Source organism: Schistocerca gregaria, chromosome 7 (genome assembly GCF_023897955.1).
Source record: "Schistocerca gregaria isolate iqSchGreg1 chromosome 7, iqSchGreg1.2, whole genome shotgun sequence".
Lineage (NCBI taxonomy): Eukaryota > Metazoa > Arthropoda > Insecta > Orthoptera > Acrididae > Schistocerca > Schistocerca gregaria.
The window spans coordinates 329,579,434-329,723,612 of NC_064926.1; the positions used below are offsets into that span (position 1 = coordinate 329,579,434).

General features: G+C 41.9%; 1 protein-coding gene across 1 annotated transcript; it reads right to left on the reverse strand.

Moving 5' to 3' along the window:
• Window positions 1-28,535: 28,535 nt before the first annotated feature.
• On the reverse strand, window positions 28,536-112,486 carry LOC126281175 (lipase 3-like). The gene is made up of 5 exons (XM_049979861.1): window positions 112,419-112,486; window positions 101,087-101,245; window positions 74,342-74,426; window positions 57,502-57,641; window positions 28,536-28,921 (listed from the first exon to the last, which is right to left on the reverse strand). The coding sequence occupies exons 2-5, from the start codon at window positions 101,222-101,224 to the stop codon at window positions 28,772-28,774; spliced, it is 513 nt and encodes a 170-aa protein (XP_049835818.1). The 5' UTR covers window positions 101,225-101,245; window positions 112,419-112,486; the 3' UTR covers window positions 28,536-28,771.
• Window positions 112,487-144,179: the final 31,693 nt, after the last annotated feature.

Here is a 144,179-nt window from a genome sequence, read left to right on the forward strand (position 1 = left end):
AATAAAAGTGCCAGACCCACGTTTCTGGATCCATACACACACAATAAAGTATAGCAGACAAGGAATTGGAAGTGGACTGACCAATTTTGTGGCAGCTTGGCAACGGCGAACGGTTCAGGCGTGACGTAGAGCGCTCTGATTTGAGGAAACCAGCACCAACATATGAAGTGTCAACTACTAGGTAATTTTAATCAGACGGTCGCTATGAGTTTCTTTACACCAGATTTCCTTTTGTCTGTCCAGTAATAATGTTTGCACCAAATGCATTCTGCTGTCTCTCTCTCTCTCTCACTCTCTCTCTCTCTCTCTCTCTCTCTCTCTCTCTCTCTCTCTCTCTCCTACCAGTCATAGAACTCTGTATCGATTCATGACGTAATTAGATGGGTGAAAATTGGGCTCGAAGATTGTCACCTTAATTATTCAAACATTAGATCGAGATTTTTGGACTACTGAAGATACCAATAAATGTCTACACTGACTTGTCGTGAGGCTTATCCCTATACTACGATGTCGGAGTAGTTATTCTTAGACTGGAGAATTCCTTAGTTTTTTTCTGTTCAGCATTAAAATTTTGTTGTGGTTTCCTGTTGGCAATTATGGTACGGTGATATCGAGGCCCTGCCGTCGGTGAAGAGTTTAACCGTATTACTGTTACTAAATATTTCGATATTTTTATCCACGCCAATCATTACATGCACAATAGTTTGACCAATACTCCACGCTTCACTATCCAACAGCCACACACGGGATACTTCATTTCACTTAAAGAATAAAGTACACTCAGGTAACAAAAGTCATGAGATACAACTTAATATCTTGTCGGACCTTCTTTTGCCTGGCGTACTGCACCAACTCGTTGGATGTCCCCTGTAGAAATATTGAGCCATGCTCCCTCTATAGGAGTCCATATTTCCTGAATGTTGCCAGTGCAGAATTTTGTGCAAGAACTGACCTCTCAATCACGTCCCATAAATGTGCCACAGAATTCATGTCGGGCGATGTCGGTGGCCAAATCATTCGCTCGAATTCTCCAGAATTTTCTTCAAACCAATCACGAAAAATTGTGGCCCAGTGACAATTCCATCGTTTGATGGTATCATCAAGTCCATGAATGGCTGGAAATAGTCAGCAAGTAGCCGAATTTTACCATTTTCACCATTGCCAGTCACTGAACAGTTCAGTTGGACCAGAGCACGCAGTCAGCTCCACGTGAACACCGACCGTACCATTACGGAGTCACCATTAGCTGGCACGTTGTCTTGACAACTTGGGTCCATGGCTTCGTGGAACCATCAGCTGTTACCAACTGAAATCACGACTCACCTTGTAGGATCCCAAGTTGTTCCAAGCGAACATTTGTTTTAGGATAGCATTCTGCATGTAACTTCTGACTTCTAGTGGCCTACCTGGGAGACACACATGCACCTGGCACTGCCTGCCGTGGGAAAGCTATTCATTGTCTCTCAATGAATGCGTACATTCACCACCTATAAGAACCTAAATAAATGATACTAAATATTATTCAATCATTTTCATAATCGCCAGAATACCTTTTGTTATTCAGGAGAAGATTGTATAAAAATTTCAACATTGTAACTATCATAGATCCAGGCATAAAAAAATTACTTCAAAAGTAAAAAACCGACACTTATGGAATTACATTCATTTAGCAACTATAATAGTTAATCTTTTGGTATCAATTAAAAATACATAAACAGAACTCACAGTGTGCAGGATTAATTAATTGAGATTTTCATATTAAAACTTTAATATTTTAAACATAGCTGCACAACAGCAACAGTTTCACGTAATAAAATTATAAACAGCCGACAAATTGCAATGGATAAAGAAATTCTTTACCTAGGTTTCGACAATTATATATTTGTCTTCTTCGGAAGGTAACCTAAGGACAATGAACATCATAGCTTACATTAGAAAAGTATGAAACTTACAAGCCAAGAATAAATTTTAACCCAAATTAGACAACTCTTGCATTACAGAAGTATGACAACGATGACGGGTACTTACAATTTTACATTAGTAAGGACTAATGTACCATCGCCGTTTTTACAATTGTCGGCATAGACCCATGTGTCAAAAATAAAATATAGCCCTAGAATTAAGGATTGTCACGTTAATATAAAATAGCTCATAGATCTTGCAGAGCTCACAACCGACTGAGTGTAATCGGCGAGCGTAGTTGCCCTGAAAACAGGGCAGGTGGCGCTCGTGCCGAGAAACATGTGCCAATTGGCGTACAAAGGCAACGTATAAGTTATTAGTATTAACAACGTCCTTAGGTAGAGCAACAATAAAAAAGGAAGGAAATTAACACTCCCGTTATAACAGTAATGGAGCATTGGTACAAATAATATAGTTATACATCAAAAAAGGCAGGTGGCGCTTACGCCGAGAAACTTACCCCCAGTGGCATGTACAGCCAAAATATAAAAAATTACATTACTATATTAGTGAAGCCCACAAACGGTATACATGTCAGAATTTTAAAATTGACAATAATGGCTATTGTCAAGAAAGAATTACGAACACTGGTACACGATCCTGTTAATACACATTCACAGGAAAAACAAAATTTTAGAGCCAGGCAAAATCACATAAGGGCCGATGTAGTAGCAAACATACATCGTGACAAAACCACCATTACATAAGGGGTAGTGAGCTTAAAGCACTGAAGGTGCATCATAGCTTCCTGAGGAAATAAACCACTAAGGTTAGCAGCATTAATGTTACTTTTCTACTTTTATGAAGCACAGTTGTTACAGGTTAGTTTGTAAACCCCTGAATTGGAAAACCAATCGCCGGCGATCTCTACTGAATGTACAAGATTTCTCTTTAAACTGTTATCTGTAGAGCAGGAGACGTTACAGCTATATTTTTTCATTAGAAGACGTTTTAACCTATATGACATATTGCCCACGAAAGGAACAGAAATAAATATTTTAGGTTCTCTGCTAGCAGTGGGGAGGTTGTTGCTCAAAGTCGAACAGTTTTGGGAAGTTTTCTTACTGAATAGGTAATCAATCATATTATGTTGGTCAATAAGGCAGAGCTGTGAAAACAAGATATAAAGAATACTTATTGGGTAAAAAAGAGGCGAGTTTACACAATTCTACTTCTGCAGAACACCTCCTGATAGCCAGTCCTACGCCAAAACATTTAGAAGACACTTATCCTACACAGAGAAGACAAAGGGCGTAGATCTGTGGAAAGAGTTACAAAATTTTCAAACATCTTGAGCTCAAGGACGGTAATATACTGAACGACTAGTTGAACCTTGCTTGTAGACAATTTTTCGAAGGCTTTAAACCTGTACTGTTTACGGTATAACATTAATGCTGCTAACCTTAGTGGTTTATTTCCTCAGGAAGCTATGATGCACCTTCAGTGCTTTAAGCTCACTACCCCTTATGTAATGGTGGTTTTGTCACGATGTATGTTTGCTACTACATCGGCCCTTATGTGATTTTGCCTGGCTCTAAAATTTTGTTTTTCCTGTGAATGTGTATTAACAGGATCGTGTACCAGTGTTCGTAATTCTTTCTTGACAATAGCCATTATTGTCAATTTTAAAATTCTGACATGTATACCGTTTGTGGGCTTCACTAATATAGTAATGTAATTTTTTATATTTTGGCTGTACATGCCACTGGGGGTAAGTTTCTCGGCGTAAGCGCCACCTGCCTTTTTTGATGTATAACTATATTATTTGTACCAATGCTCCATTACTGTTATAACGGGAGTGTTAATTTCCTTCCTTTTTTATTGTTGCTCTACCTAAGGACGTTGTTAATACTAATAACTTATACGTTGCCTTTGTACGCCAATTGGCACATGTTTCTCGGCACGAGCGCCACCTGCCCTGTTTTCAGGGCAACTACGCTCGCCGATTACACTCAGTCGGTTGTGAGCTCTGCAAGATCTATGAGCTATTTTATATTAACGTGACAATCCTTAATTCTAGGGCTATATTTTATTTTTGACACATGCATCTATGCCGGCATTTGTAAAAACGGCTATGGTACATTAGTCTTTACTAATGTAAAATTGTAAGTACCCGTCATCGTTGTCATACTTCTGTAATGCAAGAGTTGTCTAATTTGCGTTAAAATTTATTCTTGGCTTGTAAGTTTCATACTTTTCTAATGTAAGCTATGATGTTCATTGTCCTTAGGTTACCTTCCGAAGAAGACAAATATATATTTGTCGAAACCTAGGTAAAGAATTTCTTTATCCATTGCAACTTGTCGGCTGTTTATAATTTTATTATTAAAACTTTAATTATTTTTCGTTTTCGTAATATAAAAATGAGATAAAATTATTATTTTTGTCTAATATTGTTGTATGAATAAATGTGAGTAAATGAGAGTGTGTACGTGGAACATTCCTAAAATTTTTATGTTGCATTATATACCGTCTAGAGTAACCTGATAGAGTTACACAAGCCTGTCATGGGAAAATGATCCTAGGGGATTTACTCACTTTGCTGATGAAGTAAGTCTAGGTGTGACTGCTGTTGGAACAGAGTATCCAGAAAGTCAGTTGCAGTAAAATCTGTATCTAAAGAATATTCCCAGAATTGTTGTCTTTTCGTTTTCGTTTATTAAACATTATTTGAATATTTGTATGTCAGATTGACACAAATGCGTCTGTGTGTAAGGATTGGTGCAGGCCAGTTTTAGCGTGAGTATGATCATGAGCGAGTATTCTTATTGGCAGGGAGTATTTACAGCCAACCAGAATTGAGACGGTTTCCGCTCGTTACCTGTTATTTATACTGGGAGTGAAGCTGGAAAAAAGGTGTCGATCTCTAGCTTTGAACACAGATGGTCATTTTACTAGTGTCAGTCAAAGTAATGTGTAAGATGAAGAGTTACTTAGTGTTTGAATTATTGGTGAGCTAAGTCGATAGCAGCTTTTGTTGAGGACTGCTTGGCAAAATTTCAGAGATTTTGACTAAGTCTGTTGGACAGATATTCACGTGTGAAATAATGGCCTTCGTGGTATCCGTGTGGCATGTTTCCGTATTCAACCACTGAGCACTTTTTGGCGAGCAGTTTCTTTTTCAGAAATCCACAAGAAGGACTGAATGTAAAAACTCATACTAGTGGTAAGATTAATTACTGTGAAAACATTGTTTTAATTCGGGTCGGGTTTGGGCAGATTCCTGGCTGCTGTGCGTGTGAAATGTGTGTATGTATTGTGAAGTGGAAGGAAATAGCCAATCGGTTGAGTGCGGACTGTCAAGACTATCAAAGACAAAATAAACATTTCTGTATGGAAATTTGGGACACTATTTTACAGAAGTCAATCCCTTTTCTTACCGCCCGATGAAATTTTTAATACTGTATTTCTACAGAAATTTCTTATAATTAAAGATGCGCAGCTTCACTAATTGTAAATATTAGGCGTTGTTTTTCATCAACGCTGTTTCCACGTCATATTGTAAGTATCTACATTGTCGAGTGCAGGGCAACTGGGCAGACGCCATTCTGAGGTAGGCGAATTTCAATTTGCAGCTTGCTTCACTCAGTGCTAGCGAACAATATAAAACCCCACCACGCCGCAACCTGATCAGACTACGGTTTTTCAGGGTCTGGGGCCAACAGACATGGTCACATACCCTTGAGGGGCACTGCGGGCAATGTGGTGCTGTTAGCGACGGCACTCGTGTCGACCGTCTGCTGCCATAGCCCATTAATGCCAAATTTCACCACATTGTCCTAATGGACACGTTCGTCGCATGTCGCACATTGATAGTACACTGTGTGTACTGCAGAGCCCACGTTTACTCGATATTTTGGCTTCGAGTGATCGTTCCTGTCATATTCCTAAATACTGACTATTTCTCCTGGGAATGCTGGTATGTATATTTATTTCGTGATTTAATAAAGCTACAAGTGTTAACCCTCTCTTAATATGAATAATACTGGTTGTAATAATCTGCAATACGTAACATCCGGACCCGAAACCAGGGAAAAATAGGACAAGGGAAGATGATTTAAGTCTACGCAGAAGATTTTCGAGAAATTTTAAGCTCAAAAATTATGACCACATCAGACAATGGGATAAAGTGGAAATTACTATTCCTAGTGTCTAATTTGAAGAGTGACGTACTGAAGACGACGACTATGCAGCAGACTACATAATGAATAAGGCCACTATAACTTCATACACTCGGACACATTTTGAACTGTAATTGACACAGACACTTTTCATTACGGTAATTTGGTAGAATGCAAATAAATACCAGTTACAACTACTCTACTCGTTCACAAATTAATAAAAAGAAGTCATTCATAGCGGAGAGTATAATGGTACAGCCTATTGTTGAAAGCTATTGTTAAAATTCTATATAATGCAATGCAGCTATGCTGCAACCAGTCAGTTTTGAAGTTACTTTTGGAAGTCAAAGAGATCAGTGAAGTCTGTCCGTGTTTTGTGTACATGATGAGTGTGCAGTTCGGATGTCAATTAATGTGAATAAACTTTGTGAAGCATGAAAATTTCCGATTCATTCATCAATGAACCAGGTAGAAGAAACTTAAGTAACATTCAACATGAATTGTTACAAGAGAACGAATTGACTATGAAAAATGGTCCACAGCTTGAGACAACGGCAACCCAGTACAAACAAAGAAAAATATATTTGTAGTAAAATAATCTAATCCGGCATCATAAAACAAACATTTGCTATATAACTCAATTGGAGGGTTCGGTTCACATTTAGGAATATTTGTTTGTACCACGAGAAAATCGAAGGGTTACTGCAAAAAGAAATTATCAGAACGAAAATTAATGGAATATCGTTCAATTGGTTTACGGACAGTTGTATTATAGAGCACGATACATATTAGTAACTAAAGTAATTATTGGTCGTAAAATAACTCAAAGCAAGTTAATTTTCACCTATATAGCTGAAGTGCAGCATGTGGTACACAGTTACAAATATATGTATCAGGAGTAAATTTACACGGTTATTGCTAGAAATCATATATGTTAACAATTTAACGACGTGTGTCATCTTATTTCTGATGTATGTAAATAATTTTTGAATACTGTAAACATATTTCTGGAATTTCATGATCAAGATACGTACTAACTCAAAATATCAGCAGAGTCTTGGGCACTATTTGAACCGGCGACCGCTTTTACATTTCACAATAAATAAGTGATAACTCTGCGAAATGTTAGAATCAATGACGAAACAAAATACGGAATAGAATATTGGTGCACAGTCGTATTTTTTATGTGCAGCGAAGAACAAAAAATTATTTCTATTGAAGCCAGCGAAAATATGAAAATACACAACATTACAGAACAGTCCAATTCACTATATGTAGCAAGAAGCAACATCACAGCAGCTATTATTATAACGTACTGGTCACTGACAGCCAGTTCAGTAAGTATCTCTTCACCCAGACGAGGATTAGAAAATATAGATGTCGCAATATTCATTATACAGTTTCTGCAAGTATAATAATCGCATATTTGGCGGCGTGTATACGTACACGTACAAATATGGGTATGTGGTTTCAGAGGTGATTCTTGGAAATAATACCGCATTTACATAGCTAGTCGGTAACAAACAATATAGGTACGGCAAGTGTAACAGTTCCGCGGTATGGCTGAGATGGCAGCAATACCTTGAAAGCTAAAACGCAAACAAGTCGTATAACACACAAATGCAACTAGATTTATTAATCCAATTTATAAGTTTGATTCCTCTACTTGAATCCAAAACTGATTGCGGTTACTCTGGGAGAAATTAAACTCTTTAAACGATGCAGTTCAGAATTTACTTGCTGACGATGAATGTGAGGCCAACTCGACAACGTGTGAAGAGTATACAGTCAAATGCGAGGGGCCTTTCTACGGCCAAAGATTTTTGCTTTAGAGCGTATTCGGGTTATGAGAATAACACTAATGTTCCCAAAATACATACATCTCTTCAGCTTGCTTATATAAACATTAAACTACCAACTGTTTAACCAGATACATTTGAGGGAGATGTAGAAATGTGGCCTAGATTTAACTGTTTAACCAGATTCATTTGGAGGAGATGTAGAAATGTGGCCTAGATTTTGAACACAGTTTATCAGCTTGAGTTAATGAAAATCCTCCAGTTTAAACTATTAAGAAGCGCGTATTCCTCCTATGGAAGGAAAACATAAGACCAGGATGAGAGCATCACAACCACCACAGAAACCTATGAACAAACTACATAGAAAGCAAAATTTTAATATTAAGATGAAATATAATTATTCAGTTCCACTGCGATTATTTAAAAAAGATCACTCATTAGTTTCCAGTAATATACAGGAGCCTAATGTTCAAATAATGAGTTCCGCAGCTTTTCTTCCGCTTGTTGTCACCGTCGCTTAAAACATAGACGACATCCTCTAGAAAGTTAAAGCTATTTTTCGTCCACCATTTAAGATTTTAGACCCTCTTTGAGACGGTGAAGCATGTTTTGTTATTGTGAGGTGCTGGAGTATGTAAAATTACTTGTCAGTGTGATTTGAGTTACGTAGGTCATATCACATTTACCATGGAAGAGGTAGGTAAGAACATCAAAGTTGCGTACACCATATGCCGCTGCAGAACATTATGCATTCTAAGACGAAAAGAAAAATGCAAACTGAAAGGATTATACGAATGGGAAGAAAATAAGGAGATGTGGTTTACATGTACAGACAACCAAATCATTACAATTTCAGAAAAATTGGATAATTTGTTCAAAAGAAACAGCTTCACAAATTGAGCAAGTCAATAATGCGGTGGTCCACCTCTGGTTCTTAAGTAAGCAGCTGTTCGGCTTCGCATTGATTGATAGAATTGTTGGATATCCTCCTGAGGAAGAGCGTGCTAAATTCTGTCCAACTGAAGCGTTAGATAGTCAAAATCCCGAACTGGGTGGGACGCTTCAACGTCCTCAATTGGGGAGTGATCCGGCGACCGTGCCTGCCAAGGCAGGGTAACATGAAGAGAAGAATGAATAGGTTGATTTCAGATATAAGAATTTTTTACTTTTTTCATGAAGTTTCGTAGCAATATGTATTAACCACTAAGATGCTATAACTTAAGAAATGCTTAATTAAAGACGATAAATAGTCTGAATTAAACAGTGGTTAATTTACCACTTTGTATATACTTAACATTATATAGTTGTAGGTCAGTGTATTTACACCTTGTTCCGGGCTAATATAATAAATATTTAGGTTTCTTACCTGGTGTATTTAGGATCAAGATGTTTCTGGGTCACTGTGGCACAGTTAGATACTAAATTTACTTTGCAATCGTGTAATGGCATGGATTCTGACTTCCTTTCGATACTTTTGTTTTTGTGTTGTTTACATAAGATAAAGCATCTTGCAGATTATATAGCCTACCGTATTAGATACTGTGATTGATTAGTACATATAAATAACAATGTGATAAACTACTTTTATATGTATATGTTGTGTTAGTTAATATCTTGTACACATTCTGTACCTATTATCATAGGTTGTTTTTATCATTATTTGAGATTGCTGGAATGTAGTATATAGAATGTAGTTTCAGTTTTGCTGTAACTATGATGTTGTTGTTGTTGTCATGCACTGTTACTGCCCTCTCATACATTGGTGGCTCATTTAAATAAACTGCTTTACAATTTTATTGCATATGTACAGTTAAGTATATAGTAGTACAGGTTTTCAGTTTCTTCATATTAATTTTTAATGGATATGTATTAATATAAAAAATATACATTTCTGTAACTCTTCCTCCCTTCCCTTTTCTCCCTCATGTTTTTCATACAAGCGAGAAAAGCCCCTCTTTCCTTTAAATACAGTAAGTATATATTACTCACCACCCCTTTCCCTTACATTCTTCCCCCTTTCTGCCCTCCCCCTCCCCCTTTCCCCTCCCTTCAAACACGCAACACTTCCAGCCCTTTATGCTTGTGATACGTAGTGTTTGGATGGGATACATAGTTATTATATCTTGTAATTGTCTGCGTGAAAGACTGTAACTAATGTCTTCTTAATGAGAAGCATAGGCTTGGCGTTTTGTAATGTGTAGACGACAGAATTTTGGTTGTTACTGCGCTGTACTAAGACGAAACTTCATTTCTTTGTTATCATACCTTATCGGCTACGCTTTGTTATCTGATTTTAAAGCTGTAAACAATGTACACCAGGTGTTTTGGTTTGTAGATCAACTTTTGGTTTGTGTTTATATTTCAACTAGACTAGTTTCGTTAAAGCTTGACAGTGGCACCATCTAGAGCCTGTTATTGCACATAATGTATATCCTGTTTTGCTTCTTGTTTTTCTACACTACGTTCAAGCTCTCTAGTGACAGAATTGGTTACCAGGCAAATGGAGCAATGTTATATTAGCAGTTTAGTAGTGTGTCATTCCTACATGAGAGTACAGCGCGTTTTGAGATTCTTTTTTCGGAACATAGTAAAATTATGTGCTGAATTCCATATGGAAGCATACTGTGCTTGACACACTTACGGTGAGGTTATTACATGTGTGTATCTCGTGGGAGTTTGCGTCATGATAATGATTAAAACTACTTATATGTATTTAGTTTTCACACTTCTGAATTTATATAAGCCCTATGATCGCTGTGTCATAGCAGGACACATTGCAAGAATCCTTGACACTTTTTACCCTGTGTGGTTTTTATCTATTCTACATTAAGAAATGGAATGGACAGTTTGGTAAGCATGATCATAATTTGTAGTGTCTTGATTGTGTTATACCATTGCCTCGGTTGCATGGTCTCATTATTTTTCGAAATTGTTGTCAGATGTATGGTCACAATTCCCATTATATATTCTCCAACTGATGTATTAAATTTGAAAGTGACCTATTTCGTTGAATCCAGAAATGTAACCCCCTTTTTTACAGAAAAATGTTATGTACTGTGACTATGGCTTAACTTTTAAGATGAAGTGAAGCAATAAAAACTCTCGCCTTGCGCGGATGGGCATTATCTTGCTGAAATGTAAGCCCAGGATGGCTTATCACGAAGGGCAACAAAAACGGGCGTAGAATATCGTCGATGTATTGCTGTGCTGTGAGGGGACCGCGGGTGACAACCAAAAGGATCCTGTTATGAAAAGAAACGGCACCCCAGTCAATCACACCCAGGTGTGGAACATTTTCCTCTGTTTGTCTTCGTGCTTGCCAAACCCGGGATTTTGACATCTAACGCGCCAATTGGACATAATTTGGCACGATATCCCTCACGACGACATCCATCAACTCTGTCAATCAATGACAAGCCGATTAACTGCTTCCATGATGGCCGGAGAAGCACCAACGCGTCTCTGACTTGCTAAGTTTTGTGAAGCTGTTGTTTTTGAAAGAATCGTCCATTTTTTAAAAAAATTGTAATCGTTTGTTTGTCTGTATATGTACAATCGTGCGCAAAACTATCTGAACACCCTGAATTGCATTTCGCCTGATTCGCATGCAACCCACATAACGCAGCTGTCTAGCAGGTCCTCTAATCGCTCCTTGGTACAGCCGTTTGACTATTGAAAATGGTTCCAACAAGTCACATACACTACTCTGTATGGCAATAACTCAAGATGTAAAGTAATACCACGATACTAGAGATATCAGAGAACACCGTATCATACATAACACTGTCCTTAACGCTTGTAAGCTCACATTTATTGCAATGAATGCAATGCAATGAATGACATACCTGAAATGTTACACTCTCATTATTACGTCAGATAGGTAATACACGTAGTAAGTTCATGGTATTCATGATTTTCTCTTCAAAGTAACATACCATACTTGTTATTTAACACAAAATGAGATTAAAAATTTAAGTTATTCACGAGCAGCTAGTTGAGATTATGTATGAACTTCAAATGACACGACGAACCGCCTTGTTCTGCATATGGATTGAAACCCAGTTCATGCAGACTAAGATTTCGAGACTGAAGGAAAGTAACAGTCGCATGTGGAAAAATGGCTAACTTCTGTGACATTTTGCTCTTGTGAGGTTATGGCTAAGTCTGCTGCTCGTGGTCTCGCGGTAGCACGGGGTTCCGGGTTCGATTACCGGCAGGGTCAGGGATTTTTCCTGCCTCGAGATGACTGGGTGTTGTTGTGTCGTCTTTTTCGTCATCATTCATCTCCCTTACGGTCGGAGGAAGGCAATGGCAAACCACCTCCACTAGGACCTTGCCTAGTACGGCGGTGCGGGTCTCTTGCACTGTTCCCCTACGCTCCTTCACGGAGTATGGGACTTCATCATCATCATCATCATCAAGGTTTAACAGAAGGCCAGGCAGCAGATGTCTCTCTAAGTTTTTGTGTTATGTATGCAGAGAGCGCACCATGCCAAAATAGTCAGCAAAGTATTTTATACATTAGCTGTCATCTGGTAGTGGCATTTTATTCTTCTTCAAACCTTGTTTGACAGCTTTGACTCAGATCAAGTTTTCTGCATGCATGTGAAAAAAAACTGCATTTGCATTGTCAGACCGTTATAGATAGCATCAGAAAATTCGCATATGTCGTTGATGATTAATTTCTCTCTCATGTTTAATATTGTTTTAACAACAGTAAAAGAAACCTTACGAAAATTGTGAACTGTATTATAAGAAATAAAATAAAACTACCCAAGATAACCTATCGAAGAAAGTCTGTTTTAATAAAACTGGGTGTCTGTAAACAAGCGTGCCTCTGTCTGCACGAATTCGTAAAATACTACTCAGATTTCAATTGGGTCTGTGTTTAATTGGTGTGCTGTGTCATACTCAACAGGTATGCAAATGTGGCATTTCATAAACAAAGCTATGTATTCCCAGAAACCCAAAATTTGCTTCTCAGCAGTGGACAGAGTCGTTACCTGTTGTGCAGCATTGTAAGTTTTTCACCATTCCACTATGAGTTGAAAGAATTTTCTTGCGATTTGCTTTTCAATTCATTTCCGTCATACTTATCACCCTGGCATGTGAGTCTTAAGTGAAGACCAATAGTGAATTTCGTGTCATTGACGGTCGATTCGAATTTCTTCAGAGACGCTTGTATTGTGAAGCAGCTTGGCAGTCAGAAAGCCGAGATCTATGACCATTAACACAACTTAGTGAGTCGAGCTACCAAAAGGATTTCATGTGTAAAGGTTTTCTTCTGATTTCGTTACAGAATTTTTTCTGGAAATTCGCAGCTCCATAAAATAAATCACAAAAAAAGCTCACACACTCTGATCCCAGCGACGGTTTGACCTGACGACTCCTTGAACCGTGCAACACGAGACACAGGCGGTGCCACAGGGCTACAGACGCTGCTGCCAGCACGCAGCTCTCATCGTGGTATTTGTCACTAAGCCTCATAACGCATCGTGAAAGATTTAAAAAAGGTGTCACTTATGTAAAGAATAACATTTGTTTAGCCAAAAAATTGAATTTTCTGTCTAAGTGTATTAATTACATGAGGATTATATAGCACGAGTAATTCAAATGGAAAGGGAATATCAAGTGAATTTAGCGAGTCAATTCAATATCATACGCGGAAGTGACTCCACTGTCACAGTATTGCCAAATGCTTGTGAGGATGTTGCCAATTCTCAGCTGCGCTAGGAACAGCTCTGTAGCGTTATAGGAGAAGAATCCCGCACTCGTCTCATAGGAGGATACAGAGAGGAGGTGCGGGGTTTGGTTAATATGCAGAGTTTTCTGCTACTAGTTGTGACAAATATTCAGGTGTGTGATTTTTCACCATGATTACAGTTTCCCATAAAATATATACGAATAAAACGCTTACCTTCTTACTTTGTGACAAAAGTTATTTCAGTACAATAAAAAGGCTTTGGAAATCAACTTTGTTCGCCTGTCACGGAATGTAAGATAACAAACACTTTGTACCTCGAAATCGATTGCATCTATGTGAGGTATTGTAATCATACAAGTAGAGTTTCATGAATTGGACAAGAATGTAGAAATATGTTGGTGCGAATGGAAGCTATAAGAAACACAGTTAACTAATTATTCTGTGCCACATAATAATCAATTCATTCGAAAATCCATAAGAGAAGAAACTTAAAATTATGCCTATTAAGAAGAAACTAATGTGCAGATGAGGACACTGTGCAGATCTGCGCCTTTTCATCTTCAAATCTATACAAATAATGTTTACTAAGCAGCGTATTAATTGCTTTCGTAATGTTTCTCTCTTGTTTAGTCTTCTAATGGTGTACTGGATCCACACCCATGAGTCTGATTGTTTCTTTATATCTTTCCATCCACTACCTTTGTGTGTTATTGTTAGGTGTTCAAAAACCAAAATATTATGCCTGCTCCCACGAGGTATTAAAACGAGGTTGCAAGAACGCTAACGAATTATAATCAAAATACAGTGAGACGCCAATTTGTCTGTCGTCATGGTGTTAAGTGGACAGAAATCGTTGGGTGTTATTGCCTGCATCACCGGCATCCCGTTGTCGTCTTCTCGTATTGAGATTTTCATATTACCCTGAACACAAGACGCCGAGATAAATGTGTATATTCTCCGTGACGAAACATCCCACATTCCTTTCATCCTGATCCATTCGTTATGTGCATCGGCAGCAATGAGTGATAGGAAAGCTGTTGTGAGGTGACGAATAACAAAAACAATGGTAGTAATAACAAATTAATAATCAAGGATGTTTCCATTACAAACGATTAACAAAATAACCAAGAAAGGCTGAGTGTTTAATTGCCGCACTGCATCGTGTTCTTACCACTTTGTTACTGAATTCTGTAGCCATACATATCGCTAGTACAACGAGATATTACCGATCAACTATCCTCGCTTTACATCACGAGACGAACATGGCATCATTGAGCTGATATCTGAAACACACTTCTGTTTTCTCTCTCTGTCTGTCTGTCTCTCTCTCTCTCTCTCTCTCTCTCTCTCTCTCTCTCTCTCTCTCTCTCTCTCTCTTATTTTTAATTTTATTTTTTGAGGAATGCACTGAGAAGCGCGAATAATAAGGAAGTACGCATATAACAGTTATTTTTATCGGGATACATAATGAAAATACAACTTTTAAGTGTATTATTGCGTAATTCCAGTTATTGACAGTTTATTCGTGAGCTTGCACGCATTCAGTGGGGTGAAACCTATCACAGATGCAAGCAAAGCACAAATATTTCTTGCGCCATGCGCAACACACAAACGAAATCTCGCTGCACTGACGTGTTGTCCGATATATTGCTCGGAAACATATCTGATTCATGTTGGTAAATACAGCTCTATCAGCTATCAGTGTGGGTGCGCATCAAGTGTATAAAAGTATATCTTGAAATACACAGAAAGGAACAAAGGGGTATTTGACTAAAACATAGCCATGAACAAGATTGTAAATGGGGTCGACAGCATCGTCATCTACAACCTTGACAACTCGAACGCTGACACTACTCGACCGGTTACTTACGTTTACTGGTATCAAAGCTACAGAATGAAAACACAATAATTTTAATAACCCGATGGTCGTTAACTTTGGAACCCTTAGAGAGTAAAGCAGTCACCAGCCGGAAGAGTGGTTTGAACACCATAGTGCTTTAATAGAAACGGTCTTGTTGGAGGTGGTACGCCGTTGCAATAACCCGACATTTGAGTTGACATACCTAGCCAGGTAATAGGGAAGCCTACAGTTTAACGTGGCTTTCGGACCACAGTGCAACTCGGGACTTTTCACATCAACAAACACTGCCCGAGGGGAAGTAAATGTACAATGGCACATAAAAATCGCGGGACTGACGAGGGATCGAACCTGAGACCTGCGTATCTGTAGTCTTCCTCTTTATCACCTTGCCACTCTCGTGTAAGTGTTTGGAAACCCCTTCCAATGCCCACTCAAGGAAGACAACAATACACAGTCTAGCTTCAATACTGTAAATACGCCTTAGTTTGTGGATGACCTCAGACTTAGGTTGGCAACAGCCTTGCCACAGTGGATACACCGGTTCCCGTGAGAACACCGAAGTTAAGCAGTGTCGGGCGTGGCCGGCACTTGGAGGGGTGACCATCCAGCCACCATGCGCTGTTCCCATTTTTCGGGGTGCACTCAGCCTCGTGATGCCAATTGAGGGGCCACTTGTAGCCTGAAGACGGAGTGCTAGTGCTCAGACTTAGGTTGATAGTAATGTGAATATTTAGCAGTGCTGTGCCCATTGGTGTTAAAGTCGTTTGGAACCAATGATTCCCACAGCTACAGGAACACTGCTTGTGATACCTCTTAGACAAAATACTTACGCAGTGCTATCATACGATAAGATCAACCTGACACAAACTGTGAGAAGTTTGTTTCACAACCTTCGTACCTGGATAAAAAGCTTTTCCTACTTGAGATAACTGTGAACGTTGCTGCATAAGACGATTTAAGAAGAAACTAAATTCCTTCAGGCATGCCAATGTTTAAAGAAATCGTCATAACGGCACTAAATCAAGGTTTGTGAATCGTACTCTGCCGCATTTCGCTGGTTGGAAAGCAAAAAGCTTACTGACAAATTTCACAGAACGAGAAAGGGGGCCAAATGTCTCCCACTGGAAGGTCATGTTGTTTTATTTAAATGATTTCAAAATCAGGTAAAACGAAGAGTGAGGTTGTCAGAATAAGCACATTACTGTTGTCAGAATGATGCTGCACTGCCCAGGGCCTATAATGATAAAGAGCCCGTTTAGGTCAGGCCTATTGTATACAGAATTGGAAGAGAGAGCACCACTGAATTCTACAATCCGTATGCATTCCATACACAGAGAAATTACTGTTACAGTGTACTTATGGAGCCCAATGAGTGAATTGCATAATTTCCGGTGAGAAAGAGCACTGGCAAACAGTCTTCGCTACATTAGGTTAACTGTTGTCACTCTGAGCTAGAATTTATGGTCAGGGATTAAGCGTAAGAACAATGAGTCAGATGCGGGTTTTGCAACTGTGAAATACTTTCCTACATTATAGAAGCGAATATTAAATTTGAACTAATATTGCGAAAATTTTGGACTTGGATAGTTTAGAATGTAAATCTTTCTGTTTATTGCAAAGGAAAACAATTGATTTTCTAAAACATTCTCTGTCATATACAACTTGAAACTTGGACTGTGATTCGTATCTCTTTTTTCGAGGTTCTGAATCTCTTGGAACAGTATAGTTCAATCATTTCGTTCCTTTTCCCAAGACTGCAATCTTCTCTAGGTCTCCTCCAAAGGTAAGTATGTGGGTCCGATTCCTGAATCGAGTACAAAAATATTTATATTTTCATTTGAAGCCCTATCACGTGCACACCGGCCTGCTAGTGAAAATGAACGTGCATTATTAATGTCTGTTCATGTGTTGCCAACAATTTCTGGTAAAACACGCACACGTCTTACTGTTGGTGAGTAAGCACTTGATACTTAAGCTATATTCGTGGACGATAAAGAAGAACGATAGGAGTGCGGTTCGATTGTCGCTCAGGCACAGACATTTGTATCCTTACTTTAGATTCAAACACCTAGCAGCTGGTAAGAAAAACCGATACGTAACATTTGATTTTACTTAGTTAACAATCCGATTACGTGTTGGGTTCGTATCTACATCACAGAACTTCACATCATGCGCTTCATCTTTAAATGCATACATACTTGATTACTTCTGATTGGAGGTATATCAGACATCTTTCGTGGTTAGTTAACAGGGAAGAAAGGGTCTTGGTAGGAGTCCCGGTTTATTACAAAAACGGTCCCCACTTATTTTCAAGTTTAGATTTGGTTACTGATATTGGCGAAAATTTCGGTAATTCATGACTCTTCACGGCTAGTCAGCAATATGATTAGATTAGATTAATATTTGTTCCATAGATCATGAATACGACATTTAGTAATGATATGGAACGTGTCATTTTAATAAAAGATTTCTTTACATACCTGTATTAAATTTGCTTACAACAATTTTTACCCTCTCTCTCATTCTTTTTTATTTTTATCTCTCTCTCTCTCTCTCTCTCTCTCTCTCTCTCTCTCTCTTTATCTCTCTCTGTAAAACACACACACACACACACACACACACACACACTCACACACACTCACACACACACACACACACACACACACACACGCACATTCTCTTTTTATTTTTATTTGTTTGTTGTGCTCGACTATCGGCGAGGCACGGAAACGTCCTTGAATGAGTTCCTTAGTTTTGAGTACAGTTATGAAAGAAATGTAAAAACAACTATGAGAGTTACTGATTTATGATGCTTAGTTTGCAGTCAGTTCTGAGTATTATTAATAAGTACGCTCCAGTCCCTAAATCCAGTTACAGAAATGCGAATCATATGCATTACTTATTCCAGGCCGTAGTAGCCTCGTCTTTCAGACGCCAGCTATGGTCGCTTCCCAGCCGGTCGTTGGATCACATCGGTTTGTCTTCTTCGTGCTGGTACTGTAACTGAGATTTGGCAACAAGGCAAGGTATGTTTGCCAGCCCTGTGATCATCGAGTTACTTCCTGGTGTGCACGGAATTCAGCCTCAAAGTTCACTTGATTTTTCCTGTCATTTCCATTGAATAATCTGAGTTATTATCGCTTCAGGCGTAACAGAAGATTGTAAATTTACGGTTTTCACCCTAGGAAAGTCGTTGCACGTGGAAACCGCAGCTCTTCACGTCGTTTAAATAGAGATCTACGAGTTCTAGCCCTATTTGCCTCGTAACACAACACATACCTCTTCACTAGCTTTGTGGTGACATCCTGAGAGGTGAAAAAGCGTGTGTTATGGTGCGCGGTTCCAATCTCGCTGACTGTACTGTTTTTATCCCTTCTGTGAAAGAGCTACAAGCAGTCAGATCAAACATCGATCAGCAAATCACCAAAAATTCTTTCAGCTTACAGTGCAGTGGTGAAAAACTTACAATGCTGCACAATAGGTAACGACTCTTTCCGCTGCTGAGAAAGAAATTTTGGTTTCTAGGAATACATGAGGTTATTTATGAAATTCCACATTTGCGCATCTGTCGAGTATGATACAGCATACCTATTAAACACAGATCCAATCTAAATCTATCGAAATCGGGAGGACGACGGTTAAATCCCGTCTCCAGCCATCCTGATTTAGGTTTCCCGTGATTTCCCTAAATCGTTTCAGGCAAATGCCGGAATGGTTCCTTTCAAAAGGGCACGGCCGATTTCCTTCCCCATCCTTCCCTAACCCGAGCTTGCTCTGCGTCTCTAATGACCTCGTTGTCGGCGGGACGTTAAAAAACACTAACCTACCCAATCGAAATCTAAGTGAGTAGTATTTTACCGTCCGCGGTGGTCTCGCGGTTCTAGGCGCGCAGTCCGGAACCGTGCGACTGCTACGGTCGCAGGTTCGAATCCTGCCTCGGGCATGGATGTGTGTGATGTCCTTAGGTTAGTTAGGTTTAAGTAGTTCTAAGTTCTAGGGGACTGATGATCACAGCAGTTGAGTCCCATAGTGCTCAGAGCCATTTGAACCATTTTTTGAGTAGTATTTTACTAATTCGTGCTGTTAGATGCACACTTGTGTACAGATACTCAGATTTATTAAAACAGACGTTCGTCGTAAGGTTATATTGGGTAGTTTTATTTCATTTCTTACAATACAGTTCACAATTTTCATAAGGTTTCTTTTAGCGTTGTTAAAACAATATAAACATGAGAGAGAAATTAATCATCAACGACATATGCGAATTTTCTGATGTTATATGCCCATGCAGTTGGTTTTTTTTTTTTTTTTCATGCATGAGGAAAACTTGATCTGAGTCAAAGCTGTAAAACAAGGTTTGAAGAAGAATAAAATGCCACTACCAGATGACAGCTAATGTAAGAAAATACTTTGCTGACTATTTTGGCACAATGCGCTCTCCCCTTACACAATGCAAAAGCTTCGAGATGCATCTGCTGCCTGGTCGTCTATTAAACCTGAAAAGAGCAAAATGTCACAGAAGTTAGCTCTTTTTCCACACGCGACTATTTTGGGTTGAGAAGTGAAGGGAATTATGTTCAGAAGTTCCATTAAACTGATAACTTCAGTACACAGCAGAATTGCATTTAAAAAAAATGTAGCACCGAATGTAATAGAACTCGCGACGTTTTATCTACAGTGTGCGATGCTGGCTGTTATGCTACAAGCTGTCACGTAGCTACAGTAACTGCAAATGTCAACAACAGTTCCTCCAGAACTTCCGCATTCCACAGTGCTGTGACGTAATGCATTTGGCCAGATCTAGACTTCTGAGAGAAACAGTTACAGCTTTTCTTTTGCACTGCACGACGGTTCCAACAAACAGATAGTGCAATAGAGCAGCTCAATTGGAAAGAAACATTTCCTATTTAAATTGCTGCATCCTACACTGTTGGTAGTTCTGTGTAAGTGGCAGTTACGTGAATTTATTTCGGTGATTACAAAATACAGTCGAATGTATGCACTGGGCAGCCGAGGCAGCTAGTTCATGGCGATTCAGTCAGCCAAGTAAATGACTGTACTGAACATCCTGCAAACCACTACAGAGAGCCTGTGTGTCAGAGTTCACATCTTGTGTGCCGAAACGGTGTTATGATAGAGAAATGAATCGTAGAGAAGAGGGTTTGGTGGTGAGTTGGATTGATGATAGGTTTATATACTGACGATCTAGGTTTGATTCCAACTTCTGCTGATGGTTTTTGATACGGAGAGACAGATTCTATTCGCTTCTGGCTACGCCAAGTGAAGAAGGTACAATATCACTGTGGTCTGAAATTCACATTAAACATGATATTCCTTCTCTACCAAGTAGACATTAGGTTGAACCACAATAAAGTCAGGGGTGGCGACATGTAGAAACTCTATCACCAGTAACCATTCTTATACTAGTTATTTACATTTAGTGACGAAACAGACGCTATTTAGGGTCACAGAACACTTATTCCATCTTTTATTCGAGCTTCAGTGTGTCGATAAAATTGCTTCTGAACTGGGAATGCATCTCAGACCACCCTTAACACGGAATTTAATCCCTTCGTGACAACACAGCTTGACTACAATTTGTTGTTTGTTCAAAAGTGCAGATTCCTCAACACCTCCACATATTGCGCGTGAATAGCTTCGAATCCTGGCCTGGCACTAAGGTTTTCATTATGTATTATCAAGTTGTAGCATGAGAACACCTATCTGCAGGTGTATAATGATTTTGATTTTTAATGCATTTTTCTTCGTTGTCAATACTAACGATTTCTGACGTTTTTGACTCCCAGTGAGACACAGAACTATTTGCGAGATCACTGTAAGTTCAAGATGTTATTCCTAGCTGCAGGTGGAGAAAAATGCGGTAGCTTACGTCTCATTGTGTGTAGTCAACAACTAAATTTGTGTGGGGTTCTATTCTCAGTCAGCACTGAACTCCTTGTCATATTATTTCTAGTTCAAACACGCTCACATGTCGCTGCTGGTGTACAAATCCATATTTTATGTTCGTTTTCTCTGGAATGTAACAGCGATAGGTGCCGAGTTGGAGTCCTGGGAAGGAAAAAATTAATGTTTCGTCTCGTCATTTCAGTTGAAACATCTAGCTACTGCCGAGAAAATCCATACGTGAGAGTCGATTGTGCTTCGATAACAATCAGATTAGGTTCTGGGTTCGAATCCCTGTCCAACACAAAGCTTTACCTCACGGCATTTCAAGTAAGTTACTTGTGAAGAAGCCACATTTAACATCTCTCGTAGTTCGTTAACAGGGACAATAGATACTGGCTAGGAATTCGCGTCCGTTAAAAGTGTTTACGTTATGTAAGTTAAAGTTGATATTTGCTAACTGATACTGTCTAAAATCGAGGTATATCACACTCTGTATGCCTAGTCAGGAATGACTGTTAGTTTCCGTCAGTCACGAAATCTTAGTCTGCGTTACCTGGGTTTGAATCCATATGCAGAACGAGGCGGTTCGTCGTGTCATTCATACATATTCTCAACTAGCTGCTCGTGAATAACTTACATTTTTCATCTCATTTTGTGTTAAATAACAAGTACGGTATGTTACTTTGAAGATGAAATCATGAATTCGACGAACTTACTACGTGCGTTACCTATATGACCTAATAATGAGAGTGGTAACGTTTCAGGTGTGTCATTCATTGCAATAAATGCGAGCTTACTAGCCTTAAGGACAGTCTTATGTGTGATAAGGTGTTCTCTGATATCTCTAGTATCGTGGTATTACTTTACATCTTGAATTATTGTGATACAGAGTAGTGTTTTCTAGTGGTGACTTGTTGGAACCATTTTCCATAGTCAAACGACTGTACCAAGGAGCGATTAGAGGACCTGCTAGACAGCTGCGTTATGTGGGTTGCATGCGAATCAGAAGAAATGCAATTCAGGTCGTTCGGATACTTTTGAGCATAACTGTACATTGCATCTACCGTTTTCCGTCCCATTCGGATACTTCCTTCGTTGTATGTCTTTTTTGTCTTCGACCGTGTATCCAGTGGTCACGCAATGGACTACGTAAATAACAATTTTGGTCACTGCTCATGCATTTTAAGATTCCTTTATCAAAGGGCACGTGGATATAAGGACAGCAAGAAACCATATTAACCGGCGCAGCAACTATCAAGTGGGTAACGCATATAATTCCAATATCCGTACTATTTGATCCCACCGAAGACGACAGAGTACAGTACATTGAGGGCCATGGCAATCGGTTTACTACGAGGCAGTGAAGTTCTACATTTCACCATGGAGTGCAATGTTTTCTGGCAGTATGTTGATTGTACAATTTGGATCTTGAGGGATCTGCGAAACGCATACGGCGTGCAAATAAATTTTGTGAAGTAGTCAGCCATTGCCATTATATCCAGCACGTGTCCAGATGAAATATCGTGGTGGCAAAATCGAATCCCGAAACTTCGTACAGTAGTACACAGTCGTCTGTAACGTGTTAATGGTTGAGTTTACAGTTTGTAAGTCGTCTTCGAATGCATTCTCTTTCCAGAAACTGATAGACATGTTACATGTACAGCGGAGCTCGGGAAGCCGATAGAATATGTAGAGACAAGTTCCGCAACAGGCTCCAACTCCACGTATAGAATATTACAAGAAACTGGGTCGTTAAAGAGTCAGTGAACTCGCTAGCGTTTTGGACAAAGACTTTCTGGCGAAGTCGAATTTCTGTAAATGGTGTCGGATCGTCTGGGAGAAATTTATGAATAAGCACCCGTCACGTAGTTTGTTAAGTACAGGCAAAGTGTGCAAGCAATGGGACGAAAAATCTTCAACTGCAGGTAAGCCCTGTCAATGGTTTTTTGTTGGAATGTAGCTTACATACATATTTATTATTTCCGATATGGTCTTAACTGAAACTTTATTATACTTTGCTGCTCAGACAGACATTGGGAATATATTGTAATGTGGTACGCCTCCCAAAATGCCAACAAATAACGTCTCTTGGAAACGGAAATTTTTGATTGTTTGTAGACTTAATCAAGATCACAAAAGTGTGCTGTCTGAAGAATATACTCTTTCTTTTCTTTTTAATTACGTGAAACTGTGAACAAATTTTGGTGCATGTGTTGTGTACAACTGAAGCACATTTCGACATTTTGTTCGTTCTCAAGAGCAAACTTCATCCGTCCAATGACCTCGCTGCCGTGACTAATGTATTTCCCCCTGTGGACTCTAGAATATTTACCTTTAAATTGGAAGCTGCTAACCTCATTACTAGAACCAAATCCGATTGCTCCACAGCGGGACAAACATTAGCATTCCGTTCCCGTCGGTTGCTAGATGCACAACCAATTTCCCATTAGCTAATGTCGTATCACCATACGTATGCAAATGAGTCCTCTGACATGCGTTGCATAGTATAAATTGCCCGCATTAATGAAGACTCCCCACGTTAGTTGGAGGTTGGAAATCGGTTTCAGATTCTGGCGTCTCAGTCAATTAAACACAGGGTTTCAAAAGGTCTGTTTGTTAACAAAACGTATAACTGACAACATGGGCAACTAGCATAGATTCGGAATAGACGCATACAGATTCGTTCAAAGCAGAAGAGCATTGCATCCTACGGTACTGTGAGTTCTTACCACAAATTGTTTATAAAAGGTGTTCGGAAATTCCCGTTAAGGACTTTTAAGACTTGAAGAGGGCAGTGTGTACATATAATTTTGAATAGGAACCCATGAGCGTAAATGTACCATTTCCGTTCTAAGACGGTTTCATTTCAGATTTTTAACACTTTCTCTTGTGGTTGAGGAACTAAATTAGGGGTGAAGCAGTACATATATTAGGTAACGATTCGAAAAGAAACATAACGAAATATCCATTTTTTTATTGAAGCACATTTCTTTGTATTACGTGTTTACATTATTCCAAAACAAAAAAGATCCCCGCATGCAATACGCACAGAACAGTATTGATGCATTACACTAGTGGCTTTTATGTTACAACCACCAACGTTGATACAGACGTTGTACCCAAGAAGCACGTCGTGGCACACTCTCTCCATCCCACCTCCTGCAACGTCAGTTTCTAGAATAGCAGACATGGACGCATTACATGTCTGAATTGAAACCGTTGTAGAATGGAAACGGTGTATTTCCCAACATGGTTTCCTATTCAAAACATTATGTACTTGCAGTCCCCTCTACATGTCCTAGAAGTCCGTTACGCGAAGTTCCGAACACCCTGTATTTGCCTCCACATGAAAATTTGTGGTTTCCAGCATTTTTCAAAGCAAGTCACGTGGTACAATATTGTCACTTTATCAGTGGCAGTCTTCCGCGTTTGCATTAACACTTCCTCTTTAATAGTGTACCGTAGATCGCACCAAGGAGGTCCTTCAGGGATTAGCGATGACTTCAGCTAAAAATTAACAAAGAAAAGGAGATCATATAATCTTATTCTATAGAGTGGGTTAAAATATACTAATGCTATGCTGGTTAATGCTGTTCATGATTATACTAGCAAAATTTAGCCCCTTGCATTGGAAAGAAGGCTATTTGCACGCTGGCATGGCGGTTTCTACGTCGTATCAAATGGATCTGAGCACTATGGGACTTAACATCTGAGGTCATCAGTCCCCTACAACTTAGAACTACTTAAACCTAACTGAACTAAGGACAACACACACATCCATACCCGCGGCATGATTCGAACCTGAGACCGCAGCGGTCGCGCGGTTCCAGACTGAAGCGTCTAGAACCGCTCGGCCACCAGGGGCCGGTTACGTCGTATCCGTCGTAACATTTATAGCGTGTTACTACATATCAAGCGTGTCCTAGTTTCAAATCAGAATGGCAGCCTACAGGAAGTGTCATAAATTTGATAGGTAGGCCTGGTGGAATAAGAGTGTGGAAGCGTTTTCCAAATATTCTTTATTTTTTGCCGAGTTTTGTAATGCTTAGACCTAGTCGTGTTGCAAACTTGTGTGTAGTCAACAGGATTGTTTGTGTGGCCATCCTCCGCATCAAGCATATAAATACTTGTTTTGTAAATAAAACTGCCTTTTCCTGCTGCTAGTTACTTTATTTATCCCATACGCGCTTCGCCTTCTCCTGTTCTAAGGCATCATCAGTGGGATATATAACGATACAGTTTTGTTAGTTTTAGATTATTAAACAGTTCACCTCGCGATTTCTTTCTCAAAACAATAGTAATTACAATTTTAATATAGTAATATAATATAATTATATTAATTACTTTAATATAGTAATATAATAAAATAGTAATTACTATTTTTACACAAAAATCGCGAAGTTAACTGTTAAATAATCTAAAATTAACAAAACTGTATAGTTATATATCCCACTGATGATGGCTTAGAATAGGAGAAGACGAATCGCGTATGGGATAAATAAAGTAACTAGCAGCAGGAAAAGGAAGTTTTATTTACAAAACAAGTATTTATATGTAGTCGTTATTGAGTTACAATATTTGAAATAGTCTTTCAGTACTCCTTAAAACGTTTCGTTACGCGGATGTCGCTTTCCCGCACGCGGTTCCTTCCTCAAATGGGTTGAACCGTTAGTGAGTTGGGGTAACGTATACCTATCCCATTTCGTTATTTTTGATACGTTCCTTTGCCCCTGTGAGTTATATCTTGCAATGGGCACTATAGGGTGAAGTATAGTATCTTCGTTATTTATGTGCCTTCAACGTAACAACATTTCTTATCGATATCTAAGTAATAAATAGATTTTATCGCCTGCGACAAAGTAGGGCAAAGATTCAGATTAACTCTGTGCACTGTTTCGGCTCGTTCTCTTCTCTGGCATCGGGACGATGCCAGAAAAGTTAGTTCTTGTTCGTCTTTGAAATCACCAAGAATTGTTTCGTCTCGTTCTTTTCTCTGGCATTTTTTATTTCTGATGGAGAAACCAAATACATATTTTAGTATATTTAGCTTCAAAAGTGCTTTGATAATGAAATATTTAAATAAAAACTTTCATCCTCGAATGCACCCATCCAGGGGTTGAATTTCCAAAAACTGTAAAACACTTTTCTTTGTTTTTGTTTCCAATCGAGAAGTCTAATACAATTTCTTACAGATTCACCTCAGAAAATTCTTTCATAATGAAGTAATTTCATAAAACTTTTCATCCCCTATTTCACCCCCTTAGAGGTTGAATTTCCAAAAACACTGAAACACGTAACTTTTTAAATTTCCAAGCGAGAATTCAAACAAAGTTTTCATAGATATATCTTCAGAGTGCTTTAGTAGTGCTTTAATAATGATTTATTTAAAAAAATGTCACCCACTATTTACCCCTTTAGTAGATGAATTTCTAAAAATGCTCAAATACACATATTTTTTAAAAATTTTGTCTTGGAAACCATATATCAAATACCTTCGCGGCTTGAAAATTACGTTAATAATGACATATTTTCAAAAACCTTTTCATCTGCTATTTAAGTCCCTGTTCTCAAACGATGCCTTAAAAAAAATCCACATCCTCTACAAATTTCAAGTTTCTGTCATAGGTGTGCCCTAGGCTATGATGAGCCAGTGAATCAGTCGGATCCTATTTCATCCCTGTAGGTATTGAATTTGCATAAACAATGAAACGTATTTTTTTATTCCTGACGAAACACCAAAGATAAATTTTCATAGATACAGCTTCAAAAATGCTCCCATAATGAAACATTCCCATAAAAACTTTCGTCCGCTATTTTAACTCTATGGAGGTTAATGTCAAGAAACTGTGACACACAAACTTTTTATTTCTAACTCAGGACCCAAAAATAATTTTTTTATAGATTTGGGTTTCAAAATGTCTTCATAATGAAATAATATCATGAAAGTTTCGATCCACTATTCTTTCCCTTAGGGGGTTGAATTTCCAAAAGCACTGAAACCGTTTTTTTTTTCAATTTCGAACCTAGAAGTTAAATACCAGTTTCCACAGATGTAGCTTTAAAAATGATGTAGTAGTACTGATATATTTACAAACAAAACTTTCATTCACTATTTTAATTATTTCTGACCTAGGATCTAAATACTTATTTTCGTAATTCTAACTTCAAAATTGCTTTAATAGGGACATTTTCTAAAAATCATTAGCCCCCTATTTCACGCCCGTTAGGGTGGAATTTTGAAAAATGCCTCTTTAAATGACGTCTACAGTATAAGATCAACATCCTCTCCAATTTTCAGATGCATATCCTCAGTTTCTTGGGCTTGACGATGATGAGTCAGACAGGACATTGATATATAAAGGTGTAAGGCTTGGCTTTTCCACAGTACAGTATATTAAGTGTGTAGACATATTATGTACTAGTGTGTGTCGACTTCCGGAACAGAACAGTACAGTATATTAAGTGTGTAGACATATTATGTACTAGTGTGTGTCGACTTCCGGAACAGAACAGTACTGTGTCTGTGTCATTATGAATCTTCGGAAGATGAATCGAAGGGGTGTAAAGGTGAACCCGCCAGGACTCGAACCATCCGTCTTCGGGACGAGAAGACCAGCAGTCTTGGTTGTGTGTGATTAATACAACTAGGATGTTATTTTGCAAGACATTTGTAACAATACTGAGTGTTACAAACCAGACTGAAGGTGTCCAATCTCCGCTGTCATACTGCACACATTTTTAACGTAATGTGATATAATGTATATTACATTCTGCTTCGCTGATCGAGTGACTTGGAGCAAGTTTTCACCACTTTGCAGTGATTAACCACGTATTCATTCTGGGTAATAAAAACTATACAGTTGTAATAAAATTGGTTTAGTCCATGTTTTTATCAAGAAAATTGTTGCTTATTTACTAGAGACTAAACGTGATTTCTAGAATGATCGCGCATTAGTAACCTGCTTGCAATCTTCCTGATTCCACATTTGCTGTAAACTAGTCGCTGCTATTACATATATCAACACAGTGTAGGGACAGGGTCTAAAATTGTTAAAGTAGGATCAGCAACTTACGGATAGCCGGGGCAATTTCCTTTTCCAGTGAGCTGGACGAAAATGCTCCCTTAGCCAAAGTTGCAAGTGTATAACTGCCCTGCGTGTACGAGCACGTCATGACGATTACGTATACTTTCTAACACACCCGACATTGTACTTATTATATTATTTTTCCTGGAGACGAAAGTGCAAGCTCAAATGTGGTTACTCTGTGTGCTCTCTTTTCTATCCCTCGTCTTTTACTTGCCACGGCTTTGTAGTTCATCGCAGTGATACCAAGGTAAAAAGAGTTTGTTTGCAGGATACGTCCACGCCAGACACTTAGCGTGGAGGTTACCCGGAACATCAGCCGCGACCGGCGGTCAGTAGCGTTGCAAGACTCTGACGAGGCGGTCGTAGACGAGCTCCCGTGACTGCAAGGCCCACATGAAGTCGAGGTGAGTAAACTCGGGGTCTTCTATCGGGAACATACCGATGCGCATCGGAAGATGTTCGTATAACTTCATCACGTCCTGCCGCATAAAGAAAGAAGTCAGATTAGCAGATGCAGACCTCCATGTCTTCTACAGGCACAGACCACAGTAAATCACAGTACAACTGCCACCGTGCAGTAACTATTTTAATGCAGCATGTGATATTTATTTGGTTGCTAGTGAATTTTTCCAGCGTTTACTAAAGGAAGTTGTATTTTGCTGTGACTGACCTATGGCTATGGAATGCGAACTGTGTTCTGTGTTTGTATTTCGTTACCGGTAATTTGTACCAGTTTACCACTCGTCTGTTAATTCATTTATACACGTTACCAAGCAATAAATTGTCTGCATAATTTAATATGGTATGGTCCCAAACGCCGATGGATATTACCCGAAGGCTATTATTTTTTATGCAGTTTTGCAGTAACTGAAAAATTGAGACTCCTTTATATAGATAAACTCAAAGCAGTTTTAATAAATTGAGACTACTATTTATAGATGAACTCAAAGTTGAAGGATTCAGAATAACAATCTGAAGTCATAATTCTGAAATCGTCAGCTGTTTGGACAGCATTAGCCTATGTACGCCGATTACTGTTTTCTACAGCTCCTCGTGACTAAATGGTTTTAAAAAATGTATTATGTAAAAGGCGCCTAACACTAAAACATAAAGCATACCAAAAATAAAAACCAACATCGTATACTCTGTAAACTATACACACTCACTTCCAATTCACTAATGGCACATCTAGTTATGAACTATATTTCGCGAGTGAGCTCTTTTGTTTCAATTTCCGTATTAATTGTAGCATGAAATTCAGTGAAGCTCACCAGAAATAATTATTTCAAACATATTCTGTTATAAATAATTTACTGTTCGTTTTATTGACATAAAATTCTCAAAGCTCCATCTGTAACTCAATAAGTGTTACTCATGTGCTTCATATTTCACACTTTTGATGGGTCACACCGGTTATTTCATTGGAGATGTCACTACAGTCAAAGGGAAGAGACTGAAGTACGCCTTATGGAATGAAGTCACAAGTAACCCAAGTGTCACATGTAAAATAGATTTACTTCAAACATTTGCTAGTGTTGCTCCGCGAACGAGACGTTCCTTGTCAGGAAAACTTGTCGATTTCGTAGTGGGTGCTTTAGCTTCGTGGATACCATAAAGTAAGTTTATATTTTTTATTGTGCATGGAAAGGAGAATTAAGAGATATTCGGATATCCAACTATTTCTGTGTTTGGCAGCCGTAGATCTCTCCAATATATACCTCAAAACAACTCTTTCACACAATTGCTCCCCGTGTCCCTTTCTTACCATGCATTATTTAAGACAACTCAGGTGATACCTCTGCATGACCTTAGAAATCATCCATCCCCAGTTCATCCATTATGATACCTGTGTGGAATTATCAACGATAATGAGGTTTTCCATCATTTTACTACGGAAAACAAGACAGTTATTTTCTAGTACTAGTTTTTTTGAGTAACACATTCTCTCCTGGTGCACTTACCACTAATTACTGTTTAACACAATCCTTGCATTCTAAACCTAAGTAGTAAGTTTCGTTTGGAAAATCCAAATGTTCCTTGGCTTTCCAGTCTCCTTAATGTTGTTGTGCTCTTCTGTCGAACACTTGTCTGATGCAGCGTTCCACGCTAGTATAGCCTATGCAACCACTTTTCCAACTTTTATAGCGTGATTCTTCTCCACATACGTTTTACGTCTGTAAGAAGCTCTTGGTACTATGGTTTAATAAACCTAAACCAAATTTTTAAAAAATCCTTTTCAGATCTGTCCACCCATGCGTAACTATTGGTGCCTACATACATTTTATCCTGCTTCTTGATTACGAAACCTAATCTCCCTCTATAAATTTTACATCTACACCTCTCTCCACTGCCAAATTAACTATGCCTTGATGCCTCAGGTTATGTCCTTTAGAAAAGATCTGTCACAAACTCCTTTTTTTCCTACGAATCGATTTGGTATTTCTCATTAGTTTTCAGATCTACCCATTTACTCTTCAGCATCCTTGTGCAGCAAAACCTTCCAAAATCATCTATTCTCTTCTTCTCTGAACTGTCTGTCTTCCAAGTTCCATTTTCGTACAAGACTACATTCCATAATGAAAAGACTTCATAGCACTTCAAATTATATTTGACGTTAACAAAGTTCTCTTTTTCAAAAACGCTCTTCATGATGTTACATCTCTGCATTTTGCATCCTCTCTACTTTGGTCTTCGTTTGTATTCAAAACACAATCCCTCACACCGTTTTTCCTAAACCTTCACTGTCTCTGAAAAGATTACAAAGTTCTTATTTGTAGGCCTTAAATTATAATTCTTGATCGAATTTTGCCTTTGGTGGACGTCCAATTCATGCGTTTCAGCAATGACATCACTGGTTTCCAGTCTCTTCATATAACACACTCCTTCTTCACTCTTGTGCAGAAAGGCTTGCAGTATTTTATTGCATCAACTTCCAAGAGGCTACTGTAAGTATTGAACAATCTCATCAGTAATCCACGAATTCTCAAGTCAAATCTGAAGATTTCCTTCATGGCTTACTCCTATTCTGTTGCAGAGTTTCTGGAAAAAATTACTCTAATTCCTGTGTTACATTGTTGATTGCACTAATGTCAACTTGTAGCTTGTCATTTGCATGAGACTCATAAACATTTTATTTGATATGCCATTATTTCATGTACTAACTCGTTCCATAAACATGTTGAATTGCTCCTCAATTTCGTCCTAGGGCTCTACACATGTTACATAAAAAATAAATTCAGGGAAAAAGGTGTAAGCTGAGGAACAAACCCGTAGTCAGCCCTGTTTGCATTGTTGCCAAATTTATTCAAGATGGCAGCTGTTCGCCGAACTCCTTCACCTGCGGGGTAGATGTGTCAATGTCACTCCCCTCCCCTCCCCCCCCCTCCCCTCTACCTTCTAACAGTACCTTCCCTTCGGCCTTTGTGAATTGGCGAGCTGCTGGACGAGAAGGACATAAGGTACTGTCTTTATATATTTACTTTGGCAGAAAACATGCTCTTGATGGTGTTATCCTGCTGCTGGATTGTCCTACAGCTGCACTCAGCCGCTCCCTACCCCTTCCAGCCACACCCCGAAACCACTTTTACCGATAGTGCATGTGTATGTTCATTTCGAAGTTTGTGGACCTACTGCTCTAGTCCGCAAAAAGTGGTTGCTCTAAACTATTATACAGGCATCCCCGGCCCCTACTTGTGTACTGGCGCGAAAAAGGCTGAAACGGAAAGTAATGTGTGTTTGGTGGCAAGTGCGTCCAATTGACACGATGATGGTATCGGACAGCGATGAGTTTCATATGTGTATAACATGTAAGTATACATCTGAGTACAGCGTCCATAACCTTCTATGGTCGGAATGGAAGGAGGTGATAATGACCGAACACAGGGGGAATACTTTTCAGCACATAATGGTGATCTAGCAGGATAGACTAAATTGCATTACACAATTCATAGGCACTGTTGCCATGTAGAAAACTTCACACTCCCACCACTGTCCCCAGCTGTGTCTTTTTACCGACCATGTGTGTCTTGCTGTTTAACGTTGGTGGTATCTACTGGTGCTTCCTACTGTGTTGCTGTATGCCCTACTCGACAGTGACCCTCTAGCCCTGGTGTTCCAAATTCAAACAAACGGTGCTCTGTTTGTTTCTTGGGAACTTCGTCCTATTCCACTGCCCCCAAGAATTCACCTTGGTATAGCTGCTCAGGAGCTTGCAAACATATAGATGGTAAGGGATAGGATAGCAAAAAGTCTGTGAAGTGTAGGAAGAGTTGCCTCCTACAGATCTACAAGTGTAGAGCTGTTACGGAAGGCCAATACACACTATCACAATTGATATAAAATGCTTCACTGCTTTAATTACACATCAAAATTGTCATGAAGAACCTACCACTTGTAAGCAATACGTCATAACGTAACACAGACACTGGGAATTGAGAAAAAGCCATGTAATAACACAACTGCCATAAAAACTGACCGTAAAAGATCTCGCCAGGAGAGAGTGGCAGAAGCTGCAGGTGTGTTCGCCTCACTGTGAAGATACACACTAACCAGCAGAGATCCATCTTACCTTCCCACTTACATCCCCTCCTTCTTCCCATTCCTTCTTCCTTAGCTAGGGATACCAGTTTTCCGGGCCTGTTATATTCCGTTGCTGACGGTATACGAAGAGTTCCATCTGCTGGTAGTGTTATACTGTGTCTGGTCTTCAGAAATCAGTCGCAGATGGCCAAAAGACTCAAGTACTTGGCGTTTCCAGCAAGCTGTCAAACATATTCCTTGGAAAGACTGGCCTCCTAAAAAAGTAACAAAATACTTGACTACACATCACAGTTGTGTCTTTCTTATAGCGGTTTTAGATTCTCCACTGCACCGAGTACCAGCTGTGTGTGTGTGTGTGTTTGTGTGTTCCAGTATACTCTAGAAGGATGAGATTTTCAGTTCACCTCACAGAATGTCGTCTGAAGGAACATCAACCAAAGTAAAATGCTTGTTAACAACGGTCTAAGTACAACCATGGGTGGATGAAATCTGCTCCGGAAAGAACTCACTCACATAACCATTGAGAGATGTTGGAGTCGCAGGAGCAGCGTTCCTTATGTACAGATGGAGCGTGAATAGACAGTAGAGGAATTTTACATAGTTATCTTACTCCTTGTGGAGTAACACAGTAAAGTGTTACCGTTCTTAACAGCTCAGCTGTTCTAATGTCAGCTCATTTATTTAAAAAAGTTACTGAATAAACATGAACACTGTTTTGCTACATGAAGTATTACCATCATGTATTCATTCTCCAGGTGTGATTCTTATGCCTGCTATAACGAATATTGCTACATAGATAGATACTACCTACAGGAAAATTAAAGAGACCTTTGGAGAGAAGAGAACCACGTGTATGAATATCAAGAGCTCAGATGGCAACCCAGTTCTAAGCAAAGAAGGGAAGGCAGAAAGGTGGAAGGAGTATATAGAAGGTTTATACAAGGGTGATGTACTTGAGGACAATATTATGGAAATGGAAGAGAATGTAGATGAAGACGAAATGGGAGATACGATACTGCGTGAAGAGTTTGACAGAGCACTGAAAGACCTGAGTCGAAACAAGGCCCCCGGAGTAGACAACATTCCATTAGAACTACTGACAGCCTTGGGAGAGCCAGTCATGACAAAACTCTATCAGCAAGATGTATGAGACAGGCGAAATACCCTCAGACTTCAAGAAGAATATAATAATTCCAATCCCAAAGAAAGCAGGTGCTGACAGATTTGAAAATTACCGAACTATCAGTTTAATAAGTCACAGCTGCAAAATACTAACGCGAATTCTTTACAGACGAATGGAAAAACTGGTAGATGCGTACCTCGGGGAGGATCAGTTTGGATTCCGTCGAAATGTTGGAACACGTGAGGCAATACTGACCTTACGACTTATCTTAGAAGAAAGATTAAGAAAAGGCAAACCTACGTTTCTAGCATTTGTAGACTTAGAGAAAGCTTTTGACAATGTTGACTGGAATACTCTTTTTCAAATTCTAAAGGTGGCAGGGGTAAAACACAGGGAGCGAAAGGCTATTTACAATTTGTACAGAAACCAGATGGCAGTCATAAAAGTCGAGGGGCATGAAAGGGAAGCAGTAGTTGGGAAAGGAGTGAGACAGGGTTGTAGCCTCTCCCCGATGTTATTCAATCTGTATATTGAGCAAGCAGTAAAGGAAAAAAAAAAAATTTGGAGTAGGTATTAAAATTCATGGAGACGAAGTAAAAACTTTGAGGTTCGCCGATGACATTGTAATTCTGTCAGAGACGGCAAAGGACTTGGAAGAGCAGTTGAACGGAATGGACAGTGTCTTGAAAGGAGGATATAAGATGAACATCAACAAAAGCAAAACGAGGATAATGGAATGTAGTCAAATTAAATCGGGTGATGCTGAGGGAATTAGATTCGGAAATGAGACACTTCAGGTAGTAAAGGAGTTTTGCTATTTAGGAAGTAAAATAACTGATGATGGTCGAAGTAGAGAGGATATAAAATGTAGACTGGCAATGGCAAGGAAAGCGTTTCTGAAGAAGAGAAATTTGTTAACATCGAATATAGATTTATGTATCAGGAAGTCGTTTCTGAAAGTATTTGTTTGGAGTGTAGCCATGTATGGAAGTGAAACATGGACGATAACTAGTTTGGACAAGAAGAGAATAGAAGCTTTCGAAATGTGGTGCTACAGAAGAATACTGAAGATAAGGTGGATAGATCACGTAACTAATGAGGAGGTATTGAATAGGATTGGGGAGAAGAGAATTTTGTGGTACAACTTGACTAGAAGAAGGGATCGGCTGGTAGGACATGTTTTGAGGCATCAAGGGATCACAAATTTAGCGTTGGAGGGCAGTGTGGAGGGTAAAAATCGTAGAGGGAGACCGAGAGATGAGTACACTAAGCAGATTCAGAAGGATGTAGGTTGCAGTAGGTACTGGGAGATGAAGCAGCTTGCACAGGATAGAGTAGCATGGAGAGCTGCATCAAACCAGTCTCAGGACTGAAGACAACAACAACAACAACGAATATTGCGCCGACAGACCTCACTTCACATTGCGCAACGGATGTAGTCTTATGCCTTTAAAACAATTACTGTGACAGTGCAGATAATGGATACAGTACTCAAATCAGTGAAATCTCCAGCTAAATAAGTGTAAATTCACTCTCATGGAATCCCCCCCCCCCCAATAATTTAAGAAAATTAGTAGTTATCTCATCCATTGTAAAATCACAAAATTATCTTGGAATTTATTATTTTTCTTGTTTGACAATAGTTACCTTTTAAAATACATTCAGTAATTAGTTAAAACAAATAATCATTACGGTAGTAAGCAGGTTAACTGAAAACGAGTGGTGTGAATCATGACAGTGTTACGGTGCTGCGGGCACACTTTGAATCTGTCCCAGTGCCCGAACCTTTGGGTAAAGTCAGCGCTGCTTACACGGCGACATCAAACGGACTTGAGCAGAAGCACTTGGAACCCTCCACCTTGCGTCGTCTTGACGCTTCGAGACATTACTACGCCGCGGCTATATAAGCCCACCCTGCTGTCGCAGTCATTCAGTGGGTAGTTTCGTTCAGTGCATGCTGCAGACGTGTTTAGGGTTCCGACTCTAGTGTCTTGTGGAATATTTTATATGACTATATTTTATCCATTTACTTTAGTCCTTTAGTGTATTGCGAATTAAGTTTGCAATGGATAAATTTGGTACCAAAAAGGTGCGCTTGGAAGTTGATGATACTGCAAGTCAACTTCCAACAATTATTGTGTCGTCAAATTGCTTCGTCGTCTTTCAGCGAGAACTGTTCACAGTCGAAACCTGGACATTTACTTCGGTAGGGTTTTCCAACTGGGAAAAGACTTTGGAAAAATTCAGTCTTCATGAAAATACGTTTACGCATATAGAAGGTGCTCTGAAACCAAATTCTATCACTAACCGAAGTGTGGCCTCCCAACTGAATGAACAGTTAGACAGTGATATGAAGAAAGGCCGTTTAGCTCTTGAGACAATTTTTACTACTGTGCAGTTTCTATGCCAACAAGAAATAGTAATTAGAGGGAATGAAATCGTAAACTCAATTTTTTTCAACTATTGGAACTGCGAAAGAATGACATATCTGAGTTTAAAGATTGGTTGGGACGTTTTGGGTATGAGTGAACATCCCACGATATTCAAAACGAGATCATTGATCTACTAGGAAAGTCTGTGGTAAGAAAGGTATTGGCTTCAATCAAGAAGACTGAACATTTTTCTAATATGGTTGACGAAACACGTTAATCTTCCATTCGTGAAGAAGTGTAATTTTGTATTCGTACTGTCGATGAGTCCTTAATCAGCAATGAAGACTTTATTGGTTTACATGAGAATCACAAAATCTGCTTAGTATTTTAAACGAACTTTTTGCTCGTCTTGATTTGTCAATGGATAACTTAAAAGGACAGTACTGTAATGGTGACTCGAATATGAGAGGTATGTTCAAAGGACTAAAAAAAGTTAGTTTTCGATGTGCAACCAAAAGCACGTTATGTGCACTGCACTGTTCACAGTTTGGACTTGGCAGTTGTAGACAGTCTCCGTCATCTTACGTCTATGAGGGATACTATAGCTTAATAAACGCCGTAAGGGAATCTACGATTTTTACTCTTCACACTTCCCTCCAATACTACATTGGTGATCACTTGATGCCTCAGAAAGCGTGTATCAACCGATCCCTTCTTCTACTCAATATGTGCCACAAATTCCTCTTCTCCCCAAATCTGTTCAATATCCCCTCATTAGTTATGTGATCTACGGGTTATTAGAGCATGCAGCGGTGGATACTGCTCTCCACCTATTGTAATTTTGGCGGTGGGGGGGGGGGGGGGGGGAGGGGGGATGGGAGATGCAGAGACGATGGATTGGCTCATGGTGATACATGTATATCTTATTTACGTGGGATGTGTTATTTCAATGTTTTTCCTACACGAGCCGATTTGGCTTAGAAAAGGACCACTTTCAGACAGTGTCGCCGTATTCCAGAGTGTCTGAAAGCACGCCACTGTTGACTGTTAAGTCCTTCCTCTGTGACGGATGAGCAGGTATTTTGCTACTGTTCCTGGGGGGGGGGGGGGTCAGCTTTTCCAAGAAACACGTTTAACGGCTTGCAGGAAGCGTCCTCCTCTTGAGTTTTCTGTCCATGTGAGACTGTTTTCTGCAGACCAGCAACAGTATACCACTAACAGTAGATGGATCTCTTTGTGTACCATGAGATACAGGATAGAACAGGCCTGGAAGAACGGTAACCATACCTATGGGAAGAGGAGAGGGAAGGAGGAGGGGAGGCTGATTGAGAGGTTAGACTGGCTCTCTGCTGGTTAACGTGTACCTGCACCTCTAGGTGAACACAAGTGCACCTACCGCCACTCTCTCCTGGCGAAATTTTTTGAGGTTTTTTGCGGTAATAGCGTTATTAGAACGATTTTTCTCAATTCCCAATGCAAGTGTTGCATTATGATCCGTTGTTTATAAGTGATGGTTTTTTCACGGCAATTTCGATGTGTTGTTAGAGCAGCAAAGCATTTTACAAAAGTTGTGGTAGCGTGTACTGGCCCTCCCCCACGTCATTAATAGTTTGCTGCCCTTTCTCCTCAGACCATATGACCACGTATCTGTGTACGAGTTCCTCAGCAGCTATGCACATGCACTTCCTAGACTTCAGTGATAGTTTGCTGTCTTACCACATAATTGTGTACAAGTTCGTGAGCAGTATTTGACTTGGAGATCAGTAGGAGACAACTCTCCCTGCACTTCAATGATAGTTTGTTCTCCTGTCCCTCTTTACTACGTACATATGTACAAGTTTTTCAGAGGCTATACCACGGTGAACTCTTGGGGGTAGTGGAATAGGACGAAGTTGCCGAGAAATAAAAAGAGCACCATTTGTAACGGCTATGGCGAACTCAGCGTCAAACAGCGGGACACACTTGGTCAATAAGAAGAGACGATTGAGAGTTTCAATGGGGGTGCGAATTTGTCTGCTGCGCTGTAGAGCAACCATTTCAAAAAGCACAAACAGCTCCAGCACTGGCAATAATAGCTATGAGTTGTGAAATGCATCTTCAGTCTATCCCATTGCATCACCATTATGTGCTGGAAAGTATTCCCCCTACGCTCGTCCATTATTACCTCCTTCCAATCATCGAGTAGAAAAATACGGACGAAGTCCTGAGATGTGTGGTTACAGATAATACACTTATGAAACTCCTCTCTGTCCGACACCGACATCTCATCAATTGAACACATTTCCCGCCAAAAAGAAAGACATTACTTTCCACTCCAGCCTTTCCCCACCAGTTCAGTAGTGGGGGCGTTAGCAGGGAGCGGCTGTAGGATATTTTCGAGCACCCTCTTGTGGTGGTGTTTTGGACTAGCGCAGTCAGTCTTCAGACTTTGAGGCGAACATAATACACCCGCTTTTTCTAGTGGTGGCAGCAGCTGCAGGTAATAGAGGCAGCGGGCGACAGACTGCTGAGGCAGCTGTAAGACAAAATAGCAGCAGGACAAAACCACCACAATTTATTTCCCGTAAAAAGAAATAAATGAAACACTACCTTATGTCCTTTTTCTCTACCAGATCAGCACAGATCGAGTCTTTTTCCCGCCAATGTACAAGTGGGTGAGGGGAGATAAAGCAGAAAGGGGGGAATTTGGATAGGAGAGGGGATGTAGGGGAGTGGTGACATCATGCAAAGTTGCCACTTCTATCCCCCAAGGAGAGGAGGTGGAGACAGCTGTAATCTTGAATAAATTTGTCAACAATTAAAACTGGGCTGACTTTGGCCTTATTCTCTAAATTTATTACAGTCAGATCAATTCCATATGTTAAGGGGGTTAATGAGAGATGCCTACTTGAGATAATTTGTGAAAAAATGTGTTATGTGAAGGCATTGGATAAAAGAAGCTAGCTGGGCGTGATAATGGAATTACACAAGGATATCGTTTGCACAAGTTGGGTATAACTGAAAATTTTGGGTATAAATTAGGTTTAAGAATCGTAAAGAATATTTGCAAGGTTGTATCTGATACCACGGGCATATTGATAAAAGATGGGGGCTGAAATTTGAGACATGCTGGACCAAAGCATAATAGAGGCAACAATAACCAACTCGTCTGTTTGCCAAAAATGAATGGATTGATGTGACTGATGTTAAGCTCTTGGCATATCAATATCATTATTGAGCCACGCAGAGTGGCTGTGCAGTTAGAGGCGCCATGTCACGGATTGCACGGCCACTTCCACCTAACTAACCTAAGGACAACAGACAACACCCAGTCACTTATCATATCACGGATTTATTGTACCGAGCATGGTGGAAGAAATTCGTCAGCATAACACGTATGCCAGGTACGAGTATAAATAATCATTAGGTCGATCTCAGAGAGCAGCAATCCAGTAATACGAATAGAGATTGAAGGGCCATTCTGGACGACAGGTATGTAACCCCTACAACTTCAGGACTCCATATTCACACTATCTGAAAGTGCCATATCCTCCTCCTTGAACTTGGTGCTAGCCTGTGGGCTGCCCCCTGGACCACTTCCAGTAACAACAAGACTCCTGTCTTGTAGGGCAGTAGGTCAAGATCTAGGCAGTTCAACTGCCCATCCTTCCATGCAGAGGCAGGTGCCTATGCGCCACGTGCCATCACTTGCAGGGGCGAGTTTTACCACAGAGACTGACATCCTCTGCAAGAAACTCGACAGTCTTCAGCAGCGTGGATGATAATCTCCCAGTAACGAGGCCACGTGCTGCTGCATGAGCTAACCGACTCACCATTGCAACGCACTTACATAACTGTATGGTAGCCGTCAGGTCACTGCCAATGCACGTTGCCTCTCCACGTGCTAGAAAAGAACTGGTCATTGCCACTACTGAGATGCTACCAGTTGAGACAAATGAGAGTTATTAAACTCTTTTAGCTTTTTGATGTAGTTCCTGAGCTACAACAGCCTGTTCTCATGAACTCTATGCACTGCCATGACCCAGTCTTGCACATATTTGGTCCTACACCTCTTGATCTTTTCAGTGGAATGTGAAGTTCGAGAAGCACATAGGATAGCGATCAGTGAACACAAGGTGTAGAGATCATGAGCAACTGGTATTACGTCAATTTAGTCTGTTCTCCAAAAAGAACCTTGCAAGCCCAAACTGGGTTCTCTGCATATGAGAAGGAAGAAAGATTAGAGTTTTACGTCAGATCGATAGTGTGGTCTTTAGACACGGTGCATTCCAGAGGAGTTCGCAAACAAGGTTATTTGATACATGCACCTCAGATATGCGCATACTGGGCGAGAAAATACATCAATAAACTTAAGGAGAAGCCATACTTTAAAATAACATGGCATACAAAGAAGGTCCTAGTAACTCGAAAAATCCGCAAAACCACCAACTGTTAGTGACCATGCACCTTTGTTCTGTATCATTCCCGTGAGGATCCGAGTGTCTGTTGCTGTCGACTTGTGTGGTCTATTTACACACACAACATGAGGTTTCCAATAAGTTTCCGTGGATGCTGAGGCGACATCGAAGATCGTTACTTTCACTCTGCTACAAAGTGCGATCACACAGATGGCAATGATCTCCTTCTGTAGTCATTTCTTGATAGAAGTGGTCAAAGTAGAAAACGTCATCTCAGATAATGGACCACAATTCCACCGCCGACAGGTGTCAACCGTCACTCATGATGCGAAAGATGAAACTAGTGTGTACCACATGATACCATCCTGCCTCCACTTTGTCTGAGAGGAATATGTAGGAGATAGAGAAGCAGTGCTCTGGGAAGCAGAGGACCTATGATGAATTTCTGGAAGATTTCCAAAACATCATGAATGAGCAACCTCATAGATCCACAAGTCTGGCTCCCATCTTAATGCTACAAATAAGTCACCTCCCGCAGAATTTGTGAGGTGTTCATTTTCTGCCTGATTGTTAGCAGGAAATAGGGAGATTGTCAGGTTTGCTGCGAAAACATTTGCAAGGAGGCTAAAAAGAGACTATGCAAGTGAAAGGCAATACTGTGCAAAACGGAACTGTGAGTTTTACATAAGGTGTTAATGAAAGTGCGTCGATTACCCAACAGAAAGAAGTATTTATGTAATAAATTTTTCGACAGCTGCTGTGCACCTTCTTGGATGCTGAGAGGTTGTTGCTTCAAAATGCTGTTTAATTAGAAATACTCCAGTCAAGAACATCTAGGGGCGTTGGCCATATTTAAGACATTAAGATCTTTGTAGAGCAAATTGGTAACTAGCGTTGGGTGTGTAGTTCTGTTATATCTCTACATCCAGCACGAGACCGATCGGGTGTGTGGTTACCTCGGTATTTAAAAAATACTCATAATTATTTGGTCATTTCTGGAATTAAGTGTGCATCGTCACTGAGTAGGCTGTTGACAGTTCCTGATCAGATGACATGTTGTTTTGGTGCAAGCGGTTATGATTCTTATAGATAAACATAATTATGGATGGAACGTGCAAGTGCTCCATCAGGAAAGAGCGAGAGTAGTCCGTCTTGAGAGTGCAATTCTGGAAGGCTGCTGAGCGATACGAGCACCTGTTACAGGGCATTGTGTTTTGCAGAACGTTCGGCATCGTTAGCAATTGCACGAGACACTGTTGATGATTAGGAAGAAGAGAAGAGTATAAGGCGCCCATGTATATATGCTACGGCTGTAACGCGAAAAATGCCAGCTGCAAGAAGTTCCGTGCCTCTAATGATGAACAAGAGAAAGTGAGAGATTTTGTTGTTTCTCCGGTTGCTCAGGAAGTGTTGCGCTTGTTGTCTTTTGTGTGCTCCAAGGAAATCGAAGTGTGATGGTAAAAGTATGGTACAAGAAAGTGAGTTACGAAGGTCTTAGAAGCTGTATGGAGGGAACTCTTGGAACATGATCATTTTCTTGTTGTAGGTTAGTGATATGTTTCTGTGATTCTAAGATTCCATGATGTCTGTGTGATCAAGTCTCATACATGCCACACCACTTGTTGAGTGCGAGACGATTCAGTTGCAATCTAACGGAAGGAGGAGAGAGATACCATGCTTGTTGCCTGGCATCAGACCCTCCACACAGTGCCGTGAGATCAACAAGCTCAGCTGTCGTGAACCAAAACAAATTCACAGGAAGTCCTCCAAATCCTTACTGAAAAGTATTCATGAATGAAAGGTGCCAGTAGAATGGCACTGGAAATTCTGGCAAGAAAAATGCAAGGTCGGAGAGATCAACATCCAGTGTCGGACTAAAGCTGATAAAATTGTTTTCTTTTCCCTCAAGGAAACTGGTATAATATTGGGTGGAGGCAGTTCTGCGAGTCATATTCAGATTCCCCCCCCCCTCTCAACCCTCCCTTTGTCAACATGTGCGAAGGGCCTATCCTACAACAGGACGATGCCATTCATCAACTTACCTCGGCATTTTGACTTGATGAGTCACTTCAGTCTTTGCAAAGTGTGCGCATACTGCGGTGTGTTAATTGTGGAGCCATGTTCCGAAAAATCAATGAGCAGACGGCCATTGCACTCAAAGAAAAAGTTTCGTCCCCTTTGTTTCGGCTACGCTTCAGAAGGTTCACTGGGAAACCTTTACCATCCTCAGTCCAGTGCTGATCTCCCTCCTTCGTATTTCAATACTTTTAGAGACCAGGAGAAAGACATTCATGGCCACCGATTTCCTTTAGATGAAGAGGTGCAAGGGAGGATACAATCATGATGTCAGAGTCAATTGCAAACATTTTCCATAAAGACAGCCCTGCTTCGCGGGTTCGATTCCCGGCGGGGTCAGGGATTTTCTCTGCCTCGTGATGACTGGGTGTTGTGTGATGTCCTTAGGTTAGTTAGGTTTCAGTAGTTCTAAGTTCAAGGGCACAGATGACCATGGATGTGAAGTCCCATACTGCTCAGAGCCATTTGAACCATTTTTTCATTACGTCAGGGATGTGGCTCGTGCTGGCGTAATACCTCAAAACAGGGAGGTTATCAGGCTACTAAAAGACGTGGGAATGGGTCACATTTTGTGAAATCTGTGGGTTGTTGTTGTTGTGGTCTTCAGTCCTGAGACTGGTTTGATGCAGCTCTCCATACTACTCTATCCTGTGCAAGCTTCTTCATCTCCCAGTACCTACTGCAGCCTACAGCCTTCTGAATCTACTTAGTGTATTCATCTCTTTGTCTCCCTCTACGATTTTTACGCTCCACGCTGCCCTCCAATACTAAATTGGTGATCCCTCGATGTCCCAGAACATGTCCTACCAACCGATCCCTTCTTCTAGTCAAGTTGTGCCACAAACTCGACTTCTCCCCAATTCTGTTCAATACCTCCTTATTAGTTATGTGATCTATCCATCTAATCTTCAGCATTCTTCTGTAGCACTACATTTTGAAAGCTTCTATTCTCTTCTTGTCTAAACTATTTATCATCCATGTTTCACTTCCAAACATGGCTACACTCCATACAAATACTTTCAGAAACGACTTCCTGACATTTAAATCTATACTCGATGTTAACAAATTTCTCTTCATCAGAAACGCTTTCCTTGCAATTGCCAGTCTACATTTTATATCCTCTCTACTTCGACCATCATCAGTTATTTTGCTCCCCAAATAGCAAAACCCCATTACTACTTTAAGGGTTTCATTTCCTAATCTAATTCTCTCAGCATCACCCGACTTAATTCGACTACATTCCATTATGCTCGTTTTGCTTTTGTTGATGTTCATCTTATACCCCCCTTTCAAGACACTGTCCATTCCGTTCAACTGCTCTTCCAAGTCCTTTGCTGTCTCTGAAGAATTACAATGTCATCGGCCTCAAAGTTTTCATTTCTTCTCCATGGATTTTAATACCTACTCCGAATTTTTCTTTTGTTTCCTTTACTGCTTGCTCAATATACACATTGAATAGCATCGGGGAGAGGCTACAACCCTGTCTCACTCCCTTCCCAATCACTGCTTCCCTTTCATACCACTCGACTCTTTTCACTGCCATCTGCCTTCTGAACAAATTGCAAATAGCCTTCCGCTCCTTGTATTTTACCCCTGCCACCTTCAGAATTTGAAAGAGATTATTCTAATCAACATTGTCAAAAGCTTTCTCTAAGTCTACAAATGCTAGAAACGTAGGTTTGTCTTTCCTTAATCTTTCTTCTAAGATAAGTCGTAGGGTCAGTATTGCCTCACGTGTTCCAACGTTTCTACGGGATCCAAACTGATCTTCCCCGAGGTCGGTTTATACCAGTTTTTCCATTCGTCTGTAAAGAATTCGCGTTAGTATTTTGCAGCTGTGACTTATTAAACTGATAGTTCGATAATTTTCACATCTTTCGACACCTGCTTTCTTTGGTATTGGAATTATTATATTCTTCTTGAAGTCTGAGGGAATTTCATTGTCTCATACATCTTGCTCAGCAGATGGTTTGTCAGGACTGGCTCTCCCAAGGTTGTCAGTAGTTCTAATGGAATGTTGTCTACTCCCGGGGCCTTGTTTCGACTTAGGTCTTTTAGTGCTCTGTCAAACTCTTCACGCAGTATTATATCTCCTATTTCAGCTTCATCTACCTCCTCTTCCATTTCCATAATACTGTCCACAAGAACATTGCCCCTGTATAGACCTTCTATATACTCCTTCCACCTTTCTGCATTCCCTTCTTTGTTTAGAACTGGGTTTCCATCTGAGCTCTTGATATTCATGCAAGTGGTTCTCTTTTTCACCAAAGGTCTCTTTAATTTTCCTGTAGGCAGTATCTATCTTACCCCTCATGAGATATGCCTCTACATCCTTACATTTGCCCTCTAGCCATCCCTTCTTAGCCTTTTTGCACTTTCTGCCGATCTCATTTATAAGACGTTTGTATTCCTTTTTTCCTAATTCACTTACTGCATTTTTGAATTTTCTCCTTTCATCAATTAAATTCAGTATCTCTTCTGTTACACATGGATTTCTACTAGCCCTCGTCTTTTTACGGGCTTGATCCTCTGCTGTCTTTACTATTTCATCCCTCAAAGCTACCCATTCTTCTTCTACCATATTTCTTTCCCCCATTCCTGTCAATTGTTCCCTTATGCTCTCCCTGAAAGTCTGTACAACCTCTGGTTCTTTCAGTTTATCCAGGTCCCATCTCCTTAAATTGCCACCTTTTTGCAGTTTCTTCAGTTTCAATCCACAGTTCATAACCAATAGATTGTGGTCAGAGTTCACATCTGCCCCTGGAAATGTCTTACAATTTATAATCTGGTTCCTAAATCTCTGTCTTACCATTATATAATCTATCTGAAACCTTCTAGTATCTCCAGGGTCCTTCCATGTATACAACCTTCTTTCATGATTCTTGACCCAAGTGTTAGCTATGATTAAGTTATGCTCTACGCAAAATTCTACCAGACGGCTTCCTCTTTCATTTCTTAGCCCCAATCCATAATCACCTACTATGTTTCCTTCTCTCCCTTTTCCTATTGACAAATTCCAGTCACCCATGACTGTTAAATTTTCGTCTCCCTTCACTACCTGAATAATTTCTTTTATCTCATAGTACATTTCATCAATTTCTTCATCATCTGCAGAGCTAGTTGGCATATAAACTTGTACTACTGTAGTAGGCATGGGCTTTGTGTCTATCTTGGCCACAATAATGCGTTCACTATGCTGTTTGTAGTAGGTTACCCGCACTCCTATTTTTTTTATTCATTATTAAACCTATTCCTGCATTACCCCTATTTGATTTTGTATTTATAACCCTGTATACACCTGACCAAAAGTCGTGCTCCACCTGCCACCGAACTTCACTATTTCCCGCTATATCTAACTTTAACCCATCCATTTCCCTTTTTAAATTTTCTAACCTACCTGCCCGATTAAGGGATCTGACATTCCATGCTCCAAATCCTTAGAACGCCAGTTTTATTTTTGTTGATAACGACGTCCTCTTGAGTAGTCCCCGCTCGGTGATCCGAATGGGGGGACTATTTTACCTCCGGAATATTTTACCCAAGAGGAAGCCATCTTAGTTCAATCATACAGTAAAGCTTCATGCCTTCGGGAAAAATCACGGCTGTAGTTTCCCCTTGCTTTCAGCCGTTCGCAGTATCACAACTGCAAGGTCGTTTTGGTTAGTGTTACAGGGCCAGATCAGTCAATCATCCAGACTGTTTCCCCTGCAACTACTGAAAAGGCTGCTGCCCCTCTTCAGGAACCACACGTTTGTCTGGCCTCTCAACAGATACCCCTCCGTTGTGGTCGCACCTACGGTACGGCTGTCTGTATCGTTGAGGCACGCAAGCCTCCCTACCAACACCAAAAATGTGTGTTTACTGTATAGACGCAAGGGTCCCCTAAGGTTGGCTGTGGGTGTGCTTTGGGTGGCCTCAGAGGCTCTCATGATCAAAAATTACAAGGGGAGTCTGCTCAGGGGCTTCGGCGGCACTCAGAAAATGGTGTACACGGTAATCTTCTAATCATGTGGTTATGAGGTACTCGTACATGCTGTAGTACAGCTGAAAGTCGGCCCATTGCGTCAGGATGGCACATGGTTCGTCTGTGAGGATGGGAACAGGACCCCCCCCCCCCCCTCCACCCTTTCATCAGTCACTTTACTGAGTATGTGAATGTGTATTTATTTGCAAATAGTGGTTGTACACTTGAGAGAATGTGCAATAGTCGAATGAACCATTTTCCATAGGTGTTTGTATGAATAAGCATGATTGACTCCTTCTTATGTGTGCATAAACATATGGCGTCTGGGCTAGTGGTAGACGGAAGTATTTGTTGATATTTCTGTAGCTATCACAGTTTATAGCTTTAGTTGTCCAACATTGTACACAGGAGCTCAAACATTTTTATGCATTTTGGTACAGTTCAATGCGGGCATTGTTTGTAGCTCAACATATGTCGAAGCATTATCCCAATTTCCGTCACATGTTCGTAAGTATGACAGATGTTACAGCCTCTACTGCATTGTCTCAAATTTAGCACATTTCGAACCATTGTTCGTTAACAATGCCCTCAATTATCCTCCATGCATGGAGTCAGATTGGGAGAAAGAGCGGCCCTGGCAATGGGACCCCATCCTTTCGATCAATCACTCAGTATACGTCTCATGGAAAAATGTGGTAACATTGCCATGGTCCCATGATAGTAGCGGGGGGAGGGGAGAGAGCACCATCCTGCTGGAGAATCGATGTCTAGAGGCATGTGTGGAACTGTATAGTTCGCCAAAATCCCGAGATAGGTATCTCCTGTCACTGTAGAATCCATAGAGGAAGTGGACAAATCACGCTACGTTAACGTAATCCTAATCTCTTTCACTTCTGGTGTGTTCCTTTCATATTCTATTACTTATCCAGGAATCTCACTTCCCCGTACCCGAGACTTACGTCAGTTACCTTTTCCACAGACGTGGAAGTTAGATTCATCATGAAATGGCACTGAATTGAATTAGAAGTTGCTTTCTTCTACACTATGCAATGTTGTAAAGCAAAATCGCGTCGGCTGCGGTGATCCTCAGGCTGAATGTGAAGCCAAAGTCGGAGTTTGTTAGCTTGCAACCGGAGACGTTTGTGCACAATGTCATACACCATCGAATGGGGGACGGTTAGGTTCCTTCTAGCTTGTATAATGGAGTTACATGGACTTCTAGCAAATGTTCCACGCACACGTACCACGATCTCTTCAATTGCGTGCATTTTAGGATGTTTTCCAGCACTTTGAATCAAACTTCCTGTCTCTCAAAGAGTTCTGTGCCACTTATATATAGATTTACGTGAGTGAGGATCTGTGTTGTATTCCTTTTTTGCACTCTGCTGAACACGTTTTACAGATTTTAACTTTGCTAGCCATAGCAGACGCTGAATCTTTCGATGTGTCGTCCACATAATGACTGTCAGGAGTATTTCTGCCTGCTGCACAGTAATCATTCGTGCACATGTGCCACAAGACTCAGTGCTGTTCATGAAATGTTGAGGACACGTCTTGGAGAGTGGCTCTATCGATAGCATTTTTACACAAAAACAGGTCGAGTTATTTCGTTATAAGCACTTGTTTGTTTACACCTCTAGCCTTGACAGCCTGAATTCTGTGTAATATGTATACTTCCAAGTCGACTGCACACTATACGTGCATTTACATCTCCTCCGGTGGAGACTTTAATCGCCTCCCGTCTCCAGCAGCTCAGGAGGAGGGGAAGTCGGACCTCATAAAGCGACTGCTAAAGATAGAGACGTAGGTGCATCTTGCACCCACCCAACGGACAGGCTGGTGGGTGCCTTCGGTGCACGTACGAATAGAAACTTTGCGAAGGGCCTAGTGGACATCGGGGAACGTGCCATTAATTTGCGGAACCCTGCAGGCACTAAGATAGAGCTTATACATAAATGTGACAAGAAGGCATATGGAGAGGGGCTATGGGATTGCGGAAGAAGATTCAGCCCGCTTAAAAAAGATATTTGCCAGACAATAGGGAGGCTTCTTATACATCACGATTGATGGCAATTTCTTAGATAAGACACAAATGTAATAGTGTCCAGGCCTCAGGCAGAGACAGCCGTTACAAATACTTGTTGTGAGACTGCTTTCACAGCATCTAAGGAAAACACCAGAACAATGTGCTGGATTGATTGTGAACAATACTCGGAACGCATGGGAAAACGCCAGTTCCCTAGTCATTCCAGTCCACACAAGATAGAAAATTTTCCCTTCGACTGCAAGACGTGGTCACCAAACGGCGACAAATCATTAGGTGGAACCGCAAATTTAGCCCACCAATGACAACATGGAGAGGAGCAAAAATTCGCGGAGTGTGTGAGTTATGCAGAGTCATTAGAAGTGAAGGGATAGTTGGTGAGGCAGTCCAAAAACAGGAGGACGTGGAGGCTCTTCCATTCATCACTTACCTAGTCTGCTGACTTTGATTCTGTTGCTTACTCCAATCTGAATGTGCATCACCATACTGTATTTAATTTCCTGTTTCATGTTAAGTAGACGAAATCGTACGGTCTAGTGCTTGGGAACGAAGCAGTCGTCTGAGAACCATAGTTTACCTGCCTAGCATCTGCCTCCCGACACCGTGATAATACACTCCTGGAAATTGATATAAGAACACCGTGAATTCATTGTCCCAGGAAGGGGAAACTTTATTGACACATTCCTGGGGTCAGGTACATCACATGATCACACTGACAGAACCACAGGCACATAGACACAGGCAACAGAGCATGCACAATGTCGGCACTAGTACAGTGTATATCCACCTTTCGCAGCAATGCAGGCTGCTATTCTCCCATGGAGACGATCGTAGAGATGCTGGATGTAGTCCTGTGGAACGGCTTGCCATGCCATTTCCACCTGGCGCCTCAGCTGGACCAGCGTTCGTGCTGGACGTGCAGACCGCGTGAGACGACGCTTCATCCAGTCCCAAACATGCTCAATGGGGGACAGATCCGGAGATCTTGCTGGCCAGGGTAGTTGACTTACAGCTTCTAGAGCACGTTGGGTGGCACGGGATACATGCGGACGTGCATTGTCCTGTTGGAATAGCAAGTTCCCTTGCCGGTCTAGGAATGGTAGAACGATGGGTTCGATGACGGTTTGGATGTACCGTGCACTATTCAGTGTCCCCTCGACGATCACCAGAGGTGTACGGCCAGTGTAGGAGATCGCTCCCCACACCATGATGCCGGGTGTTGGCCCTGTGTGCCTCGGTCGTATGCAGTCCTGATTGTGGCGCTCACCTGCACGGCGCCAAACAAGCAGACGACCACCATTGGCACCAAGGCAGAAGCGACTCTCATCGCCGAAGACGACACGTCTCCATTCGTCCCTCCATTCACGCCTGTCGCGACACCACTGGAGGCGGGCTGCACGATGTTGGGGCGTGAGCGGAAGACGGCCTAACGGTGTGCGGGACCGTAGCCCGGCTTCATGGAGACGGTTGCGAATGGTCCTCGCCGATACCCCAGGAGCAACAGTGTCCCCTAATTTGCTGGGAAGTGGCGGTGCGGTCCCCTACGGCACTGCGTAGGATCCTGCGGTCTTGGCGTGCATCCGTGCGTCGCTGCGGTCCGGTCCCAGGTCGACGGGCACGTGCACCTTCCGCCGACCACTGGCGACAACATGGATGTACTGTGGAGACCTCACGCCCCACGTGTTGAGCAATTCGGCGGTACGTCCACCCGGCCTCCCGCATGCCCACTATACGCCCTCGCTCAAAGTCCGTCAACTGCACATACGGTTCACGTCCACGCTGTCGCGGCATGCTACCAGTGTTAAAGACTGCGATGGAGCTCCGTATGCCACGGCAAACTGGCTGACACTGACGGCGGCGGTGCACAAATGCTGCGCAGCTAGCGCCATTCGACGGCCAACACCGCGGTTCCTGGTGTGTCCGCTGTGCCGTGCGTGTGATCATTGCTTGTACAGCCCTCTCGCAGTGTCCGGAGCAAGTATGGTGGGTCTGACACACCGGTGTCAATGTGTTCTTTTTTCCATTTCCAGGAGTGTATTACTTCTACTAAGCAACCCACGGCGAACAGTCAGTGTGGATACTATTATGGTTCCTCGTCCAAAAGCGCCAGAACAATGAAGAGAGTTGCCGACTCACAATCACACAGCTTCAAGGAGATGCATCATACCGACCTAATGTTTGCCACCAACATCACCACATGAAAAATGACTATAAATAATGGTGAGATTATTCATCCCACCTCCTTCCCCTTAATAACCGAGTCGTGTCAATGTCCAGTCAAATAAGCAATAAAATTCGCTATCTGTGTGAAAGGTACTGTAATAAACGCAAATATTTCATGTTTTAATCCTATAATTAATGTGTTCCACTCGCATATCAACCAATTAATCTCATAACCTATTGAAATTTGAGTTGAGTGCATGTTCGTAGTAGTTCCTTATTTCCTCCCAGCATGGGGCGATCTCATTAGTAAACGTCAAACGGAGATGAGAGTGTTCAGTTCATACGGTGTGTATGTGTGTGTGTGTGTGTGTGTGTGTGTGTGTGTGTGTGTGGTATTTCTTCACCAGCTGCTGCTAGTCCTCGTTTCCCATGTATAGTAAATATCGTACAAAAGATTGAAAACTGTATACAGAAAAAAATGAATTGTAAAGAATGCAGACAGTCAATACTGATTCAATGGGAAGTGTAATATATAATTTCTTTATTGCTTTATTAGTTATAGCGTACAGAGCTATAAGAATTATGTATATATTGGGTGTCCCATTTATCTTGTCCACCCTAAATACCTGTTTGTCCAGATGCAAATTACAAAATGTTCCAAGCAAGTGTTCTGTAGCAGCATGACTGCCTTCGTTCTAACTTTATTTTTTACAAAGATATGAACAGCGGTATGGCTTTTTTTAAATGGCATAATGAATTTTTTATTTGGTAATTCATTTCCCCTCCTAAAGACCTAGTAAAAAATGTATCACAGTGTACAATTCACTGAAACACAACGTAATTAATTACATAACACAACATTGACGTTGACGCTCCCAGCTCTTAGCGCAGGTACTCGGGGTAATAGAAAACATCCACGTGCTGAGGATGACAGGACAAATGTAAACATAAGTAGAATGCACACCCGTCATTCCGTCAACCATCGTCAGTTGAAGAGTTGTGTGATTGGAATGTACACCAACGAAGAGAAGGTAGAAATGCTCCTCATCTATGGGGATGTAAGAACATTAATTACAGTACTTTTTTCTTGCGTACGGGTACATTTATTACTGTCGTTTAGTCCTTTTAAGTACGGTTGTGTAGAGTAGGCATACAGTAAAGGCTGTCCTCCCTACAAACTGCATCGACTTTACGTTTCTTTTATTGTTGTTGTTGTTGTTGTTGTTGTTGTTGTTGAAGGTAGGCGAAATGCTATGCAGGCAGCGGAACTGTACAGAGAGCGATATTCTGACAAGAACGCACCTTCCCGACGGATGTTTTCTCGTGTTGTTCTGACGCTTCAGGAAACGGGAAGTTTCAACCTACGACAATGCAATCTTTGTAACACTCGCACAGACGAAGCTGCAGAAGTTACTATTCTCGCCTCCGTTGCTGTGAATCCACATGTGAGCACACGATAGCTTGAACACGAGATTGGGATTCCTAAAACCAGTGTGCATCGTATTCTTACACGTCTCCGGTTCTATCCTTACCATGTACACCGACGTCAAGAATTCCATGGGAATGATTTCCAGAATCGTGTACAGTTCTGGCAGTGGGCACAGCAGTAAATCCTCGCCAACCCGAACCTCTTCTCCAATATTCTATTTACCGATGAATTTTCCTTCTCAAACAAAGGACAGGTAAATACAAGGAACATGCATACTGGTACAGCTACAACCCACGATGGCTTAGACAGGTGGAACATTAGCGTCAATGGACAGTTAACGTCTGGTGTGGGATGCTTGGTACTACAATTATTGGCCCTCATTTCATCAATGGTAGTGCAAACGAGCGTATGCCAACTTCCTCAGACGAATTCTTCCTCCTCTTCTGGACGAAGTTATGCTAAGAATCTGAATGCTTATGTGGTATCAACACGATGGATGTCCAGCACATAATGCCTTGCGTGAATGTCGTGTTCTGAACCTCTGGTATCCTGCCATATGGATTCGTCGAGGAGGAACAGTTACTTGGCCTGTTAGGTCTCCTGATTTAAATCCTGTGGATTTTTTTTCTTTGGGGGTGCATTAAAGACATTGTATGTCGCGATATTCCAACAACACCAGAGGACATGCAGGAACGTATCGTACTTGCTTGTAATTCTCTTCAGCAGACAACACTGGAAGCAGTAAATAATTCTTTCATTCAACGAGTGCACCAGTGTATCGGTGTCAAGGGTCGCAACTTTGAGCACCTTTGAATGTTCTGTTCCTGGACAATGGTACAGGAGAGTCAATGTCAATTTTGTGTTATGTTTTTTCTTGGTTTTCATTTGTTTTCTGACAGCTCCAGCAAGGGAAAAGGTTGTGATCCCGGGCTCAAAGTCAGTGTTGTGCTATTTAATTAATGACGTTGTGTTTAAGTGAATCGTACACTGTGATACATTTTTGAAGAGGTCTTTAGTAGAGGAAACCAATTACCGAGTAAAAAATACAGGGTGCCATTTAAAGAAGTCATACTGTGATTCATATCTTTGTAAAAACCAAAGCTATAATGTAGGCAATCATGCTGATTGATGTCAACCTGTGGGCTAAGGAACATTTGCTTGAAACATTTTGTAATTTGCATCTGGAACAGTTATTTAGGGAGGTCAAGGTAAATGGGACACCCTGCACACACACACACACACACACACACACACACACACATATATATATATATATATATATATATATATATATATATATATATATATATATTCAAGCAAATTTTCCGCCAACAGGTTGACATTAATACATTAATCAGCATGATTGCCTTCATTATAGCTTTGGTACATGTATATTCAGGAGCTCCATCGTGCATGAACCACATGTTAGTATATATATATATATATATATATATATATATATATATATATATATGGTGTTACAAAAAGGTACGCCCAAACTTTCAGGAAACATTCCTCACACACTTCTCTTCAAATCACATTAAACCGGGGTTGCATAGACAAGAGCTTTCAAATGCCCCCATAAATGAAAGTCAAGAAGGTCAGGAGAGCGTGGAGGCCGTAGAATTGGTCCGCCTCTACCAATCCATCGGTCACCGAATCTGTTGTTGAGAAGCGTACGAACAAAAAAAATGGTTCAAATGGCTCTGAGCACTATGGGACTCAACTGCTGTGGTCATTAGTCCCCTAGAACTTAGAACTACTTAAACCTAACTAACCTAAGGACATCACACAGATCCATGCCCGAGGCAGGATTCGAACCTGCGACCGTAGCAGTGGCACGGTTTCGGACTGAAGCACCTAGAACCGCGAGACCACCGCGTCCGGCAGCGTACGAACACTTCGACTGAAATGTGCAGGAGCTCCATTGTGCATGAACCACATGTGTCGTACTTGTAAAGGCACGTTTTCTAGCAGCACAGGTAGAGTATCTCATATGAAATCATGATAACGTGCTCCATTGAGCGTAGTTGGAAGAAACTAAAAAGAGCTCTAACATGGAAATTAAGTGTTTCCGGACACATGTCCACATAACATCTTTTCTTTATTTGTGTGTGAGGAATGTTTCCTGATATATATATATATATATATATATATATATATATATATATATATATATATATATATATATATAATTTTCAAAGTACAGTATAGCTGTTTTAAAAATCTCTGAAAATTAATGTTACAAATCATTAAAAATTGTGTTACTTCACTGTAGGGGAAGAATGCAACCTTGAATATGACTTGTGTACCTGCCTCCCTCAGATGTAATCTGGTATCAGAGACGCTGAAGATAACAAGTATAATAGCATCAGCTGTAACCTGACGCCAGATGCTGACCTTGCTGAGTCTGGTTTTTTCTTGCCAGAACGCCCATTACTCTCCTAATGGGCCGTCGGACATCTCTTCAATGGACAACTGACTTCAACAAAGGACAGTGAACTTCTACTGTGATCAGTAAGGCCTATCAGAAAGATCACTGTGACGAGGCACACCCACCTATTGCTCGTTGGTACTGCCACAGAAAATAAGTGCATTGAGCTTCTATACACGTCGTGGTCCATAGGGGTGTAACGAATAGAGTCTGTTTAGAGTACAGAGGTTAATACAAGGTACAATGAGTCGCTGAAGGCAACCCTTGAGATCTGAAGCGAGAGGCGGAGGCTTTTGATTCTACCGGTGGAAGAAATTGTTTCGCCATTGAGAACTTCGTGCGCAATCTTCCCTCTTCTCAGACCAATCCGTCCAACGTGAGAAGACCTCCAGAGCATTAGTATTGTGAGATTAATGTTGAGTCGTGTGGCATTTTTGTACAGACAGGACTTTGGAATTAGATGTGTCTCAGGTTTCAGTTGTTAAGCGAAAAATTGCGCTGGACATATAATGTGTGTGAACACGTAATCTCATTTCTTTGTTATTACGTGTGTCCAGCTTCCATTCAATAACAATCCCTTTTTTAATAACTCTCATCAGTAAATAGACACAACGTGTTTGTAGCCTGATCTGAAGAAGACCGTTTAAGCGGTTGAAACGAGTAATCACTGTTCTCTACATTTCCACCTAGTCAAACAAACATCTACATCTGCATCTACATTATTACTCTGCAATTCACACTTAAGGGCTTGTCAGAGGGTTCATCGAACGACAATCATTCTATCTCTCTACCATTCCACTCTCGAACAGCGCGCTGGGAAAACGAACACTTAAACCTTTCTGTTCGAGCTCTGATTTCTCTTATTTTATTTTGATGATCATTCCTACCTATGTAGGTTGGGCTCAACAAAATATTTTCATATTCGGAAGAGAAAGTTGGTGACTGAAATTTCGGGAATAGATCTCGCCGCGACGAAAAACGTCTTTGCTTTAATGACTTCCATCCCAACTCGCGTATTATATCTGCCACACTCTCTCCCCTATAACGTGATAATACAAAACGAGCTGCCCTTTTTTGCACCCTTTCGATGTCCTCCGTCAATCCCACCTGGTAAGGATCCCACACCGCGCAGCAATATTCTAACAGAGGACGAACGAGTGTAGTGTAAGCTGTCTCTTTAGTGGACTTGTTGCATCTTCTAAGTGTCCTGCCAATGAAACGCAACCTTTGGCTCGCCTTCCCGACAATATTATCTATGTGGTCCTTCCAACTGAAGTTGTTCGTAATTTTAACACCCAGGTACTTAGTTGAATTGACAGCCTTGAGAATTGTACTATTTATCGAGTAATCGAATTACAACGGATTTCTTTTGGAACTCATGTGGATCATCTCACACTTTTCGTTATTTAGCGTCAACTGCCACCTGACACACCATACAGCATTCTTTTCTAAATCGCTTTGCAACTGATACTGGTCTTCGGATGACCTTACTAGACGGTAAATTACAGCATCATCTGCGAACAATCTAAGAGAACTGCTCAGATTGTCACCCAGGTCATTTATATAGATCAGGAACAGCAGAGGTCCCAGGACGCTTCCCTGGGGAACACCTGATATCACTTCGTCTATTACTACGAACTGCGACCTTCCTGACAGGAAATCACGAATCCAGTCGCACAACTGAGACGATACCCCATAGGTCCGCAGCTTGATTAGAAGTCGCTTGTGAGGAACGGTGTCAAAAGCTTTCCGGAAATCTAGAAATACGGAATCAACTTGAGATCCCCTGTCGATAGCGGCCATTACTTCGTGCGAATAAAGAGCCAGCTGCGTTGCACAAGAGCGATGTTTTCTGAAGCCATGCTGATTACGTGTCAATAGATCGTTCCGTTCGAGGTGATTCATAATGTTTGAATACAGTATATGCTCCAAAACCCTACTGCAAACCGACGTCAATGATATAGGTCTGTAGTTAAATGGATTACTCCTACTACCCTTCTTGAACACTGGTGCGACCTGCGCAATTTTCCAATCTGTAGGTACAGATCTATCGGTGAGCGAGCGGTTGTATATGAGTGCTAAGTAGGGAGCTATAGTATCAGCGTAATCTGAAAGTAAAAATGGTACAGCATTTATTCAGATCGCTCACTCCGTGCCTACTATCTCAGGCTATTACTTTATTCACTTGTTTCTTTTTTCACTTCTGCTTTATAATTTCTATAACTTGACTTTGACTGTTCGTGCCGGCCGCGGTGGTCTCGCGGTTCTAGGCGCGCAGTCCGGAACCGTGCGACTGCTGCGGTCGCAGGTTCGAATCCTGCCTCGGGCATGGATGTGTGTGATGTCCTTAGGTTAGTTAGGTTTAAGTAGTTCTAAGTTCTAGGGGACTAATGACCACAGCAGTTGAGTCCCATAGTGCTCAGAGCCATTTGAACCATTTGACTGTTCGTATTTTAAAGACAATGTTCTCGCAGGCTGCACTACGCCTGTATTAGAAGGCTGAGAAGAGTATACCTACCTGCGAGGCCGCCAGCCAGTCGTTCCTGCTGTGGAAGAGCGCCACCGGGACCTCCACCCTGGACAGCACGTAGTCGGGAGGAGAGGGGCAGCCGTATACCTCGGGATTCCGCACGCCGTAGTCGAACTTCCGGAACCGGCCTGCTCACACCCAAACAGAGACTCTGAGGAGGACCAAACGAAATTCACTACAGTCTCAAATTTCGGAAATAAACGGATTCCATTCCTGTGCGCCGGCCGGAGTGCCTGTGGCGTTCTAGGCGCTACAGTCTGGAACCGAGCGACCGCTACGGTCGCAGGTTTGAATCCTGCTTCGCGCATGGACGTGTGTGATGTCCTTAGGTTGGTTATGTTTAAGTAGTTCTAAGTTCTAGGGGACTAATGACCTCAGAAGTTAAGTCGCATAGTGCTCAGAGCCATTTGAACTATTCTTGTGCATCCTAAATCTCGTTTCAGTTTTCATATTTTTAAAGAACTGGAGAAGTCTATCCTTAACATCTGTCTGCCGCAGATTCCTTGAACATATTCTCAGGTCGAATATGATACATTTCCGTGAAAGGGAAAAGATTCTGTCCACAATCAGCACAGTTGTGGAAAACATCGCTCGTGCGAAACTCAGTTTACTCGTTTTCCACGCGATATCCTGATAACCATGGCTGAAAGGCAATAGCCAGATTCCACATTCATAGATTTCTGGAAAGCGTTTTACACAGTGCCCCGCTGTAGATTATTAATGAAGGTACAAATATATGGAATAAAATGTATATACGCCAAACTGTATCCAGTCACTTTTCTGAATAGTTACTTACTATTCCATGAACCGGTTTTCGAGCCTTTTCCGGGCTCATCTTCTGATGGTTTTCTATAAGTTACATCGATATTTCTAACGTTACTTTTTTTTGTGCTTACTGCGACAATACAGCCAGTTGGTACATCACTTCACACTCTTTTACACAATCTGCATGCATTTACACTGTGATAATGAAACTCTGTCAGCATCCAGCATGTGCTATACAACCGTCGTTTGTTACAAAGATCTTGACGAAAAGGTATAGCATTGGTCCTACTTTTCCCAGGGATGTTATTTGTTTTTGTTTGCGTATATTAAAACGATATATGGGGAAATACTACACTGGCGTTAAAATGAGAGCTCAAAATAAAATGAATTAATTAATTACTACAAGAACAAATTTCAAGTGATCTAATGTGTTATTTCTATTCGTGTATTAGCTTATAATACAGTCAATTTATGTCAAATACTTAAATCAAGATTGGCATAACATGAATGCCTAGGAATAAAATACTACAGAGTTATAGTATTTGCAATATAGCCCCATCCCTTAACCCCTCCTCACAAATATTCTTCTCCTTAGATGATAACTACACTGGTGTCAATGTAAATATACTATCACAGAATAAAATCTGTACTATATATCCAAACGGTAAAGTCCTCTACCGTTAACATAAATCAGTCCTTTTATATACGTTAGCTCTAGCTGAAACAAACAGAACCCGCCTTTGCAAGTATCCCAGATCATATTAACGCAGGAACAGAAATAAGTCAGCATTTCATTTGAAATGTTGTTCTTGTTTTAAATTGAAAGCTCATGGGCACAAAAACAGTTGCAGTTCATAACAAATAGTATAACTTTTATACATACTCCCTCTAGCTGAAATAAACAGAATCTACCTTTAGTAATATTTCAGATCACATTAACGTAAAAACAAAAATAAGTCAACTGGTCATCTGAACTTCTTTCTTGGTTTTCAATAAAACTTCTGTGATCATACAAACAGATTTAGTTCACTAAAAATACCATAACTTTTACATTTAATTAACAGTCACTAGTTCTAATGGATAAGCTTAATACGAAATAGATTTTTAAAAATATCTAAAAAAATGTCTCTGAGTACTATGAGACTTAAAATCTGAGGTCATCAGTCCCCTAGAACTTAGAACTACTTAAACCTAACTAACTTGAGTTAGGATTCAAATCTGCGACCGTATCGGTCGCGCGGTTCCAGACTGCAGGGCCTAGAACCGCTCGGCCACACAGGCCGGGTCTCGAAGACTTCTTAAGAAACAGAACAAAATTCATTGTTCTAGACTATGAGTGTTCATCAGAGACAATGATATTGTTCGGAGAACACTAGGAAAAAGTGACAGAACCGCTCTTTTTCTATATATACATAAATGATCTTACGGACAGGGAGAGCAACAGTCTGTGACTGTGCTGATGATGCTCTGGTGCACGGAAGCTGTCGTCGTTGAGTGACTGTATGAGGATATAAGAAAACTTAGACCAAATTTCCATCTCGTTTGAAAGATGTCTGAGACAGTGGAAATATTCTAACACTTCAAGAAGAATGTAACGACTCCAATTCCAAGAAAAAAGGCAAGACTGAACCATAAGTTACAGTTGCTAAACAATTATGAATTACTTACAGAAGAATAGAAAAACTGGTAAAACTGACCTCTGGGAATATCAGTTTGGATTCCGGAAAAAATGTAGTAACGCGATTTGGTGCAACATATAATTACGGGGAAAGCAATGTGTTACCATTGTGCCGACGAATGAGGGTTGCGACGTCAGCCAATTTTTTCCTGTTAGTGAAGGGATAAGTTTCGACTGCATACTGTCCACGGATTTTGTTTCTGATGAACATGAGCGCACTTGTGGATAGACGAGGTCTACGCAAAGTAGAAAAACGCAACTGTGGAATAGCAAATATCATGACAATCATGGCGACGTCCCAAGAAATAAATGCATCTGTCGTTTGACAGATCTCTACAGAGATAGACTGATCGTATAGACAAGCAGTGCTCGATAAAATTCCATAAAAGAACTTGTTGTGTACATAGTTCCACGTAGTCAGCGTGTACACAACTTTCCCACTAGAGCGCGCCCCACTAAGCACAACAGCGCAGGCACAGCTCTCGTCCGTCGCTGCACTACGAGATGGCTCTGCCTTAGAGACGGACCAAATTCTGCTTTCGCCGATCCGCGTATTAATATGTAATGCAACCAATGAGATTTCTGCTAACGTAGAACCTTTTCTCCTCTAGAATCACCCTCGGACAGTGATGCCTGAACGCACAAGGTATTATAATGAGTGTACACACCTCTGATTAATCAGTCTGCATTTCTCTGCACCAGTCTGTACCAGTCTGCATTTGTCTGCAACAGTCTGTACGAGTTCTACGTTTGTCTGTACCAGTCTATAGTCAAGTTTCAGTCGGGACCTAATAAGATTATCATATTCCTGTACATAGCCATGAAGAGAAATGTATAGACACTTTGTCAAGTATCAGAGATATGTGAGAATAAGATTAACGTACCAATACCAAAGGAACTTCATATTGTCAATTGTAAATAGCATCCAGAATCAAGTTAAGTAATTCTATGGTTGTTATTATTTTAATAAATGTGTGTGAAAATTAATCAAGTTATTTTTAAAGTTGGTCTCCGTCAATCTGCTACTCTAAGCGTGCAAGTGGCATTTCTATCGTCTGACCTAACGGCAGAAGATAAACACGCTACGATAAGACCACGAGACATATTGCTAACACTCGCCTACTTCGTTAGAGCGGCAAGTCAAATAATCTGATGGTGTGTGTACCGAAGGTCTTACAGTATGCACACCACAGAACTGTATGTGAATTGGTTCCGTACTGTAACTAAAAATTAAATATACGAACAACTTACAAGAAGAAGTCGATGTCATTAGGAGTGATCGAATACAAAACTAGCATCTCAGTTAACACGGAAGAAAACGCAGCCATGAAAAGATTTGCAGCTGAGAGAAACACACACCCATTCTGACATTGGTTTGTAAAGCAGAAAGTCGGAGCTAATAAGCAACGGTGATCGATATCTTCTCGCTTCATTCGGGCTCAGATCCACAACATGACCCAGAAGTGGGTGGCAATATTGAAACTATGTCCTCAGTGGTGGATTTAATTTTAAGGTCACTAGGCACGGACCTAGGGGTGGACCTTAAGGGGGCGGCATTTTTTGCTCTGTACTCAATTTAACCTTTTAAGTTTTATAATCACTGCGTTTAGAAACAACAAAATTTTTTAATAATGTTAAACAACCTGCTAGTTTGAATAAGCCTTAGGAACGAAATTCGACAATACAAGCTTGGCAATGTATATAGTTTACTAAGCGAATGAATGGAAATTTAACATCGGGTTTCTGTCTGGTATCACCCTCGTAGTTTTTTCAAAATACACTCCTGGAAATAGAAAAACGAACACATTGACACCGGTGTGTCAGACCAACCATACTTGCTCCGGACACTGCGAGAGGGCTGTACAAGCAATGATCACACGCACGGCACAGCGGACACACCATGAACCGCGGTGTTGGCCGTCGAATGGCGCTAGCTGCGCAGCATTTGTGCACCGCCGCCGTCAGTGTCAGCCAGTTTGCCGTGGCATACGGAGCTCCATCGCAGTCTTTAACACTGGTAGCATGCCGCGACAGCGTGGACGTGAACCGTATGTGCAGTTGACGGACTTCGAGCGAGGGCGTATAGTGGGGATGCGGGAGGCCGGGTGGACGTACTGCCGAATTGCTCAACACGTGGGGCGTGAGGTCTCCACAGTACATCCATGTTGTCGCCAATGGTCGGCGGAAGGTGCACGTGCCGCCGACCTGGGACCAGACCGCAGTGACGCACGGATGCACGCCAAGACCGTAGGATCCTATGCAGTGCTGTAGGGGACCGCACCGCCACTTCCCAGCAAATCAGGGACCCTGTTGCTCCAGGAGTATCGGCGAGGACCATTCGCAACCGTCTCCATGAAGCTGGGCTACGGTCCCGCACACCGTTAGGCCGTCTTCCGCTCACGCCCCAACATCGTGCAGCCCGCCTCCAGTGGTGTCGCGACAGGCGTGAATGGAAGGACGAATGGAGACGTGTCGTCTTCAGCGATGAGAGTCGCTTCTCCTTTGGTGCCAATGATGGTCGTATGCGTGTTTGGCGCCGTGCAGGTGAGCGCCACAATCACGACTGCATACGACCGAGGCACACAGGGCCAACACACGGCATCATGGTGTGGGGAGCGATCTCCTACACTGGCCGTACACCTCTGGTGATCGTCGAGGGGACACTGAATAGTGCACGGTACATCCAAACCGTCATCGAACCCATCGTTCTACCATTCCTAGACCGGCAAGGGAACTTGCTGTTCCAACAGGACAATGCACGTCCGCATGTATCCCGTGCCACCCAACGTGCTCTAGAAGCTGTAAGTCAACTACCCTGGCCAGCAAGATCTTCGGATCTGTCCCCCATTGAGCATGTTTGGGACTGGATGAAGCGTCGTCTCACGCGGTCTGCACGTCCAGCACGAACGCTGGTCCAACTGAGGCGCCAGGTGGAAATGGCATGGCAAGCCGTTCCACAGGACAACATCCAGCATCTCTACGATCGTCTCCATGGGAGAATAGCAGCCTGCATTGCTGCGAAAGGTGGATATACACTGTACTAGTGCCGACATTGTGCATGCTCTGTTGCCTGTGTCTATGTGCCTGTGGTTCTGTCAGTGTGATCATGTGATGTATCTGACCCCAGGAATGTGTCAATAAAGTTTCCCCTTCCTGGGACAATGAATTCACGGTGTTCTTATTTCAATTTCCAGGAGTGTATTTTGAAGTAAACTGTCAGGAAGGCAATGTATTACACAATGTCCGAAACGTTATTCTTCCGAGAATGTTGTCGGCTTCTACTTAACCCTACCATATTTTCCCTGTGAAAATACCGGGAGCCGTGAAAAGCTGTGATAAACTAATCAGCAGCTTCTTAGATACTGTAACATGAGTGGGCCTCAGTATGTAAAACCCGACTCTACTTAAATTTCTTGTAGAAATGACGGTGAAGTATCAAGTCAGCTCTCCATTACTGTAAACAATGTGAAAGCTCTGTGGTCTTTATTATCTGAGCTGTGATTTAATGGAATCCGTTTAACAAAACATGTTGATAACGGGAATGTTTTACATTTTTAAACACATGTTTATACGAAAAGAACATAAGCGGAATATCTAATAATCTGTGGAATACACTTTACCACAGTTTATAAATTTTATTTATTTGTTTAATTAGTTACTTTTTTGGTGAGAAAAGAAGAAGAAACCATCTTCCGTTTGTCTCATTTATTGTGCTGCAGCCTGCAAGATATCAAAGTTCCCACTCATTGCAATCGAATAGTACGTGGCATTGCGAATTTTATATTTAACTTCTTAACTAACAATTTTTTTTCGAGGAAAGGTTATTTTTATTTTATGTTGGAACAAAAGGTGCATTTGCTTCTAGATATAGCAGCAGTGTTTACACAAATGACAATACACCACACCAACTGTCAACAATACTACTTACATTTTGCAGTTTATCTTCTCTGTCCACAGAAACCGCTGAAATGTTATAAGAATATGTGAGATAAGAGTCAATCCAGCACACCTCATTGCAAGAAATTGCAAAAATTATTTGCTTTTTAAATTAGAAACACAGTCTCAAGAACATGCACAACATATTGTGTCCCAGCTAAAATTCAGGCGACGCGGGAAACAAAAGCCAAAAAAGGGACTGTCCCATTTTCTTTACGAGACGAATTGCAGCCGGCAGGTTTTCTTCTACTGTTCACTGATAACAGAGGAACAGGTGACAATGAAAATAGATTATTCTTCATTGTCATTCTTTCATAGCACAGTTACGTCGAGTAATCTGAGAAGGGCAACTCATCTCTCCGTGATTAAAGGAAAACTCTTTGTTCTCGTGTGCCATGTTTAAAGCAAAACGCATGTTGTCATGTGCGGTGCAGTACGATTAGAACTGGATACAGTCTTTCTTTCTTTCCTTTTACAAATTTTTATCTATTATTTTGACTGTTGGTTGACAATTTTGTAAATGCCTTAACATGAATAACAGTGAAAAAAGCAAAAGCGCAAAATTAAGTGAGGTGGCATTTCGAAAATTACTGAAGAAAAGGCGTGAGCTAGAAGCTAATGTTCTAAAACCGTTTGGCAGAATAGATACATTTTTCGTAAAAAATATTGCTGGTTCGACTTTGAGTTCAAGTAATACGGACGATATTTCTGGCACTGCAGCTGTTGTAAAAGAAGTAAATATAGATGAAACAACAGTTAAAAGTGAAGAAAAGCAAATTGTTCCTGATTTAAAGTTTCACGAAAAACTAAGTGTCGAGTCAACATTACGAAAAGAAATAACCTTGTTAGTGATGACGCTGCAGAATGGTGTGTCAGTGAATCAACAATCGACATCCTCTTGCAACGTGGCATTAATCAAAATTGTAACGGTGTTTTTTTCTGATTCAAGAAGATCTGTAGGTGATAAAACCAGATATTTGAACAAAAAAGTATTTTACCATAAACTTTTAAATGGTGAATCAACTTCGCGTGTTTTCTAGTATACTCCTGTAGTACCGGTGCTGTTTCTTGTGCACCACGTTAATTGCTCAGAGATAAGGGTGCAATTGCTGCTAATGTTATTGCACATTGGAAAAATATTTCTAATGATTTATCTCTTCATGAGTATTCACTGGAACATAAAAATTCTTGAGCTATCCCTCTTAACAAGGAAAAAGTCACTTGGAACAATAGATAACCATTTTGAGTCATATGTTGAGACAGAAAAAATGTACTGAAGCAGTGTGTTGAAAAGGGTGTTTGGAGTAGTGAAGAAGTTAACTAGTTGTGGAATTCCCCTACGTAGACACGTTGAAAGATTCAATTCATTATATAATGGTCAGTTTATGATGTCTTTTGAACTTATAGCCGAGTTTGATCCTTCTCTCATAGAGCACACTGAACGATATGGAATTCCAGGGGACGGACATAAGAAGTTATCTTTCTTCAACAATCTGTGATTAAATAATAGAGCTTCTTTCTGAACGAATAAAAAGAATTATCACAAGTGAAATAAAACAGGCCAAATATTTCTCTATAATAGTAGATCCTACTGCAGACATTTCACATATTGATCAATTATCTTTTATATTAAGATATTTGAACAAGAATGGTGAACCTGTTGAATGTTTCCTTCTGTTTTTACCAAAGCCAGGACACAAGTCCGAAAACGTAGCTGAGGCTGTACTAAAAGTCCTGTCTACAAATTCAATTGATATTACTGACTATAGATGTCAGTCGTATGGAAACGCAAGCAATATGTCAGGAACTTACACTGGTTTGCAGACACGCATTAAAAACTATATCCGAAAGTGCATTATGTGCCTTCTGCAGCACACTCTTTGAATTTAGCCGGCACTAGTGCTGCAAGCTGTTGAAGGGAAGCATGCTCATTTTTTAATGTAGTGCAAAATTTTTATAATTTTTGCTCTGCTTCTACACAGTGCTGGGATAAACTTGTTTCTTACATGAAACCAGGAAGCAAAACGGTAAAACTTTTATCAAAAACATGTTGGTCAGCAAAAGAGTATGCGTGTGTAAGTCTATATGAAAACTGGGAGGGCATTATCAATGCCCTCACCTATATCGCCAATAATACGTTTGAAAAACCACTTGTGTGAAATGAGGCGCCAGCTTTATTGAATCAACTCAGCAGACTAGAAATAGTATTCATAATGACAATTTGGAAGGACATACGCCAGAGATTTAATAGTGTAAATCTGAAATTGCAAAGTGTAAATATTGATGCAAAATAGTAAATGAATTATATGAATCACTTGTAGGATTTACTGCATCTATTCGTGGCATGTTGGACTATTACGGAACTAAATCCATGGAGACTGTGACTGATATAGACTATGAATGCACCTATAAAAGATCACGAAAACGCAAGCTTCATTATGACTAAGAAGTGGACTCTAAAGAAGTTTTTTTGATTGGAAGGAGAAAATTTAGAGTCGAAACATTTCTCTAAGTACTCGACAACTTGTACGCCGAATTGGTGAGGAGGAAGCAAAGCTATAGAACACTGTTGGACTCCTTCACAGTTTTCAGTAACCTTAAGAACAGTTCATCTGACGATATTGCTGAACGTGCAGAAAACCTCCGAACGTCATATGACACAGATTTAGAGCCTTCATTCCTTTGTGAATGTTTACATTTCACGATACCTTTGAAATCGTCTGAGATTAGTGATATACCAGTCGAAATGAGTACATTTTTACGAAAAGAGAGATTACAGTACGTGTTTCCGAATGTTGACATTTCTCTTAGAATATTTCTATGAATGGCACTTAAAAATTGTTCAGTAGAACGCTCGTTTCTGGCTCTTAAAAGACTAAAATCGTACCTGCTTGTTGGAACCTCGAGAGCAGTGGGTGGTACTGGAAAGATTCGTCTAGGTGGGTTATCAGAATCAGTAAGAAACACTTGCAAAGGACACAATAATGTAAAAATCGTTTACTGGCAGAAACTTTCCACAAATGTATATGACCATTTTATTCATATCTGAATCAGCTCGATGGACTTTTTGGATATCAAGCCAGTAGCATACATACTCATAACCCGACAATGGACAGTGGTCAAAAGAAATCAATTAGTTTTCGAAAATTTTAAAGACGTAAATTATTCCATGATCACCCACACATTTGAGCATTCACTTAACTCTGGAGAGAGACTTCTGTTCAACAAACAGAACCAGGAAAGGGGGTCTCTAAACTGACAAACATGTGGTGGGCAGGCGCCCAAAAAATTAGTCATTCTATATAAATTTGGATTTCACAAAATAATCATGAAATATGTGCATCCGGGCGCTCACTGAAATCAGAGGAGAAAGATATATTCATTAAATATAGGAGATGAAAGATAGGCTTGAGTTAAGACACACATGGTGGGCTGATGACCGAAAATCTATGAAGTTATGAAAATTCAGGAACCGCAAAATAATTCATAAAAATCTGAGAGATTGTAGAAGAAGTTGTTAAATTTTGTATCTGTACTCAGCAGATTGGTGCATCCACCCTGAGTGACCAACTAGTATCTCTGGTTCCACCTCATACCGTCGAAAGGTTAGGTTGGCACTACAAGCCTATAACTTTACGAAACTCTCTGGATACACACAAGGGGAAGGGGAAGCAGGAAAATGATGGCATGAAAGAAAAAATTAATAAATAAACACACATGCACTTCCCTTTAGCAGGGACTATGTGACTAATAACGCACAAAACGGCAAAACTAGTTCCTGTCAACAAGTAAAGGAACAAGTTGCTCTCAGCATTCTGAAAGATAAATTTGTTGACCCCTTTCAAATCTTATAATGGTTCTTTGTGGCACACAGTCCACTGTGTTTTATTGCGCATAGGGCACTGGATAATAAAAAGTCAATAAAATACAGTAGTGTTCTTAAATTAGGACTTCCACTTTCGATGTCACTCTGAACAATTGACTCGGCTTGGGAGAATAAGACGAAGAATACGGCTGTAGACAGCGGGCGTCTTACTATTTCATAAGTACAATAGATTTGTCACATATGTACTCATACATGTTCACCTTGCAGCTTTTAATTGCAACTGTAAACTCAACGGTGGATTGTTGTGATCAAGAAAAGCACTCAAGACAATGGCTTTGTCATTGTCCACCAGTATGCGAGCAGGGGCATAACGTCACGATCGAAATATGTTGCACACAACATATAACGACAGATTTTAAGAAACGGAATGTAGATTTGGAGCATCCAGAAACGATCTCACATACGTATAAAACAAAAAAATAAATAACATGAAAAGATAATGATGCTTGGTGATGTAGCGAGATCGCTTCTGCTTATTACTGTATATTGCTCGGTTCACATTCAGCACATACGGAACGTTAAGAAAGTGAAGCCAATCAAAGAAAGAGAAATAAAAATTAACAAAGGGGAAATAAATCACACAAACAGGTGTGCTGCAGCCTGGGTGAGTTCAGTATCTACATTTCAACTCTAATAGAGAAATACGCAGAATATTTGACTGGTAGAGTCAGGGACTAGGATTTACTACGTCCGGAACATTCGAGCCTGCTGTAGTAATGTACGTCCCTAAAGTTTCGTATAATACGTCTTACGATTTTCTACAGAAATAAACTCCATTTTAATGCAGCGATTTTTTTTTTTTTTTTTTTTGCTTTCGATGTGGTCTAATATCCAAATTCGGAGGAAGCAGGGTTTTAACAGATGTTTATTAAGTATATAATATTTGAAGTATAGCTTTATGAGGAGTAACAGACTCTCACGAGTGCTTCCGTGTAACTAAATCACTCACACTCTATGCACATAGCAATGAATGGTAAATAACATTCCTTATAGCCCTAAACATTTCTCGATCACAATTAAATGAAATGGACAGCTTGCCATATAAGAAGAAGCTTTGTTGTTGCATCCGAGTCACATGTAAATGTAACCTGTATTAGGCTTCACGAAGAGTGTCAATGGCGGAGGGATGCAGAAAACGAAAACGTTACTTCAAAAATCTTTACATGCGTAGTTAGTAAGGTAAAGACATGAAATATTGCAGGTTCAAAGGAAAATAGGTTTGTTTTAATGGAAAAATATTGTCGAACATCAAGGATTAGTATTTTTGCCACAAATACAGATTTTTAGTTTTTTCATTGCCTTTTTATAACAGAATTTCTAATTGTGCAATTACATTGTGAATTTCGTTCTTAGGTTCTAAGAGGATTAAAATATCAGTCAACAATAATGATTAGTTTATGTTTAAAATTTTGTTATTCACAGAGTTCTGAATTTCGTGTTATCAAAATTAACTATTGCTTGCTAACATGTAGTACTATAAACCAGAATTTAATTAAAGAATACTATATTGCTTTAGTTCCAAAGAGGCAGCAACATAGGCTATGTCGAACAGGTGCTGAAAATTTCATAGTATTGGCTCACACACTTTTTCGGAAAAGTCTTCCAATAACGCTGAAAATATAAAACCGATGTATTGCAGTTTAAAGTCCTATTTCATATATTTCAACATGTAATAGGCTTATCTGTGTTTTAAAATCCTCTGGACTGATACTGCTCATCCTCCAAGCTTCTCTCCTCTTCTAACGTGTCTGGCCTATATTTTTAGATCAGACTGTGCTGTTAACTATGGTAATCCTGCTGTGGTCGATGGTATAAAAAGCGTTTTCAGTCAACACACCTGGATTGACACCAGCCCTCTTCGACATTTCAGTTCCGCCTTTATTTCCATCAACAAATATAAAACTTCATCATAGACATCCATTTCTAGTACATTAAGTTCACAAAATATAATCTTTGAGCATCTAATTCCATTTAAATTATGTAGACTTCTATTCGCATTCTATGCAGACACTACCTCAGTAAATCAGGGATTGCAAGAAACGTGAATGTGAGCGAAACTGTATCCATAACGTGTTTAGTTTGAGTGCTTATGCATAAATATATTTTCTTATGTTATAGTAACACCGATAATCCTTCCGGCACAAATTATGCGTTGGTGTTTGGGAGGTAGATAGTTTAAAACAAAATTATCCCGCACAGCACGTCTCATTGCCTTTGAATTGATTCCATGAAATCTATATTTCTTAAACACAGTTTTGGCGCCTCTCTTTGTGTACATCTGTTCACTTCCAAGCAAATAATTTGTTAATTCATTCCCCCTGTAGTAATATGGGTTCGTATTAACAAAACGTAAATAAACCACGCACACTAAAGTTGTGAGATAAAGATTGATCCAAAGACACAAATTCCTACAAGTTAAAACTGTATTGTAAGATAAAGATTGATCCTAAGACACAAATTCCTACCAAAGATATAGATTTCAGCCAAAGTTATAACTGTATCACGTGAAAAGAGCCTTTACACTCACAAAAATACCGCTGATGCAACCCTATATCCAACAAAAAATACATATTTGTAATATCTAACTTTCAAACCTAATTCCATGACATCACCATGTAGACTTAAAAATTGTTATATTTTAAAGGCATTTCCTATGCTGTTATAAAGCTAAAATTTATACACAGCATAGATTAATCTCGATGGATTAAGAAAAAATATATTCATCATTTGGATTTTCAGCTACTTGTGTTCATCGTGTCTGCAGTTAAAATTTCTGGATGCAGGGTCCACCTGTTATGGAAAACACCGTTTCTTCAAGTTCCCAAACATCTCTGTGTCATCATCAGTAGGTTTCTGTTTTATTTAATCTGTAATGTAAAAAATTGTTACTAAATGATTACAAAATTACCGTAATATTTAGATCAAACAACAAATTGTTTACAAACTGTCTATTGGCTTCTGTTTCGGGTTCTTCGGCCGACGTTCATCTAATGATTTTTCTGACGTTTCGCCAGCACGAGTGGCTGGCATTGTCAAAGCTTCACCCTCCATTGCCGGTGGTGAACTGGAGCCGAGCTCGCGGCCGCAGACTGTATGTACCTGGCGCGCCAACGTCCGAGGGCTTCTCCGCGGTCATTTCCGGTGCGGTTCTCCTCTTGCTACCTGCGACGGTCGTTCGCTGCAGTACGGGCAGCCAGGATCCGTTTACCTTAGGGCTTTCCTCTTTCTTGTTGAAACTGTTCGCGTGTTTTTGTATTTCTACAGCTTCTCTGAACAAGCGCGTGTGATAGTGCTTCTCTACAGCCAGAACTTCTGTGTCGGCGAATTTATTACGTGGTCGGTCTGATCCAGTGCGTGCCAGCCACTCGTGCTGGCGAAAAAATCATTAAATGAACGTCGGCCGAAGAATCCGAGACAGAAGCCAATAGGCAGTTTATCAACAAGTGGCCACGAAAGCCTTAACAATTTTGAACAATTTGTTTCTTTTAGTTACTACTTGTACACTCGGTTTTCATGGTTTTTCAGGACCACGTGTGTATTATTTATACAGGTAGCCTGTCATCAGCAACTAAACGATGTTGATGAGCAGTGTTGTTAGGTGTTAACCTATCATTTTATGTTTTGAACGTAATTTAGTTTGCCGTTATGTTTCTCGCCTGAACTTACGTTTTCGCGTGGCAAGCCCTTTTATCTCATCTGAGATAACGTTGTAATCATTTCGTAAAATGTTTACATTATAGATTAAATACAACAGAAACCCACTGATGACGCCACAAAGGTGCTGACACATGTTTGGGAACCTGAAAAAACGCTGTTTCGCATAACTGGTGGACTCTATATCCAACAAAACATATATTTTTGTAAAATCTAATTTTCAAATCTAATTCCATGACATCACCATTCAACGTCTCTAGGGCCTAAAGAATTGAAATAAAATTAAAAAGAAATTTCTCATGTTGTAGACTTAATGAAGGGTGTCAATTGCGTAGTTATTGTACACGGGAGAGTGATAAACTGAGGTGTGGATCGTATGATTCAGTAGTAAAAGAGACAAGTTGGACTTGGCCAGTTTCCTCCTGCACGAGTTGTTGCAGCTTAGTCCGATCTATGTACCCTAATAGACAACTCAAACGGTGGCACACTAAGCTGCTGCTGCTCGCACAACTATATTATTGGACTTCCCTGAAACACAGGGACTGTCTCACCGCAAGATGTGGTATCTCGCTCAATTTGTATGCAACTGTTAGACAATCAATAAAGTGTAGACAGCACCAGGGCTAAAAGGCGTGATGATTATTATGTGACACAACCTCTGATTTCTTCAACACGGCAACCGCAGTTAATGTTACTACTCAGCATTTTATATACAGTATGAAATGAAGGTATCGGCGTATTTCGAGTTACAGCAAGTTATAACAGGAAGACGTAAACATCGCTCACCGATATTGTCTTGGCCAGTCCCGACTGGCCGACTGGTACCTACAAGGCAGTACGAGGAGCGATATATATCCATTGGACATGCGATGAGCATGTCAGCATCCCCTCCAACCGTTATTGGCAGTAGACGAATCTTGGTGGTAGCGCTGGTTCTTTATTCAAGCTGCTCCCCATGTGGTCTAACAAGGTCTGAGTCGACCTCGTTCAAGGCGTCCCTACCTAAGACAAATCCGAGGAGCTACCAGACTGAAACCGGCGCACTTCCGCACACAAAGCAGCGAAGTTAGGCATTCGGCTGTAAAGACGGTCTACATTCAGGCACAGTAAACATTAGTACTATAAAGCTCAACAATTTACGCAGAAAACAGCTATTTTTACCGATATCTCTTGAATTACTTGTCACACGACGGTGGCCCACTCGAATATTATACAACAGGTAACGTAATAAGATTAATCCTTACTAAATTCAGGATTAGTACTTTCTTCCACCAGCCCCTTCAACGGGTAGCTCATCGAATTTTTCTTGTAGGATTCTGTGCGAAACTCCAAGTGTTTTACTCTACAAAATTATACGAAATCGATCATAGAAAATTCATGCAGTTTTCAAGAAAGATACACGACTGACCATTAAAATTGCTACACCAAGTAGATGACGTGCTACGGCCGCGAAATTTAACCGACAGGAAGAAGTTGCTGTGATATGTAAATGATTAGATTTTCAAAGCATTCACACAAGGTTGGCGCCTACAACGTGCTGGCATGAGAAAAGTTTCCAACCGATTTCTCATACACAAACAGCAGTTGACTGGCGTTGCCTGGTGAAATGTTGTTGTTATGCCTCGTGTAAGGAGGAGAAATGCGTACCATCATGTTTCCGACTTTGATAAAGGTCGGACTGTAGCCTGTCGCGATTGCGGTTTATCGTGTTGCGATAATGCTGCTCGCGTTCGTCGAGATCCAATGACTGTTAGCATAATACGGAATCGGTGTGTTCAGGAGTGTACTACGGAACGCCGTGCTGGATCCCAGCGGCCTCGTATCACTAGCAGTCGAAATGACAGCCATCTTATCCGTATGGCTGTAACGGATCGTGGAGCCACGTCTCGATCCCTGAGTTAACAGATGGGGACGTTTGCAAGACAACAAACATCTGCACGAACAGTTCGACGACGTTTGCAGCAGCATGGACTATCAGCTCGGAAACCTTGGCTGCAGTTACCCTTGACGCTGCATCACAGACAGGAGCGCCGGCGATGGTGTACTCAACGACTGACCTGGGTGCACGAATGACAAAACGTCTTATTTTCGGATGAATCCAAATTCTGTTTACAGCATCATGATGGTCAGATCCGTGTTTGGTGACATCGCGGTAAACGCACATTGGAAGCGTGTATGCGTCATCGCCATACTGGCGTATCACCCGGCGTCATGGTATGGGGTGCCACTGGTTACACGTCTCGGTCACCTCTTGTTCGCATTGACGGCACTTTGAACAGTGGATGATATATTTCAGATGTGATACGACCCGTGGCTCTAGGCTTCATTCGATCGCTGCGAAACCCTACATTTCAGCAGGTTAATGCACGACCGCATGTTGCAGGTCCTGTACGGGCGTTTCTGGATACAGAAAATGTTCGACTGCTGCCCTGGCCAGCACATTCTCCAGATCTCTCACCAACTGGAAACGTCTGGTCAATGGTGGCCGAGCAGCTGGTTCGTCACAATACGGCAGTTACTACTCTTGATGAACTGTGGTATCGAGTTGAAGCTGCATGGGCAGCTGTACCTGTACACGCCATCCAAGCTCTGTTTGTGTCAATGCCGAGGCGTATCAAGGCCGTTATTACGGCCAGAGGTGGTTGTTCTGGGTACTGATTTCTCAAGATCTATGCACCTAAATTGCATAATTATGTAATGACATGTCATTTCTAGAATAACATATTCGTGCAATGAATACCCGTTCATCATAAGCATTTCTTCCTGGTGTAGCAATTTTAATAGCCAGTAGTGTAATATTTTAAGGAACTGATCCATATCTGAAATGAAATTGTATTTTAATACTATGAAAATGAAGAAAAATTAAATTATAATTTAGACTTACAATCGATCATTCCCGTAAGACTTACCAGAGTTGATTTCCTGGCCGTAGTGCATCAGCTGCTTCATGGCAGCTCCAGCTGGTGTGTGGCCCATAATGAGCGGCAGTAGCGTCTGGAACACGAAAGAGCACAAAGTACTTTTGTTTTATGTTTCGGGACGCTATGGGCGTACTGCGATGCTTCTGAAGACATATTTAAATGAAAACTTGTCATTAAAAATACAGTACTCATTCACTAAACAACCGTCTAAAGTTTAGATCTACTTTTTCGCTTTCAGTATCTTGACTGGTTTCATGCTGTCTTCCTTCTTTTCCTAGTTTGTGTCGTACATACCTTTAGTTCGCGACATACTCCACGACCTGTTCTGTATATTTTAGTTTTTATCTGTTCCTGTTATTAACTCCCTATATTTATCCTTCGAGTGTGAAATTAACTATTCCTAGATGATGTAACAAATTTACGACTTATTCAGTCTGCTTCTACATCTACATCTATACCCTGCAAACCTCTGTGATGTGCATGGCAGAGGGTATGTTCCAATGCACTAGTTATTAATTTTTTTTCCCGTTCCATTCACGAACTGAACGCTAGAAGAATGATTGTTTAAATGCCTTGCGTGCTGTAATTAACCTAATCTCTTCCTCAGGTCCATACGAGAGCGCTACGTAGGGAGTCGAAGTATATTCCTAGAGCCGTAGTTTAAAGCCGGTTCTTGAAACTTCATAAGTAGTCTTTCTCGGCGTAGTTAACGTCTATCTTCCAAAGTCTGTCAGTTCAGTGTCTGCAGGCATCTCTGTGACACTCTCCCAAGGATCGAACAAACCTGTGACCTTTCGTACTGTCCTCAGTACTGCCCCTGTTACTCTTGTTTGGTACGGGTCCCACACACGTGAGCAATACTCTAGGATGGGTCGCATGAATGATTTGCAACCTATCTTCTTTGTAGACTAGTTCCATTTCTCCAGTATTCTATCAATTAATCAAAGCTTACCACCTGAGTGGTGTGCACCAAAAGTAGACCAACATGCTATTAAGCAGGTGGTCAAAAGGTTTTGGCTCGTCAGTGTGAATCTAAAAAATATTAATGCCAAGTATTTTCTTGTGATTTTTCTGTTTTTCGAGTCCTCTAGGAACCCAAATTTCATTATTTTCCATTTTTTGTTCATTTATTGTAACAGCGAGTTTTGCCAACGGCCTTGCCGCAGTGAGTGGTAACACAGGTTCCCGTCAGATCACTGAAATTAAGCGCTGTCGGGCTTGGCTAGCACTTCAATGAGCTACTGTCTGGGTATGACGAGTACTGTTGGCAAGCCGGGTGCACCAGCTCTTATGAGGCCAATTGATGACCTTCATGATTGCAAGTAGTGGCAATGGTTACAAAAACTGACAACGGCTGGGAGAGCGGTGTGCTGACCACATACTTCTCTGTATCCGCATCTGGTGACGCTTAAAGCCGTTGGCACACGGACCGTGCTGTCGAACGTTAACGTTGAGCGTGCCAAGTTCAACGTGCTGCAGAATTCTCAGGAACGATGCGACTCGTGCATACGGTACGTCGGCCCCAACGTGGTATATGCGATCGCAACACACTCCAGCGGCAGTTGAGGGATGCTTGTAGTTCGTAAATCACACTGTTTACTCAACGGGCGGGCGTAAAATTCCCACATTAGCTCTATTAAAACGGAAATTTCTTCCATCGTCCACGAAAAGGAACGTACCATGTCCAATCAATAAGGACACAGGTTTATAAAAGTTCCATTACAAACAGTGCCGTACAAATTTGGAATACTTCTCCGCATAAGAGAAACATTATTTCATCATACCCACATTTTAGTGAAACCCCAAGGCCAGTCTTACTTGTTCAGTGTTCCTACCCGGTAGCAGAATCTTTGCAACATGTGAATTACGAAGCGAAAAAGAAAAAGGAGTAAAATATCTTTATACAAGTAGCGCAAGCTGTCCTGTAGATTAATCCAATCGAACCAAGTCACCCCTCAAGAAAAGGTGAACTTGTATTTACATAACATCAAATACTATAGTATATACTTATATTAAATTAATAATAAAATAACAGAACCCAATAAAAACGCAAATGTTAGGAAAAAAAATTGGAAGTGACAAGACACGAACCACCGCCCCATCAAAATAATCTACATGTGCAGGAACGCTAGTCACTACGCTACACCAATAACATACTCCAGACCTCTATTCATAGTATCTTAGCTCGTGCAGAAAACCCTAATAGTAGATATGTTACTAATTGAAGTTTAGCTATAACAAATTGTACCAAGAACAATGCGTTTTGGGTAGATCTTCAGTGTGTCGCTGGCTTCAAATAGCCTACTCTCATAATAAGCAAGTTACAATAATTTTTTGTCGCGAATATGATGTTTCTCATTATTTTATTGGAACGAATCACACAGTTAACAACGTTTTTTTTTTAGTGATTCTCAATTTTCTGGTGCTCAGAAACGGCATATATACATTTAGACTTGAAATGAATGCCAATATGTTGCCTCAGAACTCTGTACTGAAGGGAGACGGCGTGCGTGTCACGTAGGTGGCGTTGTGCCATCTCATTGGTCAATGCTCAGACGCACGCTCAGAATATCTGACATGCCAGATATTGCTCTGCACGTTCGGAAAGACTCCAGAACGTGCTATTCCACGCTATGACGACAGTAACCCTGGCACGCTCAACGCTCGGATGCACGGTCCGTGTGCCGACGGTTTAAGGGCTGAGGATGACACGGCGACCGGTCGGTACTGTTGATCCTTCACGGCCTGTTCGAGTAGTTTTTTTCTTTCCCAACTGCTTTACCCATTAATGAGTCTCCGTAATCCTTCCTTTTCATATCCCTACAAAGTGCTCCACTCAGCTGTCTGTATGTATTGTCCAATTCCAGCTATGACTCAATAATATTATAGTCGTAGGAGACTATGGTTTGTTTTTCTGAAGGGCATGTTTTTGATTTCTTAAGATTTAAAGCAAAATGACTGCCATCAAAGATAAATTGCTGCGTTCTCCCTATCATCGTACTTTTGACAATAAGCATGGATGTGGTACTGAGTCAAATGATTTTCGGAAATCATGCACATGCCTGACTGCTAAGGAGCTCTTTCCTAATCTTTCCTTTTTAGTACTTCTTCAAATCGACCGCTAAATAGTTAAGAATCATTTATAGCATTATATTTTCCTAGTGTCTCCTTGCTCTGGTATTCCCATGGTTTCCCTTCGAATGTCAAAAACTTGCTGTGCCTCTTAACGATCGTTACTTTTTCAGTGTCACGTCGATATCATACATACAGATCTCTCTTTCTTTTAATAAAATTATATTTAAGTGAGCAAACTATTTCTAATTTCGTCCTTGCTATGATTAGCTTTTTTTTCCAAATGAGAGGGTCTTTCACTTCTACAGTTTGTGGCAAGAGTAGCGCAACCGATAATTTTACTGTCGATCGGTGCAGCATCTCAGTTCCGACACTTGGAATACTGCTACTTTTCTAGAACTCTGTGGTCGGTTGCTGTACGTAGTTATTGAATGGTGACATCGATCGCGTGTTTGCGACTCCGTGGAAATTTCTGCCAGTTTGGACCTTACTGAAGACATATACATTTTCCCGAGGTATTGTAGTAGTTATTTGGGGACAGAAATTATTTCGGAAAATTATTTGTAAGTATTGCGGACTGCGAAATTACTAGTAGTAGGTCGGCGACAACCGTTGTTTGAACTACGTGAGTGTCATTACGGCTATTTACTGACTTCGCTTCATAAATTACAAATAAAAGTAAGATTGCACAGAATATCTCGACATTTTATGAACAAATATCGGCCATAGATTTACATTTTGACAACCTCCCACCTCGAGATTGAGTGCCAGCTGTTGGTCTTGCAGCCAAGTGATGCGGTAGGGAAAGTAGTCTTATAAATGGAAATTGTCGTGTTAGCTCTGTTTGTTATAGGCATTTATCATACTTTTGTTTATTTTGAGTCTTCAATCTTCTGAGTGGTTTGATGCGACCCGCCACCAATCCCTCTCCTAGGCCAACCTCTTTGTCTCATGGAAAGCCTTGCAACCTATGTCCCCAATTATTTGTTGGATCTATTCAGATCTCTTTCTACTCCTACAGGTTTTACTCTCCACAGTTCTCTCTGCCGCCACGAAGTCTATTCCCTGATACCTTAACACATGACCAATCATCCTGTCCCTTTCTCTTGTCAGTGTTTTCCGTGTGTTCCTTCTTTCACCGATTTTGAGAAGAACTGCCTCATTTATTAACTTATCAATCCAACTAACACTCAGTATTCCTCTGTAACACCACATCTCAAATCCTTCCATTCTCTTCTGTTCCGGTTTTCTCTATCCCATGTTACAATACCGTACAATGTTATGCTTCAGGCGTACATTCTCAGAAATTTCGTCCTCAAATTAAGGCCTGTGTCTGATGCTAGTAGACTTCTATTGGCCAGAAATGCCCATTTTGCCATCGCTAGTCTGTTTTTGATGTCCTCCTTGCTCCATCCGTCATTATTTGCTGCCTAGGTAGCATAGTACATTAATTTCATCTACGTACTTCGAGAGCATCAATCCAGATGTTAAGTTTCTAATTTGGAATGAGATTTTCACTCTGCAGCGGAGTCTGCGCTGATGTGAAACTTCCTGGCAGATTAAAACTGTGTGCCGGATCGGGGCTCGAACTCGAGACCTTACCTTCCGCGGGCAAGTGCTCTGCCAACTGAGCTACCCAAGGACGAATCACGCCCCGTCCTCACACCTTTATTTACTTCTGCCAGTATCTCGTCTCCTACCTTCCAAACTTTACAGAAGCTCTCCTGCGAACCTTGCAGAACTAGCACTCCTGAAAGAAAGGATATTGCGGAGACCTGGCTTAGCCTCAGCCTGGGGCATGTTTCCAGAATGAGATTTTCACTCTGCAGCGGAGTTTGGAAGGTAGGAGACGAGATACTGGCAGAAGTAAAGCTGTGAGGTCGGAGAGTGAGTCGTGCTCGGGTAGCTCAGTTGGCAGAGCACTTGCCAGCGAAAGGCAAAGGTCCCGAGTTCGAGTCTCGTTCCGGCACACAGTTTTAATCTGCCAGGAAGTTTCAAGTTTCTAATTGTTCTCATTTCTGCTACTGAAGAAATGGAAATGAGCGTTTGGCGTCATTGGCCGGTAGGCCCCTTACGGGGCAGGTCCGGCCGCCTAGGTGCAGGTCTTATTACATTCGACGCCACATTGGGCGACCTGTGCGCCGGATGTGGATGAAATTATGATGAAGATAACACAACACCCAGTCCCTGAGTGGGGAAAATCCACGACCCAGCCGGGGATCGAACCCGGCCCTCTTAGGACGGCAGTCCGTCACGCTGACCATTCTGCTATTGGGGGGGGGGGGGGGACGTTTCTGCTACTTCTCATTAATCTCAATCCATATTTCGTATTCACTAGACTGTTCATTCCATCCAACAGAGCCTGTAATTCGTCTTCATATACACCTAGGATAGCAATATCATCAGCAAATCTAATCATTGATTTAATGCCACTCTTGAAGCTTACTTTTATTTACGTCATTGCTTCTTCCAAATATAGATTGAACGCTAGACGCGTAGATGATATCGTAGTGTTAGCAAACGCACTCGCGTCGGTCGTCTGCTGTCATAACCCATTAACGCAATATTTGGCCGCACTATCCAAACGGATACGTTCGTCGTTATGTCCCACGTTGATTTATGCGGTTATTCCACGCAGTGTTGCTCGTCTATTAGCCCTGACAACTCTACGCCAACGCCGCTGCTCTCGGTCGTTAATTGAAGGCTGTCGGCCACTTCGTCGTCCATAGCGAAAGTAATGCCTGAAATTTGGTATTCTCGGCACAGTCTTGACACTGTGGATCTCGGAATACTGAATTCCCTAAGGATTACCGAAACTGAATGTCTCATGCGTCTAGCTCTAACTACAATTTCACGTTGAAAGTCTGTTAATTCCCGTCGTGCGGCCGTTATCGCGTCGGGAACCTTTTCACATGAATCACACCTGAGTACGAATGACAGCTCCAACATGCACTGCTCATTTATATCTTGTGTACGCGAAACTACCGCCATTCGTATATGTACAACTTGCTATCACCACGACTTTCGTCGGTGTATATCACACTCACCAGGATTTCCTGAAGCTCAGTCCTATTTTTCTCAGAATTTAGGACATATTGCACATTTTTAGATTTTTGATCGCTTTTTCCGGGTCGACGAATCCTATGAATGTGTCTCGATTTTTCTTCAATTTTGCTTCCATTGCCAATCGCAAAGTGAGAACTGCGTTTCTGGTGCCTTTATGTTTCTTCAAACCAACCCGATCGTCATTCAATGATCCTCAATTTTCTTTTCCCTACTTCTGTAAATTATTGTCGTCCAGATCTTGGATGCATGAGCAATGCTTGGATGCATGAGATGTGAAGCTGATTGCGTGATGATTTCCCACTTATATGGGCTTTTTATCTTCGGAACAGCGTATATGATATTTGTACGAAAGCCTGATAGTATATAACCAGTGTCATCCATTCTACACACCGACCTGAACAGTCATTTGGTTGTCATTTCCCTCAATGACTGTGGAAATTCCGATAGAATGTTATCGATCCCTTCTGCCTTACTTGTTCTCAAGTCCTCCAGGGCTCTTTCACATTCTGGCTCTAATACTGTGTCCCCTTTTCAATTCTTATCAGTTCTAATCCCTTCTTGTAACATGTCATCAGGTAAGTTGTCTCGCTCACAGAGACCTGCGACATACTCTTTTAACCTTTCTACTCTGTCTTCTGCGTATCCCGTTGCACTCTCAGTGTTACCACCCTTACTTTTAATTGCACCAAAGGTTGTTTCCGCTTTTCTGTTTGCTGAGTCAATCCTCCAGACTAGTGTTTTCGTTTCGATTTCTTCACATCTTTCCTGCAGCCGTTCACCATGGCTACCCAGCATTTGTTATTTATTTCAATCTCAAGGGAGTTATATTGCTGTATTCCCATCTTTTCATGAACATTTTTGCACTTTCTCCTCTCGTCGATCAATTTAACTATTTCGTCTCTTACCCAAGGTTTCTTCGCAGTTACCTCCTCTCTACCTATGTATGTTTGTCCAATGCCTGCCATTGCCCTTTTTAGAAGTGTTCATTCTTTCGGTCGATTCTCTTAAACTTCAGTCTACTCTTCATCATTACCAAATTCTGATCTGAATCTATATCTGCTTCTGCGTACGTCTTACAATCCAACATCTTATTTCGGAATCTCTGTCTGATCATGATGTAATCTACCTGGAACCTTCCCGTGTCTCTTGGTCTTTTCCAAGTATACTTCCTCCTCTTGTGCTTCTTGAACAAATTATGCGGTACTATCATTTGAAAATTATTGCAGAAGTCAATTAAGCCTTCTCTACCCTTATTTCTAATGCGAAGTCCATATTGTCTCGTAACCTTTCTCCCACTTCTTCCCCTACAACCGCATTCCATTCTCCACAATTATTAGATTTACATCTGCCTTTGCATGAAGAATTACCCACTCATTATCCTCATAGATCTTTTCCGTCTATTCGTCTTCAGCTTAAGACGTCGGCATGTATATCTGATCTATTGTTGTCGGCGTTGGTTCGATGTCAGTTCTGACAATCCTAGAACAATCCTATCTCTGGACCGTTCACAGGAACTCACTCTCTATTGTACCTTCCTATTCATAGAGAATCCTACCCCGTTATACCATTTTCTGATTCTCTTGGTGTTACCCTACATTCATCTGATCAGAAATCCTTATTCCATTTTCCATTTCACTTCACTGATCCCCCACAGCGCTATATCTAGATCGAGCCTTTGTATTTCCCTTTTCAGATTTTCTAGCTTTCCTGTTGCTTCCGTACTTCTGTCATTTCGTATTCAGACTCGTATAATGTTATCCCCGTCGTTGGTTATTTCGTTTTTTCATGGTAATGTTTTATTTACCCATATTTAAATAAGGATACCATTCATTGCACCATCTGGAAATTTTGTCGAAGACTATATGCAGTTCCTTACAATCTTTCAATGATAATACTTTATTATACACAGCAGCATCGTCAAAGAACAATCTCATAGTAATGCTGATTATAGTGGATAAATCGTATATATATATATTGATAACATCAGAAGACCTAGTACGCTTCCTTGTGGCACACCCGATGTAATTTTTGTTTCCATACAACATTCATCACCAGTTATAACGTACTGGCTTCTACTAGGCCAATCGAGCCAATCATTGTTTGCGACGGTACTCCATGTAATCGTATCTTGTATGCTAGTTGACGATATGGCACACTGTCGATCGCCTTTCAGAGGCCAAGACCAACCTATTTACATGCATCCATCTTTTGCAAGATGTCATGTTTGAATCAAGCAAGCTGCATTTCACGCATGTTGTACTTCCTGAATTAGCTCTGCTGCTTTGAGCTCAACCTGTAGCATTCAGGCTCTTTATCTCGATTACATGAGTGGCTGTATCTAGTGATTTTCTGTGATGAAGAGAATGTTGAGATTGAGGTATACAGGCGAAAAACCAAAATCTATATGTAAAAAATGTTGTCCTTCTCTTCCTTAACCCTAGATCTCTAAACTTCCTTAAAATTTGTGACTGCAGTTTGTACCAATTCGTAGTTCCCGATAGTCTAGTACGGTCAGTATATTGTATGGAATAGGACATTTTGTACTTCGTCCAATGGCACGGCGGAGAGGCTTGTCCGCAGTTTTAAACACCAGTTGACTAAGGCGGTTGACACATTTCCAATACGTCGGCCCACACCCTGTTTTTGAGCACCTATCGCACTACGCCAATTGACGGACGCAGTCCGGCGGAGCTCCTTCGTGGACGACAGACGCGGAGCCTTCTCTATGTGCTGGTGCCATCCTCCTCCCGCCCCCACTCCCTGCCCTCGCAGTGGTATGCCCCTGGCACGGCCGTGTGGGCCCGCGAGTACGGGTGCAAGCCGGTTTGGACACCCGCCACGGTCGTCCGGCCCATGGGCGGCGTGTGACGTCGGTGCAGACGTCGAAAGGGTTGGAGCGCCGCCATCATAATCAGCTCCGCCCTCGTGCTGCCACAGCACTCGCGCTGCCGCCTCCGTTCCTACCTCCTTCAGGTACGGACGTGGTCCTCAAGTCACCGTCCCAGCCCCCGGTTGCCGTCTCCCCGCAGGCCTGCCGTCGGTCCTCTCCGCCTCCGGGTGGATCGGCGGCTGCCTCCCCCGCCCTGGACTCTGGATCGGCTGATACCTCGGGCGTTCCTTCCTCCCCGCCAGTTGCGGTTGATACGCCTCTTCCCACTGCCGCCCACCTCGGCACCGTCTGGGGCGTTTCCGACCCTACACGCGATTTTCGGTGGGGAGGGATCTGGTACCGCGCGCCACGGAATTTGAATCCTCGCCAGACGTAATGGACGTCAAAGACCCCTAGAGGTCTCTGCACCATCGCGCCGTAAGCTGTGGTGGAGCACGCCTCCTGGCCCACATTTAGTGTGATGGCGCCACAGCGGAACACGTGGTTCCAGCGGCCAATAGCGGCGCCTCCAATAGGGTAGTTAAGCGCCTGCCTCTCGCTCAGCCACCCAAAACCAGGCTATCATTGTTGGCAAATTCACCCCTTCCTTCCGCCTCCTCGATTTCTATATCACCATCTATGGCCGTCCTATCGCCCTCACCCCCACCCTTAAGTACCTTGGTGTCACCCTCGACTGTCGCTTCTCCTGGAGCCCCCATCTCCGGACAATCCAAGCCAAGGCACGCTCCGGGCTCCATCTCCTCAAGCTCCTTTCTGACTGTACATGGGGTCTGGACCCGTCCACCATCCTCCACACCTATAAATCCCTCATCTGCCCTATGCTCTGCTACACCCATCGTGCCTGGATCTCTGCCCCTCCTACCTTTTACAAATCCCCTCAAATCCTTGAACGCCATGCTCTCCACCTCGCCTATCATATCCGTCTCCTCTCCTCCAAGCGGATCCCATACGATCTTATTCTGTTCCCGCCAGCCGCGGTGGTCTCGCGGTTCTAGGCGCGCAGTCCGGAACCGTGTGACTGCTACGGTCGCAGGTTCGAAACCTGCCTCGGGCATGGATGTGTGTGATGTTCTTAGGTTAGTTAGGTTTAAGTAGTTCTAAGTTCTAGGGGACTAATGATCACAGCAGTTGAGTCTTATAGTGCTCAGAGCTATTTGAACCATTTTTTTATTCTGTTCCCCCATCTCCTCCTCTTCCTCAAACAGATACGGATCCTGTACACCTCCTGTAAACTTGATCCCCCTCACCCACTTGTCTCTCACATCCTCTCCCACCCCCATACGCTGCTGCACCTGTATTTTCACGTCCCACATGCTCTCCATCTATCCACCCTACTTACTCTCTCCCAAGGTGGCTTCTGCCAGCTCCCCCTCCCTGATGATGCCCTTCTCCCCTACACCTACCCTTCCTATCAACTTTGATCCTCCTCTCACACTTCCTGTCTTTTTTTTCCTTAGGGCACCCTCTCTCCCTTCTCTTTCCTTTCCCTAAATCATCCCTTCCTTCCCCCCCCCCTCCTGCCCTGGGCTTCCCATAACCCCTCCGCCCTGTATTTTCCCCCCATCCCCCCTGCATTGGCATACCTGCTCTCCCCTCTCCTGCCGCCACCACCTTCCTCCCCTCTGGGCAGGACCCTGGACTCGCATACCCTCAGTGGACATTCACGCGCCGGAGATCATCGCCATCAGTTTAGTGTCTGTGGGGTCGTGATTGTGGTTTAGTGTTTTTTGCCGCCACGCTCCTTGTTCACTTGTACCGTCTCAGTCGTCAGTGTTTGTGTGCAGTGCCGACAGTTTTTCGTGTGTTTTCGTCGAGTGTGAACGGCTTCAAGTTTTTTATTTATTGTATCTCCTGTTTTTTAACCACCTATTTGTTACTTTTCTGTCTCCTTTCTCTCTATTATTGTAAAGCTTGTGGCTGAAGAGCGGTGTAGATGTATCCGCAGCCAGGCCACCTTTGTATAAGGTGAAAAATAACAATAAAGAAAAATAAAGAAACGCTCAGCCAGCCAGTCTAATCACGCGTACGTCGGTTGACACCTCGCCTCACCATAGACAGTTTACTTCCTGGTTCTGTGTACGAGTGGACGTGCTTGTTTCCTTGTGACTCCGTTGTTCGATCTTGTTGTATTCGTTCTGTCCTTCTTTGGTCGTGTCCGTCCTCTCCCGCTGTGTTGTCCGCGGGCCTCTCCGCGGGTCCGGCCGCGCTTTCCGTCATTGCTACCCCGCGGTCGTCCCGGTCGCAGTTACAACAATTTCCAAGAGCGTTGGCCACGGAATGCCAACCTGCCGATGCGTGAGCCGTTTGCAGGCCAAGCCTCGGTCTGTCCCGGCTTTACTCAGTCCTTCTCGAAAGTACTTGGTACAGTGCGACATTTGACTCAGCGCTACCCTTCGCTGCTTGTTCATGGTATAAAAGAAGTTTGCATAAAACGAGACAGCGTAGTGATCTGTCGACAAAATCCTCCAATATGAATTGAAATGACAGGAGAGAACGATAAGAATTATCAATATCTGTTGCGCGATATGCAGTTGCATACTCGATGTGTACTACATATTTGCTATGGAACTACATTGTAACTATATGCAGAAAAAATTTAATGATTAGTTGACGATGAAAGAGTAGAAAATTACAACAACGGAATGCGTTGTTCTGTACATCAAGAAGCATTTTGCGCTAAATTTTCAGGCATGGAGTACATAATGTATCTGGTAGTACGAATACCAACTTTCTGAAGTCATACACATTAAACCACTGTCAGTTGCAACAGTTTTCTATGGAAATGAACGAATCCCGTTTAAAAGACAAATTCTTTATCGTCAAAACAGTCGAAGAGATCTACACTGTTTTTCTCAAGACAGTTTACACATGTTTGATAATGAGGTTGTAAACGTCATAAAATATTTCGCTGCCGGCCGGTATGTCCGTGGGGTTCCAAGCGCTTCAGTCAGAAACCGCGTGACCGCCACGGTCGCAAGTTCAAATTCTGCCTCGGGCATGGATGTGTGTGATGTCCTTAGGTTAGTTAGGTTTAAGTAGTTCTAAGTTCTAGGGGACTGATGACCACAGATGTTAAGTCCCATAGTACTCAGAGCCATTTGAACAATTTTTATTTCGCTCAATTTAAATGTGACAAAGGCTTTCCGTGAATATGATACTAAGTAAGTCAGAATTAACTGGCAACCTAAGCACGACAATCCGTGTAACTGTCTGCATCTGTACGGCTGCCAAGAGTTTGCGCCAGATATAAATTATATTGCATCTTCAGTGCTCCAAAAAGTAATTAAATAATACTGAAAATTAGTTCTGCTTGTGATCTATGTTGTTGAGAAATCTGAAACATAAAACCAAGTTGCATATAAATACAAATTAAATTAGGTCTTCAGTGCGCCAGAAAGGTAGTTAAATAATACTGAAAATTTGTTTTGTTTGTGATCTATGCTGCAAAATCTGGAATATAAAACCAAGTCGTATATAGTGTAAATGTATTACCATTTTGATGCAGCTACGTTTGCAGTCTCCCTCTCTTTCCCCTCCTGACGCACGGAAATCTTGACGTGTGGAAGGTGGAGGTGGGGGACGGGTGGGCAGTGCCCTGTCAGGATGCGCACAATGGCACTCGTGGCAAAGCACTGCTCACGAGCTGTGTTCTTGGCCTTCCCTGGTTTACAAGCTTCTCTAGCGCATTGCGTGTTACGGACATTGTAATGTTGCTAAATACTGTCCCCAAACTGATCGGTAGTGTCGCCAACAGGAGCGCCATCGTCACTTGCACGCAACACGAGCACCAGCAACGGTGACACTGCCATTGACAAGATTAGTTTGCACCTACAGGTTACGTCCCCCCCCATGAACTATGGACCTTGCCGTTGGTGGGGAGGCTTGCGTGCCTCAGCGATACAGATGGCCGTACCGTAGCTGCAACCACAACGGAGAGGTATCTGTTGAGAGGCCAGACAAACATGTGGTTCCTGAAGAGGGGCAGCAGCCTTTTCAGTAGTTGCAGGGGCAACAGTCTGGATGATTGACTGATCTGGCCTTGCAACATTAACCAAAACAGCCTTGCTGTGCTGGTACTGCGAACGGCTGAAAGCAAGGGGAAACTACAGCCGTAATTTTTCCCGAGGACATGCAGCTTTGCTGTATGATTAAATGATGATGGCGTCCTCTTGGGTAAAATATTCCGGAGGTAAAATAGTCCCCCATTCGGATCTCCGGGCGGCGACTACTCAGGAGGACGTCGTTATCAGGAGAAAGAAAACTGGCGTTCTACGGATCGGAGCGTGGAATGTCAGATCCCTTAATCGGGCAGGTAGGTTAGAAAATTTAAAAAGGGAAATGGATAGGTTAAAGTTAGATATAGTGGGAATTAGTGAAGTTCGGTGGCAGGAGGAACAAGACCTTTGGTCAGGTGAATACAGGGTTATAAATACAAAATCAAATAGGGGTAATGCAGGAGTAGGTTTAATAATGAATAAAAAAAATAGGAGTGCGGGTAACCTACTACAAACAGTATAGTGAACGCATTATTGTGGCCAAGATAGACACGAAGCCCACGCCTACGACAGTAGTACAAGTTTATATGCCAGCTAGCTCTGCAGATGATGAAGAAATTGATGAACTGTATGATGAGATAAAAGAAATTATTCAGGTAGTGAAGGGAGACGAAAATTTAATAGTCATGGGTGACTGGAATTCGTCAGTAGGAAAAGGGAGAGAAGGAAACATAGTAGGTGATTATGGATTGGGACTAAGAAATGAAAGAGGAAGCCGTCTGGTAGAATTTTGCATAGAGCATAACTTAATCATAGCTAACACTTGGTTCAAGAATCATAAAAGAAGGTTGTATACATGGAAGAATCCTGGAGATACTAAAAGGTATCAGATAGATTATATAATGGTAAGACAGAAATTTAGGAATCAGGTTTTAAATTGTAGGACATTTCCAGGGACAGATGTAGAGTGTGACCACAATGTATTGGTTATGACCTGTAGGTTAAAACTCAAGAATCTGCAAAAAGGTGGGAATTTAAGGACATGGGATCTGGATAAGCTGAAAGAACCAGAGGTTGTACAGAGTTTCAAGGAGAGCATAAGGGAACAATTGACAGCAATGGGGGAAAGAAACACAGTAGAAGAAGAATGGATAGCACTGAGGGATGAAGTAGTGAAGGCAGCAGAGGATAAAGTAGGTAAAAAGACGAGGACTACTAGAAATCCTTGGGCAACAAAGAAATATTGAATTTAACTGATGAAAAGAGAAAATATAAAAATGCAGTAAATGAAGCAGACAAAAAGGAATACAAACGTCTCAAAAATGAGATCGACAGGAAGTGCAAAATGGCTATGCCGGGATGGCTAGAGGACAAATGTAAGGATGTAGAGGCTTATCTCACTAGGGGTAAGATAGATACTGCCTACAAGAAACTTAAAGAGACCTTTGGAGAGAAGAGTACCACGTGTATGAATATCAAGAGCTCAGATGGCAACCCAGTTCTAAGCAAAGAAGGGAAGGCAGAAAGGTGGAAGGAGTATATAGAAGGTTTATACAAGGGCGATGTACTTGAGGACAATATTATGGAAATGGAAGAGGATGTAGATGAAGATGAAATGGGAGATACAATGCTGCGTGAAGAGTTTGACAGAGCACTGAAAGACCTGAGTCGAAACAAGACCCCAGGAGCAGACAACATTCCATTAGAACTACTGACGGCCTTGGGAGAGACAGTCCTGACAAAACTCTACCAGCTGTTGAGCAAGATGTATGACACAGGTTAAATACCCCCAGACTTCAAGAAGAATATAATAATTCCAATCCCAAAGAAAGCAGGTGCTGACAGACGTGAAAATTACTGAACGATCAGTTTAATAAGTCACAGCTGCAAAATATGCAAAATACTAATGCGAATTCTTTACAGACGAATAGAAAAATTGGTAGATGCGGAACTCGGGGAGGATCAGTTTGGATTCCGCAGAAATTTTGGAACACGTGAGGCAATACTGACATTACGACTTATCTTAGAAGAAAGATTAAGAAAAGGCAAACCTACGTTTCTAGCGTTTGTAGACTTAGAGAAAGCTTTTGACAATGTTGACTGGAATACTCTCTTTCAAATTCTGAAGGTGGCAGGCATAAAATACAGGGAGTGAAAGGCTATTTACAATTTGTACAGAAACCAGATGGCAGTTATTAGAGTCGAGGGGCATGAAAGGGAAGCAGTGGTTGGGAAAGGTGTGACACAGGGTTGTAGCCTCTCCCCAATGTTATTCAATCTGTATATTGAGCAAGCAGTAAAGGAAACAAAAGAAAAATTTGGAGTAGGTATTAAAATTCATGGAGAAGAAGTAAAAACGTTGAGGTTCGCCGATGACATTGTAATTCTGTTAGAAACGGCAAAGGACTTGGAAGAGCAGTTGAATGGTATGGATAGTGTCTTGAAAGGAGGATATAAGATGAACATCAACAAAAGCAAAACGAGGATAATGGAATGTAGCCAAATTAAATCGGGTGATGCTGAGGGAATTAGATTAGGAAATGAGACACTTAAAGTAGTAAAGGAGTTTTGCTATTTAGGAAGTAAAATAACTGATGATGGTCGAAGTAGAGAGGATATAAAATGTAGACTGGCAATGGCAAGGAAAGTGTTTCTGAAGAAGAGAAATTTGTTAACATCGAATATAGATTTATGTATCAGGAAGTCGTTTCTGAAAGTATTTGTTTGGAGTGTACCCTTGTATGGAAGTGAAACATGGACGATAACTAGTTTGGACAAGAAGAGAATAGAAGCTTTCGAAATGTGGTGCTACAGAAGAATGTTGAAGATTAGATGGATAGATCATGTAACTAATGAAGAGGTATTGAATAGGATTGGGAAGAAGAGAAGTTTGTGGCACAACTTGACTAGAAGAAGGGATCGGTTGGTAGGACATGTTTTGAGGCATCAAGGGATCACAAATTTAGCATTGGAGGGTAGCGTGGAGGGTAAAAATCGTAGAGGGAGACCAAGAGATGAATACACTAAGCAGATTCAGAAGGATGTAGGTTGCAGTAGGTACTGGGAGATGAAGCAGCTTGCACAGGATAGAGTAGCATGTAGAGCTGCATCAAACCAGTCTCAGGACTGAAGACAACAACAATAACACAGGTTACGTACCCGTCAAGCGCTCCAAGGGCACTTCGCCTGCTGCGTATTTAAGTCACGGCTCAACCACCAGCAGCCACAACCGACTACAATGTCGTATAAAGCCTCACTGTTCCGAGATGCAATGAAAACGGTCACCACTAACCTTTCGCCGACGTAAGAGATGCAATGGATCCTGTACTACTTGTAGCATGCCTCTAGCTGAAAGTCACACTCAATGCGGCATATACACTACTGGCCATTAAAATTAATACACCACGAAGATGACGTGCTACAGACGCGAAATTTAACCGAAAGGGAGAAGATGCTGTGATATGCTAATGATTTGCTTTTCAGAGCATTTACACGAGGTTGGCGCCGGGGGCGACACCTACAACGTGCTAACATGAGGAAAGTTTCCAACCGATTTCTCATACACAAACAGCAGTTGACCAGCTGCCTGGTGAAACGTTGTTGTGATGCCTCGTGTAAGGAGGAGAAGTGCGTACCACCACGTTTTCGACATTGATAAAGGTCGGATTGTAGCCTATAGCGATTATGGTTTATCGTATCGCGACATTGCTGCCCGCGTTGGTCGAGATTCAAAGACTGTTAGCGGAATATGGAATCGGTAGGGTTCAGGAGGGTAATACGGAACGCCGTGCTGGATCGTAACGGCCTCGTATCAGTAGCAGTCGAGATGACAGGCATCTTATCTACATGGCTGTAATGCATCGTGCAGCCACGTTTCGATCCCTGAGTCAACGGATGGGGACGTTTGCAAGACAACAACCATCTGCACGAACAGTTCGACGACGTTTGCAGCAGCATGGACTATCAGCTCGGAGACCATGGCTGGGGTTACCCTTGACGCTGCATCACAAACAGGAACGCCTGCGACGGTGTACTCAACGACGAACCTGGGTGCACGAATGACAAAACGTCATCTTTCGGACAAATCCAGGTTCTGTTTACAGCATCATGATGGGCACCTCCGTGTTTGGCGACATCGCGGTGAACGCACATTGGAAGCGAGTATTCGTCATCGCCATACTGCCGCATCACACTGCGTGATGGTATGGGGTGCCATTCGTTACACTTCTCGGTCAACTCTTGTCCGCATTGACGGCACTTTGAGCAGTGGACGTTGCATTTCAGATGTGTTACGACCCGTGGCTCCATCCCTCATTCGATCCCTGGCAAAACTTACATTTCAGCAGGATAATGCACGATCGCATGTTGCAGGTCCTGTACGGCCCTTTCTCGATACATAAAATGTTCGACTGCAGCCCTGGCCAGCACATTCTCCAGATCTCTCACCAATTGAAACGTCTGGTCAACGGTGGCCGAGCAACTGACTCGTCACAGTAGCCAGTGACTACTCTTGATGAACTGTGGTGTGGTGTTGAAGCTGCATGAGCAGCTGTACCTGTACACGCCATTAAAGCTCTGTTTGACTCAATGCCCAGGCGTATCAAGGCCGCTATTACGGCCAGAGGTGGTAGTTCTGGGTACTGAATTCTCAGGATCTTTGCACCCAAACTGCGTGAAAATGTAATCACATGTCAGTTCTAGTAAAATATATTTGTCCAATGAATACCCGTTTATCATCTGCATTTCTTCTTGATGTAGCAATTTTAATGGCCAATAGTGTATGTTGGTACCATCAGCAGCCCTAGCCAGGGTTTTTTCGTGGGGTGAAAGCCAGAGCTGTCCCCCCCCCCCCTTTCCAACACTGAACACTACTTTCAGTCCAATTACAATAAATATGACATAAAAGAAATTATTCACTTAGTGAAGGGAGATGAAAATTTAATAGTCATGGGTGACTGGAATTCAATAGCAGGAAAAGGATGAGAAGGAAAACTGGTGGGTGAAACTGGGATGAGGGTAAGGAATGAAAGAAGAAGCCGCCTGATAGAATTTTATACAGACCATAGCTTAATCATTGTTAACACTTGGTTTACAAATCACGAAAGAAGGTTGTATACCTGGAAGAGGCCAGGAGACACTGGAAGATTTCAAGTGATTATACAAGGGTAAGACAGAGATTTAGGAACCAGATTTTAAATTATAAGACATTTCCAGGGGCAGATGTGGTCTCATACCACAATCTATTGGTCGTGAACTGTAGATTAAAGATGAAGAAACTGCAAAAGGGTGGGAATTAAAGGAGATGGGACCTGGATAGACTGAAAGAACCAGAGGTTTTAGAGTTTCAGAGAGAGCATTAGGCAACAACGATTGACTGGGACGGAGGAAAGTAATACAGCAGAAGAAGAATGGGTAGCTTTAGGAGATGAAATAGTGAAGGCAGCAGAGGATCAAGAAGGTAAGAGATGAGAGATCGCAGACGATCTTGGGTAACAGAAGAGACACTGATTTTAATTGATGAAAGGAGAAAATATAAAAATTCAGTAAATGAAGTAGGCAAAAATGAATACAAACGTCTCAAAAATGATATCGACAGGAAGAGCAAATGGCTAAGCAGGGATGGTTACAAGACAAATGTAAGGTTGTAGAGACATGTATCACTAGGATTAAGATAGATACTGCCTTCATAAAAATTAAAGAGACCTTTGGAGAGAAGAGAACCAATTGTATGAATATCAAGAGCTCTGATGGAAAATCAGTTCTAAGCAAAGAAAGGAAGGCAGACTATTACAACGGCGATGTAGTTGGGGGGGAATATTATGGAAACGAATGAGGACGTAGATGAAGATGAAATGAAAGATATGATACTGCGTGAAAAATTTGACAGAGCAGTGAAAAACCTAAGTCGAAACAATGCCCCGGGAGTACATAACATTCCATTAGAGCTACTGATAGCCTTGAGAGAACCAGCCCTGTCAAAACTCTACCATCAGATGAGCAAGATATATGAGACAGGCGAAGTACCCCCAGACTTCAAAAAGAACATAACAATTCCAATCCCAAAGTAAGCAAGTTTCGACGGGTGTGAAAATTACTGAGCTATCAGTTTAATAAGCCACTGCTGCAAAATACTAACAGGAATTCTTTACAGACCAATGGCAAAATTGGTAGAAGCCGACCCCGGGGAAAGTCAGTTTGGATTCCGTAGAAATGCTGGAACACGGGAGGCAATACTGACCCTACGACTTATCTTAGAAGATAGGTCACGGAAAGGCAAACCTACGTTTTTAGCATTTGTAGATTTAGAGAAAGCTTTTGACAATATTGACTGTAGTTCTCTCTTTCAAATTCTGAAGGCGGTAGGGGTCAAATACAGGGAGCGAAAGCCTACTTACAGTTGGTACAGAATTCAGCAAGGGTAGAGGGTCATGAAAGGGAAGCAGTGGTTGAGTGGTTGAGAAGGGAGTGAGACAGGGTTGTAGCCTATCTGCAGTTTGATTCAATATCTATATTGAGCAAGCAGTAAAGGACACACAAAAAAACTTGGAGTAGGAATTAAAATCCATGGAGAAGAAATAAAAACTTTGAGGTTCGCCGACGACATCGTAATCTGTCAGAGACAGCAAAGGGCCTGTTAGAGCAGTTGAACGGAATAGATAGTTTCTTGAAAGGAGGGTATAAGATGAACATCTACAAAAGCAAATCAAGGATAATGGAATTTAGTTGAATTAAATCAGGTGATGCTGAGGGAATTAGATTAGGAAAAGTGACAGTTAAAGTAGTAGATGCGTTTTGCTATTTGAGGAGCAAAATAACTGATGATGGTCGAAGTAGAGAGGATATAAAATGTAGACTGGCGATTTCAAGGAAAGCGTTTCTGAAGAAGAGAAATCTGTTAACATCAGGTATAGATCTAAGTGTTAGGAAGTCTTTTCTGAAAACATTTGTATGTAATGCAGCCATGTATGGAAGTCAAACATGGAAGGTAAATAGTTTAGACAAGAAGGGAACAGAAGCTTTCGAAATGTGGTGCTACAGAAGAATGTTGAAGATTAGATGGGTAGATCACATAAATAACGAGGAGGTACCGACTGGAATGCGGTAGAAGAGGAATTTGTGGCACAACTTGTCTACAAGAAGGGATCATCAGTTTAGTATTGGAGGGGAGCGTGGAGAGTAAAAATCGTAGAGGGAGGTCGAGATATGAACACACTAAACAGATTCAGAAGGATGTAGGCTGCAGTAGTTATTCGGAGAGGAAGAAGATTGCGCAGGATAGAGTAGTATGGAGAGCTGCATCAAACCAGTCTCTGGACTGAAGTCCACAAGAACAATAACAATAAAGTGTGTCAAACCAGGATACCACGAAGTCAAGCTAATACTCTCGGTTCAGAAGGGCTATGCTCTCCTGCATCCTGCAGCCCACCATCTCCCTCCGATAAGGAATGAAAGATTAAAAAGCCCATCATTCGAATCTCACACCAGCTGCGCCGTTCCGGCCGCCAGGCGTCACTTTCACAGCCTTAGTGCATCCGACGTTAGCGGCCCCCACACTCGGCACATCTGCGCCCATCGCCGTTGCCATCACGACTGCGTTACTATGGACTAGTGTCATGATTACGTCACGATGATTGTCTCATTTCTAGTACCAGATCAGGACGTTCTTTCAGTTGTGTTAATCGGGCCCTGTTTTGTCTACTGTGCAAATAAGTGTTCTGGCATACTACTTGAGAATCATCAGTCATTAAAAATCACTTATTAGCGGGCAGCCTTACCACTCAGGACATTTATTTATTTACTAATTAATTTATTTATTCTGACTGATTAGGACTGTAAGGTCCCCTCTTATGTACCCAAGGTTTCACACAAGTAGTATCTATCTTACATCATAGTTAACTAACAACTAACAATAATTTTAGTATGACAAATAGTATTAAAATGATGTGAGTGCCCATAGAGACAATATGAGTAATGATACTGATTAGGACTAATAAGTTAATACTGGAAGTATTTCTACTACTCTGATGCTACCACCACCAATGACGATAATAATTATAGTAATGATTACAATACTAATGTTAATAATAATAGTAATAAATATAATAATGACAACAAACAGGAGGAGGGGGAGGAGTAACACCTCTTAAAAAACCTTGGTCCAGCTGGCCCGACTGGTAGTATCTTGTAAAGGCTCCTTTCCAGGGAACAGGTGAAGAGGATCAACCGTTCGCATGGAAAATGAAGATAAAGATCTCACAGGCAGAGAAGGCGGGAGAATTCTCTTCTTAAAATCCAAGCGGCGTCTGTTATGGAAACCACCAGCAACTTGGTCAGCGATTGTTCATCCAGTGGATGCGGATGTAGCAACTGCTCCAGGAACTAACGGTCCCTGGTTATACACAATCAGCCTAGCTGGGCAAAATTTAATAACAAGCATATGGTTCGTGAGAGCAACGACAAAATTACCCTAGGCGGTAACCAATCCACCCGTCGGCAGGCGGCAAACGGGCATTCGGATTCCGGGGGACCTAGGCAACCACGAACTCAGAGAAAGTCGGAGTTCTCTGACAAACTACTGGCTAAAACAACAACATTCATTGGCACACCAAATATCAATACACTGATACAAACTGTAAAGCTAGTCAGTCTTACTACAAAACGCGACAGAAAAAATATCCTATTACTAGCACTTCAGGAAACACGATATACTGACGATGATACTACAGATTATGGAGCTACCGCATATTCAAGAGCAAAACTGATAAACAGATTGGTAAAGGTGTCACTTTGCTGGGAATGGCTGTACTTGCACACAAGAATATCATAAACTCCGTCAAGGAATTCACTCCCATCAACAACAGACTCATGACGGATCGTATACAGTGCGCCAACAGAAATTATAGACTTGTCAACGCTCATGCCCAAACCAACATAGACCATAAGAAAAACCCTATCGAAGTGTAGAATTTCTGGAACCAATTGGAGAAGACTGTGGCGAAGATCCCCAAGAAGGACACCATCTTACTCCTTGGTGACTTTAACGCGCAACTGGGCAGAGAAAAAGAACACAGGAAGATTATAGGCAGATATCCTGCGCACAAATTTACCAACAGAAATGGAAGGCGACTAGTTGATCTTTGTTAACAATTCAACCAGAAGATAATGTCGATGTCTGTACGAAAGCGCCGCAGAAAGCAAAAACTTGGCGCTCTCCTATTCGAGAACTTGGAGAATTCTAGATTAACCATATAGCAATCACCCACAAGCAGCTATGAGAAATTCATGATGTACAAGTCCGAAGAGATGCCAATATTGACTCAGACGACTACCTTACACGAGTCAAAGATCTTAAGAAATAACACCTACAGATATTCGACGTAAATAGTCTCCACAAACAAACATAAAGGACGATTGGGAGAAAGAAGAAGCAAACACATGGGAAGAGTTCAAAAACAAGATTATACGTAAAGCACAGGAACTACTACCGCTGAGAAGAAAGAAAAAAACATGCATGGTGGAACGACAACACTAAAAACGCTCTGAATCATTCAAATTGGCCTTCCAGAAATACAGCAGCAGGAAAACGACAGAGACACAACAAAATTTCTTCAAAGTACGGAAAGAAATAGCCAGAATCAACAGACAAACCAAGAGAAGATACCTAAACGTACAATTGGAACAACTGGAAAGTGACTTTCAGAACTACCATGTAACAGGACATTTACAAATAGGATAAGATATTCACACCACAAAAACTCTGCTTTAAAAAACAAAATGGAGAATTAGCATTTACTAATGAAGAAAACTGCAAAGAACTCGCAGTTTACTTCGTCAATTTACTAAATTGTCCAGAACCTACAGAAAGATTCCCATTTATTGAACCCACACACACCAACCAAGACTCCGTATCACCCTCAAAAGAAGAAATCCCCATGACATGCACCATCTCAAAAACAACAAAGTGGCCGGAGATGATAACATAGTAGCAGAACTACTGATAAATTTAAACACACTTGGGGAGCTCATGGAAATTATCAAAGAAATTTCGACAACAGAAGAATTACCTGACGACTGGAAGTGTGCACTTATCCACCCCCTGGACAAAAAAGGCGACGTAACGGATGTCAACAATTACCGATGCATTTAACTGCTACCAGTCACCTGCAAGATATTCTCTTCATGACTATTGCAGAGAACAGAGGAGCAAATTGAACAAAAGATAGGGGAGTATCAAGCGAGTGTCCGATCCGGACGTTCCTGCCCTGAAAACACGTAAGCTCATTGAACAGGCACTCTCCATCACAATCTCTAAAGTAATATTCTTGGGGAAATCTCGGAATGTTTTGAGATCAGAACTGAAAGACAGACTATCTCCAACTCTGTTCAATATCATTTTGGACAAGGTCATAAGGGAATGGGAGAGTGAGCATAGAAAACTTGGTCTATGGAAACCAGGAAAACTGAAGTCACCTCGCTAGTCTTTGCCGAGGGCATTGCAATTCTTAAAGACAGTGAACAAAATGCAATACATCAAATAGAAATATTCAAACAATGAGCCGAGAACGTTGGCTTGCACATTTCTTTTGAGAAAACGGAATTTATGTGTACACTCTTGAACATACAGCATCTCACCACAAAATATGGATGGATAAACAGAATTCCACATTTTAAATACCTGGGGGAAATTTTAAAACCCACTGGACTAGAAAAAAAAACTCAAGAAACTCGAGCACAGAAAATAGAGTGCCTACGGTCGAACACACCAATTTTACAACAAAAAGTACATGTCCATGCATGCAAAAATCAGGCACTACAGCACTGTCATTGAACCCGAGGTGCTATACGCAGCAGAAACCTTGTCACTCCATGACAAGATGCTACTGTAAAATCTACAAAAAGAAGAACAAAAGATCGTTAGGATGGACCACAAAAAACAGAAGCTGGACATCGAATGCAAACCAACAAAACTACAGAGGAAATTTCATATACTGCTGCTGACATAAGTAAAACACACCTTAAATTCTATGGACACATACACAGACTCCCTGAGTATAGATTCACAGCCACTGAAAACCTTAAAGGTATGACATGGGCCGCACAAGTACGAAAAGACCTTACTGATGCTCAACTCACCATTCATGATACTGCAGACTGTTACATCTGCAGAAGCAAAATAGACAAGTGGGAAGTCCAGACAGAGACAAGAGCTAAAAAGTCCGGTACAAAATGGACAGACGAAATAAAGAAAGCCATTAGCGAGAAAATTAAGGTCTCATGGAAAAACCGCAGGAAGAACTACATATATTTTAACTAAAGTTCAGTCTTGATCCCAACACTTATGTCTTAATAATATAGGTGACCGGTTTCAGTTATATTTATATAACCATCTTCAGACCCATGGCTTCCTTGGAGGATGATAGGCGGAGCTCTCCTCAGCTGTTCCTCAGCTGCTTCGTAGCAGCTGAGGAGAGCTCCGCCTACCATCCTCCAAGGAAGCCATGGGTCTGAAGATGGTTATATAAATATAACTGAAACCGGTCACCTATGTTATTGAGACATACGTGTTGTGACCAAGACTGAACTTCAGTTAAAATATAATACTATATTGATCACTGTTTCCAAAAATGTTTACCAATATTGTAGAAATATAGATGCTTCATGTGATCCACAACGGGTCTACTACGTGTCTAAACATAACAACAATGACAACAGAAAAAGTATTTATAGGTGTACAAAATAGATACTTTATGTTATAGTGAGTTTTGGGGACGGGAAACTTAGGTGACTGCACCAGCTAAGAATACTGGAAAATGAGGAAAATCTAGTTGGATAGAAGGATGCAAAGGGGTAGCGAGTGTGTGCAGGGATAATATTAATCCTTATTGCTGCTGTAGTAGACATCATTAACTGTCTTCTGAAGCTGCAGATGTTATTCAGTTCTCTAATGTAATGAGGAAGGTTATTCCAGAGAACGTTACTGAGAACGTCTTCGAGAAATTGTTCCGATTAATGCAGTGGGACCGAAAGGATTTAGCTCAGATGGAAATGGGTGTTTCCTTAAAGTTGTTCAGACGAGAGTGTTAAGGTCGAGGAGAGATATGAGGGACAGCGTACGTTGATAAGATAGTAGAGGAGACAGAGTGTTTCTAAATCTCTGCATACAGTCAGTATAGGAGTGTATGTGACCGTGAAACGTGATCAAAGAATCTAATTTCACATATGTCACGTATAAATTGAACTCATGCCTATCACTATACAAGGCATGAAAATACGCTACTGACCATTAAAGTTGCTACACCAAGAAGAAATGCAGATCATAAACGGGTATCGATTGGGCAATTTATTATACTAGAACTGATATGTGATTACATTTTCACGCAATTTGCGTGCATAGATCCTGAGAAATCAGTACCCAAAACAAACTCTGACTGTAATAACGGCCGTGATACGCCTGGGCATTGAGTCAAACAGAGCTTGGATGGCGTGTACAGGTACAGCTGCCCATGCAGCTTCAACACGATACCACAGTTCATCAAGAGTAGTGACTGGCGTATTACGATGAGCCAGTTGCTCGGCCACCATTGACCAGACGTTTTCAATTGGTGAATGGTCTGGAGAATGTGCTGGCCAGGGGAGCAGTCGAACATTTTCCGTATCTAGAAAGGCCCGCACAGGGCCTGCAACAAGCGGTCGTGCATTATCCTGCTGAAATGTTGGTTTACGCAGGGAACGAATGAAGGGTAGAGCCACGGGTCGTAACACATCTGAAATGTAACGACCACTGTTCAAAATGCCGTCAATGCGAAGAAGAGATGACCGAGACGTGTAACCAATGGCACCCCATACCATCACGAAGGGTGATACGCCAGTATGGCGATGACGAATACACGCTTCCAATGTGCGTTCACCGCGATGTCGCCAAACACGGATGTGCCCATCATGATGGGGTTCCTGGGTTCGATTCGCGGCGGGGTCATGGATTTTCTCTCCCTCGTGATGGCTGGGTGTTGTGTGATGTCCTTAGGTTAGTTAGGTTTAAGTAGTTCTAAGTTCTAGGGGACTGATGACCATAGATGTTAAGTCCCATAGTGCTCAGAGCCATTTGAACCAAGCCCATCATGATGCTGTAAACAGAATTGGATTCATCCGAAAAAAATTGTGGTTTTGCCATTCGTGCACCCAGGTAATTCGTTGAGTGTCATCTCGACTCCTAGTGATACGAGGCCGCTGGGATCCAGCACGGCGTTCCGTATTACCCTCCTGAACCCACCTATTCCATATTCTGCTAACAGTCGTTGTATCTCGACCAACACGAGCAGCAATGTCGCGATGCGATAAACCGCAATCTCGATAGGCTACAATCCGACCTTTATCAAAGTCGGAAACGTGATGGTATGCATTTCTCCTCCTTACACGAGGCATCACAACAACGTTCCACCAGGCAACACCGGTGAACTGCTGTTTGGTCAACTGAAGTTGGAAACTTTCCTCATGCCAGCACGTTGTAGGTGTCGCCACAGGCGGCTACCTGTTGTGAATGCTCTGTAAAGCTAATCATTTGCATATCACAGCATCTTCTTCCTGTCGGTGAAATTTCGTGTGTATAGCATGTCATCTTCGTGGTGTAGCAATTTTAATGGTCAGTAGTGTAATAGAAAGTTTTATTGAGCACTAAAATTGTAGAATACCGCACCCTAGGTTTTTCCTTACCGAGTTGAGATGCTTGGAGGAGTATCCGGCCATGAGGAAGAGCAGGTTGGTGCAGACGTCCTTGTACACAGCCTTTGACCGGCAGATGGTGGCTCCGAGGCCCTCCAGGAACTCGCTGTGCGGCACCAGCTCGTGCATCCCCAGCTGGTTCACCACCGCCTGCCAGCAGACGCAACAACTTTGTCCTCAGGTCTCCGGCCAGTCGTTCGTATGTGCGTCCCTCATAGCTTCCATGTTACACCAGGCGACTGCTTGTATACACCAACCTGACTTTCATCCCTTCGGCCTCCACCCCTTTCACTCTGTCGATGTAAGATTGTGGAAAAGCCTATAACGGGGTCTACTCATCCTCGAGGAGACAGATGAGAACTCTTGAATAAAGAAACAAGCCGTCAAAGAGGCATCAAATCGAACAGGTTCTTCTTATCAGATAACTTGAAATAGAATTCAAATTTGTACCTGTCTTATTGCAGACGATATAAGGAATGGAAATATTCCGATGAAGAGATTATTGTAAACACGAAAACTGGAAACAGTGTAGATGCAAAATGAGTTTTCACTTCCTGGTATATAAAAATTCTGTGCTGGACGGTGGTTCGAACGTAGAGCCTTTTTCTTTCGCGACCAAGTGTTCTATCGATGAAGCTATCCAATTGCAATTCACGATATGACCTCATATCTTCACTTCTATATATACCTTTCCTCCTGCCTTTCAATTTGCCGAAGGTTAAAGTCCCAGGTTCGAGTCCCATTCTGGTACACTGTTCTTTGTATCAGGACGTTTAAATATTAGATATGTTGAAGAAAACTTAAGACAGATCAGCACGGCTCATAAAAATAAACATATGGTATTCCATGGCATCATTCAAGTCTATGCACTGAAGTGCTCGCAATCTTATGAGGAGGTAGAATACCTTTAGGAAGACATACATAAACTGGTAAGTAACAACAAAACACACTACCTTATGATACTGGAAGATCTTAATGAAAAGTAGGACTAAAATGAAAAACTAATTCCTCAATGGGAAGCATTTGGTATCTTTCAAGAAATGACACACTCCATGATTAAGTAAAATTTGTACTTAACAATTTACTCTAGATGTTATCAATTAAATACATGATTAGTATGGATGAAATCGACCCAAATATAATATGTACTGTATTTATCAAATACAGAAAAAATATACAGAAAGTTAATAAAACGCTTTCAAATTGCATATATTCATAGAGTTCTACAATGCACAGCAAGAACAATAAGAAGCTATAAAAAACATCCTCTTCTGACAGAAAGCTATATAGGGTAGACGATGAGAATATATTAAAAATATGCGAGATTAATTTAGCGTATAGTGTACTACATTATATGAATTAATTGAAGGTAAGCAGTCTGCAACACAAAATTAAGTATTCATATAAAACATACAGGCTGTAAAAAAGAAAAATACTATTTGGTGCAAAAATACATGAAATATGTAAAACCACAAGATCTAGGGAAATACAACTACTGTTGAATAACCATATTGCCGAATTACTAAGCAGAGTTACTGAACACGGTTTTGCGAAGTTCTTTCACAAAAGAAAACGAAGAAAATTTTCTAGAATTCGAATAAGCACAACTGCCAGCATAAGTAGCTTACATGAGAACCTCCCCATCGCACACCCCTCAGATTTAGTTATAAGTTGGCACAGTGGATAGCCCTTGAAAAACTGAACACAGATCATTTGAGAAAACAGGAAGAAGTTGTATGGAACTATGAAAAAAATAAGCAAATTATAGAAACTGAGTAGTCCATATGCAAGATAAGCAACATCAAGGATAATATGAGCTCAGGAGCGCCGTGGGCCTGTGGTTAGCGTGAGCAGCTTCGGAATGAGAGGTCTTTGGTTTAAGTCCTCCCTCAAGAACAAGTTTAATTTTTTATTTTAAGACAATTATCAAAGTTCAGGCACTCACACATAATCAATTTCGATCTCCAAAATTCCAGGACATGTTCAGATTTGCTTGGACATATGCAGGATTTGACGGTCTACACACGGAAAAATTTGAAAACGTTAAAAACATATGTTTTGACAGACAACAGGGAAAACTGTGCGACTGTGAAACTATTGAATTCATTTGTTGCAGTTTATGTGACGAACTCTTATGTTTTCATCACTTTTTTGGGAGTGATTATCACATTCACAAGAAAACCTAAATCGGGCAAGGTAGAAGAATCTTTTTACCCATTCGCCAAGTGTACAGGTTAGGTGGGTCGACAACATATTCCTGTCATGTGAAGCACATCCCGTCACCAGTGTCATATAGAATATATCAGACGTGTTTTACTGTGGAGGAATCGGTTGACCTATGACCTTGCGATCAAATGTTTTCGGTTCCCGTTGGAGAGGCACGTCATTTCGTCTACTAATCGCACGTTTTTGCGGTGCGGGCGCAAAACACAGACACTAAACTTATTACAGTGAACAGAGATGTCAATGAACGAACGGACAGATCATAACTCTGCAAAAATGAAGACCTGAACCAATGACCTCTCGTTCCGTAGCTGCTCACGCTAACCATGGGACCACGGCGCTCCTTAGCTCAGATTATCCTTGATGTTGCATATCTTTTGCATGGACTACTCAGATTGTATATTTTGCTTATTTTTTTCGTAGTTCCACACAACTTCTTCCTGTTTTCTCGATTGATCTGTGTTCAGTTTTTCAAGGTCTAACCACTGTGACAACTTATAACTAAATCTGAGTGGGATGCGATGGGGAGGTTCCCTTGTTAGAAGCAGATATCCTAGGTGTAGAGAAGCAGCTTAGATCGGTTAATAAAGGCAATGCCTCAGGTGAAGTTGTATATCAGTCGGGTTCCTTTGAGAGTATGCTGAAACAAATTATTCCATACTTCGCAATCATATAGGACTGTTAGCGCCCCGAAAGATACGTACGTAAATACCGAAGAAGGGAAATAAGAGCAAGCCACTGAATTACGGACCCATATAACTCTCGTCGATTTGCAGTGGGATTTTGGAACATATGCTGTTTCCGAACGCTATGAAATACCTCGAAGAAAACGATTTATTGACAAACAACCAACACGGATTCAGAAAAATTGTTCACGTGAAACACAACTAGCTCTTTATTCTCACGAAGTATTGAGTGCTTTCGACAGATGATGTCAGAGTGATTCCATATATTTAGATTACCAGAAGGCTTTCAGCACTGTACCTCACAAGCGATTTCTCATAAAATTACGTGTTTAGGGAGTATCGTCTCAGCTATGCGACTGGATTCGTGATTTTCTGTCGGAAAGAATTCAGTTAGAAGTAACTGACGGGATGTCGTAAGGCAAATAATATCTGGCGTTCCCCAAGAAAGTGTTCTAGTCCCTCTGCTGTTCCTGACCTACATACAGGATTTAGGAGACAATCTGAGCAGCTTCCTGAGCGTGTTGCAGATGTTACTGTCTGCAAAGTTGTTAGACGATCAAAAAAAGATATCTCTATGATGCGAGAAGTGGAAGTTGATTAAATAATGAAAATCGCGAAGTCGTCCATATGAGTAATAGAAGCAATCCGTTAAATTTTGGTTACACGACAAATTACTCAAAGACAAAGCCTGTAAATTCAGTTAAATACTAAGGGATTATAATTACAAATAACTTAAACTGGTGTAAGAATGTATATTATGTTGTTGGTAAAGCATATCAAAGACTGCTGTTTATTGGGAGGACACTTCGAAAATGTAACAGGTCTACAAAAGAGACTGCTTACACTATGCTTGTCCGCCCTCACCTGGAGTACTGCTGTGCGATGTGGGGTCCGAAGGAGATAGATTGATGAAGGACACTGAAAACGTTCAATGAATGGCAACTAGTTATGTATTATCGCGAAATAGGGACGAGAGTGCTACGGATATGATATGCGAAATGAGGTGGCAGGCATTAAAACAAATGCGTTTTTCCATGCGGCGGGGTCTTCTCATGAAATTTAGATCACCAGTTTTCTCTTCTGAATTTGAAAATATTTTTTGGCATCCGCCTACATGGGGAGAAATAATCATCAAAATAATACAAGAAAAATCTAAGCTCGCACGGAATGTTTAATTGTTCATTTTTCCTGGGCGTTGTTCGTGAGTTGAACTGTAGTGAAATAGCTTGAAGTTGATTTTACGAAACCTCTGTCAGGCACTTAACTGTGAATTGTAGAGAAATTATGTAGATGTAGATATATTTCACTACCTTTGTGACAGCATGTAGGTTCCGAGTGGGCACCAATGAACACTGTCAGGGGGTAATCTTCAACTACATGTTTAACTATTTGCCTACGAGCCCCACAATCGCACTTGGGGGACGCTATTTTCTCCCATCTTAGTAGCGAGACAGTCAATCTGCATATTTCGTTCGAATTCTATTTAGGGTAGACAAGGCTTTTCGAATCTACATCTACATTTATACTCCGCAAGCCACCCAGCGGAGTGTGGCGGAGGGCACTTTACGTGCCACTGTCATTACCTCCCTTTCCTGTTCCAGTCGCGTATGGTTCGCGGGAAGAACGACTGTTGGAAAGCCTCCGTGTGCGCTGGAATCTCTCTAAGATACATTCGTGATCTCCTTGGGAGGTATAAGTAGGGAGAAGCAATATATTCGATACCTCAAACAGAAACGCACCCTCTCGAAACCTGGACAGCAAGCTACAGCGCGATAGAGAGCGACTCTCTTGCAGAGTGTGCCACTTGAGTTTGCTAAACATCTCCGTAACGCTATGACGCTTACCAAATAACCCTGTGACGAAACGCGCCTCTCTTCTTTCGATCTTCTCTATCTCCTCTGTGAATCCGACCTGGTACGGATTCCACAGTGATGAGCAATACTCAAGTATAGGTCGAACGAGTCTTTTGTAAGCCATCTCCTTTGTTGATGGACTACATTTTCTAAGGACTCTCCCAATGAATCTCAACCTGGCACCCACCTTACCAACAATTAATTTTATATGATCATTCCACTTCAAATCGTTCCATACGCATAATCCCAGATATTTTACAGAAGTAACTGCTACCAGTGATTGTTCTGGTTTCATATATATATATATATATATATATATATATATATATATATATATATATATATATATATGTCTTCAGTCCTGAGATTGGTTTGATGCAGCTATCCATACTACTCTATCCTGTGCAAGCTTCTTCATCTCCCAGTACTTACTGTAACCTAAATCCTTCTGAATCTGCTTAGTGTATTCATCTCTTGGCCTCCCTCTACAATTTTTACCCTCCACGCTGCCCTCCAGTGCTAAATTTGTGATCCCTTGATGCCTCAGAACATGTCCTACCAACCAGTCCCATCTTCTTGTCAAGTTGTGTCACAAACTTCTCTTCTTCCCAATTCTATTCAATACCTCCTCATTAGATATGTGATCTACCCATCTAATCTTCAGCATTCTTCTGTAGCACAACATTTCGAAAGCTTCTATTCTCTTCTTGTTCAAACTACACTCCTAGAAATGGAAAAAGAACACATTAACACCGGTGTGTCAGACCCACCATACTTGCTCCGGACACTGCGAGAGGGCTGTACAAGCAATGATCACACGCACGGCACAGCGGACACACCAGGAACCGCGGTGTTGGCCGTCGAATGGCACTAGCTGCGCAGCATTTGTGCACCGCCGCCGTCAGTGTCAGCCAGTTTGCCGTGGCATACGGAGCTCCATCGCAGTCTGTAACACTGGTAGCATGCCGCGACAGCGTGGACGTGAACCGTATGTGCAGTTGACGGACTTTGAGCGAGGGCGTATAGTGGGCATGCGGGAGGCCGGGTGGACGTACCGCCAAATTGCTCAACACGTGGGGCGTGAGGTCTCCACAGTACATCGATGTTGTCGCCAGTGGTCGGCGGAAGGTGCACGTGCCCGTCGACCTGGGACCGGACCGCAGCGACGCACGGATGCACGCCAAGACCGTAGGATCCTACGCAGTGCCGTAGGGGACCGCACCGCCACTTCCCAGCAAATTAGGGACACTGTTTCTCCTGGGGTATCGGCGAGGACCATACGCAACCGTCTCCATGAAGCTGGGCTACGGTGCCGCACACCGTTAGGCCGTCTTCCACTCACGCCCCAACATCGTGCAGCCCGCCTCCAGTGGTGTCGCGACAGGCGTGAATGGAGGGACGAATGGAGACGTGTCGTCTTCAGCGATGAGAGTCGCTTCTGCCTTGGTGCCAATGATGGTCGTATGCGTGTTTGGCGCCGTGCAGGTGAGCGCCACAATCAGGACGGCAAACGACCGAGGCACACAGGGCCAACACCCGGCATCATGGTGTGGGGGAGCGATCTCCTACACTGGCCGTACACCTCTGGTGATCGTCGAGGGGACACTGAATAGTGCACGGTACATCCAAACCGTCATCGAACCCATCGTTCTACCATTCCTAGAGCGGCAAGGGAACTTGCTGTTCCAACAGGACAATGCACGTCCGAATGTATCCCGTGCCACCCAACGTACTCTAGAAGGTGTAAGGCAACTACCCTGGCCAGCAAGATCTCCGGATCTGTCCCCCATTGAGCATGTTTGGGACTGGATGAAGCGTCGTCTCACGCGGTCTGCACGTCCAGCACGAACGCTGGTCCAACTCAGGCGCCAGGTGGAAATGACATGGCAAGCCGTTCCACAGGACTACATCCAGCATCTCTACGATCGTCTCCATGGGAGAATAGCAGCCTGCATTGCTGCGAAAGGTGGATATACACTGTACTAGTGCCGACATTGTGCATGCTCTGTTGCCTGTGTCTATGTGCCTGTGGTTCTTTCAGTGTGATCATGTGATGTATCTGACCCCAGGAATGTGTCAATAAAGTTTCCCCTTCCTGGGACAATGAATTCACGGTGTTCTTATTTCAATTTCCAGGAGTGTGTATTATCTAGACACAGGCAGCAAATCAACTGCTTTCTATTTAATTGTACACTATGAATGAACTGTTAAGTTTTCTCCTTATATTAGGTCACATTTTCTTGTGGCCTCTTCTGTTTTAAATTTTTTAAAGCAAATGAAACACTGTACTTCATCGCTAAATCAGTTAGTACATATTTCCATACTAGGATTGGTGCCATTCTCATATACAACTGATGTCCTACAACGACAGTGAGAAATTACCGTTTAGATCAAATGGGACAAGTATTGCACACTGTCCTTACACGCGCACCATCTAACCACATGGTAAAAGGTAAATTATTGTCTCAGCAAAGCTGCACCAATTCTTTTGCTATGTGTTTTATTGCTCGTTTCTGCCGGCATTGTTATTAAAACAGCACTGATAGCTTCTCCCATTTTCTATAGTATAATAACGCAATAGTTTCAAGTAATTCATATTTTACTAATGAAAAATTTTTAAAGTAAAGTTTAGAAACGAAATATTTTAACACTGCTGCTACAGGTAATTAATATCTCGGTATTTTGTCCAGTTATTAGTAAAAAATAAAAATATTGCCATAACCGAGACCAACAAATATCTAAAAATAGCGGTTTTCCGAACTAAAACACTGGTATCGATTTTATACGGTCGGTTTCCCACATCCCTACACTCCACCTACGGACATTGATGTCAGCAATACGGTCTGGCGTTTCAGTTCGTGCGTCGTGGGCCAAAGGCATCCATCGTTCCATGAATCGCCTGTGCCACGCCTTGACTCTTTGCTACGAACATGAAATAGTCTTCGTACACTTGTGGCATTGTTTGATAAAGCTCCGTTCCTTACACTCCGTCTCTCAGGCAACACATTGCATCCCTTTGCTGTTCTTTTGAAGCCCCCATTTTCTGTTCCCAGTTCTACTGAATGCCGTGGACGGACCATCTCCATGTCCCTCTAGTGACGAGTCAGGGGCCCTCAGCACTCTTACATAGTCTTTTTGAATTATCACAATACTGTAGACAGAACATTATCCGCAGTTTTTATCAGGTAATCTCGAATGATTTTTGGTACAGTTTTGGCCTGCATACATACACTGCCGGAAAACAAATGCGTACACCCTTTTAGAAGTTTCCAATTCACTCAGTATTTATTGTTGCAACAGTGCATATGGAGTACATGAATTGATTCCATTTACAGATCGGTAGCACAAGCGGTTCTGAGGTACAAAGTATCTACTGCTGTTGCAAGACCCATATTACTACGAGGTGTAGCTCCCACGGGCGGCAATTAAGCCTCTGCTTTGGCAGCCATTCAATCGCACAGATGGCAAATACTGTCCTGGGATACGTTATGAAACGCCTGCTCGATCTGTTAAAGTAGTTCCGTGTGAATTGTTAGCTGGGGAGTCGCACGAATCACTTGGAGGGAGAAGAGTGCAGGAGACTAGTGTTTAACGTCCTGTCGACAAAGAGGTAATTACAGACGGAGTAGGGAAGGATGGAGAAGGAAATCGGCTGTGCTCTTTCAAAGGAACCATTCCGGCATTTGTCTGAAGCGATTTAGGGAAATCATGAAAAACCGTAATCAGGATGCCCAGACGCGGGTTTCAAGCGTCATCCTCCCGAAAGTGAGTCTAGTGAGCTAAACACTGCTCTACCTCGCTCAGTATACGAGTCACCTCTCACCCTATCATATCCAGCATGTGATCGATTGGAGACACATAATCTGCCTGTTGCAAGACCGGCAAAAGAATGGGTCGAACAGGGTTCTGCGCGTACCGAGCGCTGGTTAGCGTCCCCCTCTAGAAACACCAAAGCTGAACGAGAGTTGTAGCTTATCGCACCCCAGACCATAAGGCCTGAGGTGGAGCCAGTGCATTCTACAATACAGTGCTCACCAGGTTTACGTCGTACGAGTAAACGACCATCACTGCGTGCAGGCAGAATCTGCTTTCATCGCTGAAGGCCACGAGGCGTCATTTTACCTTCCAGGTGATCTTCTGGCGCGAGTGGAGGACGAGCTAGAGGTGTGCATGTCGCTAGTATCACGGCCAATGAAGTCTCACTGCTAGTAACCGGTTCCCAACGGTTCGTGTTGACACGTCTGGCCTTACAAGCCGTCGTATCTGTGCTGTGCTAGCTTCAAGATCTGTCACACTGCCCTTGCAATATGACGATCCTAGCGGCCATCTACTAGGTGCGACAATAAAGTAATGAGACTGATGTTAAAAAAATGTTGCTCGCCGTTTTAGTCAAGTTGAGTGTTGTCTCCTTCAAAGTAGTTCCCTTCCGATTGCACACACTTTTTGCAGCGCTTCTGCCATTGATGTTAATATTTATGGAACTCATCTTCTGTAACATCATCCAAGACCCTCGTCACGGCTTTTTGGACATCTTGTGTTGTTTGAAAATTGTGTCCCTTGACCGCCGTTTTGACTCTTGGAAATAGAAAAAAGTCGCACGCAGCGATATTTGGTGAATAAGGTGGCTGTGGTAGTACTGAAATTTGTTTGAGGTTAAAAATTGCTGTACTGACAGAGCAGTACGGGATGGCGCGTTGTCGTGAAGCAGAATCCAATTATCAGCAATGTTGGCACGGACACGAAGAACTCTTTTAGGAAGTCTGTTTAAAATTTCTTTGTAGTAATATTGGTTAATTGTTTGTCCAGGAGGCATCCAATCTTTATAGACAATTCCTTAGGAATCAAAGAAGCACACAAGCATGCACTTCACTTTCGACTTTGACATGCGAGCTTTCTTTGGTCTGGGTGATCCCTTTGAGCATCATAGCGAACATTGGCGTCGTTTTGTCTCTGGATTGTACTGAAAAAAAAATAACTTTCATCACCAGTCATAACACGGCTCAACAATTCTGGATTGATTTCCGTTTGCTTTAGCAGATCCGCTGTCACGTTATTTCGTGTTTCTCGCTGTTGTGGTGTGAGATTTTTGGAGACCATTATTGCACAAATCTTTCTCATACCAAGATCTTCACTTATTATAAGCGAACCGTTTCTCGATTGATGTTCAATTCTTCTGCAATCATTTTCACGGATAATCTTCGATCAGATCGTACGAGTTCACGCATCCTGGCCAAGTTGGCATCCATCCGGGAGGTTGATGGTCGTCCACTTCATCTTCAAAATTCGTTCTGCCTTCACTAAACATTTTATGCCAGCGAAAAACTTGAGCTCTTGACATAACCTCCTCTCTAAAAGCCTTCTGAAGCTAACCGTAAGTTGTCGTTGCGTTTTCAGCCAATTTAACGCAGAAGAAATGGCATACAGTTGCGCAATATTATGCGGCTCCATTTCCGTGACGAGACTCAGCATGCGTTAATTTATTACAACACAACTCACGACTGAGCACTTGCATCGATGTGCCGCTTGGGCTAGAAGCAGCTTATAGACCAAGGACAAAGATATAGTGCCTATACAAGCCTACAGGGTTGCCACATCTTGCAAAGAAAATCAGTCTCATTACTGTATTATCGCACCTCGTATACTGCGTGAACTTCCAGAATATAGTCTGTGGGTTTGAAAATATTCATGTGATCACTGTACCAGCATCGTTGCACAACTGAAGTAACACGTCCAACTCGTGTGACAATTCTTTTTGTATGTCCGTCCTTATTACAGGAGGTCTTTGGGACGACGGTCGTTTACTATTGTGAGAAAATGAAACGCCTACTGCTGTCACTATGGTTTTATTTATTAAGTTGCAACCAGTTTTGGTGCTTCAATGCGCCATCTTCAGGCTGTAGTTGATGGGGAAGGTGTTGACACGGTCCCTATATATATCACATCAGTGGCCAGCATAAGTGGTTACGCAGATTATCTGAAAATTTTTGTGCCAGCAGTCCTAGGTTTTATGATAGTCTGTGTAACCAGTTATGCTTGTCAGTGATGCGCTATATATAGGGATTGTGTCAACTCCTTCTACATGAACTACAGCCTGAAGATGGTGCATTGAAGCTCGGAAACGTGTTGCAACTTTATAAACAAAATCGTAAGGACGGCTGTAGGCGTTCCATTTTCTCAGTGTGTGACGATCCTCTGAAAGGACCATCCCTCCACTCAGAAAGCCACATTTTGAACCCTTTCAAACTCTCTTCAGTTGGCTGTAGGAAGCACGAGCGCGTCTCTGTGGCACAGGTGCCTGCTTGATCCAGACGTTTCCACCAAATAGAGCCTTCCTACTGTGATCAGTTCCTATTAAGTGTAAGACACCGCTCTCTGGTTGCTATGACAGAACTCTATCTGCCGGCGCACCACGTCGAAACCGTTATCAGTACATCTGCTGTTCCCCCAAGCGGAATATGCGTTTTCCAGATGCACTATTTTTTTCCGGCAGTGTAAGAAGAACAAAAGTTGAGATAATCGAGTGAGTGAAACGGCGCACATACAGTGAGCATGCCGTCGAACCTGGCGGCCATGCGGATGAGCGGGCTGCGCACGTGGCTCATGAAGGCGACGGGCGCCATGGCGAGCATGGCGCGCACCTTGGGGCACATGTCGGGCCGCTCGGAGCCCATCACGAAGAAGGCGGTGGTGCCCTGCGAGTAGCCGATGTAGAACAGCCGCTGCTGGCCCGTCACCCGCAGGATGTGCTCGATGCACGTCGGCAGGTCATACACGCCCATCTCGTGCCAGCTGGCCAACACAGATACTGATCTTACAACCAACAGCTTAGCAGGAGAACACGGTAAGTGCCATAACCCCATTTCCTAGAGACTTCGCTCAGCGGAAGAGGGCTCAAAGTAAGCGAACATGTGTGTAGCTTTATCCGCAGATCTGGGGTTCCCAAACTTTTCCTCTAATAGAACATTTTGGTACAACACCTTGTTTATTTGGAAGGTTAATAGAATTTTAAAAAACAAGAAAAAGTTAAAACATAACTATCATAACTAATGACACAGAAGTCACAAGAAAAATTTTAAAAAATAATTAGAACCATCAACATGTCAAAAAATAATGCCATGTTATTAACAGTTTTTCACAGAGCACTTCTCATGGAACACTAGTGTTACATGGAATTCAGTTTGGGAAACGCTACTGTAAATACTCGACCGTTTCTGGAAACGAGGTTTAAAGTTTGCGGTATACTTTATGTGTCTTTTAGCGCATAACCATTTCAGCCGAAGTGATGACACAGCAGTTCGCATCGATGTTTCACAATTTCACACATTTTCGCAACCCGATTATTGTTTTTACCTACACTCATGCTCATAAATTAAGGATAATGCTGTTATATGGTGAAACAACGCTCTGGTGGGCGGATTGCGGATTTAAATCACCTTAGGGTTTGACCATGCGGTGCATTTGACCTGCGGTCGTCGCAGGGTGGCGCTGGCAGCAGTCCACATACGCAGAGATGTGTTGGTTCATGTCAGAGTACGGTGCAGCGAGTAAGTGTGCAGACGTTTTCAGACGTACTAATGGTGAGTGAGTGTTGAAAATGGCTCAAAGAATACATATTGATGGCGTTATGAGGGGTAGAATACTAGGGTGACTGGAGGCTGGTCAAACACAGCTGGTCGTAGCACGGGCCCTCCGTGTGCCACAGAGTGTGATCTCAAGATTATGGTAACGATTCCAGCAGACAGGAAACGTGTCCAGGCGCTACAGTACGGGACGTCCACAGTGTACAACACCACAAGAAAACCGAAATCTCACCATCAGTGCTCGCTGACGGCCACGGAGTACTGCAGGTAGCCTTGCTCGGGACCTTACCGCAGCGACTGGAATAGTTGTCTCCAGACATACCGTTTACAGACGACTGAAAAGAAATGGTTTATTCCCCCAGAGACCTGCAAGGTGCATTCTACGGACCTCTGGTCACAGGAGAACCCGTACAGCCTGGTGTCATGAACACAGTACATGGTCATTGGAATAGTGGTGCCAGGTTATGTTCAAGGACGATTCCAGGTATAGTCTGAACAGTGATTCTCGACGGGTTTTCATCTGGACTTACAGATCGGTGTCGTGTGTGTTCCCTATGTGCCTATGCTATTGGCGCCAATTTTGTGTAGTGCCACGTTGTGTGGCACCACATTCTGCTATTATCCTTGATTTCTGAGCATTAGTGTATTTATCTATTTATTTTCATTTAACTGACAATGTCCGTACATTACTACACGAATGTGTAAAACTATAAATGAAAGCGAAAAATATTTGAAATTGGTGTCGGTGGAATTTCTTTAGTGTGTACTGACAGTAATATTGGTGGTACTGCGTGTTTGTTCCTGGAAAACAGAGTTCGCTTGGCCAACAAGTAGATTCACTTATTCCTGCAGCCTGCAAGGGTGATGTTGTTTTCAACAATTTCTAACCTACCCAGCTGGTTTTGTCTACTGGACGGAATCAGTAAGAGAAACATTTCATTTTCGAATTAGTTCTCAAAGAGAACAGACAGTAATGAAGCCTCCAGCAAAATTAGGACAAAAAAATAATGAAACTGAGCCAATAGAGGGACCACGCAAAGCGAATTTCAGGACGAGAGTGTTACGGAAGAATCTGTAGCTATTCAAACGAGTATGACAATGCGAGTCCTGAAACAACATGAGAAAAAACCGATGCTGTTTACTCTTGCACTGAACTGTTAGAGAAATTGGATACAAATAATAAAACACAAACAATGACATCCAGCCTATCGAAAATCTTGGGTAAAGAAACGGCGGAGAAAATCATAGATCTTATAAACAGTAGGATCAACTCTTGACAACGGATTAAGCAGTTAAGGAGCACACTCCACATGCTGTTGTCGAAGAAAAGCCTTCCAGTTCGAGAGAAAAAATTGAAGACAAGTCAGAAATTGACAAAGCACTTGCCCGTGAAAGGCAAAGGTCCCGAGTTCGAGTCTCGGTCGGGCACACAGTTTTAATCTGCCAGGAAGTTTCATATCAGCGCACACTCCGCTGCAGAGTGAAAATCTCATTCTGGAAACATCCCCCAGGCTGTGGCTAAGCCATGTCTCCGCAATATCCTTTCTTTCAGGAGTGCTAGTTCTGCATGGTTCGCAGGAGAACTTCTGTGAAGTTTGGAAGGTAGGAGACGAGGTACTGGCAGAAGTAAAGCTGTGAGTACCGGGCGTGAGTCGTGCTTCGGTAGCTCAGATGGTAGAGCACTTGCCCGCGAAAGGCAAAGGTCCCGAGTTCGAGTCTCGGTCGGGCACACAGTTTTAATCTGCCAGGAAGTTTCCTTTATATAATTAATGTCTATCAAATTAAATTATTGCAGGTGCCAAACTCTTTTCTACTCCACTTGCAGGGTCGATTACAGTCAGTTCGCATTTCTTCTTAATCCATGTGCAACAGCAAAAATAGGAGTTAGAAAAGGAGGGACTTAGAACATCATTTCCATATGAAGATTCGAGAAGAATTTAACGTTAAATACACTGCTAGCCCCGGCACCTCACACAATATCCGAACGTGTACGTAATTGCCGCAAAATCCTAGAAGCTGACAAAAGAAACACACAATTAGTTCTTGAATAAAGTTATGGCACCATGAGTTAAAACAGAGACAATCTTGTTCATTAGTTATTCATGGGGTGGAAAGAGCGATCCTTCGTTATATGACGAGAAATTCGTGGATCAAGATGGAATACCAACCTATTAGTTGAAAGTAATTCCTCCGAAGTATAAGCCTCTCTATCAACCCTGTGACGTATGCCTTTACTTGTAAATACAACATTTCATCTGGAAAGTGCAGAATTGCTCTACCCTCATTGCACAACAAAGGCATATCATCTAGAATCGACGCAATAAAGTTACATGCGTCGGTTCATAATCAATTTCGAGTTCCAATTTTCTAAAAAAAATGTTCTATTATGAGTGGTTTTCCGCGAAATCATTGCCAACGCGAGAAATCTTCAGAAATTTCAACAAAGATTCTTTCCCGAGTGAGATTCATTCGATGCAATGTGACCGTGCGATGCTCAAGGTGTTCAGAATTTCTGTGTGTTGTCGTGTTGTGGTCTTCAGTCCTGAGACTGGTTTCATGCAGCTCTCCATGCTACTCTATTCTGTGCAAGCTTCTTCATCTCCCAGTACATACTGCAACCTACATGCTTCTGAATGTACTTGGTGTATTCATCGTTTGATGCAGCTCTCCATGCTGCTCTATTCTGTGCAAGCTTCTTCATCTCCCAGTACATACTGCAACCTACATGCTTCTGAATGTACTTGGTGTATTCATCTCTTGGTCTCCCTCTACGGTTTTTACCCTCCACGCTGCCCTTCAATACTAAATTGGTGATCCTTTGAAGCCTCAGAGCACGTTCTACCAACCGATCACTTCTTCAAGTCAAGTTGTGCCACAAACTTCTCTTCGCCACAATTCTGTTCAGTACTTCCTCATTAGTTATATGATCTACCCATCTAATCTTCAGAATTCTTCTGTAGCACCACATTTCGAAAGCTTTTATTCTCTTCTTGTCTAAACTATTTATCGTCCGTGTTTCAATTCCACACATGGCTACACTCCATACAAATACTATCAGAAACGACTTCCTGACACTCAAATCTATACTCGATGTTAACAAATTTCTCTTCTTCAGAAACGTCTTCCTTGCCATTGACAGTCTGCATCTTATATCCTCTCTACTTCGACCTTGATCAGTTATTTTGCTCCCCAAATAGCAAAACTCCTTTACTACGTTAAGTGTCTCATTTCCTAATCTAATTCTCTCAGCATCACCCGACTAAATTCGACTACATTCCACTATCCTCGTTTTGCTTCTGTTGATGTTCATCATATATCCTCCTTTCAAGACACTTTCCATTCCGTTCAACTGCTCTTGCAAGTCCTTTGCTGTCTCTGACAAAACTACAATGTCTTCGACGAACCTCAAAGTTTTTATTTCTTCTCCATGGATTTTAATACCTAAACCGAATTTTTCTTTTGCTTCCTTCACTGCTTGCTCAATATACCGATTGAATAACATCGGGGAGAGGCTACAACACTGTCTAGCTCCTTTCCCTGTGTTAGTATTTTGTAGCCGTGGCTTATTAAACTGATAGTTCGGTAATTTTCACATCTGCACAACACCTGCTTTCTTTTGGATTGGAATTATTATATTCTTCTTGAAGTCTTAGTGTACTTCGCCTGTCTTGCTCACCAGATGGTAGAATTTTGTCAGGGCTGGCTTTCCCAAGTTCTAATGAAATGTTGTCTACTCTTGGGGCCTTGTTTCGACTTAGGTATTTCAGTGCTCTGTCAAACTCTTCTCGTAGTATCGTATCTCCCATTTTGTCTTCATCGACATTCCCTTCCATTTCCATAATACTGTCTCCTATATACTATTTCCATCTTTCTGCTTTCCCTTCTTTGTTTAGATCTGGGTTTCCATCTGAGCTTTTGATGTTCTTGTAAGTGGTTTCTTTTTCTCCAAAGGTGACTTTAATTTTCCTGTAGGGAGTATCTATCTTACCCCCAGTGATACATGCCTATACACCCTTACATTGGTCCTCTAGGCACCCCTGTTTAGCCATTTTGCACTTCCTGTCGATCTCATTTTTGAGACGTTTGTATTTCTTTTTGCCTCCGTCATTTACTGCATTTGTGTATTGTCTCCTTTCAACAATTAAATTCAATATTTCTTTTGTTACCCAAGGATTTCTACTACCACTTGTCTTTTTACCAACTTGATCCTCTGCTGCCTTTACTGTTTCATCCCTCAAAGCTACCCATTCTTCTTTTACTGTATTTCTTTCCCCCATTCCTGTCAATTGTTCCCTTATGCTCTCCCTGAAACACTCTACAACCTCTGGTTCTTCAGTTAATCCAGGTCACATCTCCATAAATTCCCACCTTCTTGCAGTTTTCTTCAGTCTTACAATTTAAAACCTGGCTTCTACATCTCTGTTTACCATTATATAATCTATCTGAAACCCGTCAGTATCTCCAGGCTTCTTCCATGTATACAACCTCCTTTTATGATTCTTGAAGCAACTGTTAGCTATGATTAAGTTGTGCTGTGTGCAAATTTCTACCAGGCGGCTTCCTCTTTCATTTCTTAACCCTACTCGATATTCACCTACCACGTTTCCTTCTCTCCCTTTTCGTACTACCGAATTCCAGTCAGCCATGACTATTAAATTTTCGTGTCCCTTTAGTATCTGAATAATGCCATCAGCAGAGCTAGTTGGCATATAAACTTCTACTACTGTAGTAGGCGTGGGCTTCATGTCTGTCTTGACCAAAATAATGAGTTCACTATGCTGTTTGTAGTAGCTTACCCGCACTCTCTATTTTTTTGTTCATTATTAATCCTACTCCTCCATTATTCCTATTTGATTTTGTAACCCTGTATTCACCTGACCAAACGTCTTGTTCCTCCTGGCACCGAACTTTACCAGTTCCCACTACATCTAACTTTAACCTATCCATTTCCCTTTTTCAATTTTCTAACCTACCTGCCCGATTAAGCGATCTGACTTTCCAGGCTCCGATTCGTAGAACGCCAGTTTTCTTCCTCCTGATAACGACGTCCTTTTGAGTAGTCCCCGCCCGGAGTATTTTACCCAAGAGGACGCCATCAATATTTAAACATATAGTAAAGCTGCATGTCCTCGGGAAAAATTACGGCTGTTGTTTCCCCTTGCTTTCAGCCGTTCGCAGTACCAGCACAGCAAGGCCGTTTTGGTTAGTGTTACAAGGCCAGATCACTCAATCATCCAGACTTTTGCCCCTGCAACTACTGAAGAGGCTGCTGCCTTTCTTCAGGAACCACACGTTTGTCTGGCCTCTCAACAGATACCCCTCCGTTGTGGTTGCACTACGGTACGGCTATCTGTATCGCTGAGGCACACAAGCCTCCCCACCAACGGCAACGTCCATAGTTCATGGGGGGAGGAATTTCTATGTTCAGAATATTTCTACGATCGGTATCATTCAAGGGAATGCTCCAAATCATCCTGAGAATAAACATAAGAATAAAATGTAGGAATTAATGTAAGATTTGATATATGATTAATTATAAGGTATGAGAATTAAAGATTACCTTTGTAAACGTTATACCTACACTACTATACAGCAAATGTATGACACTTATTGTGAAACTTAGTTATAATTTTACAATTAACATAACGCCCTTCTATCCTCTGACGTTATAAGAACCATTCGTGTAATAACCTACAGATGTTGGTAGATAAATGAAAAAAATAAAAATAAAGTAGAAACAATAACTGGGTTTTGAACACAGTGTGCGAAAGTGTCAGCGCGTGATGCTAACCACTGTGCCAGCACGTCAGTTGAACTGACTGCGCCCTAAAAGGCATCTGATTCTACGTGGAGAACTTTGATCACCGTTTTCTTAGAAACGGTCGAGAATCTGCTGATAAGCCGAGACACTTGTTCGCTTATTCGATCTCTCTTCCACTGAGTGAAGTTTCTGCTAGAACATCAAGTTCCGGCACTTGCCGCGTTATCCTCGTTAGTGTAATCATCAATACATCTACGCTTAAATATCACAATAAATGGATTCTGCGCTGTAATTTGACATTATGTAGTGATTTTAAGGGTAGCAGAGTCACAACGATCGACGGACATGCAACTGGAGCAGTAATTGAGAAGGAAGTGAGACGGGGTTGTTACACTATCTCTGCATAGGGAGAAAACTAAGCAGAAAACTGGAAATTTGGAAATTTCAGAGAGAAGAAATAAAAACTTCGAGGGATGTTGATGACGCTGTAATTGTCAGGGACGTTGAAGGGCATGGAAGATCAATTCAAAGGAATGGTAGTGTTTTATGAAGATTTATAAATTCCGTGATAGTAAAACATGATTAATGGAATGTAGTCAGGCGGTACTTAGAATCTGAGACGCCTGAGTAGCACCTAACTTTTTCCATACGGTCACCAAAATTACTGATGTGGAACCACACACTGACGGAAAAAAGTCACAACGCCAAGAAGGAGTTGTGTGACATAAATGATAGTTTGTAGGCGGGTTTCTAGATCTGAAAGATGATGTCTATTCAAATTCTGCGTCAGTCGCTTAAGAGTGACTCTAGTAGAAACACTATCAGGATGCAAACCAGATTTAAATACATGCTGTATCTGGTGTGTTGTACGACATTGAACCTGGTGAGTTGATGTTATTCAATAATGCTTTTAATGTAACAAAGACGCCGTTATCAATATCCACTGAGCTTGAACGAGGTCGTGTAACATGGTAACGACAAATTAAATACTCATTTTACAGTACTTCAGAAAAGACTTGTCAAGAATGTAACCACTGTACATGACTGCTGGCGGCGGTAGCCACGAGAATGTACAGTCGGAATAACACCGCGCTCTGGACGGCCACTTGGCACTACCAAGAGGGAAAAGACCATATTGTTCTGCGTATGACTCTGGCGGGTCGTACTGCATCTGCAACAGCAAACTGAGCAGTAGTTGGCACCACAATCACGCAACCATTTCTTGTAAATCAGTTAATTCAAAGATAGCTCCGAGCCAGATGCAATGTAGCGTGTATTCTACTGACCCCAAAAAATCGCCATTTGAGACTTCAGTAGTGTCAAGCGGTAGCTCATCTGAGAGCAGTGTGGAGGTCTGTTGTGTTTTCTGATAATAACTGGAACAGCCTCTGTGAAAGTGGTGGGCTTGTGTTGGTTAGGAGGCCAGTCGACGGTCTGTAACCAACCTGTCCGCCTGCTACACGCACTGGACCAACACCTGGAGTTAGGGTCTGGGGTGTGATTTCACGTGGCAGCAGATGCATTCTCGTGGTTATCCCAAGAACAATGAGTTCAAATTTGTACGTCAGACTGTTGATTCGACCTGCTGTGCTGCCATTCATGAACAGCATTCCAGAGTGTGTTTTCTTATAGGATAAAGCCCCTCCACTTACCGCTTTTGAAACCCAACATGCTCTACAAAGTCTCGACACGTTACCTTGGCCAGCTCGATCACCAGATCTGTCTCCAGTCGAGGTTATATGGGACATCATGGGAAGACAACTCCAGCGTCATTCACAAACACCATTAACCATCTCTGTACTGACCGACCAGTGCAACAGGCATGGAACTCCATACCACAAACTGCCATCTGTACAACAGAATGCATGTAAATTTGCATGCTTGCATTCAATAATCTGGCGGTTACATCGATTATTAATGTACCAGCATTTCACATTTCCAATGGTTTTCCTTGGGCTTATGTTAAACTTGTGGTCTTGAAATGTTAATCACTTGAGAATGATACCAAGATTCAAATGTATTTCCCGAAAATTCATTACTCGACGTAATTTATTTATTTTTTGTGTTGTGACCTTTTTCCGTCAGTGTACAAAAAACAGAGTGGCAATAGCAAGAAAATCATTTCTGATATGTTAATGTTGAAAAGCAACTTAAGTGTCTGGGCGTCCTTGCTGAACGTATTTGTTTCGAGTTTAAAGTGGACGAGAAACACATCAGACAGAAAGAGAATAAAAGATTTTTAAGAGTGGTGCCACATACGAATGCTTTAGGGTCGATTGGTAAATCGTATAACTAATCGAGAAATATGCAGAGGAATTATTGACGAGAGGAAATTATGGCACAACTTCATTAAAAAAAAAGGTATTGGTTGAAAGGGCATATGCTGAAGCGAGAAGAAATTGTAAATATGGTAATACAAGAAAGAGGAGGGAGATCAAAAATTATAGAGTAGATTACAGTAACCAGATTCAAATGGATGTGAGTTACAGTAGTTAATGCAGATGTGAAGACGTTTGCACATAATGACTAACTTGGAGAGTTGCATGAAACCATTCTTCGGGCTGAAAATCACAACCACGTCATATTACAACTATACACAGGCAAAAATCTTAACGTTAGACAATCATGGCATGACACCAACTGTAGCCAGAAGAGAATAAGGAAAACGAATGAAAAAGAGTTGGCGAGATATATATTGGGTGTATGGAATTCTAATGCATCCTGATAAAATATAAACACATTACTACAGAGATAAAATCAAAGTGACTTAATCAATTTGAATACTTTTATTGGAGGACAAAAATGTTATATCTGTACTCCACCAACAGTGCTAACCTCTAACTTATAGGTAGGCATACGGGTATAAATACTGTAGAGATTTATAAGAGGAAATAAAAATTAGGAGCTGCTCGAATAAAGAAGCAGTGACTATAACGGCTGGAAGCATTGGCGGCATGCTGATGCCGTGTGCCACGATAATAGATCTTGAGGTGGCCGTCGGCCAGTTAACATAGGCTCAAGTCCTAATCAAGGAGTGCTGTGCTATTCATAATGCTGGAAGAATATATTCTTGTGAAAGTTGGTAATTGCTGCCACGAAACGAAATACAGTAGTCTGATATATATATATCAGGTAAATGTAAAATACAAAATTCTTAAGGCCTAGGTGCTGAAAAATTGTTTGTTCGCTTCTGGCTCGGCTTCTTCAGCCTACATTTCTTTTATAATTTTTCTGAAATTTCGCCATCACGAGTGGCTGCCATTGTCAAAGCTTCAGACTTAAATACTGGTGGTGAATGAAATCGAACTCGCAGATGCAGAATCTACATACCTCGCGCGCCAACATCCACGAGCTTTTCATTGGTCATTACTGCTGCTGTTCTCCCCTTGGTACTGCAACAGTCGTTCTCTGAAGCACGGGAATCCAGAAATCGTTTTCCTTGAGGCCTTCTTCTTTCCTGTTCAAGCTTGTCATGTCTTCATGTTTCCATAGCTTCCTTGAACAACCGGGTGTGATAGCTTTCCTCTGCAGTAATAACTTCTGCGTCGGCGAATTTCACTATTCACCGCGGGTAGTCCACTCACCACGGGTTGTCCACTTTCCCAATGGTGGCCAACTTTTTCATGAAATATTTCGAAGCACAGGCGCAGGACTTGGCACCTTATGGTACAGACACGTCGGCGATACCTTCGCTGTGTGGAGCCACAGGGAAGAACAACTCATTGACTTCGTAAGACACCTGAGCAGTCTCCTTGTTAATACAAAATTTAACATGGAGGTAGAAAAGGACCAACAGTGCCCTTCCTGTATGTGTTGGTCACGAGGAACGGTGAAAACCTAAGACACAGCGTATATGTAAAACCGACACATGCGGACCAATACCTGCATAAACTATCAAATCACCACCTGAGTCATAAAATGGGAATGATTAGCTCGTAAAGCGAGCAAAACGAATAGGTGAGCCGCAGCATCTCAGACGCTAGATGCAACACTTTGAAAACGTTCTGGGGGCGATTGGTAGTCCACCAGTAACATTAGAAAAGTCGCAGAATCAAACACTCGGTGAAGTGACACATCAGAAAAATAAACATCACGAACGGCCTTTTTGCCGTACATTCCTGGAGTGACGGACAGTATAGGTCGTATATTGTGCAAACATGGTGTAAATATCGATTGTAAACTGACGAAGAAGGTCAAAGAGTCTCTCATATTGGCAAAGGAGAAGAGGGACACACTTCCAATGTCGGTAATATACCGTATACTATGTACCATATTTTACGGATTATAAGACGCTGTGTACAACCAGACGCATCTAAATTTTTAAGCATTTTTTTTAAATAACATTTTTACCATTTTATTGTTAGATTGCAAAGCCAGACAAAAAAATTCTTGGTTCATATAACCGAACACAGCTTTAAAATCCCGGAAAATAGTCATCTCAAATTTCCTCTTCTTCTTCTTCTTCTTCTTCTTCTTCTTCTTCGTCTTCTTCGTCATCATCATTGTCTTCTTCATTAGTAAGATGGTCTTCACTGCCATCGAGAGCGCTACTTACGCCGCACTCCTTGAAAGATTTAACATAGTGTCTTCTCTCACTCTAGACCACGACTGTTTTATGCACTGACACACTGTTTGATTGTAGATCGTTTTAAAGCTCCCTTCAGCATGATCCATGTTGGGTTTCATCCACCATCCATTTGTTCCATTCCTCTCTCACTTACGGTTAAAATAGTTTATTTATCGGGACATTAATACACTCCTGGAAATGGAAAAAAGAACACATTGACACCGGTGTGTCAGACCCACCATACTTGCTCCGGACACTACGAGAGGGCTGTACAAGCAATGATCACACGCACGGCACAGCGGACACACCAGGAACCGCGGTGTTGGCCGTCGAATGGCGCTAGCTGCGCAGCATTTGTGCACCGCCGCCGTCAGTGTCAGCCAGTTTGCCGTGGCATACGGAGCTCCATCGCAGTCTTTAACACTGGTAGCATGCCGCGACAGCGTGGACGTGAACCGTATGTGCAGTTGACGGACTTTGAGCGAGGGCGTATAGTGGGCATGCGGGAGGCCGGGTGGACGTACCGCCGAATTGCTCAAGACGTGCGGCATGAGGTCTCCACAGTACATCGATGTTGTCGCCAGTGGTCGGCGGAAGGTGCACGTGCCCGTCGACCTGGGACCGGACCGCAGCGACGCACGGATGCACGCCAAGACCATAGGATCCTACGCAGTGCCGTAGGGGACCGCACCGCCACTTCCCAGCAAATTAGGGACACTGTTTCTCCTGGGGTATCGGCGAGGACCATTCGCAACCGTCTCCATGAAGCTGGGCTACGGTCCCGCACACCGTTAGGCCGTCTTCCGCTCACGCCCCAACATCGTGCAGCCCGCCTCCAGTGGTGTCGCGACAGGCGTGAATGGAGGGACGAATGGAGACGTGCCGTCTTCAGCGATGAGAGTCGCTTCTGCCTTGGTGCCAATGATGGTCGTATGCGTGTTTGGTCCCGTGCAGGTGAGTCCCACAATCAGGACTGCATACCACCGAGGCACACAGGGCCAACACCCGGCATCATGGTGTGGGGAGCGATCTCCTACACTGGCCGTACACCTCTGGTGATCGTCGAGGGGACACTGAATAGTGCACGGTACATCCAAACCGTCATCGAACCCATCGTTCTACCATTCCTAGACCGGCAAGGGAATTTGCTGTTCCAACAGAACAATGCACGTCCGCATGTATCCCGTGCCACCCAACGTGCTCTAGAAGGTGTAAGTCAACTACTCTGGCCAGCAAGATCTCCGGATCTGTCCCCCATTGAGCATGTTTGGGACTGGATGAAGCGTCGTCTCACGCGGTCTGCACGTCCAGCACGAACGCTGGTCCAACTGAGGCTCCAGGTGGAAATGGCATGGCAAGCCGTTCCACAGTACTACATCCAGCATCTCTACGATCGTCTCCATGGGAGAATAGCAGCCTGCATTGCTGCGAAAGGTGGATATACACTGTACTAGTGCCGACATTGTGCATGCTCTGTTGCCTGTGTCTATGTGCCTGTGGTTCTGTCAGTGTGATCATGTGATGTATATGACCCCAGGAATGTGTCAATAAAGTTTCCCCTTCCTGGGACAATGAATTCACGGTGTTCTTATTTCAATTTCCAGGAGTGTAGATTGCAATTGTTAAGAAGTCCTCTCGGAATAACAACAAGCTCTGTATTTCTCTGTCTCAGTTCCTTTTTTACAGAATTTTTCAAATGACTACTAAACTGATCCAGCTCAAGAAGAGAACTCATCTTCAATAAAGCACCTTTCCTACTCTACCACACTCCGTTAATTCATAATTTCATACCAGCCTCGTCCATCCAACCCTTGTCATGTACGTGAACAACAATATCTGGGTCGGCCGTTGTGGCCGAGCGGTTCTAGGCGCTTCAGTCTGGAACCACACGACCGCTACGGTCGCAGGTTCGAATCCTGCCTCGGGCATGGATGTGCGTGATGTCCTTAGGTTAGTTAGGTTTAAGTAGTTCTAAGTTCTAGGGGACTGATGACCTCAGATGTTAAGTCCCATAGTGCTCAGAGCCATTTGAACCATTTGAACAATACCTGGCGGCATTTCAGAAGGTTTTGATAGTGTTTCGAGCTCGAAACTTCTCATTGGGTAAAATTTAGTACTGTCAGCACAGTATGAAAGGACAATAGTGTAGTGCATTTTTTCACTTCCATTTGTTTTTATAGTTACAGTTTTATCACATTTAGTGGCAATAGTTCTCTTACTAGGCACATCAAATTTCAGAGGAGTATCGTCCATATTCACTATTTGGCTTAGTTCGACTCTGATTTTTTTCGATGTTGAATAATAAAGCAAGGGAAAGATAATATTTTCTTTTAACACTGTTGTGCCATTTTCTGAGATATTTTGGTTTTGGTTCGCATGCTAAGTCCATGATGCTTCATAAACATGTAACACCAACCAACTCCACCACTAAAGTCTGTTAAGTTCTACTGAAGTGGTAGCTTACGAGCGAGCATTGGAACCATTTTTATATTAATTCCAATTTGAAGTTGGCGGTATCATTGAATCCATTTCTATACGTTATCTTCTACTTTTGGCTATTTTGCATTCAGTCCTCTATTTGCACATTAAGTCTTTCTCAATTTTTTCAGTTCTTCTTTACTATTTGGCCAATCATGAATGGTTTAATTCTGTTGGTGGGGGGTCGAAAAGCCGCTCTGATGCTCTATTTCCATGTTCTGCATTCACTTTTACTTTCAATTTATAGCCCGCCTCACACGAGTGATTCAAATGGCTCTGAGCACTATGGGACTGAACATCTGAGGACATCAGTCCCCTCGAACTTAGAACTACTTAAACCTAACTAGCCGTAGAATAGCACACAAGTCCATGCCCGGGGCAGGATTCGAACCTGCGACCGTAACAGCAGCGCAGTTCCGAGCTGAAGCGCCTAGAACCGCTCTCCCACAACGGCCGGCTCTCATATGAGTAGCTTTTAGTTTTTTACATTACGAAACTAGCCACTAACAAAAATATTATACTGTTATCGATAAAACAGATCACCTTCAGCCCAATTTCACTGGCACCGTAGAATGCAATGGCGCACCATAGGCTAGACAGTGTTTGGTTTTGTGATGGCCCGGCGGGAGGAGATTCCCCGCAACTCATGTTCGTCACATCATGTACTGCTGCTGCCAGTTGAACCCAATGTTGTCAGACAGAGATAGGTTTCTGCAGCATCAAATACATGGCCATTAAGACGGCGTGAATTTTAAATTAAACAATGGACATTTCTATATTCATTTCGAGTATAAGATGCACCTGAAATAAAAGCCAATTTTTCGATGAAAAAGTGAGTCTTATAGTCCGTAAAATACAGCAGATATGGAAAAGTCTACTTTGGAGTGACTGGACGATCAATCAACACCAGGATCTCCAAACATAAGCGGCATTGCAGCTTGGGGCAGGTAGAGAAATTGGCCATGGCTGTGTGAGACCGATCGCATAGTGAAATTCGCCGACACGGAAGTTCGTGTTGTAGAGAAGAGCTATCACACCTTTTTGTTTAGGGAAGCTTTATTAATACACAAACATGACAACGGCTTGAAAAAGCAGAAGAACGCCTCAAAGTGAACGGATCCTGGATCCCGGTGCTACTGAGAACGACTGCTGCAGGTAGCAAAAGCAGAACCGCTGTGGTCCTGAGTACGGAAAAGCCCTTGGAAGTGTGTGCGCCACGTACATACAGTCTGCGGCCGCGAACTCAATCCACCACGAGCAGTAGAGGATGAAGCTTTGACATTTCCAGCCACTCGTGCTGACGAAACGTCATAAAAATGTCAAACAAACGTTGGCCTAGGAATCCGAGACAGAAGCCCACAGGCAATTTGTAAATGTATAATATTCACTGACACAGTAAAAACATTTTCATTCACTTGCACTGATATGTGAGGAAACATCAGTCTAGTATGAATATCGTCGACTGTTTATTCAGTAAATGAACGTCATGCAACTTCCAGGACGTCCTTTGGTAAAAGGACTCCCCGCGAGAGACCCAGCAACATTAACCAGCAGATAATGGAGACGGCTTACTGAACTCAGTTAACACGTATTTAAGGAATAATGTGTTCTATTAAATGATAATAGTAGCTCACTTCCGTGTCTAAATCCATTTTTCTCCTCACCAATGAGAATTTCTGAAATTGTATTAAGACTGATATGTAATGTTCTTGTCTATAAAGAACATACTGTGTTGATGAGATACAGCTGCATAACTTTTGCTTTTACCTTTTCTGAAACGAGTTATACAAATTCTGCGTTTTTTTCATGCTTCATAAATTATACAAGATAGATTGATTATGTGTTAAAATTTACTGTGTAGCATCACCCTCTGCAGTTTAATAATTCTAATTTTATTTTATTTGTTGCACTAGCTTTCTTACAATTCGTATGAAGGATTTTTGAAACAGTTCAGCTGTACTGAGGTCAACGTACTCCAGTTGATTGTCTTCTTTCTTTTGACAGAATTTTCTACTGGCACGGTAGTCTTTGTAGTGCTACATCCTTTCTACATCCTTTGATCTCTGCTTTCCACACCTGTTATTATATTATTTTCTCTCTCTTTCTTTCTCTCTCTCTCTCTCTCTCTCTCTCTCTCTCTCTCTCTCTCTCTCTCCCCCTGTTAATTCTTTTCAAATGTTGTAGCTGTACGCCTGTCAGCATGAATACCATTTTCCACTTGAATTATAGATTCGTTTCAAGGTACTCGTTATGGTATTCTTTCCACAATTTCGTTTTCTTCACCGTTTCTTTGCTATCTATTAACTTTTGTTGTAGATATATGTAATCAGATTTCCTTACACTCTCTCTTGTTGCCTTATTCGGCATCTGCAGACTTCTGCATCTGCTTCTCATTTTCTTCAAAAAGAAGAGGGATTGAATGCGTGATGCTTATAATAGTTTCCACAAAGAAACTTTGTCTCGAAACCTGACCGAAAATCCAAAGAAATTCTGGTCTTATGTGAAGTATGTTAGCGGCAAGACACAATCAATGCCTTCTCTGAGAGGTAGTAGTGGAGATACTATCGTAGACAGTGCTGAAAAACAGAGCGACTAAATACAGCCTTCCGAAATTCCTTCACCAAAGAAGACGAAGTAAATATTCCAGAAATCGAATCAAGAACAGTTGCTAACATGAGTAACGTAAAAGTAGATATCGTCGGAATAGTGAAGAAACTTAAATCACTTAATAAAAGCAAGTCTTCTGGTCCAGACTGTCTACCAATTAGGTTCGTATGCTGATGCAATACCTACATACTTAACATCACATACGACCGTTCCATCGAAGAAATATTCGTACCCAAAGACTGTTAAGTTGAACAAGTCGCACCAATATTCAAGAAAGGTAGTAGGAGTAATACACTAAATTATATTCCCATATTATTAACGTCGATATGCAGCAGGATTTTGGAACATATATTGTGTTCGATCATTATGAATTACCTCGAAGAAAACGGTTTATTGACACACAGTCAACACGGATTTCGAAAACATAGCCCTTGTGAAACACAACCATCTCTTTACTCCCACGAAGGGTTGAGTGCTATTGACAAGGGATTTCAAATGGATTCCGTGTTTCTGGATTTCCGGAAGGCTTTTGACACTGTACCACACAAGCGACATGTAGTTAAATTGCGTGTTTATGGAATATCGTCTCAGTTGTGCGACTGGATTCGTGATTTCCTGTCAGAGAGATTACAGTACATAGTAATTGACGGAAAGTCATCTAGCAAAACAGAAGTGATTTCTATCTTTCCCCAAAGTAGCACTATAGGCCCTTTGCTGTTCTTTATCAATATAATCAATTTGGGAGACAACCTGAGCAGCCGTCTTAGGTTGTTTGCAGATGACGGTGTCATTCAACGACTAGTAAAGTCATCAGAAGATCAAAACGAATTGCAAAACGATTTAGAAAAGATATCTGCATGATGCGAAAATTGGTAACTGACCGTAAATAACGAAAAGTATGAGGTCAACCACGTGAGTGCTAAAAGGAATCCGTTAAACTTCGGTTACACAATAAATCAGTCAAATCTAAAGGCCGTAAATTCAACTAAATACCTAGGAATTACAATTACGAACCATTTAAACTGGACGGAACACACAGAAAACGTTGTGGGGAAGGCTAACCAAAGACTGCACTTTATTGGCAGGACACTTAGAAAATGTAACAGTTCTACTAAAGAGACTGTCTACACTACGCTTTTCCGTCCTCTTTTAGAATACTACTGCATGGTGTGGGATCCTTGCCAGACAGGAATAACGAAGTACATCGAAAAAGTTCAAAGAAGGGCAGCACGTTTTGTATTATTGCGAAATAGGGTAGAGAGTGTCGCTGAAATAATACAGGATTTTAGATAGACATCATTAAAACAAAAGCGTGTTTCATTGCGAAGGAATCTCCTCACTAAATTCAAATCACCAACTTTCTCCTCCGAATGAGAAAATACTTTGTTGACGCTGACCTACATAAGGAGAAACGATCACCAGGATAAAATAAAGGAAATCAGAGCTCGCACAGAAAGATGTAATGTTCGTTCTTTCTTCGCGCTATATGAGATTGGAAGAATAGAGAATTGTGAAGGTAATTCGATGAACCTACTGGCAGGCACTTAAATGTGATTTTCAGTGTATCCATGTGGATGTAGATGTAGATGAAGGGCTTCTATAGCTCTCTGTTGTATGTGGCAATGAACATTCTGCCACACCGTCACCAAATAGTTTCTTGTAAGTACCCCTAAGAAAAACTCTATCAGTCTGTATCCTGCTGGACACCTTCACTTTTTCCACATGTCATACTTAGCAGATACAATAAAGTGATCTGAATAAATTTCATTTCCCCTGAGGTTTTTACACTTATGAATTAAGTTCTTAGGTTATTCTTTATTAGAAAATGCTTTATTGTGGCTTTCTGACTGTAGTTTACCTCATAAAGGTATTTTTGCAAGTATTACATTGTACATTTGAAAGTAAAAAACCGTAGCATGATAGGTGGTAATTCTTTTTATTAATCTTATGAGTGTGACGTTGCAGTTGTTGACAGAAGTTTTTATTTGCTTCCTTATTTTCCTCTCAGGAATGCATACTTCCACTATAGCGACGTAACATCTATGTACTCTCTGTCCCAACCAATAAAAATTTAGTTTTCAATGCTTGATACCGACTTTTTTGCAAGAACGTGGCTGCCACGACAGCTTTTGCCCGTAGTGTAATATATTTATAATTTATTATAAACGAATTGACTAATTTCGTTTCTTTAACTTTCGTGTTTGTTTCTATAATGGCTATTTTGCTATATTTATTGTTTTCAGTACTTTTATAGTACCCCGCATACCACAAAGAAAGCAACTGGTCTAATCCTTCTCTTATTGGTTGTTATCCTAACATTTTTCACCTAGTTGTATTTCGTAGAGTCTGAGTTACATTACATACGTGCGACAGTTGGAATCAGCGTTTCATAGAGGAGTTTATCCAGATTTCAAGTTGCTACTTTGATAATGTTTGGGTAATGTACAAGTTGAATACGGAAAAAGGAGCACATTCACATTGAAGCAATGTGCCCACAAGAATGAAGTATCTAGAAGGAAGAGTAAACACGTGTTTCGTTAATCCTTAGCTCAAGTTGTGAAGATATTTATAGAATTGGAAAGAATGTGTGAAAGTAGAACAACACTAAAGTTAAGTAAAGAAGACTGTACAAATTAAGAATGAAGCAATAAACCTTGGTGCTAAGCTTTCTTTTTAATATGTGAATTCATACCAGTTATTTCTGAATATTTAGTCACTAATGGGACAGGTCCTTACTGTTCCGCACCTGAAATTCCAGAACTTCTGCTTGTCACGCACCGGGTGCAGCGTGGTGTGGTTCCTGGAGTAGATGTTGCCCCGCGTGTTGCCTAGCCACACGTCGTAGCCCTCATCCACCAGAATATATGCTGCCGCAAACAGAGAATAACCTGACGACTGGAAAAAGCCATAATGAACACAGCCGTAATGCGATGTAAGACCCGTTTAGCATTCATAATTACTTAAATCTTTCGGTAGACTCCATTTATATGTAAAACACTACTTTCATTTCGTGGGTGATTCAAGATATCGAATCGATGTTTCAAGAAAATGAAACGTTCCGCAAACATTTCCAAGATATGTACTAAAAGACGAAGAAGCCACAATTGACTATATTGGTGTAAAGTCGGACTGTAGTGCCAGGGGCCGTTATATTAAAGCATTAGACTACTTGTTTCCTCAAAAGTTGTTTACTTAAGTACGGGTAAGTACAAACCGTTTACATAGTAATCCTACTATCATTCTAATACGCTAAAGATGACATATAATTCCTTTTACTACTACAACGATCATACTTCTTCCTTTATCTCCACTGCCTGGCAAAAAAAAAAAGTGAAGCACCTGAAAGGGAAGAAGAAACAAAATTAAACTTTACGGAGACGGGGGGGTGGGGGGGGAGGGTGAGGGGTGGATGTGATGTTATTTCAGAGATTGTAGAATGCAGTCAAATTTACAAGGAACTTGACAGTATAAAATCACTTGTAAGCATGATGCTATATACAGCTGGTCTGTATACATGAACTGATAGTGTTAGGAAGGGTGTCATAAATCTGTTGCATTCGCTTGTGAGCAAGTTGGCCCACAACTGTTGAAGCTGATCCTTGTCATGCTGTACACTAGTACTGGGACGGCATTGACTCCCGAGATGATCTATCACATCTTCAGTCGGAGACAGATCTGGGAATCTTGCTGCCCATAGGAGTACCTTAACATCACGACCGTAGTTCGTGGAGACACTTGCTATGACACCATGATACCGTCTAATGAGAAGTAACGCGTGACGACAAAGGATATCCATGTGGTACAGTTGTGCAGTCAGAGTTTTCTCAATAACCACGAGCCGTGACATGAAGTCATATCCGATGCCTCTCCGTACTATGACGTGAGCAATAACACCGCTGAGACTCTCCAAAATATAGTAGCAATGGCTCCTCTTCCCAAATCGCCGACATACCAGCCGACCAAGGCCATCAAAGTAGTGCCGAACCGCGAGTCTTCGCTGAACACAATGCGATATCATTCATTAGCGGTCTATGCTTCCCGGTTACATCACCACTCCAAATTTTTGTTGTGGTGTTAGCGGCAACTTACGCTTGAGACAGTAATTTCCAGAACCGACTACTTCTAGTCTCCGATCATTGACGTTGTATGACACAGAATGCTTCAGGGAGCCCATTACCCGTAACAATGAAATGGTAGGGAAGAGGGCTGAAACTGTTTTTGCTGTGGCCCCTCACACTGGAATTGGGTACCGTATGAGAGCCTGATACCTCTTCATGTTACGTGCAACTATCACATTCTCCTCATTTATGTAACTATTTTTAATTTCAGGTAAGGTATAAGAGGTAAGAGAGCAATCAAGTTTCGCATTATCAAGTTTTTGTTTCTCCAGTAAAAAATCGTACTGGGCAACGATGAACGTGCTCTGAACGTGAGATGGATACAAGTAATACACTCAGGAACATTACTGAACGGGACTGTTTTGGTGGTCCAAGTGTAATGGTGTGGGGAGGCACAACCCCACATCAGCACACTGACCTCAAAAATTTTTAACACGTCACACTCACCGTTTAACGTTATTGTGACACTCCACTCTTTCTCCATGTGCGTATTATTAGGGGTACATTCGGTCCTGACTTAATTTTTAAGGATGACAATGAGTGACCGCATTGAGCTACAAAAGTGGTGGAGCTCTTGGAACAAGAATACCGGGTGATCAAAAAGTCAGTATAAATTTGAAAACTTAATAAACCACGGAATAATGTAGATAGCGAGATAAAGATTGACACACATGCTTGGAATGACATGGGCTTTTATTAGACCAAAAAAAGTTCACAAAATGTCCGACAGATGGCACTGGACAGCAAATCGTCAGTGACTGCACACGACAATCGTGTTACAGAATCGCATCATCCCCAGCTTGGTTGATAAACACCTGCTGGAACGTACGTTGTTTATGCAGGATGGCGCTCCACCCCATATTGCTAGAGGCGTGAAAGAGCTGTTGCGCGCGTCGTTTGATGATGATTGTGTGTTCAGCCGCCACTTTCGTCATGCTTGGCCTCCCAGGTCCCCAGACTTCAGTCCGTGTGTTTATTGGCTTTGGCGTTACCTGAAGTCGCAAGTGTATCGTGATCGACAGACATCTCTAGGGATGCTGAAAGACAACATCGGACGCCAATGCCTCACCATAACTCCGGACATGCTTTACAGTGCTGTTCACATTATTCCTCGACTACAGCTATTGTTGAGGAATGATGGTGGACATATTGAGCATTTCCTGTAAGGAACATCATCTTTGCTTTGTCTCACTTTATTATGCTAATTATTGCTAGTCTGATCAGATGAAGCGCCATCTGTCGGACATTTTTTGAACGTTTGTATTTTTTGGTTCTAATAAAACCCCATGTCTTTCCAAGCATGTGTGTCAATTGGTACCTCTCTATCTGCATTATTCCGTGATTTATTCAGTTTTCAAATTTATAGAGACTTTTTGATCACCCGGTATATTCGGCGACTGGGCTGGCCTGGCCGTTCCTCCTACATAAATCCCATGGAACACGCATGGTACACGTTGAGAAGACGTATTGGAGCACGTACACGTGCACCCTCATCACTCAATAGTTTTCAGTCGAAAGCATGGTCGAAATTCGTCGATAGAGAACGTGGTGTTTTAATTAATACTAATTACAATGAAGCGACAAAAGTCATGAGATGGCGATACGCACATATACAGATGGCGGTAGTACTGCGTATACTTGGTGTAAAACGGTAGTGCATTTTTGGAGCTGTCGTTTGCACTCAACTGATTTATGTTAAATGGTTTCCGGCGTGATTGTTGAAGCGCAATGGGAATTCACAGACTCTGAACGCGGAATTCACTATTCCGAGATCCACAGTGTCACGAGTGTGCCAATAATACCACACTTCAGGCATCACGTATCACCACGGACACCGTAGCGGCCGACGACCTTCACTTAGTGACTGAGAGCAGCGGCGTTTGGGTAGAGTTGTCAGTGCAAACACAAAAGCAACACTCAAGAAACAACCACAGAAATCGATGTGAGATGTACGACGAACGTATCCGTTAGGACAGGGCGGCAAAATCTGACGTCATCGATATGGCAGCAGATGATCGACGCGGTATTTTTATTAACAGCACGACATCGCGTGCATTGCCTTTCCTGGGCTCGTGACTATACCTGTTGGAACCCATACGACTGGAAAATCATGGCCTAATCAGATAAATTCTGATTTCAGTTGGTAAGAGCTGATGGCAGGGTTCGAGTATGGCACAGACCCTTTGAGTCAATGGAACCAAGCTGTCAACAAGGCCCTGTGCAAGCTGGTGGTTTTGCCTAATTGTGTGGGCTGTGTTTCATGAAATGGACTGGGTCTTCTGGTCCAAAACTGAACATTGGCTACTTGGAGACCATTTGCAGCCAGCCATGAAATTTATGTTCCCAAACAATGATGGAATTTTTGTGGATGACAATGCACCATGTTACTGGGGCACTATTGCTCGTGACTGGTTTGCAGAAGACTCTGGACTCTTGGAGCGAAGGATCTGACCACCCAGATCACCCGACATGAACCTTATCGTACATTTATGAGACATTATCGTAACGTCAGTTCGTGCACAAAGTCCTAACCGGCCACACTTCTGCTGTTATGGAAAGCTGTGGAGCCAGCATGGCTCAATATTTATGCAAGGTACTTCCAACGGCTTGCTGAGTCATGCCACGTCGAGTTGCTCCACTACGCTGGGCAAAAGAAGGTCCGACACGATTCTGTCATTTCAGTGTAAGTGACACATCGATATAAAGGCATTGACAACTTACGAAATACTATGCCCTGGAAAAATCTGGGTCCAGGTTTGTTGTCAGTCCTTCCATCCCCACGTCAACTCTGTACAGTCAATATATATTGTCTGACAAAGACCTGAAGGACCCAGAAGACATTTTTGGCTGTCAATGTAATTTTATGAGCATACACACCGTTGGTGGATATACAGGGTGAAGCGAAATTCGCGCACTCGGGCTTCGCAGCCCGACTTCTGACATGCCAGCGATAAAAAAAAAAATTCCTTTTGCTAAATTTAGTCCTGCGAGCACAACGCCAACAATGTTAAAGAGTGGAAATCTGGCAACACTGTAACCACATGTATGGTAAATAGCTTTGTTAGCAAATGTTAGCGGTAGTGCACAGTTCGTACAGATGACACACTTGTGGGTTGGCATGCCTCAGTTATGGGTTCGATCCTGTGTTGTGTCGAATTTGCTAATTTCATTCTGACATTTCATACTGTAATATATGCCGATTTTACGTCTCATGTACCCTAAATTTATAGCATTTTGTAACTCTGAACGAAAAAAATACGTGGTTAGACAAATAAGAAATAGACAGTTGAAGAAAATGACCTGTCATAGGACAGAATAACAACAAAAACAACATCAGTTTCGAGATACTAAAGATGCGCCTGCTCCATGTAACGCGCGTTACCCCTCTGGCAGATATTGTTTTGCATGATTCATACAGACATCGCTAAGTGTGAAATGTTGTCTTTCGAATTGCACTGCGTCCCTAACGGTAATAGACGTAATGTTTCCACAATCCAATCGATAGAATAATAATAATAATAATAATAATAATAATAATAATAATAATAATAATAATAATAATAATGCATTGAAATACGTACTGAACAGCATGCCGTTACAAATAGTAACCGAGTTTGGACATAATTTGCAAAGCACTTTGATAGTCCTATTGGTAACATAAAGCCCTAACGAAATGCAATGCACCTAAACGAAACATGAATAATAGTTGCTACTAATATCTGGGACCATTGGAGGAGGATACAAAGAAAACAGTTTTAGCATCTAGTGGATGAGGTAACTGTGAAATTCTATGACATGAAAAGGGCTCCTTTCAAAGCTGACCAATCTTCCATTGTAGTATGTAAGTGCAAGTTTTTCCTAGAGGACCCGCTGCAATCGCTGTTGACGATTAAGATGTGAGATACCGTACCACCAGCACTACGATTACCAAACAGAAAACAGTCCTCAACCCACGATCGAACCATCGACCTCCTGCATGCTAATCCAAAACTCTATGCACTGCACTAACTGTACAGCAAAACGAATTTGTGCTGAGACAGGTAGTTACCATACATGTGGTTACATTGTTGTCAGAAAGCCAATCTTTAACGTCCTTTTTCTGCCCGATGTACTCTCGGACGAAATTTTGTGAGAGACATTTTTTAATAGCTTGCATGTGAGGAATTGCGCTGAGAAGCCCGAGTGCGCGAATTTCGCTTCACCCTGTATAAATGACTGAAATTGCAATACTACATGACAGGTAGAATGGCAACTACAGTAAAGAGGTGTAGTGAGTGCTCAGTTTTGTGACTAGAATGGCAGTGTATATAAGGGGCGTGAACAGTGTCAGATGTTGCGTAATCACAGAGAAGGAAACCGACATGCCATGTACACATGAGAGACACCGTCGCCAGCTCCTGACAGTGTTTCATAGAGGATCATTGTAGGTGTCCATTTGTCCAGCTGATCGACATAATCGTGCAATATCCAGATTTGTTGGGTACTCGGATGTGACAGATCAGTTGTGGACTGCTTTGGAACGTGAGGGCAGGTATACTCGTCGTTATGGTTCCGGTCAACCAAGTCTGACCATTAGATGGGGAGATCGCCATGTTGTGCAAGAAGCACGTAGAAACTACTACACATCTCCACTTTCCATATGAGAACAAGTAGTCGACTTCATGCAACATTCTGCGTCATCCCGCGCCATTGGTCAGGGACAACCTGCAGCCTGAGTATGTAAGGCCCTCCCAAGCGTACGAAGCCTTTAACACGAAAAAAAAAGAGACTGCATTTTGAGTGATGCCGGGATCAGGGCTGCAGATGAATGGGGTCCCAGTGTGTTTAGTGATGAAATGCTATAGAGTACTACACTGGATGACCTTAGTCGGCGATTAGAACGGCGATCTGGAGACAGGGTCCATTTTGCCAATGTTTTGGAGAGGCACAGCGGATTAACTGCTGGCGTCATGGTGTGGGGAGTCATAGGGTATGAATTCAAGTTGCCGCTAGTAGTGACTGAGGGAACACTGTCGGCCCAACAGTACTTCACTGACATCCTGCGTCCTCACGTGTTAATTCCCTTGTGATAAACCATGACGCTATTTTTCAGTATCTCAATGGACCTTCACACATGGCTGCCTCTCTATGAAATGTCTGCGTGAAGTTAATGTGGTCAGTAAGATCCACAAATCTGAAAGGGGGCTACGTCTAAGTGGCTGTATCCAGGATATCACGGACCAGTTACAATCTAGACAAGAGTGTGTGCAACCGCTTATTCATAAGTGGACTCTTACTGCCAAGTTTTCTCAGTTTGACTCGATTTTGTAACCACTGGAATAACTTCACTGCCCTCTCAACTAGTAAAGTTTCATTTCGTATTCTCCTCTTCTTGTGGGTTGCTTCGTATTTTATTTTAGGCAGTGTGATTTGAATTGCAAACAGACTTGGCAATCTTCGAGGGTCACCAAATTCTATTTTGATCCACCGGATCATAATTAAAATTGTTTTTCAGTGTCATTTTCATTCCACGGATAATAATTTGATTGATAAGAGCATGTAATACAGAAATCTTGCTTGGTTGACGATATAAGAAGACAAACAGTGGTTTGCAGTTCCGGAGAGTTTTCAGTGAATTAGGCCAAGTACCAGAAGCTTGATGGGAGCAACTATTTCAGATGATTTGGATTTAATAAATAGTATAGTGACAATACTAATTGAATTTGAGCACCATGTTGTTGTTCTTTGTTGAAGTATAATAAACCAACATTATACATGTTTTTATTTGCGTTTCGGCCGTTCACCTCCGACTTACGAAACCTTACAGCTTCACTCACGAGCAGAACATATCGAGATAATTATAAATACAGTATATCCACGGGCATTATGGATTTGACAGTCCATTAATGGGGGCTCGTCTTTTATGCCACAACAGGGAAACATTGATAGTTATCAACACCCAGAGATGTTTTGCCATACTACAAAGAACTTTTTGGTTAGCTTAAGATAACCACAAACGCAACTAAATGCTGGACAAGAACGTAAGTGCAAGCGTTCTACGCAATCATGCAAAAATTCATTAAGCCTCCACACGGCTCAAGCATGCTTGTACATGCATCAGATTTCCAAGCCCAGATGATGATGCACTGGCTTTGGCACGCCGTTTGCTTGTGTTATGAAAACCAACAAAACTAAATAATATCTCCTGCTTATTGAAAAATTAAATAAATGGAAGTACTGCAACACCGTTTCTATATTTGATCTGTACGAGCCATGATTCATAAATACTTTCCATTTTTGTTTCCTTTCGGTAGGTAGTGCGTATCGAATTTATCTTTTTGATTAATGTGTCTATGTCCGTTGTAGGATCTAGTAATTTATTTTCCGCAAGAAGCAGATCCTTCGTAGCGTTCTTCTTTCCTTTGTCATTAAACTCTTCCGTCTTCACATTGTAGATACAGGGCCTACTTTCGTAAGTGCATCTGATGTCTTTCAACAATTCGCGATTGATATTTTTCAGATTGCCCGACATGATAGCAGCGCAACCGAGGAATGGTTCCACAAGACTCCCTGCTGTTAGTGCACACGCTCACGTATGCACACGCTTGCATGCTTGTAGAAGTTTGTATATCAGAAATTCGATCAAGCATCAAGCAGCATGTACGATCCTGATGCTAGCGCATCCGTGCTCGCCAGTCACGAAATAACGTATTTGGTCAACTTTAGTGACGAAGAATAGAATTTGCCGCCATATTTAGGATCGCAAGACCAACGAACATGTAAAGGAATGGAAGCACTTTGGGTGCCCGTGACAGAAGTAGTTAGGCACCCAGAAATCGGTCAATATACTTAAGGCTCCGTTATCTGGCACGAAGAAGATATTTCTTTGGTGCTCTTCATACTTCACGTGTGCTGTATAGCTCGACAGTGACGCCAACCTTTACGAGAAACTGAAGGAGGCAAATAAGAGAAAATGTCATTTAAATTTGACCAAAGGGACCATTTATTTCTTTCCTTTTTATAAATCTATTTATCCTGACAAGATTAGGGCCATCAGGTTCTCTTTTATGTAAAATAGTTATATTTAATAGGGAGTCCCCGCTTAGAAGTTAGTATACACAAATAGCTGAAAGCAGCAATTGCTGTAGTAGAAATACGTATAAGTTGTATTAGTTCGTGGGAAACTGAATACGAAGGGCAGATTACAATCAAACAGATTTAAACTGAGGACGCATGCAGCAAAGAACGTGAGAGAAGGGACGAGAGTGTAAGAGGAATGTGATAGAAACACAAATTTCATAGAGAGGAGGGAAGAAAGTGACGTCACTGGCTGAGAAGCGATAAGAGAAAGAAGCAAAATTAGCAGAAGATGGAGAAACTTGCTTTACTGTTTGAGAGAGAGCAAACTGGCCATATATCTTAATTTTTAGGAAAAGTTATGACGTTGACAAAACAGACTTTACAACTATGGCAAACAATCTATTGATACTATGCACTGCTCGGTTTCCCCCTGTTACTCCTGATGACAGCTTCTGGAAGCAGCCGTATTACCAGTTTCTTCTGAAAACTAGGCCCAATAATACTGAGATCCGGTTCACAGTATTTGAAATTTTATGAGAGGTTGCACGTAAGATGATTAAAAATTTATTGCCATTGCTCACAGAGACCGTCATACTTCTTCCTTAATTACTTGAAGCTGATGACTGGCAAGTTGAAAAGCTGTTCAAGAACTAGAAGAAATCCTACGAGAGCCTAACCAGAAACATTTTTTATTTGTCATATCCAGACACGTGAATCGTTTCACATACTGTGAGTTCATTGTTGTTATGTTAAATGTAATCACTATGTTACTTGTTAACAGTGAACCGATGCAGATACACTTCATATATTTTTAATAGAGTTTGTTACAGGACGTATCAACAGTAAAAATGGAAACTAAACAAGTGTGCAGATTTTTGCTAGTAGCAGAAAATGTACCTTGCTCACGTTCCATGTTTTGGCAGTTGAATAGAAGGCTCTGGGTTTCCGATTGGTCGACATAACCCAGTCCAGCTGACATGGCACCTTCGAACTATGATTTGTTTCTTAACCTGAAGAAACACGTAAGGAGTCCTCATGGATTGACCATCTATGACATAATTTCCTTTTGAATGGGCAAGAAAGGGTTCACCAACATTGTAAGAACTCACCAATCTGTGGAGAGCGGTACGTCAAATAAATGGGTCCTATCAACTATCCCCTTGACACGATTCTTTCTATAAAAAGCCAGGAACTTTCCAGTCTCCCTAGCATAAGTAGCGATACGTCTCTTCAATGTAACTCTCAATCTTCTGGCTATTGTAGCCACCTTCTCTTCGAAGTCATTCAGTTCATTTCATGGAGCCGTTCTAACAGCAATTATAACTATGGAATTGTCTCGGCATGAGCTTCACGCCTTCGCAACCAACCAAGTGATATTTCGACCAGCCACTAACGTGTTTCTCCAGTTGGCTGCTGCAAAATCGGTGGCGCAGTACCCTGCAACGTGACGTTCTGCAGTCAATGGTTCACTGGATTGCTACGTGGTGAAGGAGAAAACGGTGTTTCCTGAGCGAACTACGTGAAGGGAGCCTATCTACTATCATGATACACCCAGCTGGAGAGAATGTAAACCCTCCCAGCTCAGCTGGTATCAGCATTCCTTCTGCGTCATCCATTCGTGCGGCATAGTCTCCAAGCCATTCATCGACTACATGTACAGCTGACCTCCTCCACCCACAATGAGCAGCATCAATACGCAGAGATGACAAAAGTAATGGGATAGCGATATACACACATACAGAGGGCGGTGGTATCGCTTACACATGGTATAAAAGGCCAGTGCATTGGACTTGCATTCGGGAGGACGACGGTTCAATCGCGCATCCGGCCACCTTATTTAGGTTTCCCGTGATTTCCCTAAATAGCTCCAGGCAAATGCCGGGATGGTTCCTTCGAAACGGCACGGCCGACTTCCTTCCCCGTCCTTCCCTAACTCGATGAGACCGATGACCTTGCTGTCTGGTCTCTTCCCCCAAACAACCCAACCCAACCCAGTGCATTGGCGAAAATTAATTGACTGTGAACGCGGAATGGCTGTTAGAGCTAGACATATGGGACATCACTTTTCGGAAATCGTTAGGGAATTCAATATTCAGAGATCCACAGTGTTATGAGTGCGCCGAGGATACCACATTTCAGGCGTTACCTCTCACCATGGTCAACGAAGTGGCCGACGGCATTCACTTAACGGCCGAAAGGAGCGGCATTTGCGTAGAGTTGTCAGTGCTTGTAGACAAGCAACACTGCGTAAAATAACCTCAGAAATCAATGTGGTACGTATATCTGTTAGGATAGTGAGGCCAAATTTGGCGTTAATAGGCTATGGCAGCAGATGAATGACGCGAGAGCATTTGTCAACAGCACGACATTGCCTGCAGCGCCTCACCTGGGCTCGCGAGCGTATACTCCGGAACCTAGACGCCTGGAAAATCGTGGATTGGTCAGGTAAGTACCGATCTCAGCTGATGGTAGGGATCTAGTGTATCGTAGACTCTTGAATTTATGGTACCAGTTTGCCAATAAGGCACTCTGCCAGCTAGTGTTGGCTCCATAACGACGTTGACTGTATTTACGTGGAATGACTGGATCCTCTGGTCCAACTGAACAGATCATTTACTACAAAAATTATGTTCCCTTCCTTACACGCCATTTGCAGCCATTCAACGATTGAACTTTTATGATCACAATGCGCCACGTCACCAGGCCACAATTGTTCGCACTTGGCTTGAAGAGCATTCTGGGTAATTCGAACAAATGATCTGGCCACCCAGATCGCCCGATATGAATCCTATAAAACATTTATGGGACACAATGGAGAGGTCAGTTCGTTCACAAAATCCTGAAATTGGAACGCTTCCGCAGTTATGCACGGCTATAGAGACAGCAAGGCTCAGTATTTAAGCAGCGGATTTCCAATGACTTGAATCCACGCCACGTCGACTTGCTGCACTACGCCGAGTGAAAGGAGGTCCGACACGACATTAGGACGTATCCCGTGACTTTTGTCACCTCAGTGTAATAGCTGCGGTGCAAAAGTATTGATGTATCCATACGGCCCTCAGACACAGGTGTTGGAAAGAAATGGAAACATTGCGAAACATTCATGCTTGAACATAAATACAGTTGCCAGCCAAGCCTGCTGGTTGCGATGTTGTATTTTACCATGTACGGTATCTGTACAAAATGTCCTCAATACATTTCTCGTGTCAGTAATTGTCAGAACAATTGCCTACGTAGTTGTGGTTGTATTATGCTGTAGCTGAGTGAAATAGAATGTGAGAAAATTGTTGATGATCATATGATGGGTATTTCCTTAACCAAGATAGCCGAAGTGTTTCGTGTTTCACGAAGCACCTTATCCAAGATTTATACTGCATACAGTTAAAGCGGAACACCGTCATCCGCTAAGTCACAACGTGGACGAAAATGTGTGTTGACTGATCATGACAGATCTGGTACCGTGCACTGCGGACTTTGAATCCCCGCCAGACGTCATGGACGTCGAAGACCCATAGAGGTCTCTGCACCATCGCGCCGTAAGCTGTGGCGGCGCGCACCTGCTGTGCGCCACAGTGGAACACGTGGTTGCAGCGGCCAATAGCGGCGTCTCCGATAGAGTACTTAAGTGCCTGGCTGTCGCTCAGCCTGTTCTATCTCACTGTCTATGGCCGTCCTATCGCCCTCACCCCCACTCTCAAGTAACTTGGCGTCAACCTCGACCATCTCCTGTCCTGGACCCCTCATCTCCGGACAATCCAAGCCAAGGCACACTCCCGACTCTGTCTCCTCAAGCTCCTTTCGGGCCGTATGTTGGGGTCTGGACCCCTCCACCATCCTCCACACCTATAAATCCCTCATCCGCTCTATCCTTTGTTACACCCATCCGGCCTGGATCTCCGCCCCCCCCCCCTACCTTTTATAAATCCCTTCAAATCTTTGAATGCCATGCTCTCCGCCTCGCCTATCGCATCCGTTTTCCTTCCCCCACGCGGATCCTATATGATATCATTCTGTTCCCCCACCTCCTCCTTTTCCTGTCCACCTCCTGCAAACTCGACCCTCCTCACCCACTCGTCTCGCCTGTCCTCTCCCACCCCTGCCCGCTGCCGCGCCTGTATTCCCACGTCCCACCCGGTCTCCATCTCTCCACCC

Bases quoted from the DNA above. Each gene is read 5' to 3' on its own strand.
- LOC126281175 (XM_049979861.1), bottom strand. From the start codon at position 101,224: ATGCACGAGCTGGTGCCGCACAGCGAGTTCCTGGAGGGCCTCGGAGCC. The intron at 74,427-101,086 runs GTAAGGAAAAAC...TTCGTGTTCCAG, and splicing joins CCTCCAAGCATCTCAACTCG to ACGCTACTGCCGCTCATTAT. The intron at 57,642-74,341 runs GTAAGTCTTACG...GGGTGTGAGCAG, and splicing joins CGGCCAGGAAATCAACTCTG to GCCGGTTCCGGAAGTTCGAC.